Below are 143109 nucleotides of genomic sequence, written 5' to 3' on the forward strand. Positions count from 1 at the left end.
GTGGTCGTCCAGTACGACAGCGCCACTCAGTCTCGGTGGTCGTCCAGTACGACAGCGCCACTCAGTCTCGGTGGTCGTCCAGTACGACAGCGCCACTCAGTCTCGGTGGACGTCCAGTACGACAGCGCCACTCAGTCTCGGTGGTCGTCCAGTACGACAGCGCCACTCAGTCTCGGTGGACGTCCAGTACGACAGCGGCACTCGGTGGTCGTCCAGTACGACAGCACCACTCGGTGGTCGTCCAGTACGACAGCGCCACTCAGTCTCGGTGGTCGTCCAGTACGACAGCACCACTCAGTCTCGGTGAACGTCCAGTACGACAGCGCCACTCAGTCTCGGTGGTCGTCCAGTACGACAGCGCCACTCAGTCTCGGTGGTCGTCCAGTACGACAGCGCCACTCAGTCTCGGTGGACGTCCAGTACGACAGCGGCACTCGGTGGTCGTCCAGTACGACAGCACCACTCGGTGGTCGTCCAGTACGACAGCGCCACTCAGTCTCGGTGGTCGTCCAGTACGACAGCACCACTCAGTCTCGGTGAACGTCCAGTACGACAGCGACACTCGGTGGTCGTCCAGTACGACAGCGGCACTCAGTCTCGGTGGTCGTCCAGTACGACAGCGCCGCTCAGTCTCGGTGGTCGTCCAGTACGACAGAGCCGCTCAGTCTCGGTGGTCGTCCAGTACGACAGCGGCACTCAGTCTCGGTGGACGTCCAGTACGACAGCGGCACTCGGTGGTCGTCCAGTACGACAGCGGCACTCAGTCTCGGTGGTCGTCCAGTACGACAGCGCCACTCAGTCTCGGTGGACGTCCAGTACGACAGCGGCACTCGGTGGTCGTCCAGTACGACAGCACCACTCGGTGGTCGTCCAGTACGACAGCGCCACTCAGTCTCGGTGGTCGTCCAGTACGACAGCACCACTCAGTCTCGGTGAACGTCCAGTACGACAGCGGCACTCGGTGGTCGTCCAGTACGACAGCGGCACTCAGTCTCGGTGGTCGTCCAGTACGACAGCGCCACTCAGTCTCGGTGGTCGTCCAGTACGACAGCGGCACTCGGTGGTCGTCCAGTACGACAGCACCACTCGGTGGTCGTCCAGTACGACAGCGCCACTCAGTCTCGGTGGTCGTCCAGTGCGACAGCGCCACTCAGTCTCGGTGGTCGTCCAGTACGACAGCACCACTCAGTCTCGGTGAACGTCCAGTACGACAGCGGCACTCGGTGGTCGTCCAGTACGACAGCGGCACTCAGTCTCGGTGGTCGTCCAGTACGACAGCGCCACTCAGTCTCGGTGGTCGTCCAGTACGACAGCGGCACTCGGTGGTCGTCCAGTACGACAGCACCACTCGGTGGTCGTCCAGTACGACAGCGCCACTCAGTCTCGGTGGTCGTCCAGTACGACAGCGCCACTCAGTCTCGGTGGTCGTCCAGTACGACAGCGGCACTCAGTCTCGGTGGTCGTCCAGTACGACAGCGCCACTCAGTCTCGGTGGACGTCCAGTACGACAGCGGCACTCGGTGGTCGTCCAGTACGACAGCACCACTCGGTGGTCGTCCAGTACGACAGCGGCACTCAGTCTCGGTGGTCGTCCAGTACGACAGCGCCACTCAGTCTCGGTGGTCGTCCAGTACGTATGTTTGTGAATACCCTGGCCTGTCCCTTGGGACGGCTCAATGTCGGCGGCCTGTCCCTCAGTGTCGGCGGCCTGTCCCTCAGTCTCGGTGGTCTGTCCCTCAGTCTCGGCGGTCTGTCCCTCGAGACAGCGCAGTCTCGGCGGGACTGTCCCTCGGGACGGCGCAGTCTCGGCGGTCCGTCCCTCGGGACAGCTCAGTCTCGGCGATCTGTCCCTCGGGACGGCGGTCTGTCCCTCAGTGTCGGCGGTCAGTCTCCCCCCCCCCCTCAGTGTCGGTGGTCTGTCCCTCAGTGTCGGCGGTCTGTCCCTCGGGACGGCGCAGTCTCGGCGGCGTACCAGGCTGGCCACAGCAGCCCACTGTATCACCCCTCGTATGGTGCAATGGTTGGTGGTCGTTCACCGGCCTTGGACTCAGGAGACAATAAAGAGCCTAACCGGAGAAGTGCACTAAAGTTTATTTGAATGTTTATTTTAAGCCTATAGTGGGATACGAAAGCCGCCGTATCACGTGCAGTAGCTATATAGGTATGGTATTGGTGCACGATATTCTAAAAATCCGCTCACCAATTCATTAGCATGACAACGGAGTGCAATTGGTAATACAACTAACTAACAAACTAAATTTGACATTGATTTTGAGCTTTTTTCATGTAGTTACTACTACCAGTTACATGGTTTTCGTGCGCAAGAGAATGTTGAACCGGCAATTCATGAATACGTGTTCAGTAGTAATAAAGACGACTTTTTGTCATTCGAAAAACAAACATAACAATAAAGGAGTGATTTTCGCAATCGCTCTAATCTCCTGAGCTGAGGCAATGGGTACCTAGTTTGCCTTGAGCTGAGATTGAATGTAAAATGTAGTTTGATGGCGTGACCCACCCACGGAACGGGATCCGCCATCGAGGACAAGGGCCCTGCAGCAATGACTGTTTTACGGTGAAGTCTATAGTAGCGTATATTGCTCGATGCTCTTGTATTCACGCAGTATTGCAGCCTGGTAATTTTTATCTATGCATATATTTAAGGCTGCCTGTCAGCCACAGACGGTTGTTATCACACAACACGTGGTGTTTATGTGGCCGTGATGGCGACGTCCCGTCCGTACACCAAGCACGCCTGCAGCGGACGTGCCCCTGACACGCCACCGACTCAGCTGTGTGCCGCGGCCGCCCTCAGCGGTATGGCGCCGGTGTGACGCCCCGAACAAACCGTGACCGATATAGTTCCGACACACACCCTCCGCGCCCGCATAGTCTGACTGTAATTACCTCCACTTCAGGGCAGCATCCACCGCGCACTCGGGCCAGCTGGGCGACTCTGCCCGGCTGATTACCGGGTGGTCGGTTTTTTTTCGTACGCGCCGCATTTCATTCTCCCGAAATAGCCACTCAATCTCTCTACCGCGATCGGAAAAAGGTCAGCGAAAGTCGGCGCTATAGGTATTCTGGAAACAGGAGAAACTGAGCTAAACACCCAACAGCTCTGTTAACTGGGTGCCGGTGTCAGCTAGACCACTCGGCGACTCCATGCGCGGCTCGCGATCAGCGGACGCGCGCTGTCATTTTGACTGCGCCGTGTGGGTGCTGTTCCGATTCAGTTGGCGGTGGCCGCGCGGGGGTGGGGCTGCGGACCGCCGACCGGGCTACTCACCGCGGAGCCCGCGGTCCCGTGCGGCTCACCAGATCGGCAGCTCACGGCCGGCCTGGTTAGCCATGCAAATCCGCACATCTGCCGCCTCTATCAGCCGTGGGCAGATCGAAACGGGACGACGGGGAGTGGTGCTGAGACACGGGATCGCTTCGGCACCCTTGGCCGAGCCTGGGACAATGGACACTGGACAGTGGACGGCCCCCGAGCGAGCTGAGCCTTTGGCAACCTCCGCTCGAGTCTTTCCCCCACCCTTTACCGAAAGGTCCACCAGCCTCGGCCCGGAGTGACGCCGCACCCGACTCCGATAAAAACATATCACCGAAAATGATGGCATCCACACTTCGCAGCATATTTCACATGTTTTGCGGGTATGTACTTTCAGGCGTAGAACGCGATGATGACATTCATTATAACATCTAGACGGCTGTCCACTGGCGTGTCCAGAAAAGTGGCTTGGGATGCAGCGGGGCATAGTCTCCAAAACGTTTCCTCATTTTCCAAAATCCCATCGGATTTTTATCCCCGTGACTTACTATGCAGTTAAAAACAACAATTAAGAAAATCGTTAAGGTTCTCCCTAGTTATGAAAACAAGTGTCGTCACCTTCGGGCGCTGAAGGGGAGGGGTTCAACTGACCCCCTCCCTAGCCCCTTGGATCCCACAGTGCGGCTAACAGAGATATTATTTTCGTTCCGTGCCATTGGGATGTGAGAGGCATTTTTAGCATCGTCTATCATGAAACAAAGCATAAATCATAATCAGCAGGCTGAGTGTCGTACCTCTCCTCTGGAGAGGTGCTCGGAGAGTAGGTGCATTCTCTGCTCTCTGCTCACCTGCTCTCTCTGCTCTGTGCATTCTCTGCTCACCGTGCCTGCAGCTCGATCCGAGCGACGCCGTCTCGCTGGCCAATTTTCGTCCGCTGCCCTCGCCGGAAGGTACCGGTGTGGGTAGGCCTCCATATTCCATGTCCTCGGCTGGACCATTCAGCTATGCATAGCCGCCATTGGAAAGCTATTGGAAAGCCGTATATCTCGCATCCCATCAAAGACATGTCGACATTTCACAATGAGGCCGTCCAGCCAGCAAACAAGGTATAGTAGCATTGGCTGACCCTGCCATCGGAGGCCCAGGCTGTGTTTTGTCAGGTAGCACACGCTGGAGTTATTCAGTCACAACACGGAAAAAAATCAGCACTAATGAGGGATTCGTTATTTTTGTGTTAGCGTGAGCACACATCAGGACTTCGCCCAGTTACCGGTGCATGTGTTATACATACATACCTATATGGTATACGAGCTCGTATGCAGTAGGTACGGGGACGACAATATAAACCACACAAATATGCAGTTAACAAATCGCTTTCATGAAACACAGTCAGTACATCGACATTGCATAAACGACCCTAGCACTTAGCAGAATGGCTGATAACTTTCTCGCAGTCATTTTAAAACTGAAGTGGGATAAGGCGAAGAAGTCAACTGATGGACATCTTGCCCTCGACAATGAGTTACCACACAACTGTGGGATGCGCCGGAACAGGCCAAGGGACAACAGCTTCAGCTCTGGCGAATATAGGATCTCAGAGGTGTCCTGCGGTCGAGCGCACTTCAATTCATTGTGGTAATCTCCACTGTCGCAGTAATCTCCATCGTATCTGTAAACGCTCCGGTTTACTACCGCCTGTCAGCGACTTTCCCTCCGTGTTACAGGGCGGCCCGCGCGCCCCGACTGTCCGGCAGAGAGCACGCCCGGCCCGGCCGGTCTCGCGCCGTCTCCGTAACACCATGGCTGAGGGCGCTCGCAGCAGGCGCTCGGCACCGCGCGCCACAGCGCTCGTTCTGCTCGGGCTGGTCTGTGGCGCCGCCGCCGCCACCGAGCCCTGGTGGCGGCAGTACGAACCAGAGGTTGGTGGCGGCGCCACCGTCGCCCGGGGCCGCTCGGCCGGCGGCGGGCCGCGGTCGGCTCGGAACCAGGCCGTGGCCCAGGGGCTGGTGCACGCCATCCGGAACAGCCCCTACACCATCGACGTCAACGCCGACAACTATTGGTCCGGCAGGTGAGCGGCGAGACACAACAGCACCGCGACCGTGCCAGCATTACATGAACATAACGTCCTCCGTAAAATCAGATCGCGCCTGTCCGCTCATAATACGAACATAGCCAAATATTAATTGATGCAGCAGTCCGTCGTTCACTCAATATACCCTGGTCCGTCGTACCTCGTACGGTGTACTGTGTGCGTTGCAGTTGTGATCGCTCCGTCTGTCATCTGTGTAGATAGGTCCGTGGCCGGTACAGTGGAAACACACCCGTGCGATCAGCTTTTCGGTCGCTGGAGTCGGGGTTTGCCCTGCCCGTCTGCTCCGGTGATGGTCACAGCCGTGTTCCTCCCACAGCGAGTACCTGGCGGCGGTACCGGACCGCAGCGCTCCCCACGGCGGCTGCTCGTGCAGAGCGTACGGCGGCCAGACCAGCTCCAGGGTAGGTACCGGCGCCGCCGGCCGCCGGCCCAGCTCTATACGCACGCTCAGCGAGGCACAAACACCGGCCGCCGGCCCAGCTCTATGTATACGCACGGTCAGCGAGGCACAAATACCGGCCGCCGGCCCAGCTCTATACGCACGCTCAGCGAGGCTGAGGCACAAACACCGGCCGCCGGCCCAGCTCTATACGCACGCTCAGCGAGGCACAAATAGGGGAAAGTGGGGTAAGACGGGCACCTTAACTTTGGAGCCATTTTTCGGCCGGTTAGAAACATCATAGAAACGGGAAACTGGGTGAAAACCTTTTTCAGACATTTTACTTTCATTTGCCAGAAGATGAGACTTAGACCTGATTCAACAAATAAACTGCAGCTATTTTTGCAAAACCTTGCAAAAACCCGTCTTACCCCACCCCATGGGGTAAGACGGTCACATGGGTAGGGCAAGACGGCCAGCTTCTTTCACCGATCAGCGCAGCTCGCAACAAATGCCCGAGATTAGCCGCATTTATACAGTCGCTCGTTGGTCTCAAGTGCTTCGGAAATGGCAGTATACGAGATTCGTGCAGAAGGCGTATGCTCCTATATAGGCCCTAGTTCAGAAGCCATGTAGAACCGTTTTTCACATTCATTATTCGAGAATAAACTGTGCCGAAGGAATATTGCTAACATGTCTGTGAGTATCGGAATCGAACATATTCTTATTAGAAATGCTTCTTTTTTCCTACAGCAACAAAAATATTTTCACCATTACAGACCCATTGGGTTCATAGTTGCCCGTCTTACCCCAAACTCAATGTCAGAAGTTCAGCACGATTTTTCGCTGTGGACAATTTGATGCAGACAAAGCAAATCCGCCGTAAATGAACACTGTTGGCATATGAGTGTACCACAAGTGATTGCGAGTTTTTAACTCTATAGTGCTGTACACAAAAGCTTGCACAATACATTATGGATGTTTTCAATGAAATGAGTGTTTTAAAGAAATCAAAATAAAAGATTATCGACTGAACACAAATTCACCAGACTTGAATGGTGGTGTGTAGTGGGAAAGGCAATTCTGGTCCTAACTTTTCTTGCTCGTAGCGCTATTGGTTTGGTCTGCAGAAGGGGTGCCCGTCTTACCTACCCTGACCGTCTTACCCCACTTTCCCCTACCGGCCGCCGGCCCAGCTCTATACGTACGCTCAGCGAGGCACAAACACCGGCCGCCGGCCCAGCTCTATACGCACGCTCAGAGAGGCACAAACACCGGCCGCCGGCCCAGCTCTATACGTACGCTCAGCGAGGCACAAACACCGGCCGCCGGCCCAGCTCTATACGCACGCTCAGCGAGGCACAAACACCGGCCGCCGACCCAGCTCTATACGCACGCTCAGCGAGGCACAAACACCGGCCGCCGGCCCAGCTCTATACGTACGCTCAGCGAGGCACAAACACCGGCCGGGATCAGATCAGACTCAGAGGCCAGTTTTACCAACAGAAAAACAGCCGCCGGCGGGAATTTTTTGCCTAAAGGCCATTTCACATACGGAGCGTAAACGGTAAAGCCCCATCTGCTTACGTCCCCATCGCGTTTACTCTCCGTATGTGAAACGGTCTTAAGGCAAAAAATTCGGGCAGGCGGCTATTTTTCTATTTTTCTATTTTTTCTGACTCAGCGGGGCGCGCAGCCACCGTCCGCGGGCCCGCTGCTGGCTGTTCAGTTCGGCTGAACTGCCCGCGCAGACACCGTCCGCGGGCCCGCTGCTGGCTGTTCAGTTCGGTTGAACTGCCCGCGCAGCCACCGCCCGCGGGCCCGCTGCTGGCTGTGAACGGCCAGTTCAGCCGTACCCAATCTAGCCACTGGGCTCCTGCCACAGAAGTGATAACTCCCGAGTCCAACTGACGGCCCCCGACTGCTCTATACTGACAGACGACCTCCCGGCTGCCCCGTATTGACTGTGACGGCCCTCCAGACTGTTCTATCCCGACCCCCCCCCCCCTCCCCGACTGTCCGGTACCGACGGCCCTCCTGACTGCCCTACACTGACCGAAGGCCCTCCCGACTGTCCCGTACTGACGGTCCTCCCGACTGTCCCACACTGACGGCCCTCGGGACTGTCTCACACCGACGGCCCTCGGGACTGCCCTACACTGACTGCCGGCCCTCCCGACTGCCCTACACTGACTGACGGCCCTCGGGACTGCCCTACACTGACTGACGGCCCTCGGGACTGCCCTACACTGACTGACGGCCCTCCCGACTGTCCCGTACTGACGGCCCTCCCGACTGTCCTACACTGACTGACGGCCCTCCCGACTGTCCCACACCGACCCCACACCGACGGCCCTCGGGACTGCCCTACACTGACTGACGGCCCTCCCGACTGTCCCACACCGACCCCACACCGACGGCCCTCGGGACTGCCCTACACTGACTGACGGCCCTCGGGACTGCCCTACACTGACTGACGGCCCTCCCGACTGCCCTACACTGACTGACGGCCCTCCCGACTGCCCTACACTGACTGACGGCCCTCCCGACTGCCCTACACTGACTGACGGCCCTCCCGACTGCCCTACACTGACTGACGGCCCTCGGGACTGCCCTACACTGACCGAAGGCCCTCCCGACTGCCCTACACTGACTGACGGCCCTCCCGACTGCCCTACACTGACTGACGGCCCTCCCGACTGCCCTACACTGACTGACGGCCCTCCCGACTGCCCTACACTGACTGACGGCCCTCCCGACTGCCCTACACTGACTGACGGCCCTCCCGACTGCCCTACACTGACTGACGGCCCTCGGGACTGCCCTACACTGACTGACGGCCCTCCCGACTGTCCTACACTGACTGACGGCCCTCCGGACTGCCCCCAGACGACGCTGACGATCGTGCTGTGGGCGCTGCTGGCGATCGTAGCCTGGTACACCCCGGTCACGTACCCGTACACACTGGCCAGGTCGGCCGGCCTGCCCGACTGGTCGGCAGCCTACCAGAACCTGATTCAAGGTACGGACCCGCCGGTACCCCGCCGCCTGCACGGACCAGCGATAGCGAGCAGTGACAGGTCCAGGGTAGGCACACAGAGCGACGTGTACCGGCGACAATACAGGGGAAGCAAGCAGGGCACAATGACAGACAGCCGTGTTGACAGCACCGACTGAGATAAACTGCCGCCATGCCGATTGAAACGATACCGAATGTGAATCAGCGAATCAGTGAATCCGAATGTGAAATGCTCCGGTGGCACTGCCTCTCTCTCTCTCACTCCCTTTATCTGTGTGTTCGCCAGGCATCCGGCGCTGGTCTCCGGGCCTGTCTGAGCTGGCCGCTCTGGAGTTGGTGGGCTCGCCGGCGGCCGGCAGGGCGTGGCGCCGGCGGCGCGCGGCGCTCACCGCCGCCGACAGCCCGCTGGCCGCGCTCGGCCGCTGGGTGACGGCCGCCGTGAGGCCCTCGTCCGGTGAGGGCTCCGGCGGCCAGCGGTTCCAGCAGCGCGCCGGTCCGTACTACTCCGGCGGGTACGAGCCGCACGGGTGCCACTGCGCCACCGATCGCCGCGGGCGGCTGCCCCGGCTGGCGGAGCGGTTCCTCTACAACAGCTACTGGATTCCGCTCATCGGACTGTGCCTGCTGATCGCCGAGGAGAGCTTCTGGTGAGCCTGGAGCGGGGCGGGCGCCGGGCGAGGGTCAGGGGTGGGGCCGAGGAGAGCTTCTGGTGAGCCGGGAGCGGGGCGGGGCCGGGCGAGGGTCAGGGGCGGGGCCGGATCGGGCCGGGCGCGGGTCGGGCAGGGAGTCAGTTGGTCGCTGGTTTACTTAGATTGGCATGCAATTAGCCAGCCTGACACCCGTTCGAACAGTCTGCCAGTGTGTCACCACCGTCAGTCGTGTACTCACTCACTGATTTATTCGTCAGTTTAGCTATGGCAGTCGGTCAGCCTGTGTCACTGTGGTATCCTCTCATCCAGGCCACTGCCTCGCGTCGCGGCGTCTGGTACCGAAGTGTGACGGCGCGGCGCCCCGTTTCAGGCGGATAACCGGCGCCATTCAGACGGACCGCGTCACCGTCAACGGCCTGGTGTCGCGCACCGGCGGCCTGGTGGACTACGTGCAGTCGCTCCTCGGCAGGACGGAGGAGGCCGCGCTGCGCCGGTGAGCCGCCGACGCCGCCGAGTGGTTGTCAGAGGGTGCCAAATGGACAGTCCGGAGCACGGACAGGGACCGCGCGGCGGCGCACGCGGCGGATGCGTCGCCGCCGCGACAGGGCGCGTGTTGAAACGCTCGCTTTTCGCCTTTGGCTGTGTGACGGCAGCTATGCCACCGTAAGGAATAAGGAAGGACTGGAGAGTGTCAAACCGCCGCGCTCCGTGACGGCGCCGGCTAGGGCAGTGAGACCCCTCCCCTCCCGGTCAGGGCAGTGAGACCCCTCCCCGGCCAGGGCAGTGAGACCCCTCCCCTCCCGGTCAGGGCAGTGAGACCCCTCCCCTCCCCGGTCAGGGCAGTGAGACCGCCCCCGGTCAGGGCAGTGAGACCGCCCCCGGTCAGAGCAGTGAGACCCTTCCCCGGCCAGGGCAGTGAGACCGCCCCCCGGTCAGGGCAGTGAGACCCCTCCCCCCCGGTCAGGGCAGTGAGACTCCTCCCCGGTCAGGGCAGTGAGACCCCTCCCCCCCGGTCAGGGCAGTGAGACTCCTCCCCGGTCAGGGCAGTGAGACCCCTCCCCTCCCTGGTCAGGGCAGTGAGACCCCTCCCCTCCCCGGTCAGGGCAGTGAGACCCCTCCCCTCCCCGGTCAGGACAGTGAGACCCCCCCCCCCGGTCACGGCAGTGAGACCGCCCCCCGGCCAGAGCAGTGAGACCCTTCCCCGGCCAGGGCAGTGAGACCGCCCCCCGGTCAGGGCAGTGAGACCCCTCCCCTCCCCGGTCAGGGCAGTGAGACCCCTCCCCTCCCCGGTCAGGGCAGTGAGACCCTTCCCCGGCTAGGGCAGTGAGACCCCTCCCCCCGGTCAGTGCAGTGAGACCCCTCGCCTCCCCCGGTCAGGGCAGTGAGAGCGCCCCCGGTCAGGGCAGTGAGACCCCTCCCCTCCCCCGGCCAGGGCAGTGAGACCGCCCCCCGGCCAGAGCAGTGAGACCCTTCCCCGGCCAGGGCAGTGAGACCGCCCCCCGGTCAGGGCAGTGAGACCCCTCCCCTCCCCGGTCAGGGCAGTGAGACCCCTCCCCTCCCCGGTCAGGGCAGTGAGACCCTTCCCCGGCTAGGGCAGTGAGACCCCTCCCCCCGGTCAGTGCAGTGAGACCCCTCGCCTCCCCCGGTCAGGGCAGTGAGAGCGCCCCCGGTCAGGGCAGTGAGACCCCTCCCCTCCCCCGGCCAGGGCAGTGAGACCGCCCCCGGCCAGGGCAGTGAGACCCTTCCCCGGCTAGGGCAGTGAGACCCCTCCCCTCCCGGTCAGGGCAGTGAGACCCCTCCCCTCCCCCGGTCAGGGCAGTGAGACCCCTCCCCTCCCCCGGCTAGGGCAGTGAGACCCCTCCCCTCCCGGTCAGGGCAGTGAGACCCCTCCCCTCCCGGTCAGGGCAGTGAGACCCCTCCCCGGCCAGGGCAGTGAGGCCCCTCCCCTCCCGGTCAGGGCAGTGAGACCCCTCCCCTCCCCGGTCAGGGCAGTGAGACCGCCCCCGGTCAGGGCAGTGAGACCGCCCCCGGTCAGAGCAGTGAGACCCTTCCCCGGCCAGGGCAGTGAGACCGCCCCCCGGTCAGGGCAGTGAGACCCCTCCCCCCCGGTCAGGGCAGTGAGACTCCTCCCCGGTCAGGGCAGTGAGACCCCTCCCCCCCGGTCAGGGCAGTGAGACTCCTCCCCGGTCAGGGCAGTGAGACCCCTCCCCTCCCTGGTCAGGGCAGTGAGACCCCTCCCCTCCCCGGTCAGGGCAGTGAGACCCCTCCCCTCCCCGGTCAGGACAGTGAGACCCCCCCCGGTCACGGCAGTGAGACCGCCCCCCGGCCAGAGCAGTGAGACCCTTCCCCGGCCAGGGCAGTGAGACCGCCCCCCGGTCAGGGCAGTGAGACCCCTCCCCTCCCCGGTCAGGGCAGTGAGACCCTTCCCCGGCTAGGGCAGTGAGACCCCTCCCCCCGGTCAGTGCAGTGAGACCCCTCGCCTCCCCCGGTCAGGGCAGTGAGAGCGCCCCCGGTCAGGGCAGTGAGACCCCTCCCCTCCCCCGGCCAGGGCAGTGAGACCGCCCCCCGGCCAGAGCAGTGAGACCCTTCCCCGGCCAGGGCAGTGAGACCGCCCCCCGGTCAGGGCAGTGAGACCCCTCCCCTCCCCGGTCAGGGCAGTGAGACCCCTCCCCTCCCCGGTCAGGGCAGTGAGACCCTTCCCCGGCTAGGGCAGTGAGACCCCTCCCCCCGGTCAGTGCAGTGAGACCCCTCGCCTCCCCCGGTCAGGGCAGTGAGAGCGCCCCCGGTCAGGGCAGTGAGACCCCTCCCCTCCCCCGGCCAGGGCAGTGAGACCGCCCCCGGCCAGGGCAGTGAGACCCTTCCCCGGCTAGGGCAGTGAGACCCCTCCCCTCCCGGTCAGGGCAGTGAGACCCCTCCCCTCCCCCGGTCAGGGCAGTGAGACCCCTCCCCTCCCCCGGCTAGGGCAGTGAGACCCCTCCCCTCCCGGTCAGGGCAGTGAGACCCTCCCCTCCCCCGGTCAGGGCAGTGAGACCCCTCCCCTCCCCCGGCCAAGGCAGTGAGACCGCCCCCGGTCAGGGCAGTGAGACCCCTCCCCTACCCGGTCAGGGCAGTGAGACCCCTCCCCTCCCGGTCAGGGCAGTGAGACCCCTCCCCTCCCCCGGTCAGGGCAGTGAGACCCCTCCCCTCCCGGTCAGGGCAGTGAGACCCTCCCCTCCCCCGGTCAGGGCAGTGAGACCGCCCCCCGGTCAGGGCAGTGAGAGCGCCCCCGGTCAGGGCAGTGAGACCCCTCCCCTCCCCCGGTCAGGGCAGTGAGACCCCCCTCCCCGGTCAGGGCAGTGAGACTCCTCCCCTCCCCGGTCAGGGCAGTGAGACCCCTCCCCTCCCCGGTCAGGGCAGTGAGACCCCTCCCCTCCCCGGTCAGGGCAGTGAGACCCCTCCCCTCCCCGGTCGGGGCAGTGAGACCCCTCCCCTCCCCGGTCAGGGCAGTGAGACTCCTCCCCTCCCCGGTCAGGGCAGTGAGACCCCTCCCCTCCCCGGTCAGGGCAGTGAGACCCCTCCCCGGTCAGGGCAGAGTCCGCTCCTTGTCAGGTCATTGAGTCCCCTCTCTGGTCAGGGCAGCGTTCGTCGTTGTCGTCACCTAGCCTTGCTTGCTTTGCGCGTGTGTTAGGCGGTGTTCGAACAGAGGAGAGTACCTACATAGAGGCGGCTGTGCCGGTGTGCTCACACCGCCGGACTGAAGGGGCGCGGAAGTGGTGATACTGCGCCGTCTATGGAGATGTGCCGCGCGGGCGTGTGTTTATGTGAAGAGTGTGAGCTGAGCGGTACCTTATATTTATTATAATTAGTGAGCCATCTTCATTGTCCAGATGTTGTTCGTTAATATGGAAAATGACTTCTGGACTGCTAGTTATTGATAGTTTTCATTCTTCAATCTTCTCTCCTTTGTATGAAAAGATAACTAAAAAATAAAGACTATCAATGTAAAGCAAGGCATTTACTACCTATAATTATAATGCAGGCATTTTGCAAATACATCTGTTTATCAGCCTATGACGCCGGCTTATCCTCACGGGAAGGAGCATCCGATGATCGTTTTAGCTGGCCGGCTTAGGACTGCCGACAACCTTACTCCGCAACAACCGACAAAAAGCAGGTTTCAATTAGCGAAGTTCACGGCTCCGAATGCAGGAGTGTTCATCCATTCGGGGGCTCCGCCACCAGAGGTTCGCGGGGTCCGTATTCACCATGCCTTCACTTCCGTAATGCAGCCTATCATGTAAAAAGATGTGCATTTTTAAATCCTCTGAGACCGTTGCGGAAACCCTGCACCCCATAGATATTGGTGAGGGATGGCGACTCACCAGACGGGGGCGGCGTCCCACCGGACTGTTGAACAGGGCTACAGTCCCACCGGCAGGGGGAGCGGCGTCCAACCCTTTCACCGAACAGGACTACAGTCCCACCAGACAGGAGCGGCGCCCCATCGGACTGTAAAAAAAGGACTACAGTCCCACCGGACGGGAGCGGCGCCCCACCAGACTGTGGAAGAGGGCTACAGTCCCACCAGACAGGAGCGGCGCCCCACCGTTTAACCGAACAGAGCTACAGTTCCACCAGATAAGGATGGTGTCCTGCAGTCTTATGATGGGGATTGTTAGATTTTGGGGCGCCCGGACTGCAGACCATCGCCGAACATAACAATCTACGATATCAGATTGGATTTCACAAAACAAGTCAATCGCGGTCCCACCCAAGAACTGCATGATGTACCGAAGTTTAGCCAGCTGTGATGTATCACGGCCCCACCACACAGCTCTGTGATGTCGGCCCACTGTTTCACGAGACAGCTGTGATGTGGCGCTGTGAGGCAACAGATATCACCAGACGGATTTGACATGGTCCATGCGCCCGCGATGATCGAGATTCAAGCCAGAGGAGGGAAAATGGATCACCGAGCCCAGCAGGGCCTGAAGAACGCTCAACAGTTGATGAGCCGGGCTGCGCTGGTTGTCGGCTTTCGTAAAACAGAGTGAAGTTTAAGACAAAAAGTATGATAAAAATTGAGCATTTAGCTGCACTGTTAGGTTGATATTAAGAGATCACACGTCAGGTCAATTGTGCAACAAAGCCACGTAAATAGGAGCATATCAAAGTCGAGTTGTTATCTAGCAAATAGAGCCTGTATTTCACAGTCGCACGCCGTTTCCATTCATCCTCTTCCGTAAGACCCCAGCGTTAAGGTAAATAGCACCGGCGCGGAGCCGTCCAGTACAGCGAGCCCAGGGAGCGCGCGCACACCCCACGAGCCCGGTGGCGCCCCGCGATACAGCGCCGGTGGCGCCCCGCGATACAGCGCCGGCGGCGCCCCGCGATACAGCGCCGGCCGGCGCGCTCCCCAGCCCCTGCCAGCAGATGTGTCGAGCGCCGGTCCGGCCTCAGGTACTTCTATCACAGTGCGCGCTGGCAGCCCCCTCCCTGCACCCACCCACACCCACACATACACACCGGGCGGCCTGCCCCCCCCCCCCCCCCCGCCACCGGTGGGCGGCGCGCCCCTCCCGGTGGGTGCCTTAACCGAGGGCCATCGCCAGGCAGCGCGCGCGCACACACACACAGGCGCGTACACTAACAAACGGACCGGCAGCGCCACTCGGCCCTCCTAACAGAGCGCAGCACATCCGTACACGGCAGATCTAGCAGAGCCAGCGGCCAGAGGGCAGCCGGCAGCGCCTCTCCTCACAGTCCAATGTATCACTGAGCTACACCGGCCGGAATACAGACCCGGCCCGAGCGTGTAAAAACCACCCACAGCTGACCAGCGCATAAACAGACCACGCACTGGCGCCGGTGGACACACACGACCGGCCTCCAAAACAAAAACTCTCGCGGAACGGCAGCAGTTACACACAGTCACAACTGTTAAGGCTGCAACACAGCTTTCAAGCGTGCGACTCGCGTCTCAGCGCCTCCCCTCAGAATGCATGGCATATTTTCTGCTCTCACGCAGCTAAATGCGCTGCGTTTTGGAACCTTAATATATGCCATGTATTCTAATGGGAGGCGCTGAGACGCGATTTGTAGGCTTGGAAGCTGTGTTCCAGGTTTAAAACCCTATTCCTGGCGGGGGGGGGCCTCAGGAGCCCCCCCTCCCCCTGAGGTTTTTTGGTTATTTCTCCCAAACGCGTTGAGCTAGGAAGCTCAAATTTTCTGACTTTTCCTAAAAGGCTTCTACGCAACATGTCTGAAAATTTTGAGTTGATCTGACCTCAGGTCAGGTCACCAGAGGCGGTTTGGTGACCCTACCTCACAAAAGTTTGCAATCACGCCAGAGCTAGAGTTTTTGACCGATCAATTTCTTCTCATCAGGCTTTAGTTAGGGTACCAGTATGTGCAATTTGTATATCTCGGAATTTTGATATCGGTGACCTAAGGTCAGGTCAGTTTCGCGACCTCCCCATTATAAGTCAATGGGGGAAAAATCAACTCCCTGTTTTTACCACTAAAACGGGTCGGAATGGCCCCATATACCATACATGACTTCATATACGATCAACCTTCACTACCTTGAGGTCTGTTTTGCTGTTGGGCAGCTGTGAGGTCATGTGACGTCATCAAAGGTCACCAAAGGTTTTTGGCCAATAACTCCGTACAGGAACAAGATACAGACGCGTGGATGGTCTCATTGTGTTCAGCTCGTCAAGACGCATCGAATGATATACATGATGACCTCGAGGTCACGTGACCTGAGGTCAACCTTTGACCTTGACCTTGCGAGGTCAACATATATATCATTCGATGCGGATTGACGAGAGGATCACGATGATGCCCTTAATTTGTTCCTATCTTGACTAATTCGAAAGTTATTCGAGAAAAACTCTCCATATCTAGCGCCGCCATTTTGACTTTTTCGACCCCTGTGACGTCATCTTTGAACTGACCTGAAAATGACCTTAGTAAAAATTGTAGATCTTGACCGTGCGTATCCGATGCCGTTTACCGTTTGTCGCTATCTTGCTTCGTTCTCGAGATCTCAGGGGGGGGGCCGAATCGCCCCCCCCCCGCCAGTTTCTTGTCCCGGCGGAGCCCGCCAGGAATAGGGTTAACGCCCAACACGAACAATGACTCACAGAGTGCGATAGTAAACCTGGCTTCAATAGTCGAGATATAATTACAGAAACTCGGTAAAGTCCACATTCCATAGAAAAAAGACAAGCAAAATGGCATTGTCTCAATCACGTCTGGACATAATTAATAAGATTTCCCTCAGACTCAATACTCAGCTGACACGGGACATGGATGATATAACACTGGATTGGTGTCTCGTGGAAATTAACATTGGGATCCGCGACATTGGGATCAGGCCTGCCATCTAGCGAGAGAATTATCGTAAGTTAGGAGCAAGCCGAGTGAACGCCATCTCTCAGCATTATGACACACGTGGGTGTGGTGTGTTAGTTGGCTTGAAGTGCATATTCCCACGAGTTGGAGGTAATCTTACTGGAACTGAGACTACAAAAAATGTCTTAAATGCTAGAAAGCCAAAAACGTCAAGCAGCCTTTAGGTAATCACGATAATAAAATGCGTAAGACGGTGTGTATTGAAACGCCCAGTCCCATCGGCTTGTACCACCTTTTATATGGTCATTTTGATTTGCACACGATGGTACAGCAGTTTGACAATATGTCATACATATTTGGTAGGCTTATTCCTTCTTCTCCGAATTTCGCCCAATTTTCTTCATCTTAGTGCTACGGCACGTGCCACGTGCCAACTTAGGGGTGTCGAAATTGTTCCACATAAAGTAACTAAATAAAGTAACGCAATGGCTGGGCCCTTTACAGTATAACTTCGTCAATAGTCACCCATGACCCAGTGGCCAATGCATTTCCATGTGTCACTATGTGGGTGCCCCTGCACGTGCGCACGTGCGGGGTGCCGCTTCCATATCTCAAGAACGGCTGGGCGGATAGCACTCAAACTTGGTACACAAATGTCACATCGTTGCTCGCACTGCATTGGTCAGTGCTTACATTGGCGCAGAGTCGTTAGGAAAACGATGAAATGAGATGCGTGGTGTTTATGCCTTTCTGTTCCAGCAGCTGATTGATCCTCAACATGAGATCCTTGTTTGTGAAGGCTTCGTCTCCCTTTTCCACTCCTTGTTTTAAATAACATTAACAATGTACGAAGAAGATCACACACCAAAGTTGTTTTAGGCGGCTATCTTGGGCCAGGGCTGCGGTGTTGTAGTCAGAGCCAGCGGTTCTGTTCCGACTCGGAGGCGGTTGATTTTTAAAAGCTGTAATCGGCGTATGAGTCGAACGTCACCGAAAAGTCATCGACTCCACAGACTTGCCAGGGCTGCAGAGTCGGAGTCAGAGTCGGAGTCTGTGTGAATCGACAGTTCTGCCCGGAGGAGTTGGAGTCGATATTTGGATACCGGAACCGGAGTTGGAGCCAAAGTCACTGAAATTTCATCGACTACGCAGCACTGGTTGGGTCCTTTTCATAGAGCGTCTTGAATGGCATATTGAGCGGCAATGACGTGAGCAATTCCGTTTAACTTTTTCATTAGACTTATAGATAGTACTTACTTTCGTTTTGTTCTTTGATCGGACAATTTGTTTGATTTAGGCCAAGTTACGACTCATGTAAAAAAAATAGCGAAAACGACACGTGCTGGCGAAGTCTCCAATAACTCCCTGTTTCACGATTTAATGAAGAAATAACATGGAACAGCTTATCTTATTACTGACCCTGCACATAAATCTATTAATTTCTTCGCTTTTACTGATATATAAAGACATAACCTTTTGAAAAATTGCCCAACAAGCCTGCTACTACACCACACTCCCGTGTGTCACAATGCTAATCAGCGGCGTTTACTCGGCTTGCTCCTAACTTACAATAATTCTCCCGCTAGATGGCAGGCCTGAGCTCAATGTCGCCAAAAACTGCGAAGACACCAATCCATTATTATCTCATCCATGCACGGGATCACTGCTCGCCATGCCCGTCGTTGGTACAGCTGGCCCGGCCCGCCGCCGACAGGGCAGTGTGTGCAGCGGCGGGGGCTGCGGACGGCCGGTCAGCCGGTCCGGCACCACCGGTCAGCCGGTCCGGGACGGGACGGGACGGGTCCACACCACGACGGCACCGCTCAGCTCGCGCCGCAGTCCCTCCGGTCCCCACTGCCCACCCTGTCCCTTCTCCGGCCCATGAGGTGCCGCTGCCGCCGGCCACCAGCCGGCCGGCCGTCCACAGTCAGAGTCAGGGCTGCGGAGTCGGAGTCGGAGTCGGAGCCGGAGTCGGTCGGAGTCGACAGTTGTGACCGGAGTCGGAGTCGGAGTCGGAGTCGATTTTAGAAACCCGAGCCCGAGTCGGAGTCGGAGTCATCGAAAATCTGTCGACTCCGCAGCCCTGCTAGGTCAGCGGAGTCGGAGTCGGGAGTTGGAGTCGGTCGGAGTCGACAATTCTGCCCGGAGTTGGAGTCGGAGTCGGAGCTGGTTTTTGAAAGCCGGAGTCGGAGTCGGAGTCGGAGTCGCCGAAAATCCATCGACTCCGCAGCCCTGGTTAGAGTCCACCCCGCCGGCCGGCCGTCCACAGTCAGAGTCCACCCCGCCGGCCGGCCGTCCACAGCACGGGTCCACCCCGCCGGCCGGCCGTCCACAGAACGGGTCCACCCCGCCGTCCGTCCGTCCACAGTCCGAGTCCAGTCTCCGTCAGCCAGCCGCCCAGCACGCCAGTCCTTGACAAAGGCCCAGCGGCCGCGGCCGGCGGTTCGTGTCGACGGCCGGCGCGGCTACCGCGGCTCAACTGAGCGAGCCCGGCGGGGGCAGACCCTCCCGGAGCGGACCCGGCGGCAGACCCTCCCGGAGCGGACCCGGCGGCACTGGCAGACCCTCCCGGGGCGGACCCGGCACTGACAGACCCCCCCCCCCCCCCCCGCGCCGCCACTCAGCTCTTGAAGGCGAGGAAGTTCTTCAGCGCCGGGGGCAGGGGCAGCTGGGAGACGCGGCTGCCGACCAAATGCTGCAGGATCACCTCACGGCACGAACTCATCAGCGACTGAACTGCGGGCAGAGACCGGGGACGGTCAGTAGGACACCGGGGCCGGTCAGTTGGGACAGAGACCGGAGCCGGTCAGACGGGACAGAGACAGGGGCGGTCAATAGGGTCAGAGACAGGGGCGGTCAGTTGGGACACAGACCGGGGCCGGTCAGACGGGACAGAGACTGGGGGCGGGTCAGTTGGGACAGAGACCGGGCCGGACAATAGGACAGAGACCAGAGCCGGTCAGACGGGACAGAGACCGGAGCCGGTCAATAGGACAGAGACCGGGACAGTCAGACGGGACAGCGGCCGGGGCCGGTCAGGATTCCGGGGCCGGTCAGTAGGACTGAGGACACCGGGGCCGGTCACTCCCGAGCCGAGGCCGGACATAGCAGCTGCGGCTGGCTCAGACGGAACAGTGAGGGGCGCCGGTGGGAAGGCGCGCGTCCCAGCTGTGAGGGGCAGCGGCCGGAGCGGGGTCGGACGTCTGACTGCGGGACAGCGACGGGGGGGGGGGGGAGGGGGACGGAGCCGCAGTGCAGCCAACGACACCGAGCAGCGCAGCAGTGAACGTACATTCATCTCCACCCCCCCCCCCCCCCCCTGACTGACTTCAACGCACCACCCTTCAAACGATCTTTCTAGCTGCACCCGGACCCACCCCGTACAGCGGCCTGTACCACCCGGACCCACCCCGTACAGCGGCCTGTACCACCCGGACCCACCCCGTACAGCGGCCTGTACCACCCGGACCCATCCCGTACAGCGACCTGTACAACCCGGACCCATCCCGTACAGCGACCTGTACAACCCGGACCCATCCCGTACAGCGACCTGTACAACCCGGACCCATCCCGTACAGCGACCTGTACAACCCGGACCCATCCCGTACAGCGACCTGTACAACCCGGACCCACCCCGTACAGCGGCCTGTACCACCCGGATCCACCCACCTCCGTACAGCTGCACGATCCGGATCAGTTTGGTGGATCCGTAGACGTCGACCACGGCGTGAAGCGGCGCGCCGCGCAGTGGGATCTCCTTCTCGACGGCGCCCTGGTCGTCGCCGTTGACGATCAGGTGCATGTCTGCCACCTCGCCGCCGGCTCGCGGCACGTACATGACGCCCAGCCGCGAGCCGACGTCGGTGGGCAGCACGCCGCTGCCGGCCGGCGCGCGCAGCGCCGCACGCGGCACCGTCTTAAACGCGGTGCGCAGGTAGGCCGGGTGGCCGGCCGGTGCGGGCGGCCGGCCGGTGCGCGGTGCGCCTACCGCGGCGGCCGGCGCCGGCACGTCGGGCGGCTTGTTGACGGCCACCAGCCAGGAGCCGCGCAGGCTGACCAGGTCGGGCAGGCCGTAGGAGGGCAGCGGGAAGCCGGTGTCGGGGTTCAGCTGGGTCAGGCCCAGCCGCAGGTGCCCGCTCCAGCCGGGCTCCGTCTGTCGGCACACACACACACACCGCCGACACTGAACTCAGTCCCAGCAGACTGTCTCCAGGTAAAAATAAAACAGCTATTGGCGTAGTTCAGAGCAGAGAGCCTTCAAATACGCCAAACGCGTCACCTGCTTTGTGGTGGAGGGTAATGAAGAAGGTCAAAGGGACATTGTTAACGAGACATTTGAATTGTAGGAAACAGAACATCGAACAGCATTCATATGTACAATAAATGATGGGACGCTAACGACTTCATTTAAGCTTTTGACCATTTGGATTCGGCAAGCCTGTAAATGACTTACAAATGATCTGTCTCTGCGCTGCGGGTGCGGAGCTGACCACCACTTTGTCGGCTATTGGTCTACCTTTTCGATTTCGATGCAGAAGATCTCGCCGGGCACGAGGGCGCGCTGGCTGAAAGTGATGGCGTTGGCGAAGCTGGCCTTGCGGTAGGCGGCCGTATTGTCGTCGCAGAGTATGATGTTGGAGCCGTGGTGTCGGTGGAAGTGGTGTGTGCGCGGCAGCAGCGGCGCGCCGTGCCGGCCGGCCAGCGCCGCCAGCGCGTCCGGCCCGGCCGGCAGCCCTGCGGCACGCGCGACATCAGCAACCACACACTGAGCACTGCGACACGACACATCAACAACCACACGCTCAGCACGCGGCACGACACATCAGCAACCACACGCTGTGAGGGGGGGGGGGGGGGCAAAAAATATCAAAACTCCAAAAATTCAAATCAATTTTTGCTGCTGCAAAGGGGTATTTGGGTCATTTGCCCAAGTTTCCTCTCCCTCAGATGCACCAGTGTAGGAAACTATTGAACATCCAAATAAAGGCACTCCATATTCATACAGTCTATACTTTTGTTATACTTTCTATACTTTACTACTTTTCATTATACTTTTAGATACTTTCGTTTGAATAAATTGCAAATATTTGGCAACTGAAGTGTTAAAGGGACTATCCCACCTTCTAAAATGTTGTTAAAACCAGTTAAATTGTGTCCGACTTTATAGATTGGATGACCAGGAACACGGTGCTGGCATTTATTTTTCATTAAACATCTTAGGCTTCCCATATTCCAAACAGAAACTTTCAAATATGTGACGTCACAGCCCAAAATTACCTCCTTTCCCAGGCCACATTACTGTCATAAAGCTGATTCTTTTTACTCTGTAGGCACCACAACAAAGTTCAGACCAAGTTTTAAGCGATTTTTCAACGAACAAACCCATTTAAATCAGAATAACTAAACAAGGTGACGTCACACTAACGGTCGCTCCATGTTGAAGATAGGGCCTTGTACAAGGCCCATTTTCAAATGAAGGGAACAAATTTCTTCAACACCAAGAGGCCGCGGGGGTTGCAACCTAGATAGATAGTGGTTTCTGAACCTCGCCGCAAACTTGGCTATCTCAACTCAAACCCCATGTTAAAGGTGGGATAGTCCCTTTAAGCAAGCCTAAATGATTGGTATAAAGGTAAGAGACACCCTGCCTTTGTTAAACAATGGTAGAAACATAACTTCCCCTAGATCCTCACCATTGGATCCTTCCTGAGTCAAGGGAAGCTCCTGTGATGAAGCTCCAGCCTCTCCCAGCATTGTTAGGCTCTCAGTCTCAGTCCAAATCCAAACTTGCACTCATCAGACAAAAATCAGCTTGAGCTGAAAGAGAAATACTGTGTCATGAGCAATGGGCCCATGGCCAATGTCACTACATTACACTCCATTCTCCATTCCTTTTCCATTTACAAGGCTGGTTTGTGAATGACATATTTGCCCAGATCAACTACTTTATTTAGATAACTGTTGCTGGTGCCCTCCACAAGTCACAACCAAGGCTTACCATTTAGGTTATCATCTGCTCTGAATTTGGCATTTTTCCATAAATAGCAACTTAATTAGGACCTCTTATTGGTAAACTGAGGTTGACAGTGGTAACTATACAGGTAGCCTAAGTGGCAGATTATGGGTGATGTCAGCTTCACCATTACAAGCTAGACAAGCCAAAACAATATAGGCAATAATAAGATAAGGTTGAGGTATAAAGACAATGCACCACAGGACCAGGACTGTGCTTCACTGCCTAATCACTGATGCTACAACATGCTACAGATATCACAGTATTGGGTTTCTATGGGAGCACCAACAAACTTGGACACTCAACATTATAGTGTCTGAGTTTGCTGATGCTTCTATGACATGATGAAAACCCAACGCAGCGATATGTGCAGCACACTGCAATAGATGTAGCATTATGCTATGAAACAGGGCCCTGGAGAATGGATAATATACCAAAATAGAGTGAAAATTGGGGCCTTTCCAGTTTCCCTCAGGCCTCAAGAAAAATTGTTGGATGTTTGAGCCTCGCAGCTACGCGCCCTAACCCAACAACAACTCAAGAAAAATACGGCCTTGAGAAAAATTAATTGGTCAGTCTCCATTTCTCCATGCCAAAACAAATGAAAATCAGCAAAAAAAAAAACAGGAGAATCCTGCCACACAACTGTGGCAATCAAGGCCTATGGCAATGGAGTATAACTTTCAATAAATGACAAATTATACCACATATGCTATTCTCTCAGTGCCATACACGAGCAAAACCAAAGCAAAACATTGACAGTTGACATTGACATACACAGACAATCCGATACAGATAAAGACGGTTTTTATATAGCCTTGTTGTTGTTATAGACCGATCCACCGTTCCAATGCGACCGATACAGGTTGAGGTATTCCGTATTTTTTTAATTTTATCGCCTCTTGCGCAAACACAATACATCAAATGCGCCGGGTATGTGACAAATGCGGCAGGATTACAACAACAAAAACGCAGCACCGCATAAGCAAAGGACAACACTACTCTGCCGCCACCCTTGCAACCATTCCGTAACTCAGGAACTGCCGGGTTGATCGGGACGAACTAAGCACCATTCGAATCAGGGGATACAATTTTACCCTACGTTTTGAATATGGTGACCTCAAGTGACCTCCGTTTCTTCGTAAGGTCAACTTGACGTTTTCGCCTGTTGCAGCCCTTCCACAACACGGGAACTGCCTAGGCTGATGGATACGAAAACACCACCAGTCGATTTGTCGTATGCAATTTCATGAGCCGTTTTGAATATGGTGACCTCATGTGACCTTGGTGACCTCAATGGTCAACTTGACGTTTTCACCTATTGCAATGATTCTTTTACTCAGGAGCTGCTGGGCCGATCGGGACGAAAACACCACCAGTCGATCCCCCTTATGCGATTCACCAGCCATTACGGATATGGTGACCTCAGGTGACCTCGGTGACTTGCCCAGTACCTACTTGCCGAGTTATGTTGCAGAATGGCTGCAATAGGCGAAATCAGTCAAGTTGACCCTTCGATGGACCGAGTGAGGACCGCGAGGTTACCTTATTCGAAACGGGTTGAGGTAGGTAAATCGCACACATCAAAGCGACTGCTCACTATGTATTGGCGGTTCCTGAGAAGGCCCGCGTTTTTATGTACTTTTCCGGCTGCACGGCTCCTTTTAACACCCGCCCGTATTCACTGGCGGATCCAGGGGGGGGGGCATTAGGGGCATATGCCCCCCCCCCCCCGACAGGAGCCTGGGGAGGGCATTCAGTACAAGTATGCCCCCCCCCCCCGTTCAGACTTACACTTCTTACGCCTATAACGAGGAACTAAATAAAAATGGATTAGAAATCCTTCCTAGTAACTACTTTTGTGATCAGAGTCGTTTTAGTAGCCTCAATTTAGTTGTCATTGCTTTATTTTGTAAGTATGTTGCTTCTTAGTTCTTACCACAGGGGAGTCATGCCGCTTCAACACTTTTGACCGTATTGTCTAACGATGGCACTCATATTGCGCAAACCAGGAATCGGCCGCCGCCTATGCTTGAGAATAGGGACGGTTAGAATATGATTTACCTTTATCAGTATGGCCGCAGCCAGTGCAGCGTAACCGGGGGGGGGGGGGGCACAAGGGGCGCGTGCCGCCTCATTAGATGCATGGTGCCCTATGGGCCCGAGAGGCCCTCCAGTGCCAATTGGCCGCTCAGGGTCCAAGCGTGCCTTACTTCGACTGAGATAAGACCCGCAGGACTCGTGAGAGCACCTCACGGAGTCACGGGCTCCTGAGTCGCCACACATCACACATCTCCATAAGGGCCCCACTCCGACTTCTGAGGGCCCTGTGCTGGCCTCTGAGTGCCCTTGCTGACCTATTAAGCGTCAGCTCTAATTAGGGTCGCTGGCCCATACCCGCATGGAACGGCTCCACACCAGTGCCTCTGAGGGCCCATAACGGCGCCTGTGAGGGTCTCACACTGGCGCCTTTGAGGGCCCAACACCGCCAATCTGAGGGACTAATACCAATATTTCTTAAGGCCCTACATCGGCGGCCGCTCTGAGGGCCCCACACTGGCGCCTCTGAAGGTCTTACACAGGTGCATCTGACGGCTACCTACCTGCAACTGTAGCACGCTACATCTTGAACATCTAACGTAGTATCTTTTCGGCACGGCCGGCCCGGTGACGCGCAGCTGAGCAGAGCGCTGCCGCACGCTTCCCTCCCTTGTCATTATTCCCTCCCTCCTCCCACCCGTCCCCAGGTCCACCCTCCCCAATCATTTCTCACTGTACACACAGAATGGGCCGCCATTAAACTCCAATTAAGACAAGCACCTCTGAAGACAGTCACATCAGGATGAGTCATTGGTAGTCATTACAAAGCAGCTGAAGCTACAAGCAAACGTCGGCACACTGTGAGACCACGCGCAGGCTTAAGGCACGTAGCACATTGGGTCTCACGTAGCCATGGTAGCACAACAGTGCGTCTCACTGCAACGGAATCTGCTAAACTTAGCAAAAAGCCTCCGAAACAGACGTAGTTCAGGACGTCTCCACTGCGGACAGAAAGCGCTGTTGTCCGAAACAAACGTAGTTCAGGACATCCCCACCGCGGACAGAAGGCGCTGTTCTACAGACCCTCCAAACCAAGATGACGTCAGTGGGCGGAGCAAGAGTGACGTCACAAGGGGCGTTGCCGGCAGACGAAACGGAAGGAAACAAAAGTTTGAATAAAATGAAACTGAAGAATCAAAATTAAAACTCGAAAAGCACCAACCTTTCGGGGATTGGTTTATGCCAGCAACTACTAAGATGATAAAGCACTCAACACGAAGACGATTCGACGGCCAAAAATTGCAGGCACAGAGGAGCAAGGTGACTAAACAGGACAGAGGGCGCCATCTTACGGCCCCACCCACCAGAAGAAGGCAGAGGAAGATGACGTCGCAAGGGCGTGGCAGTCACCCCTCCCCCCCCCCCCCAACTATAAAAGGGTGCGCCACCCAACCAGAGGGGGAATCAGAGTCGAGCAGCCGAGAGTCACAGTCCACAGCTGGAGCCGGAGACGCCATCTGGGAGCCACCGTCAGTCCGGGGTCACCCGCGAGAAGCCTCTTCAGTTCGAGTGATCAGAGCCGGAGGACAACCGCCGACGCTTGTGACCACACTGAGAAACTCCAGAATGTGAGTGTTGTTGAAAAGTCTGCTCAATCCCAATCCTTGACCCCCCCCTCTGCCCAGCCTGCCGTGCCGTGACGACTGCCAAACATTTTCGGTTGCCATAAAATGCACTCTCAATTGGAATTGGAAAACTTAAATTACTTTGAACTTATTGGTCCAGACACCCTAGTAGCATATTATAGGATCTGAATTGTGAGGTCATGTCAGAGCCGCCAGTAAATACGTTATTGTCAGTTGGAGTTCACGATTAGGCCGGGAGCGAGATGCTAAAATTTGAATAAGCAGCTCATTGTCACGAACGTTGAGATTGATGACATGATGCATGTCAGCATTGAATAATGAATATGTCTTTGTGTTTGGCCAAGCTGGTTCCTTGATTTATTATCGGGGTAGTCAGGTGCGATTAAGATTTGAGGTTGGGAAGTTTGTGAAATTAAGGGTGTAGATTCATGCTGTACTCACTAAAAGTTGCATTGCGAAATCATTGGTAATATTGCTATAGGAATTAATTGCGAAGTCGAAATCAATTATTCAACAGGTAAATACGGCTGAAAGGGAATGTAATGTTTAAGGTGGCGACTGATTCATGCAATCGATCTATGAATATGGCTATGAGTTATGATTTTCGACAGATACGAATGCTTGAGCTTACGGCGGAATTTCTTCTGTTACTTAGGTGCAGAGTTGTGAGCAGTGGTTTGAGGTTGACGGTTTGACACTTTGCGACTTTAGATGGTCACTTTGCGTCATTGAAATTGCGAAATGTCGAGTAACAGGTAGATGTAGAATTGTTTGTGGTTAGAACTAATATGCGACTAATATAGGTACCGATCGTTGTGCTTTTGTAGAATAAATACTAGAAAGGACCATCTTTGTTGGGGAACGATTAAATGTGACAAGGAGTTAAAAAAAAAACTTACGTAGAACGGAGCTGATGAGATGTCGAACAGGGAGATATTGTAGCGATATTTTACCAGATTCACACTCACTGACACACCCGGTGAATCTACCCAGCGAAGAGACAACACGCACGAGCACTACACCGCGAGTGATGACGCGCCCATCGGGGCGTGGCCTTGACTGACTGTCGACGCGACGCCAGCCGGCGCGGCGGCCAGTATCGTCGTCCCCGACGCGGGCGTTGAGCCGCCAGAGGGCGCGAGGAGCAGCCACAACAGGGGCAGTGGGTTAGCCGTAATTGGGGGCGCGTGCGGTAGGTGAAGGTCATCGTATAGAAACATGGTTAGTTGTGGAAGTTGCAACGGGATAAGAACGTAAACAGTTAATGCATAATTTTAAATATGACATGCTATATGATATCTAGGACTGCAGTTCGTTTGATGTGCATTGGTTACCGCTAATAGGATGATTTAAATTATATTTTCTATGAAAGGCTAGGGATCCCTATGACAATATTCTGGCACTCTACAAAGATAATTTGTATAGGTAACTAGTAGCCCATCAGAAGCTATCGAACGAGTTTCAAGGAGTCATATCCGTTTGAGCATTCAGTAATTTACTATGATACGGTGGATCACAACCAGACGACAGACCGGTGCGTTTTATTTGGTTCCAGATCTTCTGATCAAATCAAGAGCGATTCAAGGTCTGCTAGGATTGTATACGAGAACTGATGATTAGGTTCACGCGTGCAGCAGCAATTAGGACTTGAGATTACGATTAGCTTTGGATCAATAATGCGTTTCTGTTATTCGCGTTCTTGCGAGTTAGCGCCAATAATTACTCCACCAATATTGGCACAGGGCATTGTGAGGCACAGACGGCTTGTTTGCCCGTCTCCTATGGCGTAACGTTTACCAGCATGACCGTATGAGACACAGATGCACTTCTCATAAACACACGTCCAGACCGGAATAATAAGAGGGACACACCGTCACGTACGCAGGGCATATGCACGTTTTCCGCCAGTGGTTCCGGCTACTGTTAGATTTCCCGCTTAGGTAATACTGGGTAACGAGGCAGTGAGAGGTTTCTATGGCAGAGGGAAGGAGTAGACTGGTACAGTGCAGTCGGAGAGTAAGTTGGAGATATGCCAAAGGTAAGAAGCCGAAGGTCAGGGGTGAGTCACCCAAAGGGCGGATAAGGCAAGCTGTAGTGTCCCGAATAAGTCCTCATACTTATTTTGTAAGGGTACCTTAATCGGTACTGGACAGCCTCAGGGGAGGTAACGATGTACTCCAGGACACGTAAGGCCTTGAAAGTAAATCCCAGGGTTTAAGGATAGTTCCTGAGGAGAGTTCCAGGATATGAACGGTGGTCCCTGGGTCGTGAACGGAGGTGTTACACGCGGACCGGAAGAGGGCATAGGTAATCTCTCCCGGATAGAGAGATAAGTCGGATATAAATCGTGTATGTGTGTACCATAAGTCTATCGGACGTGTAGTGAATCCCATAAATTAGTAGGGTGGATATTTGTGTAATTATTCTGGACGGCCCTGCGATAAGTATCTTTGTCGCCGGTTAGCGGAGCATGCATATGGATTTCGTAAAGAGACATTTATCTCGCCGGGGAAATCGCTATTAGTCCGGCACCTAACACCATCGGAGGGAATTTGAGAGGCGCTAAATAAATTTGGGTGAATATATGACGAACGAATGTAGAGAGAGGATGAGTGTGAGAATGGTAAAGGATGAATCTTAGGATAAGGCCGATGGGAGTTTAGCGAAGCTCAGTTAGGACAGTCAAACTAATGACCCTCGAGGGCAACTAAACTATAGCAACGCTAATACGAACTAAGTGGGCAATTTTCGTTGGGGAGGCCAGTGATATAGGAATGGGTGACTGGACGAATGATCACATTCAATTAATCAACGTAATTACCACCCATAAGTTTGGCAGTGGTCATCGGGACTTCGAATGCCCTGTCCTTCACCTGCCCAACTGTGCCGCAAACCCAGCTGATCGGATCCCTCTATCCCTAATCCGAGCAGTGAAGAAGCATCTCGTGCATCATGGTCTATACAATGAACAGAATCATCAAGCCTCTAAATTAAAAAGCATCTTCCATCAGATGTATTTGTACGCAAGGTGGATCTGGATACCTACATCTCTATCAGGTGGATCCCATCTATCTCAGGATGTCATCTCTCCCAGGTGGACGTCATCTCAAGATCTCTATCTGGAGGCCCACATCTCTATCAGGAGGATCTCTAGATCACTATCTGGATCTCTCTCTGAAGATCCCTCGCGGGATCTCTTCAACGACTCTCAAGCTTCCCTGTATCACAAGCTCTACTATCGAGTTCATTACAGCAGCAAATTGTTCTCTCTTCGGCTACAACAGCCAAATGACAGTGGACCGCGGTGATTGATGAACCTCAAGATGCAGTTCTCTCTCTCTTTTCTTCATTCCCTTGCTACAAATGGCGCCCAACGTGGGGCTTTGATAATTCTCAAATTGTGAAGCTGGTAGACTGGCACAAGCCGCCGAACCCGAAGTTGATGAATTGAAAGTCAACCGTATGGAGAAGAGGAAGAAGTTGAAGAATAGAGCAGGTGTTCGAAATACTGGCAGCAGTGGAAATGAGCGTGCTGCAGGGGTCGACGTGAAGAAAGAGGATGAGCTAAAGAAAGCTGTGTGAAGATGATGAAGCTTAGGATGGTGGCTGATGACAGGGAAATTGAAGAATTGAGCAGGTGTTCGAAATACTGGCAGCAGTGGAAATGAGCGTGCTGCAGGGGTCGACGTGAAGGAAGAGGATGAGCTAAAGAAAGCTGTGTGAAGATGATGAAACTTATGATAATGACTGATGAGAGGAAGCGGTCTTACGAATACTGAAAAGGACATAGAAGAAGTTGTTGAAGATAAGATAAGGAAATGAAGCTGTCTCATGACACAAAGGATCAGACTAGAAGTCAGGCCGAAAATGAAACTTGAAAATTGTTTGCATCAGGATATCAATTCTTCTACGTTCTGCTGTACAACAAGTACAAGTCAAGGTCAGCTGCTGTATTGCAAAGGAGAGCTCGAACTTTCTAGAGTATTGATGGTAAGAGGACAGCAATATCAAAAGCAGAAGAGGAAGAAGAACGGGCGGAATGCTCGTGTTGTACTGAATCAAAATCAAACACGGTCGTCTTCACAACACAGCCAAGGCGATGATCAAGTTGGTGAACGAGGAGAGGGCGCCAGGATGCTGCAAGACCAACTGCCAAACGATCCATTCAGATGGGCTGCTGCAGAGATCACCCACCTGGGCTGCTGCAAAGGCTGTCACCTGGTCCGCCGAAAGGTCGCTACCTGTGCTGCCGCGGAAGTCGCCTACCTGAGCTACCACGGAGGCTGTTAACGGGTCCGTCACGAGGGTCACCTACCTGGGCTGCCATGGAGGTCGCCCACCTGAACTGCCACGGAGGTCACCTGTGCTGCCACGGAAGTCGCCTACCTGAGCTACCACGGAGGCTGTCACGGGTCTCCCGCGATGATCACCCAACCGGGCTGCCATGGAAGACACATTGCCCTCGCGTGCTGCCTCGGAGGTCATTCACCTGAGCTGCCGCGGAAGTCGCCTACCTGAGCTACCACGGAGGCTGTTAACGGGTCCGTCACGAGGGTCACCTACCTGGGCTGCCATGGAGGTCGCCCACCTGAACTGCCACGGAGGTCACCTGTGCTGCCGCGGAAGTCGCCTACCTGAGCTACCACGGAGGCTGTTAACGGGTCCGTCACGAGGGTCACCTACCTGGGCTGCCATGGAGGTCGCCCACCTGAACTGCCACGGAGGTCACCTGTGCTGCCACGGAAGTCGCCTACCTGAGCTACCACGGAGGCTGTCACGGGTCTCCCGCGATGATCACCCAACCGGGCTGCCATGGAAGACACATTGCCCTCGCGTGCTGCCTCGGAGGTCATTCACCTGAGCTGCCGCGGAAGTCGCCTACCTGAGCTACCACGGAGGCTGTTAACGGGTCCGTCACGAGGGTCACCTACCTGGGCTGCCATGGAGGTCGCCCACCTGAACTGCCACGGAGGTCACCTGTGCTGCCACGGAAGTCGCCTACCTGAGCTACCACGGAGGCTGTCACGGGTCTCCCGCGATGATCACCCAACCGGGCTGCCATGGAAGACACATTGCCCTCGCGTGCTGCCTCGGAGGTCATTCACCTGAGCTGCCGCGGAAGTCGCCTACCTGAGCTACCACGGAGGCTGTTAACGGGTCCGTCACGAGGGTCACCTACCTGGGCTGCCATGGAGGTCGCCCACCTGAACTGCCACGGAGGTCACCTGTGCTGCCACGGAAGTCGCCTACCTGAGCTACCACGGAGGCTGTCACGGGTCTCCCGCGATGATCACCCAACCGGGCTGCCATGGAAGACACATTGCCCTCGCGTGCTGCATCGGGGGTCATTCACCTGAGCTGCCGCGGAAGTCACCTACATGAGCTGCCACGGGAAATGCATTGCCATCGCGTGCTGCCTCGGGGGTCACTCACCTGAGCTGCAGCTGCCACGGAGCCTGCCACCCGGGCGGCCACGGAGGTCGCCTACCCGGACGGCCACGGAGGTCATCCACCTGGGCTGCCACGTAGGCTGCCCACACGGGCCGTCGTGCAAGCTGTCCACCCGGGCTGCCATGGAGGCCGCCAACCGAACTGCTATGGAGGCCGCCCACCTGGGCTGCCATAGAGGCCTTCACCCTCCTGAGAAGCCGCTTACCGGACGGCCATTGACGACATCGGGCTAACCAAAGTGGTTAGTGCACGTGACCCGGATCTGGTGAACGACAAACTACGGTGCGGACGAGGAAGAACAGGTGCGTGTGTGTACTGTACTAGGTACCTATACGATGTCATTTTGTAGGCGTTGCGGAACTTAACATGATTGTGTAGATTTAGATAAGTAAGGGATGTGACTTTTTTGTAGGAGTTGCGAGGACGCAACTAGGGTTGTTTGGACTGAAGATGTAGCACGCTACATCTTGAACATCTAACGTAGTATCTTTTCGGCACGGCCGGCCCGGTGACGCGCAGCTGAGCAGAGCGCTGCCGCACGCTTCCCTCCCTTGTCATTATTCCCTCCCTCCTCCCACCCGTCCCCAGGTCCACCCTCCCCAATCATTTCTCACTGTACACACAGAATGGGCCGCCATTAAACTCCAATTAAGACAAGCACCTCTGAAGACAGTCACATCAGGATGAGTCATTGGTAGTCATTACAAAGCAGCTGAAGCTACAAGCAAACGTCGGCACACTGTGAGACCACGCGCAGGCTTAAGGCACGTAGCACATTGGGTCTCACGTAGCCATGGTAGCACAACAGTGCGTCTCACTGCAACGGAATCTGCTAAACTTAGCAAAAAGCCTCCGAAACAGACGTAGTTCAGGACGTCTCCACTGCGGACAGAAAGCGCTGTTGTCCGAAACAAACGTAGTTCAGGACATCCCCACCGCGGACAGAAGGCGCTGTTCTACAGACCCTCCAAACCAAGATGACGTCAGTGGGCGGAGCAAGAGTGACGTCACAAGGGGCGTTGCCGGCAGACGAAACGGAAGGAAACAAAAGTTTGAATAAAATGAAACTGAAGAATCAAAATTAAAACTCGAAAAGCACCAACCTTTCGGGGATTGGTTTATGCCAGCAACTACTAAGATGATAAAGCACTCAACACGAAGACGATTCGACGGCCAAAAATTGCAGGCACAGAGGAGCAAGGTGACTAAACAGGACAGAGGGCGCCATCTTACGGCCCCACCCACCAGAAGAAGGCAGAGGAAGATGACGTCGCAAGGGCGTGGCAGTCACCCCTCCCCCCCCCAACTATAAAAGGGTGCGCCACCCAACCAGAGGGGGAATCAGAGTCGAGCAGCCGAGAGTCACAGTCCACAGCTGGAGCCGGAGACGCCATCTGGGAGCCACCGTCAGTCCGGGGTCACCCGCGAGAAGCCTCTTCAGTTCGAGTGATCAGAGCCGGAGGACAACCGCCGACGCTTGTGACCACACTGAGAAACTCCAGAATGTGAGTGTTGTTGAAAAGTCTGCTCAATCCCAATCCTTGACCCCCCCCCCCCTCTGCCCAGCCTGCCGTGCCGTGACGACTGCCAAACATTTTCGGTTGCCATAAAATGCACTCTCAATTGGAATTGGAAAACTTAAATTACTTTGAACTTATTGGTCCAGACACCCTAGTAGCATATTATAGGATCTGAATTGTGAGGTCATGTCAGAGCCGCCAGTAAATACGTTATTGTCAGTTGGAGTTCACGATTAGGCCGGGAGCGAGATGCTAAAATTTGAATAAGCAGCTCATTGTCACGAACGTTGAGATTGATGACATGATGCATGTCAGCATTGAATAATGAATATGTCTTTGTGTTTGGCCAAGCTGGTTCCTTGATTTATTATCGGGGTAGTCAGGTGCGATTAAGATTTGAGGTTGGGAAGTTTGTGAAATTAAGGGTGTAGATTCATGCTGTACTCACTAAAAGTTGCATTGCGAAATCATTGGTAATATTGCTATAGGAATTAATTGCGAAGTCGAAATCAATTATTCAACAGGTAAATACGGCTGAAAGGGAATGTAATGTTTAAGGTGGCGACTGATTCATGCAATCGATCTATGAATATGGCTATGAGTTATGATTTTCGACAGATACGAATGCTTGAGCTTACGGCGGAATTTCTTCTGTTACTTAGGTGCAGAGTTGTGAGCAGTGGTTTGAGGTTGACGGTTTGACACTTTGCGACTTTAGATGGTCACTTTGCGTCATTGAAATTGCGAAATGTCGAGTAACAGGTAGATGTAGAATTGTTTGTGGTTAGAACTAATATGCGACTAATATAGGTACCGATCGTTGTGCTTTTGTAGAATAAATACTAGAAAGGACCATCTTTGTTGGGGAACGATTAAATGTGACAAGGAGTTAAAAAAAAAACTTACGTAGAACGGAGCTGATGAGATGTCGAACAGGGAGATATTGTAGCGATATTTTACCAGATTCACACTCACTGACACACCCGGTGAATCTACCCAGCGAAGAGACAACACGCACGAGCACTACACCGCGAGTGATGACGCGCCCATCGGGGCGTGGCCTTGACTGACTGTCGACGCGACGCCAGCCGGCGCGGCGGCCAGTATCGTCGTCCCCGACGCGGGCGTTGAGCCGCCAGAGGGCGCGAGGAGCAGCCACAACAGGGGCAGTGGGTTAGCCGTAATTGGGGGCGCGTGCGGTAGGTGAAGGTCATCGTATAGAAACATGGTTAGTTGTGGAAGTTGCAACGGGATAAGAACGTAAACAGTTAATGCATAATTTTAAATATGACATGCTATATGATATCTAGGACTGCAGTTCGTTTGATGTGCATTGGTTACCGCTAATAGGATGATTTAAATTATATTTTCTATGAAAGGCTAGGGATCCCTATGACAATATTCTGGCACTCTACAAAGATAATTTGTATAGGTAACTAGTAGCCCATCAGAAGCTATCGAACGAGTTTCAAGGAGTCATATCCGTTTGAGCATTCAGTAATTTACTATGATACGGTGGATCACAACCAGACGACAGACCGGTGCGTTTTATTTGGTTCCAGATCTTCTGATCAAATCAAGAGCGATTCAAGGTCTGCTAGGATTGTATACGAGAACTGATGATTAGGTTCACGCGTGCAGCAGCAATTAGGACTTGAGATTACGATTAGCTTTGGATCAATAATGCGTTTCTGTTATTCGCGTTCTTGCGAGTTAGCGCCAATAATTACTCCACCAATATTGGCACAGGGCATTGTGAGGCACAGACGGCTTGTTTGCCCGTCTCCTATGGCGTAACGTTTACCAGCATGACCGTATGAGACACAGATGCACTTCTCATAAACACACGTCCAGACCGGAATAATAAGAGGGACACACCGTCACGTACGCAGGGCATATGCACGTTTTCCGCCAGTGGTTCCGGCTACTGTTAGATTTCCCGCTTAGGTAATACTGGGTAACGAGGCAGTGAGAGGTTTCTATGGCAGAGGGAAGGAGTAGACTGGTACAGTGCAGTCGGAGAGTAAGTTGGAGATATGCCAAAGGTAAGAAGCCGAAGGTCAGGGGTGAGTCACCCAAAGGGCGGATAAGGCAAGCTGTAGTGTCCCGAATAAGTCCTCATACTTATTTTGTAAGGGTACCTTAATCGGTACTGGACAGCCTCAGGGGAGGTAACGATGTACTCCAGGACACGTAAGGCCTTGAAAGTAAATCCCAGGGTTTAAGGATAGTTCCTGAGGAGAGTTCCAGGATATGAACGGTGGTCCCTGGGTCGTGAACGGAGGTGTTACACGCGGACCGGAAGAGGGCATAGGTAATCTCTCCCGGATAGAGAGATAAGTCGGATATAAATCGTGTATGTGTGTACCATAAGTCTATCGGACGTGTAGTGAATCCCATAAATTAGTAGGGTGGATATTTGTGTAATTATTCTGGACGGCCCTGCGATAAGTATCTTTGTCGCCGGTTAGCGGAGCATGCATATGGATTTCGTAAAGAGACATTTATCTCGCCGGGGAAATCGCTATTAGTCCGGCACCTAACACCATCGGAGGGAATTTGAGGGGCGCTAAATAAATTTGGGTGAATATATGACGAACGAATGTAGAGAGAGGATGAGTGTGAGAATGGTAAAGGATGAATCTTAGGATAAGGCCGATGGGAGTTTAGCGAAGCTCAGTTAGGACAGTCAAACTAATGACCCTCGAGGGCAACTAAACTATAGCAACGCTAATACGAACTAAGTGGGCAATTTTCGTTGGGGAGGCCAGTGATATAGGAATGGGTGACTGGACGAATGATCACATTCAATTAATCAACGTAATTACCACCCATAAGTTTGGCAGTGGTCATCGGGACTTCGAATGCCCTGTCCTTCACCTGCCCAACTGTGCCGCAAACCCAGCTGATCGGATCCCTCTATCCCTAATCCGAGCAGTGAAGAAGCATCTCGTGCATCATGGTCTATACAATGAACAGAATCATCAAGCCTCTAAATTAAAAAGCATCTTCCATCAGATGTATTTGTACGCAAGGTGGATCTGGATACCTACATCTCTATCAGGTGGATCCCATCTATCTCAGGATGTCATCTCTCCCAGGTGGACGTCATCTCAAGATCTCTATCTGGAGGCCCACATCTCTATCAGGAGGATCTCTAGATCACTATCTGGATCTCTCTCTGAAGATCCCTCGCGGGATCTCTTCAACGACTCTCAAGCTTCCCTGTATCACAAGCTCTACTATCGAGTTCATTACAGCAGCAAATTGTTCTCTCTTCGGCTACAACAGCCAAATGACAGTGGACCGCGGTGATTGATGAACCTCAAGATGCAGTTCTCTCTCTCTTTTCTTCATTCCCTTGCTACACAACTCTGTGGGCCCCACACTGGTGACTCTGAGGGCTCCCAGTGACGCCTGAGAGTACCACGCCGGTCTCCTGGATCCCACAGGGCTCCTGAAGGCCTCTGCTGGCCCTTGCTGGTCTCTTGAAGACCCCTTGCCCCCATGCATGTGTCTCTGAGGAGTGAGGACTCCCACAACGATGCCTTTGAAAGTCTTCACCGGCGACTGAGAGGGCACCACACAGACATGTCTGAGGGCAGGGACGTAGCCAAGGGGGGGGGGGGCGGAGGGGGCGCCCGCCCCTCCCTTGGGGTTTTCAGGAGGCCCCCCGAAAGGATTCAGGCCAACGTGGGCCGAAGGCCCACGTTGGCCTGAATCCTTTCGGCCTGAATCCAACGTGGGCCGAAGGCCCACGTTGGCCAAAATCACGTCGGAGGCGAACGAAATTCACGCGGGAATCTAAAAAATGACGTCAGAACAATCAGGGCCCTCTGACCAGCCTGACAAGTGACAGCTAGGGTCCTTCTCATCTCCTGTGAATAACCACTAGTGTCTGTGTCTGACCGCTAGGGCCCCTCTGACTCCTCAGTAGAGGAGGCCCTCTGTGGATAGGAGGCCCTCTGTTGAGAGGAGGCCCCCTTAGAGAGGAGACCCCCCCTGTAGAGAGGAGGCCCTCTGCAAAAAGGAGGCCCTCTGCAAAAAGGAGGCCCTCTGTAAAAAAGAGGTCCTCTGTAAAAAGGAGGCCCTCTGTAGAGAGCAGGCCCTCTGTAAAGAGGAAACCGTCTGAAATCAGAGGGCCCTTTGAAGAGAGAAGGCCCTCTGTAGAGAGGAAATCGTCTGAAGAGAGGGGACCCTCTGTAGAGGAGGACTCCCTCAGTAGAAAGGAGGTCCTCTGTAGGTAGGAGGCCCTCTGTAGAGTGAAGGCCCTCTAAAGAGAGGAGGCCCTTTGCAGAGATGAGGTCCTCTGTATAGAGGAGGTCCTGTGTAGAGACGAGACTCTTTGAAGAGAGGAGGCCCTATATAGATAGGAAGCCCTCTGAAGAGAGGAGGTCCCTGTAGAGACTAGAGAGGAGGCCCTCTGTAAAGGAGGCCCTCTGGAGAGAAAGACACCCTCAGCAGAGAGGAGGCCCTCTGTAGATAAGAGGCAATCTGTAGAGAGGAAGCCCTCTGTAGATAAGAGGCCCTCTTGGGCAGGAGGCCCCCGGTAGTCAAAGACAGCGTCGTATATTAAGTACATAGAGTGGAGGCCCACTGTAAGCAAATTACCTTCTGGCTTCTGGTCCCTGCTACTCTCTGTAGAGAGTTCTCAGTGTTCACTATAGTGAGAACTGAGAACTCAGGAAACTGTACAGAATAGACTCCCAACCGCGTCGCCGCCCACTGTAGGAAGGGACAGGGGCTCTGTAAGGAGGAGGTCCTCTGTAAACAGAAGGCCCTATCCTATGTAGACAAATTAGTTGTATAAATGCGCTCAGACAAATCATGCCGGGTGCCGTCAACGGTTTTGCCGTCAACGGTTTTACCTGGTGTTTTAGAGCGATGAAAACACAACTAAGGTGTTTTTATCGCTCTAGCATGCCTCTATCAAAAGTTATTCGCGAAAAACAGTCAGATACCATTGGTGACCTGAGATGACCTCAGGGTTATAAAAAGGGGTCACGGGTGCCATTTTCATGTTCAGTGTGTCAAAGATACTAGTAATTCAGTGTTTTAGTGTTTATAAATTATAATGACCTCCGTCTAAAAGAGTTCCGTCTCTCTCCCCGGCGATTTTCAATTTTAGGTCGCAAAATTGACCTGACCTTATGTCATCGATATCAAAATTCTAAGACATACATTTTGTGCATTTTGTCGCTCTTGTGCATTTGCATCTCTGAAAGTTCCAAAGCGTTTGGTCACTCCGTGTAGCTTTGGCAGACATTGAAACTTTTTATGTAGTGAGGTCATTTGACCTGACCTGGTGACCTGGCCTTAAGTGACCAGGGTCTGAAATTTTCACAACACATGTACAAATGATGTAGGATAAAGTGTGCCGCGCCGCCGTTTTTGAGATATTCACGGAAAACTGCAGGGGGTGTTTAAACACCCCCGGCAGGGCGCGGGTTAAAGGGACCCTCCCACCTTCAAAAAAGTTAATGAATTGGCATGAAAGTGATGTCGCTCGGTTCAGAAAGAGCAAAAACGAATATCTACCAAATTTCATCGAAAAATATTCACCGGTTTTCAAGATATTAGACTTTTACTTTTGTTTACTTTTTGGGATCTCCGCTGTTCCTAGCGACTTTATTTGAAAGTGCGGCATTTGTTGCGCGCAAAGCAGCGTATACCACCGCGTGCTACAAAACGTTTTAGTCAAACATTTAAAAATCGTTAGATATCTGCGATGACGTCACACATTCAGAGGGGTATTCCTATGCATTAGCCCCTCTGAATCAAAATGCTGCAATTTTGAAATTCAATATTTCCGATTTAAGGCATTTCTCGGTGTTGTGAGTGCCGAAACCGGTAATTGTGAGCCAGGGACCCCATTTTGGCTATCTCAACTCAAATCTAATGTTAAGGTGGGAGGGTCCCTTTAATCCATGAACATAGCTCAGCCCACTTCTGTAATATATGCCTGTGGCTGTGTTGGTATTTTTACGATGGATGCAATAACCCAAACCATTTATCAGATCGTGGTGATATTTCCATAGCCATGCTTCGCACAACTCATAATAATTTATTTGACCGGGACATTAATATATAGGTATCCATCGATTGTTTGTTTCATCTACGGCGTAAATGAAGCAAACCACCTGGACCTAGGAAAATTTACTAACGAAACCATGTTTTACCTACAGCAAGTAAACGTGACATGCATCATTCACACAGAAAGAATTGATAACCGTATAGTTTCAATCTTGCAGACGTCAGTCAGGTCAGAATCGTGACAAGCCTATTGGAAAATATAATGAACTGTGTCCTGCTTCGAGAAAACGAGTCAAAACCACCCAATTCTTTCTGAATTACGTCAGATTATCTGATCTGTAAGCACCCAGGTAGCATTTACTGACAGGGGCACCGGGAAGGATCATCTGAGGTGAGGTGAGGTCATCAACAGTTTTTAGCCGATAAATCACGTCATGATGGGGCTAAATAGTTGTTAGTGTACCAAACTGTTCGCCTGGTCATGAGCATGACGCGTTGATTGGTACCCAGCGTGACCTTCCTAGGTCAGATTTTGAAGTTGACCTATCTATGTATAGGTCATTATAAACCATGTTATTTGTTATGACCTCTGGCGACCTCAATATTGACCTGACCCAAAAAAGTTGTTTACAAAAGTTGTAAGTCGTTCAACGAACTATCAAACGCCGTTGCCGTTTGTCGCTACGATTCGTGCTTTTCGAGTTCTGACGGGGGGCAAAAAGGCCCCCGCCTGATTCAGAGTCTTTCAGAGCCCGCCCGGAATACGGTTAAGCGCCATGATAATACACCAAGTGTTACTCTGACCGTCATCCAGTATCCACCCATTCCTCGCAGATCCTCCCCCTCTTGCTGCGGTCCGGCCGCCACCGCCGCCGCCGCCGGCGCCCGAGATTTTTTTTTTTGCCAGTTACCATGCCACTCGGTGACTTGTGATATGCGTATGTTTCTTACCGCTGCAGCGGTAAGAAACATACCAGTGCGCTGGCCATATGAAAGCTGAACGAAAGTGAATGCATTATGTTGTATGTAATTATGTAGGCATGAGACCCTCTGTAGAAAGGAGGCCCCTTTAGGGAGGAGGCCCTTTGTAGAAAGGAGGCCCCCCGGGATTCCTCCGCCCCTCCCTTGGCCAAATCCTAGCTACGTGCCTGTCTGAGGGCCCTACACCGCCACCTCTGACACACCAGTGTCTCCTGAGGTCCCACATCGGCGACTCTGAGGGTCCCACACCGGCGCCCCTGGGGCCCCACACCAGTGTCTCTGGCAGTCAGCCACCGGTAACTCTGTATGTTCTACACCGGTGACTCTGAGGGCCCCACCGGCGTCTGAGAGTACCATGCCAATCTCTAAGGACTCCACAGGGCTCCTGAAGATACTGCCGGCCCTCACTTGCCGGCCTGTGAAGGCCCATTGTTGGCATCATACGGCCCGTTACCGGCCTCTGAGGGCCCTTTGTCGGTCTCTGAGAGGTCCTACTGGGTTATTAAGCATTCGCATTTCGCACCAACCACTCCAAGGGGCCAAGGGCCCCACACACAGCCATCTGTGAATGGTGTGGGCTTAGCGCCACACCAGTGTCTGAGGCACCACAACGGCGTCCATGTGAGGGCCTCACACCAGCACCTTAGAAGGCCCACACCGGCTCCTTTGTGGTTCCTGCACCAGTGCCTCTGAGGGCCCCACACCACTGCCTCTGGGGAACCCACACCGATACCTTTGATGGTCCCACGCCAGTACCTCTTAAGGTTCCACACCGGCGGCCCTGGGTCGGCTCTATACACCAGTCATTCTGAGGGCCCCACCGGCCCCACCAAATTTCGTCGATTTCTGGCGCTGCCCGGGTGTTTGTCCCAAAAGCCTCCTCCTCCTGGATCTGCCAATGGGGGTCAGGTGTCCTACCATTTCTGTTTTTTTTTTTAAGAAAAAACAGAAATGGTAGGACACCTGACCCCCATTTTTTTTTAAGAAAAAAAAACTCGTGTCAGGGCTATGACGAAAAATAAGTGGCCTAGATCCAATGAGAAAACAGGATTTGGGGGTACCCTAGGTTTGGCTCCGTGACCTGGTGTGCCCCCCCGCGCTGACACCCTGGATCCGCCAGTGAACTAAACAAACCAGCAAACGGTGTTCACCAACTGTTCATCAACAAATGTGCAAACACCAAACCATGCTTTTTTAGATGCGTGTGCAAGAGAAAGGAGCAATCGTTGAGCATAACCATTGTTATAAAAAGCACCAGCTTTCAGTCTTCAGTATTGTTCGCCATAACCAAGAGGAGTGATAAGCGAGTTGTGACCATGTATTGGTAGACACACACTGCGAGTATCGTGTGATAATTGAATCAATGGGTGATACACACGCCTGATTCGAAAACGCGCGCGTCTTCTCCATGGCGGAGCCCGGACAATGCCGATGTACGTGACGCACAACAACCAGGCCGTCGGCAGGGGCGCGACCCCAGCACACCAATGACAAGCGATATCACAATGTTCATCACTGCACGCCTCTGCACACGTCCCCCTGGCACACAGTGCATGGTTATTGACTGCACCACTGACGCAACACGGCAACAATCGCTCAGCCCATGCCCAGCGATGCCTTTAGGCACTCGAACAGTGCTCTCATCGCGCTCGAGCCGTGTTCTCATCGCGTCCCAGTCACCTTGGCCACTGTCGCCGTGCCCACTATGAGCCTCCAGCAGCGGCCGGCAGCAGCCGCCCTCTCCGAGTGTTCAGCGCCTCGAGACGACTGACTGAGCCGCCGTCTGCGGCTGCGCTCCGGAGGCACCACTCCGGGCGGCGGGCACCGACACACACACCGTCCGGCCGCCTCTGGGCCGCCGCGCACCGGCCGCTAGCTGTCCGAGTCCACCCGGGCCACCTTGTACGAGGGCACGTCGTCATCGTCCTCTAGCATTTCGCGCATCCGTCGCTTGTAGGCCTGCCGATTAAAGCACACATCACCGTTATTCTGAGCCGGGGCCGTCACTCAGTAACCTTTTTTTTGGGGGGGGGGGGGTGCCGATTGGATGAAACCAGCAGGAAGTAGTCTGGGGGACGGACGGTGTTGCGGACAATTATACAATCTACTGACAGCATACAAGATGACACGGTTGCAGTTCGCGGGTTACAGATGAGGTGTGACAGCCAGACTGGTGTTTGATTCGCCCGTGATTGAATCAATTGGATTGAATCAAACAAAATTTGTTGAATCAAAATGATTTGATTCACCGTCAGGATTGTTCGATTCACAAGCTATGATTGAATTAAACGAGTTAGGAATCAGGGTTGATTGAATCAAACGAATTACCGATTCATGAACTTCAAAAAATGAAGTGTACATAGTTAATTATCAACAAATGTTAACACTACCATCATGTGATGATAATTACATGACAACAATAAGAACACAATTACAATAATATCCCTGATATTGATTGACATTTTTTTTAAATCGAATCGAAAAAAAGAATCGATCAATAACTTTTTGGCTAAATCAAACGTGAATCATTCCTTTTTTTTGTTTTTATTCTCTGATTCAAAAGGAAACGATTCATCAATTTTTTTGAATGAATCGAACGGTGATTGAATCAGAAAAAAATCCAATGAATCAATGATTGAATCGATCCAAAAAAGGTGAATCAATAACCAGTCTGGTGACAGCGACATAATTGAAAGCAGAATAAATGGATTGCTTGGCTATGTAAACACAAAACCGTCCGCGTTGCTTAGCTTTGAAAGCTTTGACTGACCAGACATGTGCATGGATCCGAGAAAATGGATCTGGGATCTGATCCCACGGATCCTGATCTCGGATCCATCAGGATCATAGATCCAGCTCTAATTTTTTTTTCTCGAGAAATCCGTAAGGATCATAGATCCGAGTCTAAAATTTTGGTTTGAGATCCAATGAGATCATAGATCCTCATTTATTTTTTGTCAACACAGAAATCCCAAAAATCACTTTGCAGCTCACAAATGTTCTTATTTGTGATTGCATCTGATAGCACGTCATAACTCATAGTTTTATGGCACTTATTGACATAGAAACACTTGGATTCCTGGTTTCAAATGTTGCGCATGGTGGGATCCACTCAGATCATAGATCCATGTTCTTGGTTCATCGTCAGGTCCTGTGAGATCATAGATCCAGGATAAATTTTTCACGCCGGATCCGGTGGGATCATAGATCCAAACCTGCAGTTTGCTTCGAGATCCACTAAGATCATAGATCCATCACTCGGATCCATGCTCATGGCTTTGACCCGCGCACCGACGGGGGGGGGGTCGGTTATCCACCCACTGAGGTTTTTCGTGAATAGCGGGAAAACCGCGGCGCGTAGCGCCGCGAAATTTGGTATGACTATAACCTCATCAATTTTACACATGGTGTGCAAGTTTGAACCTCCTACCTTTCAAGGTCAGGTCACCAGGTCACTTTGAATGACCCAACCTCAAGTCACTTTTTTGCAACTTTGTCACCGTACCAGAGCTACAGTAGATGTCGGAGACCTTTGAAAGTCGCAGGATGTTATTAGGTCATTAGTAGCTACAATTTGTATATCTCGGAATTTTGATATCGGTGACCTAAGGTCAGGTCAATTTCGCAACCTCCCCATTATAAGTCAATGGGGGAAAAGTCAACTCCCTGTTTTTCTACTAAAACGCGTCGGAATGGCCCCATATACCATACATGACTTCATATACGATCAACCTTCACTACCTTGAGGCCTGTTTTGCTGTTGGGCAGCTATAGGTCATGTGACGTCATCAAAGGTCACCAACGGGTTTTTACCAATAACTCTTTACAGGAACGATATAAAGACACGCGGACGGTCTCACTGTGTTCAGCTCGTCAAGGCGCATCGAATGATAAAAATGATGACCTCGAGGTCACGTGACCTGAGGTCAACCTTTGACCTTGACCTTTCGAGGTCAATAAATATATATTCGATGCGGATTGACGACAGGATCACGATGATGCCCTTCGTTTGTTCCTAGCTTGACTAATTCGAAAGTTATTCGAGAAAAAACTCCATATCTAGCGCCACCATTTTGACTTTTTGACCCCTGTTACATCATCTTTGACCTGACCTGAAAATGACCTTAGTAAAAATTGTAGACCTTGTCCGTGCGTGTCCCATGCCGTTTACTGCTTGTCATATTCTTGCTTCGTTCTCGAGATCTCAGGGGGGGGGGCGGTCATCCGCCCCCCCCGTCGGTTGTAACAGTTGGCGCAGACCCCCGTCGGTGCGCGGGTTATGTTTCCCTGTGTTATATAATAAAATAAATAAGTGCCTTTCGACACATAGTGCGAGCAAGCAAAAGCGAGTTTCATTTTTTTTTTTTGCGGACACAAGCCGCAGCGGCCAGCCACACGGCGGACGGGCGCGGCTCGAAAGTTACCGACCCCTGTTCCAACCGATAAAACAATTATCCACTGGCAGAGCGAAGAGGCATGGGAATGGGTTATTGATCATCTCGCAGGGACTGAAATTCACCGATGTCTGGTTTCTCCTAGCGTAAGAAGACAACGGAACTGATTTTTTTTTTCTGTGAGAAGTCTGCTTTAAAATGCCACATGGAAAGCTCAATTTAAGTTTTTATTATTCAAGTTCTTTTTTTTTTCTTCTGCAGAGTAAGCCCCCCAGGGTCAATCAGCACCTTTGAATATCGACGATCCTAGTATGCAATTTAATCGTGCAAATTGTTAATGATGTAAACAATAAAGCCGGTCTCGTAGTTCAGTAGGTAGAGCGGTGGAATCCGCGTGGTGAGAGCACGCGTCCCGGTTACAACAGTCCGGGTTTCGTGGCGCGACGGGCGCTCGATATTTATGAGCCTCGACAGGTAGGTATGGTTGCGGTTGGTGGCTGGCCGTAGCCAGTCCAAGTTAGTGAGGCCGTGCGCTGCTTTGTGCGTGTGTTAAACTTCAGGCTCTAAATTCTTCCATACTGGGGTGGAATAAGTTTTGTCCTCTCAAAAGATGTGCTCCCTAGTCTCTAGGTTGCCATACAAGAGGCAGCAGTTCCTTTTATCGTCCAGCATATTCCCCACGAACAGGGAGTTATGCACGACCACAATTGAGACCATGTTTGGCCGGAATCGCGATTCGACGTACAGGGTGTCCCATAAGTTCCTTCTCACCTATTTTTTTAGAGGCTCTCTTATTTAAAGCCACGCTTAATTTATTTTGTAACTGAGCTTTTGGAGTTGCCATGGCAACTGTGAATATGCTCCACGGTAACTAATCCGTCTAGACAAAATATTTTTTGCTAGAGAGTTCACTTCATGTGGAGACGGCTTACGCCGCAACAATCAACATAGAGGTCTCCGATACGGGTACGTCTCGGTATTTAGTCCGCACGTGGGCCATTTGCGACGGTTGAGGGTGATTGAGGCCATCCAGTCTGTAGCCAATGTCTGTCGCTAACTGGACGCACAGTCAGCAAGTTGACGCCGATGATTTGTCGGGAGTCAATCGCTGCAAGTTTATGCTCTTTTTTTGTCAGCTCTCAGGAGTGAGCCATGCGGCCAAAACTGTGTGGCGCCAAAGTGGCCGTCAAAAAGGTCTTAGCGCTAGAAAGCTGGCAAGCAGGCTTTTCAGGATGGATTACCAGCTGTCTAAGAGTATTATTTCGGGGTACATGACTCACGGTCACTTGGGCTTAAACTTAACGGAGGACGCAAAACAGTCGAAAATGTCTTAAAATGGCCAAACATTAGTTTCGTTATGCCTGAGGCTAGAAAAAAAACTGGAGGGCCGATGACATCAATGTGGTCATCTGGACTACCTAGCCCGTGTTCGAGATAAAATACCCGTCCAAACCCCAAAACGGTCCCATATGGGTGACGGACAAGGCCTTCGTGTCATCCCACTTTATTCCTAAGCAAAAGGCCATGGTCACGGTAATGTGGGGTAATATGCGTCCAGACGCTGAGCAGGTTGCAATTGATACTCCAGAAACAGTGTTGGGACGCAGAATGCTTCTCCAAGAAGATTTAGGAGTTTCAGCCTTCTAGCTTAACTCGAACTGCAAGTATGAACACAGTTTTTTAGGAGAAAATGGCATCCGGGAGGTCGTGGGCCCATCTTCAAGCCAGACAGTGCATCAGTGCAGAGGTCAAGCAAAGCTTAAAAGCAGTGCCAGGAGACTGTGATAAGCTTCTGTGGCAAGATCACATCCCAGGCAACTCATCAGATCCAAATTTCATAAAAATGTGTTAGAAATATTGAAATCGAGGTTCATCGAAGCGAAGCGCTGTTCCAGCCTCGAGGAGCTAGCCTAGGAGGAGCTCACGGCGCATGTCAAGTCAGTCTGGGCTTACTTCAAGCCTGCTATGCTGCCAAACATGCCGGTTGGCATGCCGCAGCATGCATTAATGTGTTTGCCTATGAAATGGGGAGCACATTGAGGGGTCATAAACATATCAAAAAGCAATGTACTCTGTTTTACATGCAAATATAAGGTGAGATGAGAACGAACTTATGGGGGACACCCTGTATGTCGGCTCGCATTAGCCGCGCGTTTTGCAATCTTTTCGTGGTTTCAAGCGTTCAAACATGTGATTTGATGTTGCTCCCATGCATTAGGGTGGATGTCAGGGTCACCTGAAGGTCAGGTCAGGTCACTGACCTCTGATGGCCTCGGTCCATTTTTTCGAGTTACTCATGTTTCTAGGCTAGTTTTTGGAGCTGAATTCGAATCTATCAACCATTGAACATTCGAATCTATCAACCATTGAACATTTACGAAGAAGTTTTGGTGCCTTCGTAATATGTTACGAAGCGGTGCCTTCGTAATATGTTACGAAGCTGTCAGAGGCGGTTGGCACCTACTACAAATACCCGGCAGGACCCCTACTAGTTGACCTGACCTGACCTGACCCGAACTGGCCTAAGTACAAAAAGACATCATCTGTGCTCAAAACAAAACTAACATGATATTCGTGATCCCCGAAAAACCCCATAGCAGCCACGCTTTACGACGTTCTAACAGGTCCCGATTTTCCCGACTTTTGGGTCATTGACCTGACCTGGAAGGTCAACCGATGACCTAATACTTTAACCCTCCATCGTATAGGGGGGAGGCCAGGGGTCGAACGGACCCCAGATATCTTGGAATTTAGATATCGGTGACCTAAGGTCAGGTGAGCGCCGATGACTACTGTAGTCCGGGCGCCCAAAAACCCCAATTCATCGACCTAGGGTCAGGTCAATTTTTCGCACTCTCCATTGCAAGTCAATGGGAGAAAATTGAAAGGCGCCTCTTTTGGACGAACATCAATCTGAACACTTTCAAACACGGAATGAGAAGTAAATATGACACACTGAACCAGAAAATGGCACCCGTTACCCCGTTATGTTCCTGAAGTCATCTCAGTTCACCAATGGTATCCAACAGTTTTTTTTGCAAATAACTTCTAATAGATGCATGCCAGAGCGATGGAAACGTCTTAGATGTGTTCGGCTTGACGATAGGGATAGACTAATATGCAATATGACCTTTCCGACTCATGGCTTTGGCCTGGGGTCAAATTTTTAAGTTGATCTTTCAAGATCAAACTACAGTTCATTCGATGCGTTTTGACGAGAGGAGCACGACGCTTGCAAAATAACTGTCGTGCCTTCCTTGAGTAAAAAATATCATTGAAAAACATCTTTGGTAAAAACGGCTATTTCTGTTTTTTTTTTGTCATCTAGCGGCTAAACCGTAAGTCCTAGGCCAAATCTGAGGACGAGGACACAATCCGGAAAGAGGGTTGAAAGGGCTATCGAATGCGCTTCTCCGCCGCGCTGTAGCTCCATCGGTTCCCGAGTTATGTGCCGCTGTTTCGAAAGACGGAATAGGCAACATTTTACCTTTGGTGACCTCTAGTAACCTGACCTTTGACCTGACCTAAAAATGAGTGGGTGTCTTCGACCTTATTTTGGAGTTCTTTTGAATGGCGCTTACCGCGCGTCGCTACGTGGCCCAGGCGCCGAGGTAGAAGGGGGTGTTCAAACACCCCCTTCTTCAGCAGGGGGTGGAAACCCAGGACCTCCAGCGGGGCACGGGTTAAAGATCCAGAAATGTGCCCAGCTCCGCGGTGATGACGTCAGTTATTAAATAACAGTGCAGTGAATGTCGACGGCGGACGTACCTGGCTCTCGGGGTTGTTCTCCTGATTGCGGCACTTGTCCAGTTTCCGCTCGAGCTGTTTGACGACGTCTCGCTGCGGCTGCTCGACCGTCTTGACCAGCAGGCGGATCTTTCGGACGGCCTCGACCAGCGCCTGCAGCTGCGGCCGCGCCGCCGACGCCAACAGCTCCGACGTCACGTACGCGTCCAGGTTCTCCTGCACGCGACTGACCGCGTACAGAATCGCCGCCAGCGCGACCTGCGACGGCGCAAACAGCAGCACCGCGTCCGTGAAGAAGACGGCCTCGAGAAACTCGTCGATGATGGGTCTCAGTCGGTCGGGGTTCTGCAGGCTGGGACAGCGCGTCTTGATGTCGATGAGCAGGCCCTCCACCGGCCGGAAGGGAGTGTGCACGGTCAGGTGGTAGTGCACGCCGTGCATCACCGTCAGCTCGTTGTTGAGGATGATGTCTGTCGCCTTCTCCTTGTCACCCTTAACATTGGCAACAAACTGACCGATGGACACGTTAAACTCTTCAACCTTGCACGAAAGGTAAACACAGGTTACCAATATACCCTTTGGGTGAAAGTCCATCACAGAGTTGTGCATGTAGAAACGCTTGAAGTAGTGGCTTGCTGTACCAGAGACTGCTTTCGGCATAGGAGGCTGAAAGGCCTTGCAAAAGTCGCGCAAATGACACTCATAATACTGTGCGACTATTTTCTCTTCAGAGGGTGTGAGAAAAAACTCTGCACGTTTTTCCTCAGACATTTCGGCGCCGTGCTTATCAATGAAGCGCCGGTTGGTTTCTCTGCGTCGATTGGCAATATCTTCTTCATCCTTAAACATCCAGTGTTTTTTCTGTGTGCTTGTCGGAAACATTTTTCTTTTGCTGAAAGCAGAACACATTTAAATAAACTGAAGTTTGAACAATGACCACACTTTGTAGTTTGCTTCTTTGTACCTACTTCACACAGGGGTGTCGTTTTCCGAAAATGATTGGTAGTGCCCAAAGGCGGCGGCTGGCCATATATGACGGGGCTTACAAGGTAGGGTACCCCCAAATCTGCCTTTCTCATCGGATTTCGGCCACTTATTTTTCGCCCTGGTCATTGACAAGACTAACCGAAATCTAAAAAAACACAAAAAAAAAACTTTGGAAATCTGGGTCCACACCGGACGCCATGCACAAAACGTGCAGTTATATAGGCAATAGTGTCGGAGGAATGCACGCCATTCTGAAAGAGGCCCACATCGACTTAAAAGGACGGCTGTGCTGAAAGGGGACAGGAACAGCTTTGAGGGCCCAAGCCGACTAAAAAAGACGGCTGCGGGGCCAGGAACGGTTTTGAAGACCCACGCCAATTGAAGGGTTCGACAACTAACGAGGACTGGAAACACAACGATAGTTAGAAAGACCTGCTTGCCAAAATAAAAGGATGACAGTACGAGGGGCGTTCAGAAAGCTACGGGCCCGACCATGAAGGAGCAGAGAGATACAGCATCGACTCATTAGACCAAAAAGTTCATTTATTCAAATAAACACCGTTAAGACAAACACATTTCGCGCAGCGCTTCGCGAGAGCCCTCAAAAAGCCTCCATAACCAAGTGGGTTTTGGACCCATCCTGCACGTCCAAGACGGCTGATTTCGTCTCCCTGCTGTTAGCGAGGTTGCCGCTGCTAATTTTCTTATGTTGGGGAAGAGGTGGCAACCACTAACCAGAGTGTGCAAGGTTCGGAGAGAAAAAAGTGGATGCGACAACAACTCGAAGCTCATCGCTTCACTGTTCGTCATCCCGCCCATGTACGCAGGTGCGTGGTCGCGGATCAGGTGCACACTTTACGTCAGCTTCCCTATAGCCTCCCCTCGATGTTTATCGAATGGACGCACATCATCAATTGTGTGCCCCTGTTTTGGAAAGTTGACGAGCGGAGGGGGGTCGCATCGACCCCTCCCCCTGCCAGGCCGTGTTATGAAAAATGCCCAGGGCGAGGGTTAACGCTTGGTGCCTTTTCTGCACTAACTACTATGAAACGAATCACTGCTCTCTTCTGGGCGTCGCCCATCCTATCCGAAATGGCGAACTATGCTACGAATAGAAGCCCGAATCAATCACAGAAGAGACTTAATTAATGGCCACTTACTTAATTTGCGTAAGTGGACATCCCAATAACACATCATTTAACACACCGCCTTGCAGGCCAAAATTCCAACTCCTTCATTGTTCGGCCCGAAACTTTTTGAACGCCCCTCGTAGTTACGAGCTTCAGTTTTCGGGGTCTGATGCGGTAATGACCTGGCGTTGAACCCTGGGGAATCAGGCTGCATCACCCACTCAAATCAATATACCTATGGCCTATTCTGGAGCACCGCGGCACCTTCCGAAGTCGGTGTAGGGCCTCCAGCGGCTGGTGTGGAGACGGATCGGGGTCTATTAGGGGCGGTCGCGTGGTATGCGGGACTCAGAGGCAGTTATGGACCTCTATAACCAATTGCGTTTTCGAGCCTCTTAACCCTCGCCGGACCTATTGGTTTTCTACATACGCGCCGGCCGAGGGGGGGGGGGGGCGGGTACGACCCCCCCCCCTCGCCGTTTCGCCCCTGGTGGAGCTAGCGCGTCGCGGAAAAAACGAGCGTATGCGCCGTTACGAGACGCAGAGATTGGTACCCGATTTTAAGGTCCTAGGTCAACCGGTGACCTCTGAGGTCAGGTCAAGTGCCCCAGGGTACGGTTCAGTTTTTGGTGAATAACTTCGCAAAAAACGGCCGCAGAGCCGCGATTTTGGCAGCATCGTGTTCGCCTTGATCAGGCGCGTCGAATGATATACTTTTTGTCCGGGTCAGGTCAACTTGGGGTGTTGACCTCAGGTCAAGGTCAGGTCAGCACCCCCAGGTCACGAAGTTGGTCGAAAAAGGTCATGTCGCATATCATTCGATTCGGCAGGTCTTCCTGAGTCCATTGGTGGCTTTCCCGACTCGCTAGCTCAATTTGATCGGGAGTTATTGACGAAAAACTAATATGACCTTGATGACGTCATAAATGACGTCACGGAAGGTCAACATTGCAAAAGTGACGCATCTAACCTTGCAAGGAGTGCATCAAATCACGATTCTGTGTGCTTCAGATAGTTGGAGATCGTTCCCGGCGCCAGAATAGCAGTTTGAATTTTTCCCCATTGACTTATAATGGTGAGGTCACGAAAATGACCTGACCTCATATGACCTTTAGGAAAAATCCGAGATATACAAGTTGTGAGACTCATAATGGATACTAGATCCTGCAAGTTTCATTTCCCTGTGACATCTCCTCTGGCAGTGAGGGCGTTGCGAAGTTGCGACATCTGAAGACCGTGCAGAGGTTCACTTATGACGTCATAGGTCAGTGACCTGACCTGACCCAAAAATGCGGTTGGTGTCAAAAGATGCGGCTTGGATCAAAGGTCAGGTATGCCAAGTTTCAGCTCTCTATCGCCAGCGTGTTCGGAGCTATCGCGAAAAAACCCTATGGGGGGGGGGGGGCGGCACCCGCCCCCCCCCCTCGGCCGGCGAGGGTTAAAATCCATTAAGGACCGGAGTCCTAGACACGTGAAACCTCATTGTCAGCTACATGCACCTACTGTGGCTAGAACCTTATTTATGTACTTGCATATGTGCTTATTTAATATTTGCTTATCTGTTTATTTTGATTTTTTATCAACTGATAAGTGACAAAAGATTGGTAGGGCTCAGCGAACATTGGTAGGGCCCAAATAAACATTGGTAAGGCTCGGGCCCTACCAGGCCTATACAAAACGACGCCCCTGACTATTGTGAAACTTGGTAGGTAGGTAGGTAGGTAGGTACCACATAACTTGAAATTACTTGACGTAATGACATGATGTGGAAAGTGAAAATGATACCTAGGTATTGATGGAAATTTATGGACTTAGTACGCTACAAGAAGATTGAATTGGTCAACCAATTCAAATTCAATCTACTTGTGGAGTAAGTCTATAGATTTTCATCAATAGTTACCACTTACCATTGAAGTTACTTGCTATCATGTTGATTTTATACATAAGAACCTCGTTCATTTTATTTGTATGACATGTTTGAATGCAATTTTCTCAATAAGTGAAGAAAAATGTTGGTAGTGCTCAACAACACATTGGTAGTGCTCAGCTGAACATTGGTAGTGCTCGGGCACTCCCAGGCCTATACAAAACGACGCCCCTGACTTCACATCACAGTGATACACAGGTGGTTTAAACAAGGTGGTGCAAAGTAGGTTAACTCTTTTCATAAATGGTTATGACAAAACATTGTTTTTACCTGTGCCCCACTAGAACTGGGATTTCCACATCTTGCTATGGGTTTGAGTGAGAGACGTGTTTTAAGACCACCAATCTTACTCAGCTCCTTTGAAACCTTTTAAATAAAATAACCTTGCAGTCAGTGGCGTATCTAGGATTTCTCCCAGGGGGGGGGGGGGGGGAGTCCGCAGTCAAAAGGGCCCTTGACTGACTGGGTTGAAAGGGCCCTTGAAGCCTGAGTTGAAAGGGCGTTAACCCGCGCAGGGGGGAGGGGGGTCGATTATATCGCTTTTAAAACTTTCAGCAATCGATGAGGACAACAGTAACTCTGTTAAAATGCATACCTCGGAATTTTGATAGTGTTGAGCTAAGGTCAGGCCAGTTTTGAGAAATCTCCAATGGGAGAAAATTGAAAGGCGCCTCTCTTGCATGAACGTTGTTCTTAATACTCTTAAACACCCAGTTACATGAGCAACCATGTCACGATGAAGCAGAATATGGCACCTGTGATCTCCGTTTATGTCCCTGAGGTCATTTCAGGTCACAAAAGATCTGACGGTGTTTCGCTAATAACTTTTGATCAAGGCACGCTAGAGCGATGAAAACACCTTAGATGTGTTCAGTTCGACGATACAGATCGACTGATACCTATATAGCACGACCTTTTCCGGTCAGGTTATGACCTTCGTCAGAGGTTAAATTTTCAAGTTGACCTTTCTTGGTCAACTTACTGCTCATTTGACGGGACACGACAAGAGGAGCACGATGCCGGTAAAAGTTTGGCCGTGCAAGTTCTGAATCACACGTTATTGCAGCAAAAACTTTCCGCAAAAACAACGTCTTTTGGCAGTTCTTGCCTTCTTGCCTCCTGCAGGCTGAAGCGTTGACCCTGAGCACAGCTTACAGAAAGAGTGTCAAAAGAGCTGTTTGTTTTGTTGGGCTATGCCCTTTCGGTCTGACGAGACCATTTCAGGGCCGGAAAGGATGATAGTAATTGAGGGGAGACATGGGTCTGGGCGGACACCTTGGTGATTCACCGGGGCTGAGCCCGTCCAACAGGACAGGCCGACCAGCCCCCAAAGTCCCAATGCACCCAGCTACGGGTGTGCTCCCTTAGGAGCTGCGGTGCGGTCCAATGGGAGCCGCCCGCTTGGAATAAAGTTACCCGTCCAGCCCGGAACAGGGGTTGTGGCGTGGGGAGAAGCAGGAGGATTTGAATGACGTGAAGATGTGAACGACGAAACGTGTGTTAACCCGGCACCGCCTGGGCTATTTCCGTACCCACGACAGCCGGGGGGGGGGGGGGTCGGATCCGACCCCCCCCCCCCTGTTACCTCCAGAACCAATGGTCGTATCGAGCCCCGCGAGGCGGCGTTCGAAAGGTCTCTACGAGACCTTCCCAAAGCACTCTTAATGTTTTAAGATTGAGGTCAACTTTCGGGTCAAGATCAGGTCAAAGGTCAATTTCTGGGGTTTTGCATGATTAGGCTTACGGACAGCGGAATCGATAGCTGCTGCTCGAAACTCACCAAAAATGACCTCAAAGACCTAGTGAAGGTACAATGTGCGTATAGGGGTCATACTAAGCACGGGTCAAGGTCAGGTCAGGTCACGAAAGGTCACGGTTTTCACTTTCTGCTACATGGGCGTGCGACACATGTTTTATGGCTTATTTTTCACACCAAATCCGATGGTAATGGTTATATGTGACCCCAAGTCACTGTGCTGGTGATAAGTGTGCATTGAAAGCATACAAATAGTTTATACCATACATAACTAAACGAGGGCTAAGAAAAAATCAATTTTTCAACTTTTTATTTTTGACATAAAAAATGCACTTTTCTAGACGAGCTTTGTCCCAGGAATCTCCCAGGAGAATCCCAGGAGAATATCCCAAGTGGTGCCATTTGTTTTCACATGCGATGTTCAGAAGTGCCTCTAATTCACGAAAATGCCTATCACGACACCATGCCCTATATGCATGTTGGAACTATTTTTACAATTTGGGGAAATCAAGATAGAAAGTTGAAATTTGGGACATCTACTGTTCTAAAAGAGCTCTATAACAAATATTCCGGTTTTTGGAAATTCTCAAAATTTTGGATTTCATTTGCTGTTTTCCAAAACATATAGGGGAAGCCGGGGAAGCCCGGCATAGTAATCTTTCATTTTTATCACACACCATACGTGCTGTATAAAATGTTGATATCCTGTTAGCTAGATAAGTTAATTGGCCGTGTTTTCCCAAAAATTCGGTATCGTGGAAATAGTATAAGGTTGAGAAAATCGAGTATTAAAAGTGTTGATTTTTCTGGGGTAAGCCCGGCATAGGGGTAACGCCGGCCACTTCCCCAGCCCTTTACAACGTGTTGAAACCATTACCTATGTGTCTTCCAAATATTGACGGAAGGTGAAATATTAAGGTACTGATTAGCTCTGGACATCTTAGAGTTTATGTCACTACTGGTATTTTAGCTAACGTCTACCACATATACAGTACAGGTCGATGAAAATCGTGATGCAAAATTGACAAAAAATGTGTATTTAAAAATTCCTTAATTTTTTTTATTTATCTAAATGCATCATATTGCATATCATTAGACTCGGCTGATGAAGAAGAACACAACGACACCATTTTTGAAGCTCTAGCTTCATTGTCTGTCGCGTTATCTCCAAAAACGTAGTTTGACCCTAGTTGACCTCAAGTGACATGACTGTCCCTGTAGCATACAAACACAAACTTAGTCACTTATCGATATTAACTGATGGTGGGTAACTAAAAACTGTTAAAATGGAGCGGATATCCCATATTTTACATTAAAAACCAGGCAAGCAATCGCCCTTCATCCATACCTGATATTTATAAGCACTGGAATAGAGCGACAGGCCGAAGAGGCTTTGTCAATAAAAACATGTTTATTTTCGAAATTTATCTTTGATCTAGGTGTAAACCAAACATACTCAGTACTTATTATCTCACGGAAAACAGTGGTTTAGTGGCATTGCTCTCGGTTGGGGGTAAGCTTGGCCACTCGCCCGGGGTTACTCCAATGTGCTAATCCAGAATTGGAGGATCAAAAGCATGCGATAGCATGTTTTTGCATCCGGAAATTCCCATTGGTGGGTCGCTGAAAAAAAGTTCGGCTGAACATGTTTGTCAGTGAGTGAGTATGTGAGTTTGTCCAAGCTTTTTTGGACCTGGAGTCAAAATGGGTGGACCGATCGGGACGAAAGTGGGACCGTTTGATTCGTCTCCGGCGAGGTAAACTTTTGGTGCTGGCCTCGATTCGCTCGGTGCTTCGTGGCACATGCTATTCGGCTTCAAAGTTTCGGTGACACGAAATTTTTTGTCAAGGCTACAGGTCAACCCGAGGTCACGGGCAAAGCCATACTGGCGGGACACATCGGTAACACCTTGAACCAGTTTCCAGGGGGGTCACCGTCTGCGAGGGGTGCAGGCTGCACGTGCTGGGGTCGGAAAACCGTTTTGACGTGAGGTCCTCTGGCTCAAAAAAAATTCAAGCTATCAACCTCAAAATCGGTTCAATGGTAGTCCCAGGCAAGGCCTCCAAAATAATGCACATTTGGTTGAGCTAAACTCTGTGGTGCATGAGCTATGCACGTGCAAGCCGATTGCACCCCTTCGTACGTTGCCACGCCTGCAGGGTAGACATTGCAATCCCGGAACGTTTTGCCAATCCCGGGATCCCGAAAGTTTTTATTTCGGGATCCCGGGATCCCGGGATCCCGGCATTGTCACTAAATATCGTAAGAGTGATTTCCTACTGACATATTTTGCGTCTTTAAGCTTACCACAAACAAAGAAGCAACCAAAAGCCATCCTTAGACCATGTCATTTGCATTAAAAACGATTGAATTTGCGAATAAAACGTTTCGATTTGATTAGCATTAGCATTTATTCCCAATTGGCCTTCATAAAACTGTGCGTCGACCAGATCGTTTACTAGACAGGTTCCAGCACATCCACGCCTCACTCACTCTTCGTCTACGCTACTCGTAGTTACCGCGACAGTTTTAAGCCATTGCCATGTTGGTCTACTTAAAAACTCGCAACCAGTGTACGCCAACTTTGGCAGCTTACTATTTCACAGTGTTTTCAAAACGTCGCTTGGTCACTTTACCTCCTTCCGGTTCCGCTTTCATCATTAATGTCTCTCAGAATTTGCTCGAAAGTCGATTTGAGAGCAGAATCACTGACTGGGAGAGCTCCACTCTACCGTATTCAACGTCTGAATCAGTGAGCTCTGCCGTCACTTGCGTGACATCTGTGACATCTTTCTGCGACACGAGCTCAAAGACTGTCTTGATGACCTCCTTTGTTCCGGCCACGGACGGGCAAGTCAGAATCGCTGAACGATCTGTGATCCTGATAAAGATGTTGCAGCGCTGATGCTGCATTTTTTTTTTTTTTGGCTTTCGGGACCTTTTTTCGTACGTATTTAAGCGGCTTAACCGCTGTGGGTGATACCCGAGAGCTACAAACGGGGTCGATTGTGGACGGCCAATACGGGGTGCCAGCTAAATAGTTTATCTGCTTTATGTCACGCAGCACATTAAACAGTGTAAACAAGACTCGTGCAGCGGCTGCATTCTTTTTAAGGTCAAAACTGATTCTTTTCGGGATCCCGGGATTGGCGGAATTTCGGGATCGGGATCGGGATTAAAATCCCGCCGGGATCCCGGGATCCCGATCCCGGGATTGCAATCTCTACTGCAGGGTAAACGGCAGCTCTAACTGGTTCAAAACTTGCAGGTCATAAGAAGAATACATTTGATTACGACATTCCGGCGAGATAATATGCGAGGGGTGAAAGCTGCGCGTGCGGGGGGCGGATAACGGTTTTGACGATGGATCCTCTGATCCCGGAAAACGTCGAGCTAGCGACACAAAAGTCGGTACACTGATAGAACTAGACACACGCTACAGGATGTTATGAAAATGCCTGCACTGTGGTGCCTGGGACATGAACTATGCACGTGCAGTTAATTCATATCTTACTGTAGGTAGATCTCCACACGAATCTCACGTGCTTTCAAGCATTTCATGGATGTTTCAGTTGGTTTTGCAGTCCATACTCAGTTCCATTTTGGTTCCATTCCTCCAATTCTGACCCAACGCAACGCACGAGCGCTGCCGGCATCTAGTTTTAGAACAGCAATGTTAGAAAAAATGTCATACTTAACCCGCGCCCCGTTGGGCTCTGCCGAGCAACGCGCCCGGTTGGGGGGGGGCCATTTTGGCCCCCCCTAAGATCTCGAGAACCACGCAACATAGCGACAAGCGGCAAACGGCGTTGGATAGCCCCAACGGGGAACTACCTTGTGACCCAATTTTATTGACCTAGGTCAAACCGATGACGTCACAGGTCAGGTCAAAGGTCCAATTTTCACCGTTTACAGGCACTTCAAGAAATGCGTTGTAAAATCGAGTAAAATGCATTTCATTGAAAATCATCGATGGGGAAATGTTCTTCAAACACATATTTTGCTATTTGAGGTCACTGATACCAGGTCAGGTCACAGAGGTCAGGTCACGGGGGGGTCACAATATGAAAGTGTCGTGTGATACATGTTTTATGGTCCATTTTACATGACAAATGCGATTATATGGGTCAGGCAGCCTTTGGGGCCAGCTTAGATCACGTTTTGGTCAAGGTCAGGTCAAGGTCAGGTCAAATTAGGTCAAATTTCAAAGTTAATATTTTTGCATAAAATGGGTATTGAATCGATGCAGCTCGTCACGGGGAGTTCAATGGTGGTCTTTGTTTTGCCGTACGTGGTCTAGAATTGCTAAAAATTGAGTTCAAAAATTTGACGTCATCATTTTTGAACAGTTTTTTCGCTAAAACTTGGCCAAAAAACGAGATATCGATCTGCAATTTGGTATGTATATAGAAGAGCGCTGGGACTATCACATATATTCCGGTTTTTTCGAAATTCGGAAAAATTTTGGATTTTTTCAAAGTTTTTCTAAAAAAATCAATTTTTTGAATTTTTTTTGGTCAAAAACCAAAAATTTTGAAAATCCGAGATAGCAGTTTTGTAGCGCCGCTTTTTGTCTACGAAACCATATAAAGAACTTTGAAATTGCTTGATAACTGTAGATTTGGTGAGCGTTTCAAGATTGCATGTTTTTTGCTCATTTTTGCTCGAACATGACCTCAGTTTGACCTCAATAACTCCTGACCTGAGGTGACCTAAGACTTGAAATTTGGTGTGAAGGTGTCAAATTGATGCCCGGGAAGGTACTGAAAATTTGGCGGCGCTGCGCGCCGCCGTTTTCTTGCTATTCAGGAAAAACCACAAGGGGGGGCCAAAATGGCCCCCCCCAACGGGGCGAGGGTTAAGCCAGCCTGCCTCGTCACCCCTCACTACAAACACTTAATCGGTCCTTACATAACATTCGTATAAATATTAGGACTGTATGGTATAACATTAACAGTGCAACACATCTCACTTAGTTAAAAACCCTTAAAATATCATTTTTGCTCTTTAACTTAAACAATATACAATTTTTGTTATCCTTAACTTTTTTGCTGGCGTTACCTTAGCTGCCACGCTGAAAGAACAAACAGTTGACCCCTGGCCTCTATTTGCCTCACAGGGCCCTCTGTTTGCCTAAAAGGACCCTATATTCGTCTGAAGGGGCCCTCCGATGACCTCCAAGGACCCTCTTTGATCTCATGGGCCCCAATATATCATATGGCTCATGGTGGCCTGACATAGCCCTCGCCCCTCATGTCACCTCAGAGGGCCCTCCAGTGGCCTCAGAAGGGAACTTTGTGGCCTTTGAAGGCCCTCTATTCGCCTTAGAGGACCCTCTTTGATCTCAAAGGGCCCTCTCCGAGGTGGCCGAGAGAGCCCTTTGTTCACCTCAGAGGGCCCTCTGGTGACCTCCAGAGACCACCTTTGATCTTGATCCAAGAGGACTGTCTGTTGGCCTCATAGGACACCTTGTGGCCTGAAAATGACCCGCATACCTCATGGGGCCTTAATAACATGGTACCTCTCATGGTAACTCCAACTAACTTGTGCACTGCACCCTACTAGCCGGTCCCTAGCGATGTTAGCGATGCTAGTGCTAGCCGGTCCCTAGCGATGTTAGCGATGCTAGTGCCTTCAATGATCCCCAAATATCAGGTATCAGGTATCAGATATGTGCCAAATTTGAGCGCAACCGGCCAAGCCATTCTCGAGGTCTGGAAGCAGCACCCTGCACATGCAAAATGAGTCCCAACTGACCTTTGCACTGCACCCTACTAACCGGTTCCTGACCATGTACTACATTTCAGCACAATCACTTCAGCCGTTCCCGAGATCTGGAATCGACCCCTGCAAGTGCGCACGTGCAGCAGCACCCCAACTGTGACACATGAATATGCATTGCCTAGTGGGTGCCACCTACATTCCAAGTTTCAGCACAATCGGCCCAGTAGTTACCAAGATATTGCAATTATTACAATAGGGACAACTCTTCCCAGTAGTTACAACTCTTCCCATGACACTTTTCTTTTGTGACACACAGACGTACAGACCGACAACTTCTCTTTTATAATATAAACATATGCTTGAGTTTTGCAAAGATCACACTCTGAACATTTCAAGCTTTACCATGCTGCCACCAGATAGCTTTTCTTTTGTAAGTGATAGCTGGGGTTCAAAATCCTGGTTGGATCATGCAGTCTCAAGTGTGGACCTGCATAGAGTAATAACAGAGATGCATATAGATTATGGCATATCCCAAGATGACCACATGCCTTTGTGCCTCACTCTTTCAGTGGATCAGCTCCCGGAGGTCACTGATGATGAACATTTTCATGCAGTTGTCAATTGGGACAACTTCAGCACCAGTGTCGTGTGATCGTGGTTGTTTCTGTGTTTGTGTTGGCCGTTACTTACCTGCTGTTTGCTTTGTGTTGCAGAGCATGATCTCTTGAGCATGACTACTACGCTGCTCTCGCTTGCTACTTTGCTAGTGCCTTTATGTTGAATAAAGCCTGGTTTGGAAAGGCCTTGCTACCAGCTGCATGTTTGATTGACTGGGATACTCAAGAAACGAGACACGTTACAATTTATTCAACATAAGGTAAACTCAGAGGCTGAACTGTAAGCATGGACAAATACTTGAAGCCAGAACGCCTGGATGCTGATCCTAACTGCAATTCTGCTGCACAACAGTGGCGTCACTGGCACAGGACCTTCACTAGCTTCGTGGAGCAGCTGACAGTACCTGAGAGCAACAAACTTGATGTGCTTATAAACTATGTGTCCCCCAAGGTGTATGACTACATTGCTGACTGTGCATCGTATGAGAGTGCTATCAGTGTCTTAGAGTCTCTGTTTGTGAAACCAAAGAATGATGTGTTCGCTCGTCATGTCCTTGCTACTCGTAAGCAGGAGGCAGGAGAGTCTCTTGACCAGTACTTGTTGCACCTCCAGCAACTGGGCAGGGACTGTACATTCAAAGCCCTCACAGCTGAACAGGCTAGAGACGAGCTGATTCGTGATGCTTTCATCAATGGTCTGATTTCGAGTCATATCAGACAGCGCTTGTTAGAGAACAAAACACTTGACTTGAGAACTGCTGTAGAGCAGGCTCGCGCACTTGAGGCAGCTCAAAGGCATTCTGATTCTTACCTTCAGCCCAACTACTCAGTCACTGCTTCATCCTCAGCTCCAGCGTCTGCTGCTCATCCGGTCCCGCTCCTGTCCGAGCAGCCCACGGCTGCAGCCGCGGGTCGGGGGGTCAGTCAGAGCTGCTTCTTCTGTGGACTGGCCAGACACCCCCGGCACAAGTGCCCCGCAAGAAATGCTGAGTGCAACACTTGTGGGAAGCTCGGCCATTTCTCAAAGGTGTGCCGCTCTGGCAGCATGACTACGACCGCTGCTGTGGCTACTGATGACAACACAACCCAAGCACCGACTCTCGCAGCATCGTCGATAACATCTGCCTCTCCTGGTGGGTTGGCGAAGGCCACCCTGAAAGGGAGGGTCAATGGCAAGTATGTTGATGTGCTGATCGACACTGGCAGTTCGCAAAGCTTCTTGAGCCTCCAAGTCGCCCAACGGCACAAGTGGGAGGTGCTCCAAGCTTCTGGAGGTAAGCCACTGGAAGTGCTCATGGCATCCACAGCTCACTCAGCGAAAGCTCTTGGACACTGTGTGGTTACGGTAGAGCTCTCAGACCACACCTACTCTAACGTCAAACTGACAGTCCTTCCAGATCTCTGTGCAGATGTCATCTTGGGTCATGACGTCCTGAACCAACATGCCTCTGTAGAGATCCCGTTCGGAGGCCATAGACCATCCCTGGTCTGCGGTCTGGCCACCATGGCAGTTCCGCTGCCAACGCTGTTCGGCAACCTGACCTCTGACTGCCGACCAGTGGCCGTAAAGTCAAGAAGGTACACGACACCAGACGCCAAGTTCATCGAGCTGGAAGTTCGGAGGATGCAAGAACAGGGGATCATCGAGCCAAGTCGGTCTCCATGGAGAGCTCAAGTCCTTGTTACTGCGAACGAGAACCACAAGAAACGCCTCGTCATCGATTATTCGCAAACCATCAACAGGTTCACCCAACTGGATGCCTATCCACTTCCTAACATCGAGAGGATGGTTGAGGAAGTAGCTCGCTACAAGGTCTTCAGCACACTGGACCTGAAAAGCGCATATCATCAAATCCCAATCCGGGAGGAAGAAAAGGAGTACACCGCGTTCGAAGCAGACGGAAAACTCTACCAGTTCACCAGGATCCCGTTCGGTGTGACAAACGGTGTGGCAGCGTTCCAGCGGGTGATGGACTGCATCGTGTCACAAGAAGGGCTCCGGGACACATTCGTGTACCTCGACAACATCACCGTGTGCGGGCGAGACCAAGCAGAGCACGACGAGAACCTGCGGAAGCTGTTGAAGGCAGCCAAGAAGTGCAATCTGACGTTCAACGAAGACAAGTGTGCCTACTCTGTCACATCTGTGGAGCTCCTCGGCTACGTCATCGGACATGGGACACTTCGCCCAGATCCCGAGCGTCTGAGACCCCTACAGGAGCTGCCGCCGCCTCATGACGCGGCATCTCTGCAACGGGTGCTGGGCATGTTCGCCCATTACTCTCACTGGATTCATGGATTCTCTGAGAAAATCCGCCCTCTGGTCCAGACTGACAGGTTTCCCCTTCAGAAAGGTGCACTAGACGCCTTCAGTCACCTGAAGCAGAGCATAGCTGACGCCACTATGTCAGCTATCAGTGACGACATACCTTTTGTCGTTGAGACCGATGCTTCGGACCACGCCATCGCTGCTACGCTGTCTCAAGATGGACGACCCGTAGCCTTCTTCTCTCGCACACTATCGAGCAGCGAGCGCAATCACTCAGCAGTTGAAAAAGAAGCATACGCCATCGTTGAAGCACTCCGAAAGTGGAAGCACTTCCTTCTGGGTCGACAATTCAAGCTTGTCACGGACCAGAGATCAGTTGCCTTCATGTTCGATGGGAGACAAGCTGGGAAGGTGAAAAACGAAAAGATCATGAGGTGGAGACTGGAGCTGTCCAGCTACTCATATGACATCGTCTACAGACCGGGGACAGAAAACGCGTCGGCGGATGCACTGTCTCGTTCGCCGATGGTATGCTCCGCCTCAGACAGTACAAAGCTCCTGGTGGAGCTGCACAGTGCGTTGTGCCACCCAGGTGTCACCAGGATGACTCACTTCGTGCGCACAAGAAACTTGCCATTCTCGGTGGAAGATGTCAAACAGGTGACGTCATCCTGTCCCGTTTGCGCAGAATGCAAGCCACAGTATGGGAAGCCTCCTCAGTCTCATCTGATCAAGGCTACGCAGCCTTTTGAACGTCTGAACGTCGACTTCAAAGGGCCGCTGCCGAGTGCCAGCCGCAACCGCTACATGCTGACCATAGTCGACGAATACTCCAGGTTCCCCTTTGTGTTCCCCTGCGCTGACGTCACATCTGCTGCCGTTATCAGCTGTTTGTGTCAACTCTTCGCCATCTTTGGTATGCCAGCGTACATCCATTCCGACCGTGGATCCTCCTTTATGTCCTCTGAGCTCAAATCCTTCCTCGCGAGCAAGGGGATAGCCAGCAGCAGGTCGACCGCGTACAATCCAAGAGGAAACGGGCAAGTGGAACGCTACAACGGCATCGTGTGGAAGGCGGTGACGTTGGCCCTCCGATCGAGAGATCTGCCGCTGGAGAACTGGGAAGTGGTCCTGCCAGACGCTCTTCATTCAGTGAGGTCGCTACTTTCAACGGCAACCAACGAGACTCCTCATGAGCGCCTGTTTCGGTACCAGAGGCGCTCGACGACTGGCAACTCTGTGCCGACGTGGCTATCCAAGTCGGGCGAAATCGTCTTGATGAAAAGACATGTACGACAGAAGTATGACCCACTGGTCGACGAAGTGGAGCTTCTTGAAGCCAACCCGCAGTACGCTCACGTCCGGCTGCCGGACGGGAGGGAAACGACTGTCAACATCAGACATCTCGCCCCACGAGGAACCATTGGTTTGTCTGACTCCAGCGATGTCTCGGATCCGCGCGATGGACTGGACCGCGATCCCCTTCCAGTGCGGGTGGCCGAGCAGCGCGAGGAGCCGGCGGTCGGTGACGGCAATCGGAACACGTCGATCCAGATGCCGGAACCAGCTCCCGAGCCTTGTCCACCTATGGCTCAGACTGAGACTTCCAGGTACCATTCTCATCCCCATTCCGAATCACAGCCTGTGCCTCAACCTGCCTCTGAGTCTGCGCCGTTGCGTCGATCCACCCGAGCTTCGCGTAGGCCGGCTCATCTGGAACGGGACTATGTTTTGTAAATGTGCGATCTTACGCTCGAGCTGTCTTTGAGCATGCACTATCGCATTGCTTGCGGTCTCGATGTTCTCGGTGAGGCTGCGTTCCGAAACGGACCCGGGGAGAATGTCGTGTGATCGTGGTTGTTTCTGTGTTTGTGTTGGCCGTTACTTACCTGCTGTTTGCTTTGTGTTGCAGAGCATGATCTCTTGAGCATGACTACTACGCTGCTCTCGCTTGCTACTTTGCTAGTGCCTTTATGTTGAATAAAGCCTGGTTTGGAAAGGCCTTGCTACCAGCTGCATGTTTGATTGACTGGGATACTCAAGAAACGAGACACGTTACAACCAGTGCCTTGCTAAAGTTCAATGAATTAACAGATGAGTACTTAAAAGATGTACCGATGCTTCCAGGTTTGACATGTGCTGAAGGGAATTGCAAGTTAAAGGTGCACATGAATGATATAAATGAAACATATGAGCAAATAATTGATTGCCTGCGAATAGCTAGCCATGAGATGATGCAGAGAGACAGGAAACATTCACACCCTCAAGGTAAGCCTGGTTGGAATAGATTTGTAAAAGACAAGTATGATCATTCTAGGGAAACATTTCTGCTATGGAAAGCATCTGGAATGCCTCGGGATGGTCCCATCTATCAGGCACACATTCAAGCTAAGCTTGAATGTAAAAGAGCGATACGCTTCATCAAAAGGTATGAAAACGAATTACGACAAGAGTCTTTGGCTTCAAAATTTGTTGATAAGGATGTTAAGAGTTTTTGGAAGGAAGTAAGCAATGTCAAAGGAGCAAAGATTCCGAGACCAAATACAATTAATGACGTATCTGGTGAAGCTAACATTGCTTCTTTATGGCAAACACATTTTAAGGATCTGCTTAACTCCGTGCCAGATAGCATGACAGACAAAGATAACGTATGGAATACAGAAGAGGATAATGAAATAGTACCTGTTACTGTTGAGGAGGTCAGGCATGCTTTGTTCGAGCTGAAAAAGGGTAAGGCAGGTGGTCCCGATCAAATATCTCCTGAGCATCTCCTACATGCTTCACATAGGCTTGTGACATTACTATGCTTGTGTTTCAATGCTTTCCTTCTTCATGGTTTCCTCCCAAGGTCTTTGATGACGGTGAGCATTGTTCCAATAGTAAAGAACAAAGCTGCTTCAATCACGGAAATGAATAATTATAGACCTGTGGCAACCCCTAATATGGTGAGTAAGCTTTTCGAGGTAGTACTGCAAAAACGACTTGAGAATTATTTGTTGACACAGGACAACCAGTTTGGCTTTAAAAAGAACCTTGGTACAGACCAATGCATTTACACTTTGAAAGAGATAGTTGAAAAGTATAAGTCAATGAATAGCATTGTCCATCTGTGTTTTCTTGATGCAAGCAAGGCGTTTGACCGTGTTAATCATAAAATTCTCTTTCAGAGGCTTTCAGAGAGAGGTGTTCCTTATGTGTACCTAAGATTGCTTGCGTTCTGGTACCAAGAGCAGGAAATGGTCATTAAATGGGGATCCACTTTTTCAGAAAAGTTTAAAGTGTCCAATGGTGTCCGGCAGGGAGGTATCTTGTCACCTCCCCTTTTCAACGTGTTTATAGATGAGTTGTCTAGCAGATTAAATGAAATGGGCATAGGTTGTCTTATAGGTCGGAAATTGGTCAATCACCTGATGTATGCTGATGATGTGGTGCTTATCTCTCCATCAAGTGCAGGGATGCAAAAACTGTTGAATGTGTGCCATGAATTTGGTATGGCAAATGATGTTGTGTATAATAGTTCAAAAAGTGTTGCAATGTCATGTAGATCAAAGGGGATGAGGAATGTCAAAATACCTGATTTTATGTTAGGACCCATGCCGCTAGTATGTGTTGATAAAGTTAAATATCTTGGGCATATCATAGAGGAAGACATGACTGATGATCTAGATATTGCCAATCAGAACAAAGGTTTATTTGTCAGAGGGAATATGATCATAAGGATGTTTCACATGTGTACTGTAGATGTCAAACTGAAACTATTTGAGACTTACTGTTCATCGATGTACTGTGCACACCTGTGGTGGAACTATAGGAAGGCAACTATGAATCGACTCATTGTGAGCTATCACAACCTTCTTAAACGACTTATCGGGTTATCGAAATTTGAGAGTACGAGTATGACATGTGCATATTTTAGAGTGCTGAATTGTGAAAGCGTGTTCAGGAAACTTATTTATAAGTTTCTGAGAAGACTTGAACAAAGCCCCAATAGCATCATTGAAGCAATCAATTCAGGGGATCTCCGTTTCAGATCAAAACTGAGACGCTTTTGGCTCAGTAAGCTCTATTGTCATGCTGTGCTACATTGAATGTGCATCGACTGGGAGTGTGCCTTAATCGATGTTTGTTGCTCATCCATCATCCATCTGGTACATCCATCATCAACTCATAGCAATGGACTGTTAGTCTGAAATACAAATCTATCTATCTATCTATCTATCTTCATTTTGCACATGGCATGTGCATAAGGGCCAAGGGGTCACCCACATGCATGAGGAATAGGGCAATACTTGGTAGAAGGAATGAAGCTGCCCTATAAAATTGCCCCATGTAAATCTGTCAAGTGGTTGATGAGATATAAGCCTCGCAAAAGTGTCTGGAAGACCGGTCATACTCAGAAATTTCCGTTCATCTATGAAAGACTCCGCTCGCTACACTCGCTCCGTAATGACTAAAAAACAGACAAAAGTTTGACGATACACTGACACTGGCGGATCCAGACAGGCAGTCCTGGACACTGCCGTGGGCATACCCCTAAAAAGGATTCTCAAAAAACCCATCAGATTTTGATTCATTACCCACTGCTCGCTGCTGTGCAGTTTAAACAAAATTTTCTCTGAAAGTTGTTAAGAATCTACTTTATTGTAAAGAAACTGCAAATTTTTGTCAATTTTGAGCACTGCAGGGGGGGGGGGGGTACTCAATGGCAGGATTGGGATCCGCCAGGGTTAACACTGACACCAAAATCCGAGAATTACCAATAAAATGATTGTGCCCAAGGAATATTGGGCCACCCTCTACTTGTCAAAAAGCACAACGCTCAGCAACCTATGCTCATGAGACCAACTGCGTGGATTCGCTCACAGTGTATACATATAAATATAAATCAAAATATGGTTTCGCCATGGATGACAATATCCATGGTTCCATTGTTCTGTGCATGTTCTGTCAATCGCTGTTCAGTATTTTCCCCAATTTTCATGCTACTAGAATGCTGCAGGTCTGTCATTTGTGGACTGCACATTTGACATAAATTTCACCAATGACAAGCCGAAGAATACCACAATTACCCAACTAGCTTCCAGAAAATTAATACCAAGGCCATCCATAGATTAATACCTACCTATTTATTATTTATATACACTTGATATACACTGTGTAGTGTACCTACCTACAACCAAGGCCATATCCTACAACAGGCCTGGCTAACCCCGCGTTCGATGTCTCTCAGACGACGAAGATTCTATGTCGTCTGGCCAATCACGTTCCAGTACCGTAGCCGAGCCCCCGCTGACCTCGAACGGGATTGGCCAAATGGCGTAGAATCTTCGTCATCTGAGAGATATCGAACGCGGGGTAAACTTGAGCGCCTTTAATGTCACAGCCACGCCATGGTTTCGTTTGTTTACTTTTTGCTGTTATTAGTGGGTTAATTTTTGATTTTGACGGATTTTGATGGTTGAGTTCAAGGCCGGGGTTTAGTTCGATTTGATAATTGATATGTTTTTTGTGTTTGAGGTTAAGGGAATTTTCACCAATAATTTTGCAATGCCCAATCATTTTATTTTATGAAATATGCGACGCAGTGCAATTGCAGTTAGCGCTACCGAGTTTGAGATGAGAGGTGAATCCTCGAATCACATATCTGCGCGCTTCTCTTGGTGCCTTGCTTCCGGTTCATTCCTTCCTTCCGAATCCGGTGGATTCCCGGGCGGCGGGAGACGGGCGTTGGTGTCTGTAATTATACCGTGGGTGTATAGGGCTTTGGCGGGAGAGGTGGTTGGTGATTGGGATTATCTGTCCTTGTATACCTATACCTGGTGAATCTAACGGTTGAATTGCGTTACTTGTCTCATTCCGTCTGTAATTCAATAAATTTGCGTTCGAATTGTTAAGTTGATGTGTAATTTATTTGTTCTACCTAAGAAGACGCGGCAAGTGCAATAAAAGTCAGTGATGTCAACTTGAGTGGCTCCAGGACGAGACACTGACCCACCGCTCATGGTACCTACCGTTTTTTATTCAGAAGCATTGTTAAGACTTAACTGTATCATTGTAGGTGGTAATTCAAAGTTTGCTGCATTTGCTTTCTGCATACTTGCATGTTAATGACACGTACGTGGGTATTCTCTAAGCAGATGTCGACCAAGCTGCCATATCTAGTTCGGTTAGTTTCAAGTTTGTTGACTTCCAATAGCAACATATGTACTAGACAACATGCGCTCTGATTCCTTGAATTGGAGAAATTCATTTGTATATGATGGATTAAAACGCCGAAACCCCCCAATGTTTCGTCTTATTCACTTTTTCAAGGGTGATGTACCTATCACCTTGAAAAGTGATATAAAATAGTATAGAAGTGTATAAATTGATATAACTTATAAGGGTATATACCTAAGGGTATAAAGTGATATATAAGGGCTATAAGGGTGATATATCAAGGGTGAAATATCACCCTTGAAAAAGTGGGAATTCTTATAGCAGGCGTCTCATATGCTGCCACTGGTTTGGGAAAAGTCGCTAGATTCGTCAGGTCTAGAGATATTTCTACAATTCGCTACATAGGGTAATTACATAGCGGTTATTTCAAAAACAGAGTCAGTTTTTTCTGGGGGGGGGGGCAAGGGGGGTACAAGTTACAACAGATAACTTGTTTCCCGAATCCCGGGAACGCCCGATCGCAATCAGGCTTGCAAGGGCGCGTTGGGAAGCGTTCGAGTAGACAAGCCCAATGGCTAATTAGTAGGTAATGCGAATTATCATCGGATACTGGGGGAAGGTGCGTGGGGGGATTGCCTCTTGACTGATAGCTCGGGAACGGCTGATCGAATTCGAAGCCAGGCTTACAAGACGACGTTGGAAAGCGGTGGGGAAGGTGCGTGGGGGGATTGCCTCTTGACTGATAGCTCGGGAACGGCTGATCGAAGCCAGGCTTACAAGACGACGTTGGAAAGCGGTCGAATAGACAAGCCTAATTAGTAATGCAAATTATCATCGGGATACGGGGGGGGGGGTGCGTGGGGGATTGCTCCCCTGACCGATAGCTCAGGAACGGCTGATCGGAGCCAGGCTTGCAATGCGGCGTTGGAAAGCGTTCGAGTAGACAATCCTAACTAGTACCACCCCCCCCCCACACACACACCCCTCCCCCTAGTATCCCGATGATAGTTTGCATTGCTAATCAGGCTTGTCTACTCGAACGCTTTCCAACGCCGCCTTGCATGCCTGGCTCCGATCAGCCGTTCCCGAGCTATCGGTCAAGGGGCAATCCTCCCCCCCCCCCCCAGCATCCCGATGATAAATTGCATTACTAATTAGGATTGTCTACTCGAACGGTTTCCAACGCCGCATTGCAAGCCTGGCTCCGATCAGCCGTTCCCGAGCTATCGGTCAGGGGGCAACCCCCCACGCACCTCCCCCCAGTATCCCGATGATAGTCTGCATTACTAAATTAAGGCTTGTCTACTCGACCGCTTTCCCGCTTCGCCTTGCAAGCTTTGCTCCGATCAGCCGTTCCCGAGCTATCGGTCAAGGGACAATCCCCCACGCACCCCCCATCTCCCAAGTATCCGATGATAATTCGCATTACCTACTAATTATAATTAGTAATGCGAATATCAGCCATTAGGCTTGTCTACTCGAACGCTTTCCAACGCGGCCTTGCAAGCCTGACTCCGATCAGGCGTTCCCGGGAAACAAGTTATCTGTTGTACCCCCCCCCCTAAAAAAAAAACTTACTCCGTTTTTTGAGATCACCGCTATGCAATTACCCTATATAGCGAATTGGTAGAAATATCTCTAGACTTGACGAATCTAGCGACTTTTCCCGAACCGGTGGCTTAACTACAGATTGCAATTGAGCAGAAAAATATTGTTTGTCTTAGCGCCCAAGCGGCCTCCATGAAGTAAGCTGTTGGTCGCTTATGTGGTACCTGGGCTCTAAGAGAGCTCAAGGTAGATCCCAGCTACGAGTATTGTTCTCAATGTCGAGAAAAGAATATGAAACATGACACCGGCCCATACCTCCCGGGCCATGGCCCATACCTCCCGGTGTATTTCGATGAATCGAAAAAGCGCATGATTTGTTAAAAGTTATCTCGAGACAAAATGTTTGATCCGAGATGCCTAATATCAGGCACACTATACAGGCGAAAGGCGATATCATGTACACAGAGTGAACAACCAGGTCTAGCCACTGCCCACTGGAAGAAAATTGCAATTTCACAAAACCGGCCCATACCTCCCGGGTCTCCCCTAAGTGAAAAATCCACCTCTTTCACTGTCTCGGCAACTCATTTGGCAGATTAAAACCTTTATTCCAGGTTGCCAAAACGGTAGTTTCTTCACTGAGCTGAGACTGAATACCTTATTTTTTTGCAAATATTTTCGTTTTGTTTTTCGTTGAAAAGGCCAAGGTCTGAAAAATAAGTGGCCTAAAACCGGTGAGAAAACTAGATTTAGGGGTACCCTAGGTTGATCTCTATTATGGTTCAGCCCCCCCCCCCCAGTCTGGAAGAAGTTCCCGGGCCACTGTCAACGGGGCGCGGGTTAACGCTCTTTCGAATGCCGCTTACCGCGTGTCGCTTCGTGGCCCAGGAGCCGAGTTAGACGGGGGGGGGGGGTGACCCCCCAGGGGTCAGCACGACACGGAAAACTCAGACCACCAGCACGGCGCGGGCTAACCACGCTGGTCGCTGCTATAGCTTTATTAAGGTCGTTTGCTTATCATCTTCGGTCATTGGCTGAGAGCAGCGGTTTTTGTTTTCGATTCCGATAAATGCAAAAGCTGCTAAAAGCTATCAAAGGTCGTTTTATGTTCCGAGAGAAAGGTTTATCCCGCAACCGCCCCGGGGGGGGGGGGGGGGGGTTGGATCCGACCCCCCTCCGTTTTTCTCGAATAACTCATGAACCGCTTACGCTATCAACTTGAAACTGGGCATACCTTCTCCCCCATCAATTTGACGTCTCCTGTATGATTTTTAAGAAAAATTTTCTTAAATTTTTTGAGATATATCGATTTTAGTGATGTAACTACATGGCGTTTTCAGTCAAAAAGTGGTAAATGCTGAACAAATCGCCAAAAATCAAGGTTTTAAGCAAATTGCAAATTAAATACATGAATCGACGCAGCTCAACGAGCTCTTTAAAATCGCTATCTCGGATTTTCCATAAAATACGTTTTTCACCCCAAAGAATTCAAAAAACGATATTTTTTTAAACAGCTTATAAAATCCAAAATTTTGAGATTTTCCGAAAAACCGGGATACATGTTATAGAGCTCTATTAGAAGATTAGATGTCCCAAATTTAAACTTTCTATCTTGATTTTGACCCCCAAATTGTAAAAAATAGCTCCAACATGCATAGGGCATGGTGACGTCATAAGCGTCATAAGCATTTTCGTGAATTAGAGGCACTTCTGAACATCGCATGTAAAAACAAATGACACCACTAGATTCCTGGGACAAAACTCGTTTAGAAAAGTGCATTTTTATGTCAAATAAAAGTACTCGGCTATTCCGGACAGTTTCGTCTATACAGTTTCGTCTATACAGTTTCGTTTAGTGATTACCGCTGACGAAGTGACAATAATACAGTCACGAAACTGTCCGGAATAGCCGAGTACTTTTATCTTATTTCTATATACTTGCTGAGAACTTTTATGTCAAAAATAAAAAAGTTGAAAAATTTACTTTTTTCTTAGCCCTCGTTTAGTTATGTATGGTATATACGATTTTTTATGCTTTCAATGCACACTTTTCACCAGCACAGTGGCTTGGGGTCACATATAATATAACCATTACCATCGGATTCGGCGTGAAAAATAAGCCATAAAACATGTGTCGCACGCCCATGTAGCAGAAAGTGAACACCGTGACCTTTCGTGACCTGACCTGACCTTGACCCGTACTTAGTATGACCCCTATACGCACATGGTACCTCAGGGCCTATTTTAAGACAATTAGACTGGGGTGGCCAGGCAGTGGTGGCGCCCCTGTCTCTTGTGTGGGCGCCCCCCCCCAAACTTTCAACTTTGCTTCCAACCAACTTCACCCCATTGTTCCTTGTAAATAAATATAAATGTCTCGCCACGCCACTGCCCCGAGACGCTCTCCAGATTTTGAATCGCTTATAGCTCTGTACCTAATGCCAAGAAAGATGCATCGGTAACCAGTGTTGTAGCTAATTTATAGGCGGCGGAACGGGGGAGGGCACCTGGGCACCGTTCCCCCTTTGATTTTGGCATTTAACCGCGCCGGGCCGTTGCTCCGCCACTTCCGCGCCGGGCAGAGGGGGTGTCTGAACACACACCCCCTTCTAACTCGGCTCTTGGGCCATTTAGCGACACGCAGTAAGCGGCATTCGAAAGAACGTCAAAAAAGGACGAAAGCACTTCGGTCATGTTTTGGGTCAGGTCAAAGGTCAGGTCACCAGAGGTCATCAATATTACTGAGAACCTCATCGCTTTTAAGAAAGCGCGGGCTTTTGCCCGTCGCGTTTTAAAAGAGGCAAAGGCTGTTTCATGGCGCACGTACGTGAGTTGCTTAAACCGTTTTACTCCTACGACCCAGATATGGGCACGCATGAAGTGCATTGAAGGCCGGTTCAGCTCTGTTCCGCTTCCGGTTTTAAGAGTGAACAACACGGACATATCCCACCCTTTAGACGTCGCAGAGACGATAGGCCGTGCACTCTATCAGCGCTGCCGAGGAGAGCCGTCCTCACGACCTGCACCAGCCGCCGTGGACTTCAGCACAGCTGAAAATTTGATGTACAATGAGCCTTTCTCCATGGCTGAGCTCACGTCTGCCATCAGCTCGTTGCGCAGCGTCTCAGAAGGTCCGGATGCTGTCCACAACGACATGCTCCGTCATCTCCCCGCAGTTGCCCTCGAGGCGCTGCTAGCAACCTTCAATTCGCTTGGGAGACTGGCACTTTCCCTGAGACCTGGCGGGAAGCCACTATCATTCCTATCTTGAAGGCTGGCAAGTCGGGACATGACCCTCTCCACTATCGGCCCATCTCTCTCACATCATCGCTTTCAAAGCTGATGGAGAAGATGGTCAATGTGCGTCTTAGCTGGTTTTTGGAACATCACGGTGTTTTTACAAACGCCCAGTGCGATTTTAGAAAGCATCGCAGCCCTGTTGACCACATTTTAGCCCTCGACACCGAGATACGCACCTGTTTTACTGAAAAGAAGCACCTTGGAGCACTGTTCTTTGATATTGAGGCGGCCTATGATACAGTGTTACGACACAGAATACTTTCCAAAGTACACAAGTACGGCATACGCGGCCGGATGGGCCTCTTTATTAAAGGGACCCTCCCACCTTAACATTAGATTTGAGTTGAGATAGCCAAAATGGGGTCCCTGGCTCACAATTACCGGTTTCGGCACTCACAACATCGAGAAATGCCTTAAATCGGAAATATTGAATTTCGAAATTGCAGCATTTTGATTCAGAGGGGCTAATGCTTAGGAATACCCCTCTGAATGTGTGACGTCAGCGCAAATATCTAACGATTTTTAAATGTTTGACTAAAACGTTTTGTAGCACGCGGTGGTATATGCTATTTGCGCGCAACATCTGCCGCAAACGCCGCACCTCTAAAATAAAGTCGCTAGAAACAGCGGAGATCCCAAAAAAGTAAACAAAAGTAAAAGTCTAAAATCTTGAAAACCGTTGAATATTTTTCGATGAAATTTGGTAGATATTCGTTTTCGCTCTTTCTGAACCGAGCGACATCACTTTCATGCCAATTCATAAACTTTTTTGAAGGTGGGAGGGTCCCTTTAAGAACTTTTTATCGGGTCGTCGGTTCAAAGTCCGAGTTGGCAGTAGTCTTTCGAGCAGTTTTACTCAAGAGAACGGAGTTCCCCAGGGCGGGGTGCTTAGTGTGGCTCTCTTTGCAGTGGCGATTAATGACATCGCTGATGATCTGCCGGTCTCGATCGGTAGATCGCTCTTCGTGGATGATTTTGCCATTTGGTTTGCCGCTTCAAGCGCTCGGCATATGGCCAGACAGCTGCAGCTTGCAGTGACGCGGTTGGAGAGATGGAGTCGTGACAACGGTCTTCGTTTTTCAACAACGAAGACCGTCGCTATGCACTTTTGCCGCCGCCGCTGCGGCGACCTTCCCTTGGGAATCCAGCTCTATGGACAGGTGATTCCTACTCGTCCGGTGGCGAAGTTTCTTGGGATCTTTTTTGACAGTCGTTTAACGTATAAAGAACATTTTAGAACGCTTCGGGAACGATGTTTTAAATCCCTGAACGTTTTAACCCTAGAACGCCTAGGGGGGGGGGGGGTTGTATCAACCCCCCCCCTGAGGTTTTTTCGAAGTGCACGCTAAACGGTTTGTCGTAGCGGGCTGAAATTTTCAATACCCTCTGGGGCAACCTTTGCGCATCTTTTGCCGAAAAAAATTGATCGGGTCATGTCAGGTCACGGAGTTATGACGTCATAAGAGGTACAGCCTCCGGCCGACAGTTACCAAACGTGTGCGCCGAATCCCTAGGTTTTCTGCCGGTGATACCCACATTGTTTGATGGATCATGATGAAACTTCCCATGCATGTTGGGGCAAGCATTGGCTATCGTGTGGTGCAAGAAAATTGACCGGGTCAGGTCAGGTCACGGAGTTATGACGTCATAAGAGGAACAGCGTCCGGTACTATTTTTGAAAAGCGCCCGAACCACTATTTTGCTAATTCTTGTCACCTCAATGGGAATATGCAGCAATATTAGCTTCTATAAGGAGCAAATGGACCTTCCAAATCCAAAAATACAATCAGATTTCAAAAATTTAAATTTTGATTTTTCGAATTTCTGCCGCCGACTGTGACCTTGCCGACTTCCGGCGCTCCCAACGCGCCATTTTTAGAGCTAGGGAAACGAAATACATACCAAACGATAGAGAATTGATCAAGGAACACGATAGTGAAGGTTTCAAGTCGATATCTCCCACCGTTTTGCCGCAATCGCCGCGGAAAGTTGAAAAAAGTCTATTTTTCCGAAAATTTGACCTTTGACCGGTCAAAAGTAGGTCAAATGTTGACCTAGGACCAAAAAATATACCACCAATCGCGAGATCTCGTTGAGAGCAATCCGTTGGTTTTTTTCCGCTAAGCTCTACGACCTTCCGTTTCGAAACGCCAGGGGGGGGGGTGGTAACAACCCCCCCCCCCCCTGGTCGTTCGTGTTATGAGAAATGGCCTGGTCGTGCGAGGGTTAAAATGTGTCGCCCGCACATCTTATGGTGCGGACCGCAGGACCCTTCTTCTATATCGATCTATTGTACGATCGAAGCTAGATTACGCTTCTTTTGTCTACGATTCAGCGAGTGAATCTAGCAAGAGGGTCCTGGATACAGTCCATCATGCAGCACTCCGAGTAGCCACCGGAGCATTCCGCACCTCGCCCAGGAGCAGCATTCTTGCTGAGGCGCATGAACCGCCACTTTCACTCCGCCGTCAGATGTTGGGTATGCGGTACGCGCTGAAACTGCGCCAATTTCCTATGCACCCGACGTACCCATACGTTTTTTCACGGCATGCCACCCGATGTAACGGAAGGTTACGACCCTCGTTCGGAGTGCGCATGAAAGAACTGTTTTCAATAGCTGACATAGCATTGCGTAACGTTCGTCGTACCTGGGCTGCGCCCCCTCCACCGTGGAAAAGTGTCAGTCCACAGGTGGATCTTTCGCTTTCTGCAGTTCCAAAGGGCAAGTTGCTGCCTGCAGAGGCACGAGTCCGAGCCTTGGAACACCTTGCCTCTTACGATGGTTTTATTCCTGTATTCACAGACGGCTCTAAAACACCTGAGGGAGCGGGCTGTCTTTCGTCGCTGGCGACGATACTCGTTCATTTTCGTTGCCATCTTTCGCCTCGGTGTTTTCATCGGAACTTGTTGCCATCGAGAAGGCTTTGTGTTTTATTGAGGTATCGGACGGACCTTTTTACTTGATTTTTATCGGACTCCCTAAGCAGCCTGTTGGCCCTACGGAGTTTTAATCCAGCCGACCCGATCGTTCAAAATCAAGACATTTTAGCTCGGCTTCAGTCAGTAGAACAATCGGGTAAATCTGTTCAGTTCTGCTGGATTCCCAGTCACGTTGGCGTTCATGGCAATGAGCTGGCAGACGCGGCTGCAAGGCGTGCTGCTGCAGCACCCTGCACTCGTCGGTTGCCATTGCCGGCGCGTGATTTTTACCCTGCTGTACGATCTTTTACTCTAACGGAGTGGCAGGCAGAGTGGCGCCTGCGTGGAGGCAGGAAGCTCCGAGAGGTGAAGCCGACTCTGGAGCATTGGAGGTCTTGCTCGCAAGACAACAGGTCAAACGAAGTGATTTTATGCAGGCTCCGCATCGGTCATACGTATGCGACGCATGGCCACCTTCTCCGCGGAGTTGAGCAGCCCGTTTGCGGCGGGTGCGCCGTGCCTCTCACCGTCGCCCACGTGCTTTTATCTTGTCGACGCTTGGAACCGGACCGGACTCGCTACCTGGGCCGCATCGCTCCGGATATCACCGTCCGCCACTTGCTGGGTGACGAGTCACCCTGGGTTTTATCTGGCAACATCTTTTCCTTTATCCGTTCAATCAAATTCCAAGTAATCTACTCGATCTGATACCAAACCAACTAGTCCATACGTCTATTCTAATCTAGTCCTTACGCCTAGTCAGCTGTCTTTTACGATACGCTTGGAGTATTTTACCCTTCTTTGCTCTTTTTAACCAGCTTTTAGGCTTTTTTAAGCCTTTTATTACGTCGGTTTTCTTGTGACACACTTGCTTTACTTGTATATAGTTATGGGCGCAAAATGACCTTGTAGTCGGCGCGCCCTTAAGCCCCAATAAACAAACAAACAAAAGATAAAATATTGGCTATTTCAACATTTTGGAAACTGCCAACGGGAACCGTTGGCAGTTGGCACTCGGGAAGCGTAAGAGCTAAAGCGCCGCGAAAAAACTCAATCGATAGCTATTTTACAGGCCTTTCTGTAAAATGTTTTCAGATTCGACCTCAGGTCAACGGTTTAGCCTCTAGAGGGCAAAGACTCCAAAAATAACCGCGTTAATTAAGTGTTTTTCTTCGGCAATTAATTTTGACTCAAAAGAGCTACGACATTACTTTTCCCAGCATCGTGTTCATCTCGTCGAGACGCGTCGAATGAACAATAATTTGACTTTGAAAGGTCACATGAAAATTTGACCTCAGGTCAAGGTCATGACCTGACCGGAAAAAGTCATGTTACATATCAGTCGATCCACATCGTTGAGCCGAACACATCTAAGGCGTTTTCATCGCTCTAGCATGCCTCTATCAGAAGTTATTAGCAAAACAATGTTAGATACTATTCGTGATCTGAGATGACCTCGGGGACATGACGAGGGATCACAGGTGCCATTTTCCATTTCAGTGTGTCAAGTTTGCCTGCACCCCGATGTTTGAGTGTCTAGAATGGCGTTCGTGCAAAACAGACGCCTTTCAATTTTCTCCCATTGACTTGTAACCCGCGCCCCGTTGGGCTCTGCCGAGCAACGCGCCCCGTTGGGGGGGGGGGGGCATTTTGCCCCCCCCCCTAAGATCTCGAGAACCACGCAACGTAGCGACAAGCGGCAAACGGTGTTGGATAGCCCTATCAGGGAACTACCTTGTGACCCAATTTTATTGACCTAGGTCAAACCGATGACGTCACAGGTCAGGTCAAAGGTCCAATTTTCACCGTTTACAGGCATTTCAAGAAATACGTTGTAAAATCGAGTAAAATGCATTTCATTGAAAATCATCGATGGGGAAATGTTCTTCAAACACATATTTTGCTAGTTGAGGTCACTGATACCAGGTCAGGTCACTGAGGTCAGGTCACTGGGGGGTCACAATATGAAAGTGTCGTGTGATACATGTTTTATGGTCCATTTTACATGACAAATGCGATTATGTGGGTCAGGCAGCCTTTGGGGCCAGCTTAGGTCACGTTTTGGTCAAGGTCAGGTCAAGGTCAGGTCAAGGGCAGGTCAAATAAGGTCAAATTTCAAAGTTGATATTTTGCATAAAATGGGTATCGAATCGACGCAGCTCGTCACGGGGAGTTCAATGGTGGTCTTTGTTTTGCCGTACGAGGTCTAGAATCGCTAAAAATTGAGTTCAAAAATTTGACGTCATCATTTTTGAACAGTTTTTTCGTTATAACTTGGCCAAAAAACGAGATATCGATCTGAAATTTGGTATGTATATAGAAGAGCGCAGGGACTATCACATATATTCCGGTTTTTCGAAATTCGGAAAAATTTTGGATTTTATTTTAGTTTTTCTTAAAAAAAAAAATTCTAAAATTTTTTTGAAATTTTTTGGGTCAAAAACCCAAAATTTTGAAAATCCGAGATAGCAGTTTTGTAGCGCCGCTTTTTGTCTATTAGACCATATAAAGAACTTTGAAATTGCTTGATAACTGTAGATTTGGTGAGCGTTTCAAGATTGCATGTTTTTTGCTCGTTTTTGCTCGAACATGACCTCAGTTTGACCTCAATAACTCCTGACCTAAGGTGACCTAAGACTTGAAATTTGGTGTGAAGGTGTCAAATTGATGCCCTGAAAGGTACTGAAAATTTGGCGGCGCTGTGCGCCGCCGTTTTCTTGCTATTCAGGAAAAACCACAGGGGGGGGCAAAATGGCCCCCCCCAACGGGGCGAGGGATAATTGAGAGGTCACAAATTTACCTGACCTTAGGTCACCGATATCAAAATTATGAGATATATGTTTTATAGATATTGCTACTATTATCAACCGCTGAAAGTTTCAAGGCAATTGTTCAGTCGGTGTAGCTATGACGAGCATTCTATTTTTGTTTTCTGAGGTGAGGTCACTTGGCGTGACGTGACCTAACCTTGAGCGACCTGGGGCTGAAATTTTCACATGTACGGAAAAGATGCACAAATAGGTGTGCCAAAAACGGCGGAGTGGTTGGCGTCCCAATCGTGTCTGGGCGCCCCAATGTTGATAGAGCTCTTCAGTCGTGGTAGGGTGCCCTATTACCGGTAATGTGTCCCAATCAAAGTAAGGCGCCACAGTTGCGGCAGGGCGCCCCCAGTAGTGAGAGGGCGCCCCATTGGTGGTGGTGGCGCCTCAGTGAGCCCTTTTCCCCCTGTCAAGCTGAGTTACGCCTCAAGAATGTGTCGCCTCCGTGATTGTCGGCAGCTAGTATCTGGGCAATTCCACGACAAATCACCTAATTTTTTTTTCCAATTGTTTACCATGACCTCTCCGATTTTGCTCAAATTTGGCATGTAAGTAACCTATGGGCACTACTTCGTCCCAGTAAATTTTTAGTCTCTAGGTCGCAGGGATCATGAGATATGGGTCATGCAAATTTTTAGGTTTTCCGGAACATTGAAATATAAAGTATTTTTTATCTCTGCAACGGTTCACCGGATCAAAAAAAGTTATATATGAAATAAGAAGCGCAAAGGCTGGTGCGTCTAGCAAAAATGTGAACGAAACCCCAGGGTCATTTTTTGACCCTTTGACCTCGTGACCTTTTCTTGATCCCGTGACCTTTCAAATTTGTCCTATTTTAAAAATTCTGATTTTTTCTATCAGAGATGTCTTATCCATGCTCTTAATAGTGGTATGTGATTTGGTTGGTATATCGGACCCGTTGACCTCAAACTGAGGTCAACAATGTGGTCATGACCTGACATGAAAATGACATCTGCCGAGAACGTCGAGAATCATAGGCAATATGGGTGTCATATGAAAGCTTACTTCACGGAGAATACATTGGCGGTGCTTTTGAGTAGGTATGGGCCCCGGGTCAAGGTCACATTAGGTCAGTGACCTAACACAGCATTGTGTTCTTTGAGTTTGAAGGTGGCGTATTTTATTTGTTTGGTAAGCCCAGTGATCAGCACACAATAAAAAGGAAACAAAATGTTATAAAACACCGTCTGTCTTTATTCAAAAAGCACAGATAAAATGCATTCACCCATATACACACACTCGCACAAACACACACACATACATACACCTTGTTCGAGGAAGATATTTCAAACAAACCTCAGTAACACACGCGGTGTGAAGAACGAGTCTCAGAAGACTAGGAGAGCTTGAAGGCTGCTATGGTGTGGGAGTCGAGCGGTACAAAGCGGTGAAACGTCCTGGTACCTTCTACCTACCCTTCACCGTGCGGGCACTTATGAACCGTTCTCTTTCATTTTCGTCTTCGTTCCTGCTATTTGCGTTGCCGAAACGAAGAAGAAATGCATTTTATCGGTAAGGTGGTCCTCACAGTATTACCAATACCATCGCATACGCTTTTGCCATGCGAGGTGGCAAAAAATCCACTCACATTGAACACCGAAATCCTCGGCATGATGACATATATTTGCAAAATTGTATTTGTTCTTGTACTGGGACGCTGCTCCGTCAGAGAAGTATTGTATTTTTTAGTCTTGGGCATTCATTTGAAATGTGGGGAATAACCACTGCCTGAAATGCCGCTTCAGCTCCCGCGTCAGCTCCCGCAACGCAAATAGCAGAAACGAAGACAAAAATGAAAGAACGCTTCACAAGTGCCCGCATGGTGAAGGGTACCAGGACGTTTCACCGCTTTGTACTGCTCGACTCCAATACCATAGCAGCCTTCAAGCTGTCCGAGTCTTCTGAGACTCGTTCTTCACAGCGCGTGTGTCACTGGGCTTTGTTTGAAAGAACTTCCTCGAACAAGGTGTATGAATGTGTGTGTTTTTGCAAGTGTGTTTATATGGGTATATGTGCATTTTATCTCTGCTTTTTGAATAAAAAAGACGTTTTATGACGTTTTGTTTCCTTTTTATTGTATGCTGATCACTGGACTTACCAACAAATAAAATACGCCACCTTCAAAGAACACAATGCTGTGTTAGGTCACTGACCTAATGTGACCTTGACCCGGCCCATACCTACTCAAAAACACCACCAATGTGTTCTCCGTGAAGTTAGCTTTCATATGACACCCATATCGCCTATGATTCATGACGTTCTCGGCAGATGTCATTTTCATGTCAGGTCATGACCACATTGTTGACCTCAGTTTGAGGTCAACAGGTCCGATATACCAACCAAATCACATACCACTATTAAGAGCATGGATAAGACATCTCTGATAGAAAAAATCAGAATTTTTAAAATAGGACAAATTTGAAAGGTCACGGGGTCAAGAAAAGGTCACAAGGTCAAAAAATGACCCTGAGGTTTCGTTCACATTTTTGCTAGACGCACCAGCCTGTGCGCTTATTATTTCATATATAACTTTTTTTGATCCGGTGAACCGTTGCAGAGATAGAAAATACTTTATGTTTCAATATTCCGGGAAACCTTAAAATTTGCATGATCCATATCTCATGACCCCTGTGACCTAGAGACTAAAAATTCACTGGGACGAAGTAGTGCCCATAGGTCAACTTGCATGTCAAATCAGTGTCCTAGGATTGGAAAATTTGGGTGCAAAGCAGCACCCAAGTCACCATGAATTTTCCACTCTTTTTTAGCTTATTTGAGGATAATTTTCCACTCCCTAAAAAACTTTTGTCAATACATCAGCACTTAAAAAAAGAAAAAAACATGTGTAAATATAGACAAAAGTGCACCCCATGTTGACATGTCTCTTGAAACCTTGATCCTCAGGGCAATCCTTACCTACTGCACTCCATCCCAGCCAAAGGCCATCCTTCAAGTCCAAGATCGTCATCATGTCAACTATGAATGGAGGGAAAACTACTGATGGAAGCTGTGCCAAAATCACTGTTCCTGTGATGTGTGTTGTAGAGAACAAATTTTTATATAACCATAAATTTGTGCTTGCTTATTTTTTGGCTATGACAGCCTATTGATATAAGGCTGTCAGAAATAGCCTGTACCTGTTGACAGACATTTAACCTGTAAGTGTATTTGGAGCTAAATAAATCCATGTTAGGGTGAGAAAATGAGGCAATATTGTCATTGTAATGATATAGGTATATGAGCCGTGGAATGCGATTGCACTCAGTTGCACTCACCTGCCTTTCTACTGAACAGATAAAAAAGAACTAGAATGACATGTTCCTCAATCCTCAGCAACCTACACCAATAGAAAACACATTATCTAGCATTCACATACATAAAAGCAATCAAAACTATTAAACATTCATCAGATCAGCAACTTTGGATCGCATACACTGACACTGCTCAACAACCAAACGCTGCATATTTTACAGTCACAAGGGATTGTTTACATGCATTTGCCAGCTGTTGTTTGAGTGTCAAAGATTTTGATTGCCATATGAAGTTTTCCCTTACATATGGGTCATTCAACGAAGGTTACCTCTACTATTTAAAAAAGAATCACAGAAGAGAAGCTGCTGCTAAATTCTATAGTTCCGAGTGGTTTATTCACAAAAACAACAATATCTCTTGAATTTCACCAGAAATCCAAAAGTTTGACTTATTCGCTCATGCAGATTACTATCTTCTATATCCCTGTCAAGCTTGAAAAGAATCTATTGTGTAGTTTGCATTTGCGGAAGGGAAGTGTGGTAATTGCTGTTAACACATGCAGCAAAATTGCAGGCACTTGGCGTGTTTGTGATGAATTCAAATAGACATTGATGACCATCATCAGAAACGGCAAACCGTTTTTTATTATTTTGAGGGTTAATACTTCGAAATATTGTTGATATATACAAGAAATACGCCCGGATACCAAACACCGCAAAAAGACACCCAGGAGTGGAAAATCCACCAGCTTCAAACAACAAATTTTTTCGTAAGAAGATCACTTGAATGTGAGAGAACGCATTTTTTTTCTATCTGTTAGAGTGATTTGGTTGCCTTCCGTGACTTATTTTTTGCGAAAAACACAAGAACACTGGCGGATCCAGGCTTGCGTTTTGGGGGGGGCCAACTCATGCAGGAGCCAAACCTAGGGTACCCCCAAATCCTGTTTTCTCATCGGATTTAGGCCACTTATTTTTCGTCACAGCCCTGACACTATGAATATTTTTTTTTTACTAAAAATAAAAATATATAAATGGTAGCCCACCCGACCCATGCCTTTATATTACTTTGCAAACACTTACCATTGCTTTTGTCGACCAGTTAACCCGCTTCGAGTCAGTGCTTGGGTCCCTTTGCGGGCCGGGAGGTGGTAAAACACCCCCTGTCTAACTCGGCTCCTGGGCCACGCACTGATTGAACTATGTTTCATTATCGTTTGGGGGAGGGGGCAAACGGGCCACTTTAGGCCTCTGGGAAGGGGGCATGACCCTCAATGCCCCCTCCCTGGATCCGCCAGTGTAAGAGACCATTGGAGCTGCAGTTGGGTACCTCAGACGTCAGGGTACGCCCTCAGATGTATAGGACTCGAGTGGAGACCTCTTATGCTATAGTGGACTGAAAGGACCCAAAGGAGCCCGTCTAGGGCTCCCGGAGATAGACGTGGGCCCTCAGGAGCCCGCCAGAGCCCCCAATAAGGGATAAGTGAGGGATACCAAGTGCCTGCAATTGCATATTGCATAAGCCATAACGTATCAGTGGCAGATCCAAGGGGGGCCACATGAGTCATGACCCCCTTGGTGCCCGGGGGCACCACAGGCCTGTCAGGGGCACCACCGACCTAGCAGGGGCACCGGGCACCACCAGCCCGCCAGGGGCACCACAGGCCTAGCAAGGGCACCACGGGCCTGTGAGGGGCCCCGCAGGCTTGTCAGGGGCACCCCAGGTCTGTCAGGGACACCAGAGACCTGCCAGGGGCACCACCGGCCTCGCAGGGGCACCATGGGTCTGTCAGGGGCACCAGAGGCCTAGCAGGGGTACCATAGGCCTTACAGGGGCACCACCGGCCTTGCAGGGGCACCTTGGGCCTGTCAGGGGCACCATAGTCCTGTCAGGGCCCAGGGGCACCAGCGGCCTAGCAGGGGTATCACAGGCCTGCCAGGGGCACCACCGGTCTAGCAGGGACACCACCGGCCTCGCAGGGGCACCATGGGCCTGTCAGAGGCCCCACCGGCCTCGCAGGGGCACCACCGGCCTCGCAGGCATCACGGCATCACGCAGGGGCACCTTGGGCCTGTCGGGGGCATCACGGGTCTGTTGGGGGCACTTTAGGCTTGTCAGGGGCATCACAGTCCTGTCAGGTCCCAGGGGCATCAGCAGCCTAGCAGGGGCACCCTAGGCCCGCCAGAGGCACCACAGGCCTGCCAGCAGTAATCGCCACGCACTTTCAGAATGTGGATCGCTCATGATTGTTCAATACAATACAATACAATACAGGGTCCAGGGGCACCACGGGCCTGCTGTCAGGGGCACCTCAGGCTCCCGTGCCCCCCCCCCCCTGGATCCGCCAGTGATGCCACACCACGCGAAACACCGCCAACTACCAGCTGCCGCGCCATAAACACGTGCCAACCAGTCTTTTTTTGAAGGTGGCAACTCCGCTCGCGCAACTTTTGACTGACCCTCACTGCTACCATATTGCCTCCATATTATGCTGTGGAAAGCTTTTCTTCACCAAGTGGCTAAAAACCTCCATCAAGGTGTATTTTCTTAGCAATTTTTCTGACGTTTTGGGGGGGGCCAAACAGGCCACTTTAGGCCTTTGGGGGGGGCCATGGCCCTAAATGCCCCCCCCTGGATCCGCCAGTGCACAAGAACACGATCGCCACGGTCGGAGCGGCTTAGCGGAGAGCTTGACCGGAGAGGGAGGGAGGGAAGAATGACCTTGAGTAACGCAAACATACAATTCTTGCGCATTTGTGTCGATTGAAGTTGGTGTGAAATCAGCCAGCTTGTGTTATTTCATCTTTCAAAATTATTATCAGTCTTCGATAGTAGGGTCAGTTGTTCCGGCAATATGAGACAGAGGTATTTGATAGGCATTTCAATTTGATTGTCTTTGTACAATAGGTAGGTACCTACCAATTCCCACAGCTAGCAGCTACCTAATAGGAATTACCTTTTTTGTATTTAGTATGAATTTTATGTAGCCATTCAGCATTGGCACATCACTTGGAACTCTCTAGCCCCCTTTGCAGGGTAAATGCCCTTTGGCCTTGTGTAGATGAAAAACAAATTGCTGAGAAATGCAGGTTTTCATTTTTAATAGCATCGTCACCAATATTAGGTGCTATGCCATACTACTAAGTTAAACCTTACATTGTCCACTCCTCAAGGTTTTTAGTTTGTTACGAAGACCAAAGTTATTGGTGACAGCAATCATAGCTTCAGGCGTCAATTGTTGTCGGCTGTGCCCGTAGGTGGCAGTTATGAAGCTCTATGTTATGCCTAATTTTCCACTCATTTTGCTCGTTTTTGGTCTGATTTTTCCACTCGACACCCTAGCTCAAAACCAATTCTAGGACACTGTGTCAAATTTGAGCAAAATCGGAGAGGTCATGGTGAACATGCCTAGGTGATCTGTCATGGAATTGCCCATCTGTGGGCTGACTTTTCGGCTGTTTTTCACTGGGGTGGCAAAGTAAGACTACTGGGGTGGAAAATTGCACCACTGGGGTGGGTTTTGCCACCCCAGTTTACATGTTAAGATAGGCCCTGTGGTACCTTCACTAGGTCTATGAGGTCATTTTTGGTGAGTTTCGAGCAGCAGCTATCGATTCCGCTGTCCGTAAGCCTAATCATGCAAAACCCCAGAATTTGACCTTTGACCTGACCTTGACCCGAAAGTTGACCGCAATCTTAAAATCTTAAGAGTGCTTTCGAACGCCGCCTCGCGGTGCTCGATACGACTATTGGTTCTCGAGATGACGGGGGGGGGGGTCGGATCCGACCCCCCCCCCCCCAGGCTGTCTTGGGTACGGAAATAGCCCAGGCGGTGCCGGGTTAAAGTCCTGCGACCTCGTACTAATTCAGGCTCACTTTTTGCCATTTGCTTAATCGCTTGCTTTTGCCAGCCATGCCGACTATTCACAGACTTGTCAGTGGTTTATTGATCTGTTGTAAAACACTGTCCAGCACCGAGTTATTGCTTCTTTCTGTGTTTTATCCTCCAAATGTACTGCCAAGAGAATACCATAGGTAAACGGTTAATTACCTACACATCATCCTCAGAAAACCAAATAAATCTCCGTATTTTATGTTGTAACTATACGCCTGTAAGGCCATCCAATCGACCGGCGGGATAGATGGCTAGACGTAGCTTCATGACGCTGTTTTCATGCCTGACTGGCGGCGCCGATGCCACGAAACTTGAGCTTTCAGGTCAAATTACCGGCGGAGCGCCACGTGGGTGACGGGGTTGACGGGACGGGGTGGGGGGGGGGGGGTGGATACAGGACAGTCGAGCCGGACAGTGCGGTGCAGTGTGCTGCGCCGTGTAGTCGGGACGTCCGGAGCGGTGCCAAGGCTCGAGGACCTACAAACGTGCCTGCGACTGTCCTTGTTTCCTGGACGGTCACTGTAGGCTGTGGATTGGCTTCCTTATGCGCAACCTCCGCTTTATAATTGATTTTTGGGGCGTTAATGTACCGTGTTGCTTGCAGTTTGACTGCCCTTAAATGCCTGTTGATGTGAAAATGTTAAAAAGCAACAATGTAATGACATGCCAGTGCCACACGTGATTTGTGGTGAACTGCTCTAATTGATTATTTTCTTTTCAGCTCGATGGGTATTTCCTTTGAAAGAGTCGAGAGGTGCTGAGCAATGGGTTCAATTGAAGATAGCCAGCCACCATCATTTGAGGACCTGGGAATACCCATAGTTTCACATACTCGTGTTACTGCGTTGGGAAAGGTAAGGCGATACAACGTTCATTTTGGCATGTTTTTTGTGACGTAATGTGCAGTTTTTTGTAGCACAAAAATACCAAACTTAACTTCCAATAGAGCTACAGCGCCGCGGAAAAGCGCATTCCATAGCCCTTTTACAGACCTTTCTGAGTGCCTATTGCCTCAGATTTGAGCTCAGGTCAACGGCTTAGCCTTCAGAGTGCAAAATCTGTAGAAATAGCCATTTTCACAAAAAAATGTTTTGTGGCAATAACTTTTGATTCAAAAGAGCCACGACATTACTTTTGGCAGCATCGTGTTCCTCTCGTCGATACGCGTCGAATGAACTATTTGTTGACCTTTAAGGCCATTTTGAAAATTTGACTTCAGGTCAAGGTCATGACCCGACTGGAAAGGGTAATGTTGCATATCAGTTGATCCGTATCGCCGAGCTGAACATATCTGACGTGTTTTCACCGGTTTAGAGCGTCTCTATCAAAAGATATAGCAAAAAAAAACTGCTGGTGACCGTTCCGTTCATGACCTGAGAACACAACTGAGAACTCAGGGGTACACAGAGGGGTCACAGGTGCATTTTTCCGATTCAGTGTGTCATGTTTAGTTATGAACCGATGTTTGAGAGGGTCGTGGATGAAGTATTCCTGGATAGGACACTCCCTATTTCCCAACACTAGCGCCGGCGACCAAGCGGCCGCCCTGGTGGCGGAGCGCCGAAACATCGGCAGATAGTGCACTAGGGTAACCCGTTTTTCCAAAAATATTAAAAAGTTCATGTTTCCGCCCCTGAATCACGTTTCTGGCCGAGCCGAGCACAAAATACTGTTTTTTGTTTGTTTTAAATTCTAAATTTGAAAGCCCGTCCCAAACCAAAAAGGATGGGAAAATGGCTGATTTTCGCGAGTGTTGCACTTCTGGAGATATTATTCTAATGTTAGTGATTTGGGTGTGCACTAGTGAAGGCAGTAATGCCTAGTAGTAGTGTGTGACCCTTCTTCATGGCCCTCTGACCCTTGTTCCTACATCTTTGAGCAAATCTCTGACTGTTATTGTACAAGATTTGAGGAGGTCACTTCGGTATTGGTGCCCCCTTTCAAGAATCAAGGGGGGGGGCACGGTGACGGTGCCCCGGTACCCTCACGTTCCGCTGCCTATGTTTTGTAGCAAAATAGCCGAACATGACCGCGACATTTCCGGCCTATCATGTCCATGGCTGAGCTAGGGAATTTTCGACACAAATTGGAATTTGGACACAAAAGGTTAGTGCAGCAGAAGGGTTGTAAAGCTTCATGCCCCCAAGTCTAATGGTTATAGCATAAAAACGGGAGAGGGGACTCCCCCGTCACGCGCGGGTTGGACTATGGAGAGTAGCGCTGAGTGGTTTGACGGCGGCTGTGCCGCTGGCCGCCAGATCCGCTCGCTGGCCAGCCTGGACCGTCTGGAGTGGGCGTTCCTGGTGGGCTCGCTGCTGGCCACCCTGGCCACCGCCGGCCTGGGCACGGCCCGCCTGCTCAGCCTGCCGCCCCAGTCCGACGACCGCGTCTTCGTCTGGCTGCTGCTGCTCACGGCAGGTGGGTGGCGGCCGACACTGGTGCAGTGCTACTACTCACGAGTGTATGGTTAGTGGTTACGTCACTGGTGCAGTCCCAATTTGAATTGACCTTTTTGTGGTCATTGATTAATGTTGAGAAACCGTGAAGATGATTTAACGAACTATGCTGATGAACTGCTTATTACATATTTTATTACACAGTGTGGCTAAATTCATTTTACGTTAGGGGGAGGATGTAGAAAAAAGGCCGAAAAAGATGTCGTTATTTTCATAAAACTTGACTTCGACCCTTTTTAAGCACTGTTTTTATTTATGTCACGAGAAAATGATGTAGAAACATTAAATACTGATAAAATGTTGAAGACATTCTGATATTCGGGATGTCAAATGAGGTTTTTAAGTCGGGTCACATATTTGAACATTTTGGTTATTCGAATGATTGTCTTAGTGTGTTGTGAGAGTTTGCGAGGTTTGTGTTGCCCTTGCTCCTAGACGTTTGGGTTCGAGGTTGTTATTATAAGTCGTGACTGCCGTGTGGATGTTTTTATATACATTTTTAGGATGTCATTATGCTTTTCACTATGGGTGAATTTCCCCGCAACATTACAATTCTGGACACACTGTTATTACATTTCTGTCAGATTGTTACTTGTGTATTGACGTTTGTATCAGCCCTTACCTCCTGTTAACGTCTCGAGGTGAAGCCCCGTTGGGTCGCCGCTGTTATTGAGGTGTGACGCCGGGCGCGTGCTCCGCCAGGGTTCGCGCTGGTCTACTCTGTGAACGGCGTGCTGCGCGAACAGGTCTACGAGCTGCTGGTGTACGCGCTGACGGCGGCCGTGCTCGCCGTCTACGTGCTGCTCAACTACCTCGACCCGGACACGCCCCGCGGAGCCATCAAACTGGTGAGCGTGGCGACCAGGTCACGGCGCGAGCGGCGACCAGGTCACGGCGCGAGCGGCGACCAGGTCACAGGCGCCCGGCCACAGCGCGTGCGGCCGTGCGGCGGTGTCTTAGAAAGACCATATTGTCTCTGTTGCGACATACGAACCTATATATCGAAGATGCCCTTGAACCTACCCGAAACCTCGTCCGATATGATTTGTTTTCATTACGAACGAAATGTATCCCATTCCCGAAATGTATTACCGTTACGAAATGTATCCCATAGAAACATTACACGATTCGCACATTTGCCTACGAACTCTTGCCTGTGCAAAGTTAGTGTTTGCGAACTTTTGCCCTGGTCCCGCTCTGTGTGACGGTGTTCCTCTGTGTGTAACTGTGTGCTCCTCTGTGGGACAGTGTTCCTCTGTGCTCCCCAGGCCGGGCTGGTGGTGGCCGTGCTGTGCTCTGTGTGACGGTGTTCCTCTGTGTGTTCCAGGCCCGTCTGGTGGTGGCCGGGCTGTGCTCTGTGTGACGGTGTTCCTCTGTGTGTTCCAGGCCCGTCTGGTGGTGGCCGGGCTGTGCTCTGTGTGACGGTGTTCCTCTGTGCTCCCCAGGCCCGTCTGGTGGTGGCCGGGCTGTGCTCTGTGTGACGGTGTTCCTCTGTGCTCCCCAGGCCCGTCTGGTGGTGGCCGGGCTGTGCTCTGTGTGACGGTGTTCCTCTGTGCTCCCCAGGCCCGTCTGGTGGTGGCCGGGCTGTGCTCTGTGTGACGGTGTTCCTCTGTGTGTTCCAGGCCCGTCTGGTGGTGGTCGGGCTGTGCTCTGTGTGACGGTGTTCCTCTGTGTGTTCCAGGCCCGTCTGGTGGTGGCCGGGCTGTGCTCTGTGTGACGGTGTTCCTCTGTGTGTTCCAGGCCCGTCTGGTGGTGGCCGGGCTGTGCTCTGTGTGACGGTGTTCCTCTGTGTGTTCCAGGCCCGTCTGGTGGTGGTCGGGCTGTGCTCTGTGTGACGGTGTTCCTCTGTGTGTTCCAGGCCCGTCTGGTGGTGGCCGGGCTGTGCTCTCCGCCGCTGGTGGTTCTCGCCGTCACCCTGGCCGGCCGCTACTGGCAGTGCGGCGAGCTCGTGTTCCGCACGGTGGGCGCCAACCCGGCGCTGCAGCGGGCCTGCCGGCGAGTGCTCACTGCCCAGAGTCTGCTGAAGCTGGACGCGCAGCTGGCGCTGAGCACGGCGCTGCTGGTGGTGCGCGCCGGCGGCCCGCTCTCGCCGGCCGAGACGGCCGTGCTGGCGGCCGGCGCGCCGCTCAGCCTGCTCTGGTGGGCGGCCGGGTACGCGGCGCTGCGCTGGGAGTCGGCGCGCGCCGTCCGCTGGCTGTTGGCGCCCACCGGCCTGCTGGAGCCGGCCTACATCGTCTGGCGGCTGGCCACCGAGCGGCGGCCCGACGGCGTGCTGCTGCAGTGCGAGCGGGCCGCCGGCGCGCTGGCGCTGCTCGTCCGACTCCTGCTCGTCATATGTCTGCTCTCCTGCGCCAACAAGTTCGGACTGGGCGTCAGCGAGCACAGTGAGTGGGGAGGGCTGGGAGCTCGGCACAGCGAGTGTGTGCTCTGTGTGTGTGTGGGGGGGGGGGACCGGAGGGCCCAGGGTGGTGAGTGGGGGAGGGGACGTCAGCTCAGCGCACTGAGCCCGAGACCAATCACAGTTTGTGGGGCTGTCGAACGATTAGAGTTCCTGGATTCCTTAGGTGATCTGACTCTGTCCCTGTCTGTCTCTGGCCCCGTCTGTCTCAGTCCCTGTCTGTTTCCGCCCCCGTCTGCTTCCGTCCCTGTCTGAGACTGGCGTCTGCCTGTCGGCAGTGTACCCGGCGCGGCGGCCGGGCGGCGGCGACCGGCCGCCGCGGTACGGCTCGTTCGGCAGCAGCGGACAGGCCACTCCGCGCCGGCCAGCCGGCTCCCAGTGACGGCCGGCGGCGCGCCCTCCTTCCCCGCAGCGTTCAGGTACTGTCCGCCGCGTCCCCGTCAGCGGCTCCGCGGCCCACACTGCAGCCCGCCACCGCCGGGCGGCCCACACTGCAGCCCGCCACCGCCCGGCGGCCCACACCGCAGTCAGCCACCGCCCGGCGGTACTCACCACACTGCAGCCCGTCACCGCCCGGCGGCTCCGGGGTGTCCACGCTCTCCGCTCGACTTCCGACCTACCCGAGCTGAGTGCCCGGCTAATCGCCGTCGCGTCGGCCGTCTCCCCGATCGCTCCTGTCGCTGGTAGAAGTTCTGGGAAGTTGTAGTGCTTCTGAAAACCCACAACAGTCGGCTCCAACACACCCATCCAGTCGCTCCAGAGATACAAGTGGGCGACAGCCGGTTTGAACATTCAGCAGGGACACCTCATCACAAGGGCATGTCTTATTCAGTGTGATACGGTATTGAGTACTTTCAGCATTCTTCTATATTGTCAGACTTTGCAGAGGAGGCGCGACAAACATGTGGGCGGGCGTGTCTTTCTGCCTTGTGTCGCCCGAGAGGATATCCGTGCCATTTTTGCTGTGGTTTATAGTTGGTGTCATGCTTGAATTGCTGCAGATTCGTCGCTAGTGATACATAGCCTATACACCATCTATTATTATAACTATAGGTACAATCATCAGTGTTATGCTTTGAGATTACTCATTAAGATACATATTCATATAACCATGTCTGGTATTGGCCAGTTTGTTATTTTTAACCCTTAGGTACCTACTTTTACGTATGTGTGTTAACTTTAAGGCGTTATTAATTGGTAAATAAACATTGTTTACTTACCATCATTACACATTATTCACTACTTACATTCATAAGTTATTACACATTTCTACTGAATTACTTTGCCCATCCAATTCTTTTGTGCTGTGATGGCCAGCAACGTATTTCTGAGCAAAGAAATGTACCCTCGTTTTTGCCACTTTGTTCATGTTATGGAATACTGCTTATTGTTCAAATACCTGGTTCATATTATGTTACTAGTCTAAGTTGCCTGTGCTGTTTGAAGGTCGGCGCGCCCGTTGTGCGGCGGCCGGCGATGTGCGGACGGGGCCCGGTGTCTCTCCCTGCCCGGGTGGTCGCTAACAGAGGGTCTGTGGCGGCGCCCAGGCCGCTCCCTGCTCCGCCGTGAGCGGCAGTGGCTCCTCGGGTCTGTGACGCAGCCGTCGGGCGCTGGGATGGTTCCGTGCCGGGACCGGTGTGTTCGTGTCGGGCCCCGGGAGAGTTGCCGTGTCTTTCCCTCCCTGGACTGATCTTCGGCTGTTTGCTCCTCAATTGCTTTTCGTACGTTTGCATGTTTTTTTTTCAATATGGCGACACTTACTAAACGTTTGCTTCTTCGGCTCCGAAGCAAGTCCAGCAGGGTACCGAAACACGCGCCGCTGAAGGCCGTTTTCGTTTCGGGCTGCCGATCACACTCTGTTATCATTAGCACTGCTGTCTGCCGTGGCCAGTGGCTGCTCGGGATTTTCGTGTGTTGTATTCGATTCACACAATCGCTTTACCTTCATCATACAATTGGAAATTCGTGTTTGGGGACAGTGTCCGTAGAGTGAGGTAGCGCCTTCATCCGCTGACCAATGTGGAGGAGTCGCTATTCATTATCCTGACCAGACTTAGCCATGGGTTTGCCTTCATTGCATTACATCACATTGCATCACGACTTGCCTCCCCCGTGTCCTGCTCGGGAGTCGTGCTCGGGTGCATTGGCGGGGCGCGCGGTGATCGTTTGGGTCACCCAAGGCTGTGTGCGCGTCCTCTATACACCCTCCCGAGACTCGGGGCTTTCGGCCGTCCACAGCCAAATCAATGTCCACTGGCAAATTGGACAGTCGACGGCTGACTTGGGACGGAATCGCCGCCACTGCTTTCACTTTTAATAAGGACGAGTGTATTTTGTACTATCTAACTTGCCTTACATGTGTATTTTGCAGTGTTCTTGCTCTCAGATGCATACACGCTTTGCTTATGAGATTACGATGCTCATGTTTTCCAATGTATACCTGTCAATACATATTCTCACTATGATGTGCTTGATCCGGGTGTAGTTGTTCCTGGACGACAATAGCTGGTATGAGATCGACTTTTGAGAGTCTGGGATATTGCTGAATTTTACGTATGATGATTGTTGTCCTTTTTTTTAGTTCCGCTTCAGTTTGTTTCTGCTTCAGGCAGACGTCTGTGCTGCGATTGCTTCGAATCTGGACTTCCCAGCTGAAGTGATGCTTACTTGCTTGTGACCGCCTCATTTTATTCTTGACATTTTCGAAGCAACCCATGCTAAGGCTACGAGAGTCTGTATTCCTCCAATAAACAATCGATGCCTTTGAGTGTGTTGATGACGATTTTTCAACTTCAGTTCTTCATGGCGGTACGTTGATACCACCTCCAATGCTATGCGTCGCTGCTTGATTTAATCCAGGTGATTTTCTTTGGGCTTGAAATGGGACTTGGCGGCATCATCATAGTCTCTTTTCTCGTTTGATTTTCAAATTAATGGAAGCGCATATCTAATACCAACGGTCCCATCTGCGGCGAGGAGGCGGACCGGCCGGCCCACATCCTCCTCCGCTGCCCCGCTCTGATGAGGACCCGCCTACAACTCACCGGCAGTATCCATCCGGACTTGGAGGAGGTCCGGGAGACCAGAGTGGTGGCGGCCCTGGCGGCCGCCGCCCGCCGTCCGCCACTTCCAGAGCCGCCTGGCTACGCCCCGATGAGGGGCGGAGGGAGTCACATTACATCACATCACATCACATCACATCACATCACGAAAGGTGCTAACCGGGGGGAGGGAAAAACCAGCAGTGGAAAAGGTGTTGACCGGGGGGGGGGGGGGGGCGTGGACCGTGGTGGTGAAAAGCGGGTCTATGACTTGAGTGATATGACTTAGTCTTTCCCCCTGGATCCAAGTTCAGGCTTATAAATTAAGGCGTAGGTATTTATATTCCGGCTCAACGTTTTGCAACCACATTAATGCAGTGTATGTTCCCGCTTTTTTCAAAGGTTCCCGCTCTTTTCGAATGCAAAGTGATGCCATTAAAACGGTATATGTATGCTCTTCTTGTACTTCAGGCTGATGAGAGATTCAATTTCTTGATTGATTCAGTATTTAGATTCCTATCCCCTAGTTTGGCAAACTGTTTTAGGGGCTCCTTAGAGGAACCCTCGCTTTCCTAAAATCTGGGTACCTACTCATTTTTCACCAATCATCCACTTCATTTCGGAAGGGTCAAGTTTTTGTGTAAAGATTGTAGACTGTTTAATGGCTCCCTTTTGGCTATTTCAGGGACCACCTCGACTACTTCTAGGGCCACGATAGCGGTATCGACAAAGTAGGCGATCGTGATCGGTAAAGCAGGACCGTCACAGAACAATTTCTGTTGTAGTATTTCGCAAAACCCCCGCATTCTGCATACCATTGGAAGCATAATTTTATTTTTAAAGTTGTAGGTCGTGTAGCCAAACGAATGGCGGCGGCCCGCCAGTCAAATCGCCAGTCAAAAGCGCCAGTCAAAAGTCAATGGAGGCCTGGAAACGTTTCTTGCGCCTGGAAAACTCCAAGTTTGTTGACCTGTTCGTGGGCCAGCTCAAGGCTACCCTGAGGTGCACGGTATGTGGCCACGGATCGGTTACCTTCGACCCGTTCTGGGATCTGAGTCTGCCAATACCGTCACGAAGTGGCCAGGTGCGCCTACAGGCCTGTTTTGACCTGTTCACCAAAGAGGAGGTGCTCGTTGGCGACGAAAAACCGACCTCAAAGTGCCAGAAGCGCCAAAAAGGAGCCTCTCGATCCAGAAGTTCCCGCGCATCCTGGTGGTGCACCTGAAGCGGTTCTCGCCTCAGGAGAGGTTCGGCGGAAAGCTGAACACCACTGTCGTCTTTTCGATAAACGGTCTGGACCTGTCGCCCTACTCGGCCGGACAGACGCCCTGCCGGTACAGCCTATACGGCGTGGCGAACCACTCTGGCACGCTGCTCTCAGGACATTACACCGCTTACTGCCGACACCCGTACACGGCAGAGTGGTACGAGTACAACGACTCGCGGGTCCACGTGATGGATCAGGGAAACGTCTACAGCGGAAAGGCATACGTGCTGTTCTTTGAGCTGGCCGGCTCGAAACACCGCTCCGGCTCGACCCACGTCTAGTCATCCAGTCACGGGAGAGGAGCCTGCGATCGTCACCCGCTCGGGCCCTGTGTAGTCACACCGGCCGGCGCACATTCTGCTCGGACAACTCTAGCCAGCGGCCTATCGTGATTTGTGATATTGGGTGTAAGGTGTTGTTAAAAACCAGAACGGTCTATTTTATCGTGAACTGTAAACTGTCTCGCATAGCAATATATCCATGAGATGCTGCCAAAAACGAATCTTCCAAAATGCACGAAACAATTGCACAGGCACGTACCTAGGATTTGGCCAAGGTGGGAGGGGGGGGGGGGCGGAGGATCCCGGGGGGCCTCCTCTCCACAGAGGGCAAGGGAGGATCTAGGCGAGCGTTTTGTGTGTGTGTGTGTGTGTGGGGGGGGGGGGGGGTTACAGGTCGGCCGACATGCCGGGTCTGATGGATGAATTCTGACGACCGGGGGAACTACATCTCTTTTACACCCAGACACGTTAGAGTAAATATTCCGCTTTGAAGATACGAGATTTGGAGCAAGGACACAGCTTTGTAGCTCGTGGATATAACTTAATTAATTAAGTTAAAAAACAATCACGCTGAAACATTTACGAATATGGGTGTCGCACGCCAACAATTAGCTTTTGACCGCCGCGCCAGTCGGATCGCCTTCCTGACATTCATACGCTGTCTCAGCAGCACCAGAACCACTGGAACATGTATTTACACATGCGAGTACCATCTGACAACCACTGCTCGCATTCCGCCAGACCGTTATCATCGACGCGTTTAACCCGCGCACCGACGGGGGGGGCGGATATCCGCCCCCCCCCCTGAGGTTTTTCGCGGATAGCGGGAAAACCGCGGCGCGTAGCGCCGCGAAATTTGGTATGACTATTCTCTCATCAATTTTACACATGGTGTGCAAGTTTGAACCTCCTAACTTTTAAGGTCAGGTCACCAGGTCACTTTGAATGACCCAACCTCAAGTCACTTTTTTGCAACTTTGTCACCGTGCCAGAGCTACAGTAGATGTCGGAGGCCTTTGAAAGTCGCAGGATGTTATTAGGTCATTAGTAGCTACAATTTGTATATCTCGGAATTTTGATGTCGGTGACCTAAGGTCAGGTCAATTTCGCGACCTCCCCATTATAAGTCAATGGGGGAAAAATCAACTCCCTGTTTTTACCACTAAAACGGGTCGGAATGGCCCCATATACCATACATGACCTCACATACGATCAACCTTCACTACCTTGAGGTCTGTTTTGCTGTTGGGCAGCGGTAAGGTCATGTGACGTCATCAAAGGTCACCAAAGGTTTTTTGCCAATAACTCCTTACAGGAACAAGATACAGCCGCGCGGATGGTCTCATTGTGTTCAGCTCGTCAAGACGCATCGAATGATATACATGATGACCTCGAGGTCACGTGACCTGAGGTCAACCTTTGACCTTGACCTTTCGAGGTCAACATATATATCATTCGATGCGGATTGACGAGAGGATCACGATGATGCCCTTAGTTTGTTCCTATCTTGACTACTTCGAAAGTTATTCGAGAAAAACCCTCTCCATATCTAGCGCCGCCATTTTGACTTTCGACCCCTGTGACGTCATCTTTGACCTGACCTGAAAATGACCTTAGTAAACATTGTAGACCTTGTCCGTGCGTATCCGATGCCGTTTACCGCTTGTCGCTATCTTGCTTCGTTCTCGAGATCTCAGGGGGGGGGGGCGGTCATCCGCCCCCCCCCCCGTCGGTACTAAGTTGGCGCAGACCCCCGTCGGTGCGCGGGTTAAAGCTTTCACGGTCGACCCGCATTGAGGATTACATCCCAAACTGCCATCCTGAACACATTAGGCACGGTGGGTTCGACCCACAGACACGTTTTGAGCCACACACTCCGCCAAGTTGTGTGGGGCTCTCGCTGGGGGCACCACCTGAGAACAGAGTGGCTGCTTCGCGACCTTTGTTGGCACGGCGTAGGCACCGTGGTCGCCAGCGGCGGCGTCTTTTTTTGGGTCTCCCGGTGGAAGCACGCCGCTTGCCACCAAGTGGGACCTTCCTCAGCGAGCCACTGCTGTCGGCTGGACGCCTATCATCACGGAGCTTTTAAAGGAGCTTGCAGGGACAGCGCGGCAACCAGTGCCAAACTGGTGCAAGCGAATTGTCTGTTTTCATGCACTCGTAGCGGCTAATGAACGTGCTCAGTGCGGTGCCGTACAGCTCTGGTGCAAGCATCAGGTCAGCTTGCCATGACTCACGCAGAACCTGGCACCGAGCGATCAGGTCAGCTGTCTCGTCGCCCAGGTTGGCGCCCGCCTTCTCCTCGCTCGCCCGGTCAGGCTGCTGATCATCAGATGCGTCACTTCGGCTCGTGCTTGGCTGGCTCGTGCGGCTCGGTTCCCGCAGATCCTGCCTCATTGAGGCCAAAAACCCGCCGGTTGCTGTAAGACCTGTCTACAGGAGAACAATGACTATGAAAACACACGGGGCGTTCCATGACAAATCGACAAGTGCCCTGCACCCTCATGTTTTATTTTTTGCTTAAAATTGGTCTAATGGGTTGTGATGGGCGGGGAAGCCAGCTGTGGCAAGGATTTTTTTCTTCGAACAACGGTTTCCGAGATATAGCCTCGGGCAATTCCTGGATGTGGCGCTGCAGCCCTATGTTTGGCGGCCTATAACTAAAAAACTATTGGTTTTCTACGATAAAAACTTTATATGGTTCAACTCAAAATCAACCAACAAACATTTTGGCTATCTCGGATTTTCAATTTTTGAAAATTTTGATCGCGTGACCTTTTGACCTATTTTTCGAAGAGTGACCTTGATATTTTCCCCACTGAAAGTTGCAACTTTGTCTGATGACGAATAAAGCCTTATCAATTGTCATTTATATGAGAAAATAAAAAAAGTGGATATCGCCCTGCGTTGACCTCAGGTCAGGTCATTTTTATGACCTGTCCGTTATTACGAGCGGGAGCGACAGCGAGATCTCGAGAATAAAGCAAGATAGCGACAAGCGGTAAACGGTGCAGGGTACAAATGGATAAGGTCTATAATTTTTACTCAGGTCATTTTCAGGTCAGGTCAAAGATGACGTCACAGGAGCAAAAAGGAAGTCAAAATTGCGGCACCACATATATATGAAGTTTTTCTCGAATAACTTTCAAGGTATTCCAGCTAGGAACAAACTAATAGCACCATCGTGATCCTCTCGTCGATCCGCATCGAAACATATGTATGTTGACCTCGAAAGGTCGAAAGGTCAAAAGTTGACCTAAGGTCACGTGACCTAAGGTCAACTTTTGACCTTTCGACCTTTCGAGGTCAACATACATATGTTTCGATGCGGATCGACGAGAGGATCACGATGGTGCTATTAGTTTGTTCCTAGCTGGGATACCTTGAAAGTTTTTCGAGAAAAACTTCATATATGTAGTGCCGCAATTTTGACTTCCTTTTTGCTCCTGTGACGTCATCTTTGACCTGACCTGAAAATGACCTGAATAAAAATTATAGACCTTATCCGTGTGTACCCTGCACCGTTTACCGCTTGTCGCTATCTTGCTTTATTCTCGAGATCTCGCTGTCGCTCCCGCTCGTCACGTGACCTAAGGTCAACTTTTGACCTTTCGACCTTCCGAGGTCAACATACATATATTTCGATGCGGATCGACGAGAGGATCACGATGGTGCTATTAGTTTGTTCCTAGATGGGATACCTTGAAAGTTATTCTAGAAAAACTTCATATATATGTAGTGCCGCAATTTTGGCTTCCTTTTTGCTCCTGTGACGTCATCTTTGACCTGACCTGAAAATGACCTTCGTAAAAATTATAGACCTTATCCATTTGTACCCTGCACCGTTTACCGCTTGTAGCTATCTTGCTTTATTCTCGAGATCTCGCTGTCGCTCCCGCTCGTAATAATGGACAGGTCATAAAAATGACCTGACCTGAGGTCAACGTAGGGCGATATCCACTTTTTTTATTTTCGCATATGAATGACAATTGATAAGGCTTTAATCGTCATCAGACAAAATTGCAACTTTCAGTGGGGAAAATATCAAGGTCACTCTTCGAAAAATAGGTCAAAAGGTCACGTGATCAAAATTTTCAAAAATTGAAAATCCGAGATAGCCAAAATGTTTGTTGGCTGATTGTGAGTCGAACCATATAAAGTTTTTATCGTAGAAAACCAAGAGTTTCTGAGTTATAGGCCGCCAAACATAGGGCTGCAACGCGACCTCCAGGAATTGCCCGAGGCTATATCTCGGAAACCGTTGTGCGAAGAAAAAAATCCTTGCCACAGCTGGCTTCCCCGCCCATCACAACCCCTTACACCAGTTTTCAACGAAAAATAAAATATGAGGGTGCAAATTTAATTTTTTATTTGTCGATTTGTCGTGGAACGCCCCACACCACACGAGCGGTTCAAACACCACCGCCGCGAAAGATAGTACAAATAAATCACTTGGGCCAGGACATGGCCTCGAGAACGAGGTTATATTTCGATAACCAAAGGTCACAGGTATCTCCAAGTATTCAGTGTACCTCAACCCGCGTCTCGCTGGGGGGGGGGGGGGGAGGGGCAGAATCTGTCTTCCTCACGGATTTTCGCGATAACTCCAAAACCGCTGCAGATATCGCCACAACATTTGGGTTACATTGTTCTACGTTAATTTGACATCGACTGGGCAAACTTTATCGAAATCCCATTGAAAACCTTTGAGACAATAGCGTTTGTTGTGACTTCACCAGAAACCCTGTTTGGGCAAGATTGTCTAAATGTTTGGAATTTGACCAAAATTATGTTCGAAGCAAAATGTCCAAAAAGCCAGCAAGTATGTAAAATGGCAAGCGCTATAAAATGTCTGTCTGGGGTCTTCAACGTTCTGTTTTTTTCCCTAGAATTTTAGTATAAGATTTTTTAAGCCGAGACAATTTTTTCTAATTTTCATAAAAAGGAATACATGTTATGAAGACCAGGTATGAAAAATAGTAGGTACGTGCACAAAAATAAGCTGTTACCAGGTATGTACCAGGTTTGAATATTCTGATGCGCTAAAGGCTGACCTCTGGGTTTTTGATAACAGGGATGATGATCCTGCGTGTTGATTGTCATCTCTGCTACGTTTGTTGTCGTTAGTTCAGCATCCTTTTGTACAAAGACGTCCAAGTTCTTTTTTCAGTAGTTCAATGATAGCTTCACGCTGTTCGGAAGGAACATGATCCAGATTGAACGTTGAAATGATATCCATTTCGTCCCTCTCCGTCTCCGATAGTTCAGCATCTACAGTTTTTGGCTTTAATTCATCCTTGTTGACCATGACCGCTGTTCCCAAAACCTGTCTTTTCTTGAAATGTACATGTCTACCCGTTTCGTTTGCAATCACCCATGGAATGTGCTTGTTCTTTGATATTTTGACCAGAGCATTCGGCAACAAAACGCCTGGTTCGTTCTCGAAACAAGGTGATGATGGCAGCTGTGGAGACTACACAATTTTCATCTGAATGTTTCTTTTTAGCGATGGAACATTTCACTTGCAAGTTGCACCCCTGAACGTGGGAAGACTTCTACGTCCTCCGCTAGTCTCACGAGATTGACTTCCTTTTTGTTTTGAGGCGTTTTTCGCTGCAACGGAAACACAGAACCTCCTATCACAAGTATTTGTGATTCAAAGTCGATGATTGTTTTTCTCATGTTCAAGAAATCGACACCCAGAATCATGTCGTTTTGGAAATCTTAAACAACTAAAAACTCACGGTACATTCTGACCTTGCCTAAAGTGATACGAATTTGCACTGCTTCTGAAATATCTAAGGTATGGCCGGTAGCTGATCGCAGGGAAATGTTGGGCGACTTTGAGCATGGCTTCACTAATTTAGGGTCACATACATAGTTCAAGGAATTCTTTGCTACCTGTAGCACCTGTATGTGCTTCACCTGTTCCTCTAGGTGGACAGGGTGAGGTCTTTCTAGCTTTCCGGCTGCTGCTGTTGTTGCTGATGTGTATTCTCCCAGTCTGCCCTACGTTTGCGACACGCTCGCTGGACGTTTCCAGCGACCAGCTATGCCTAGAAGCCTATGGGCCTGTTGATTTTCGTCCACCGATACTTCGTCGGGAAGGTCGGTTGTTAGAGGGACCACGGTTGCCTTGACCTTGGCTTTTTGAAAGCTGGAAGCGGGGTTGTCCGCTGTGATACTGCTGTGGCATCTGGGGATGCACCTGGAAACTCTGACCTGGAAACTGAGGCTGTTGCTGTGGGACCGGTGACTGGTTCTGGGCGACTAGAACCTGACAAATATTGTTTACGAGTTTTGGCCACCTGGTTGAGTTGTTGCTGAATGTGGTCATCCTTTGCTTTTTCTTTCACCAGAGCGTCGCAGTCCATTGGTTCGGAGGCCGGAGTGTTGTCCTTGAACAGCGAAATGTGCTCTTTTACATGTTACTTTTGCTGAGCATGTTTGTAGGCCTCTGCCAGAGTGCTAGGCATTTTCCTGGCGACATTTTCTTGCAGTCGGCGGTCGCGCAGTCCATTTATGAAGGCGTTGGTAAGGGTCTCGGTTACCTCTTTCTCGTCTATGCGGTTAGCATAGGCCTGTTTTCCTAACGTTCTGATCCTCTCAGCAAAGTCAGCGACAGATTCGTTTGATTGTCGCAGGGCCGTCATAATCTTTTGTTTTGATCTTATGACCGGGTTGAGGTGTAAATACCTGCCTAGCATGACCTCACGGAGCTGGGGCCAGGTGGTAATATGTGAGCTGTTTTTCATGCAAAAGTCGAGTGCCATACCTTTCAGGGTCCGTGAGGCGACTAGGAGTGTTTGGGCGTCGGCATGGTCCAAGCGGGCACAAACATAGTCCATCATCTGTAACCACTTGGTAAGGGCATTGGAGCTCGATCCGTCGAACGTTTTCTTTAAATCTATCATTTGTGCTATCTTTTGTCCCTTTTCCAAATCACGTCCTGATCTCGCAATTTCTGCTAGAACATTAGAGTCCATGTTGATGACACTTTCCAATTGAATTTGACTAGAAAGATCTGATCGAATGCTTGACAATGGGGCTTTTAGGGTTTCTGGTGTGAGGTACTCGCTTGTCCTCTGCTGACGCAGCGAAGTCCTCCTAACCAGTCGCCCTCCTCCAGCTGGTCGGATATCGGCTGCGGCAGTGCGAGAGGCAGCAGCCCTGCCGCCGAGATGATCTGTTGGCGGACCGATAGGCCGGCCCGCTGACGCCAGTGTTGTAGGTCACGCGCTCGGCACCTCTTGAGCCTGTTGTGGCGCTGGTGTCGTTGTCGTTACACGCGCTCGGCACCTCTTGAGCCTCTTGTGGCGCTGTGAACTCCTTCTCACCAGTCGTCCTCCTCCGGCTGGTCGGGCGTCGGCGGTGGCAGGACGAGTGGTGGTGGCTGGATGCGTAGCCGGTTCCAGGGTGTCCCGGCAGTTGGCTGGGCCGGCCGGCGGTGTGGCTGGACTATGGCGACCGGTATTTCAGTTGGCTGGGTGCTGGTGGTCGCGTCAGAGACTTTCGGAGCTGTCGCTCTTGACTGGACTTGCGTCGTCTCGTCGGTTCCATGATTTGGCTGGTCTGGGGTCGCAGTTTTTGAGTTAGGACGGCTGACCTTCGACTGCGCTCGTTTTAGGACAATATGTCGGCACTCCTGGATAATGATCTGTTGGCAGATGGGTCTTGAGGCCGTATAGACAGATGGTGTGCAGCACCTAGCCAAACAGTACCTGCAGAAGCAGCGGTGGAAGCCGGGCGTGTAGGTGGTGACCAGGTCGCAGCCGCGGCTGTGGCAGGTGCCGCAGTGCTGGCGCCGATATTGGTCAGGCTGGTAGTGGCACTCACAGTTGCTGGTGGCGCACTCCAGACGTCGAGTTATGTAGTCCCTGTGGTAGGAGTACACCCGGTTTCTGGCGGTCTCTATAGGCTCTAGCTGGTGGAGAGCTGGGATGAGAGCGTCCCAACAAGCGCACTGACCGTTTGGGTTGGCGAGTTCCTGGTTATAGTGGGCCCGAAGCTCGGTCGTTGCTTTGGTTCTTGGGGCTGGTGCGGCAGAATGGGTATGATGATGCTGAGTCTTGGGCTCCGAGGCAGCAAGGACATCTGATGATGGTCCTTATCCGTCCTTATCCGGGTCACGGCACCAATGTGACAACGCCGTTTGATTGTGGTTGTCGTTCGTCGGTTCTCGGACTTCTTCCCCCGCTCCTCCCCTCAGACGCAGAGTGTCGCTGAGAAGAGGTGCGCGCGCTCCAGAGCCCAGAGGTGAACTGCCCGCGGTCCAACACTACAAGTGTATTGTATATCTCCAGCCAAGAGGCCACCCATTTCTAGTTTGAACCAGTATGGAGCAGCCCCCGCTCAGTGATATGCACAGTCAGTTCTTTTCCGTCGTGCGTGTCATCTGAGTGGGCGGTGGGCACCGCTTCTTTTGATTAATTTGAAGCGGCGGCGCCCGGCGCTGGTGACGCATGCCGATGGTCTGGATAGTGTTTGCACTGTCACACTGCGCGGCCGAGCGCCGCTCAACACTGCAAAAGCTTAGCTACGGTCCCGGTCAGGTCGGGTCACGTCGGAGGAGCAGATAGGCGTACAGGTGTGATAAAATAAAAATTTAAAACCCCAGCCATTGCGGTCTAGAAGATATCAGGGCTGAGGCGGCCCATAAGTCAAGCTCAACGTGACGCGCACTGGCGCGGCGTCCGGCAGCACACTTCACCTTTAAGTTTCAACCCCAGCAAACGCAAACGGTCGGCCTCGGCACATCTCAGCCGCTGCGCACCGGCGCCACACTTTGATCACGTCTTAAGGCTCATGGTAGTTCTAGTTGGGTACCAGTTAACCTGCCGGCCGCTGCCCAACCCCCCCCCCCCCCCCTCACCAGCGGCTGGTGGGTTATCATGCCATTCATTTGCACTCCGCCTTCACAGCCATGAGGGCCTCGAACACCCAGGGCTGAAGCGGCTGCGCGAGGGAGTAAAAAAGCGCCCCGCCACGCTAAAAAGCCTCTCAGACGCTTGAGGCGCTTAAGGCGGGGATCGCGAGGTAGTGTGTCGCGCAGTGGCGGAGGAGGGGCTTTGTCGCCTGCCTCGTCCAGTAGGCCAGCGCCCGGCCGGCTACCGCCCGGTCCTCCCGCGGCTCCCGCATATACGCGGCCATTTCGGCCACCAGCCGCTGCCGCAGGGTCAGGCCGATGACGGTCGGAGGATCGTTGGCGGCGTCATCTAGTAGGTCGAAGAACCTGAAAAGAGACCACACATGAGACAAACATACTATTGTTAATTGTTATTAACCTCCCATCGCCAATAAGGTTAAAATAGCTCCATTCAGAGGAAAGCCGATGGTACTCTACGAGCGTGCAATACCAGACGACCTGGAGAGGGTCTCATAATTAAGCGCCCTGGGGGGGGGGAGGGGACCCACTTTACCCCTGCTATCTCAGCTTCTGGAAATGCTATAAACATTAAACACCAATCGGGGGGGGGGGGGGTAGGCGAGCATGTGAGCTCTAAGGGGCGCAAATCGCATGAACGTTTAGTCAATATTTCAAGGTGAAATTACGTCATAATAACAAAACTTTGGCTCTGCTACGAAAAAACATGCGAGGCTTTACTTTCACAATCAGGGGGGGGAGGGGTCAGAATCTGCTACCCTCCAGTGGGCGTGTTAATCTTCAATTCACTGCAGCCGCCAGGTGCAAACGAATAACATGGCTACCTTATCACTGGTGACTGGTGAGGTGGTGACTGGTGACATTGATGACAGACGACAGTGACACAGTGTCACATAACATACCGGCGTTTGGCAGGGGGCGGCTGCACCTGCTCGTCACTGGCTGACCGAGCTGCAGCCGGGGACACGTCCGTGCAGCTGGCGCCCGAGGGCCCAGGGACACCGCTCGTAGGCGCCAGCAGGGCCACTTCTGGGCTCCCTGCCCCTGCTCGGAGTCGGTTGGTGGTGGGCGCAGCGCTGCAGGAAGTGAAGTAGCTCCTCCTCGACCTCTGCCTGGATCTGAAAAAAAAATGAAATAAATATGGATGTGATAAAGATAAGCATGCATAAATACACAGGCAGAGCATATTAACAGCAAAGAGCAGAACGATGTCCCGATAGGCCGATACGTAATCGGTGATGAACTAGTCAAAACTTAACCCGCGCGGGGCTGGGGGGGGGGTAAATTTTACCCCCCCTCGCGAATTTTTGCGATATCTCAAAAACGGCGGCGCGCAGCGCCGCCAAACTTTCAGTACCTTTTCTTACATCAATTTGGCACGTTCCCTGAAAATTTGAGCGAAAATCCGTCGGAAAATTTTTGAGAAATTGACGTTTTAGTGACGTCATGTTCGCCATTTTCGCCTCAAAAACGGCAAAAGTTCAAACGCCGCTAACATCTTCATTTTTAAAGGAATCAAGACGTAACAAAAAAGGTTATACGTAATTTTACTTTGTCTATCAAATGGCTATCTCGGTTTTTTGAAAATTTTGGATTTTTGCCTAAATTTTTTCAAAAAACTGATTTTTTTGGGAAAATCATTATAAAATCCAAAATTTTGAGTCTATCGAAAAAAACCGGAATATATGTCAGAGAAGTGGTCTATGTGCACCTACATACCAAATTTTAGAAGAATCGGTTCAAAAATGTGGGAGTTATTCAAAATTTTATGACGTCACGACACACAAATTTTTTGAAAAATGACTTTTTTGGAAGTTCTAGACCTCGTACGGAAACAAAAATAGCACCATTCGATTCGCCGTGAAAAACTGCATCAGATAGACACCTTTTTAGGCCTTAACAACCAACTTCAAAATTTGACCTCACTTGACCTGACCTTGACCTGACCTCGACCTGAAATTCATCCAGAGGTGGTCCATATCACTTATTGAGTGTGCCTATTGAATTCTATGAGTAAAATGACCCATAAAACATGTGTCGCACATGCCCTTTTCTATATTTTGTTTTTTGGTGACCTGACCTGACCTGACCTGACCTTGACCTTGACCTCTGAATGATATTGTATGCAACGAATATTGTCTTGGTAGCCTAAGAACACGTTTTGGGCGATCAGTCTCAGTCCATGACTCCATTCTTCGGCAACTACGGTGCATGGCCGATACTGTAGAAACTTGTAACTTGTACCCTTGACCTGACCTTGACCTTGACCTCAAACTTTAAATTAAGTACATGTTTTTAGTAGTTCGTGATGAGAGCTTTCGATTGGCGTTTGAATTTTCCAAATCGGACCATTAGTTCGGGAGATAACAGGGGGGGTAAAATTTACCCCCCCCCCCCAGCCCCGCGCGTTCGGCTGGAGACCCCAGCCCCGCGCGGGTTAATACGCAATAGTGAATTAATAACCGAGACGACTGACCTGAGCGCGCTCAGGCGCAGAGCGCGCCAAAACTCCCAGCTTCCAGCGAGGGTCCAGGAAGGCGGCGGCCTTGAACGTCGACCCATAGTGGGTGAACCTGGCATTGATGGCGTTGAGGAGCGCCCCCGCCACCAGGGTGAGCTGTCCGGGGCGCTGTTCGGTCGCAGTTTCTTATCAGCAGGCTGCGAGTATGCTGCTGCTCTTGGCTCTTCATTGGTCGAATTCACGTGGTCTATTTATTCGACCAATGAGAGGTCAAGAAACGCCAGCAATAGCTTCCGTATATGGGAAAACTGACAGCATGTTGATAAAAAACGGCGACCGAACAGAGCTCAGGTATCCTCGATGAGCGCCCCAAGCACACTTGAGCCCGTCGGCTCCTTCTTCCCCTGGAGGGCATCGGTGGCCGCAGCCAGAGGTACCAAGACCTGCGAAAAGCACATTTCTTCACAATATCTTATCATTGAAAGCAAATAACTCGCAAAACATTTGACAGCAGAATACTGTTGAATGCAATTATGGCGCGCGAATGACAAAACATGACGCTATGAATGACAAACAAAAATCAGCTGCTGTCGGGTCTCCGGAAACTAGGTAAGCAAGTTTCCGGATCGCGAGGTTCCAAGCCTGGACGTTCTAGAACCAGGCGTTGGGCTCAACTTTCAGGCCTTGTTGGGCATTCGTTACATGCAAACTGAAGCACACACAGTGATCACTGAGCACCTTCAAAACAGCAACAACTGGCAACATAACCTACCTGAGCTCGTACCGGGGTCCATGGACTGCGGGCAGCGGCTCGCTGTCTCATCTGCAGCTGCTGTCCCAACAGCGTGGGACGCGCCGCCGCCGCCGTCGTCTCGGGGGAATCCTGAAAACAGTGGCGGTGGTCAGGAAAATGTTGGTTTTCATCTGGTAGATGCACACTGGAACACAAAGGATGATCACTAACTACTAAGTACACCACTCAAGCTGCAGCAACTGGCAACATAACCTACCTGAGCTCATGCCGAGGCTCACGAACTGCGGGCAGCGGCTCGCTGTCTCATCTGTAGCAGCTGTCTCAGCATGTGCAGCGTCGCTGTCACATTCTAGGAAATCTGAAAGTTATGATGGCGGTAAACGGGCAGGTTTGAGACAACAGTGGGTTTGTAAATCTAGCTTGACAGGGAAGTATATACCGTATACTTAATACCGTGATGTTGTACGCAGTACCTACTCAAACACTATGCAGTACCTGGTAGCTTTGAATTATCGCTGTGTATTTAGAAGAAAATGTCCGAGGGAAATATTTGGATTGGCAAAATCAATTCTCGAAAGTCGAAGAAGTTAAATTAAGTAGTTTTTTTCGGACTTTCGGAAGTGAACTGACACATCCAAACTTACCGATGTCCCAACAATGTTCAGTGTCCAGATAGGTATTTCTGGAAATCTGAAGTAAAAAGGAAAAAAAGAAGTTAAAATGCGGAACACATATTTTCAAAGCAATTAAGACGGTGGATGCGATAATGGTAGCGATCAGCGAGCATCAAACTACTTGATCAGTCGCATAAGTCGTGCTTCCACAGATAATGGATACATAGCCTAAACTCGTCAACCTACCTGAGGCGTCATGGCCCTCAAGCTAGTTGAAAGACCAACCCGCTCGGACAACGAAAAGTAACGGAGGAACGGAGGAACGAAGGAACCGGCTTAACTGTAACGGAGGAACGAGCAACCAATGTAACGAAGTTACTTGGTCCGTTACCCTTTTTAAAATGCAAAGAGTCCGTTCTTCCGTTCCTAAAAATTGTAACGGCGTTCCGGAACGGAGGAATGGATCGTGCCCACCTATGTTCTTAAGGCTACCAAAAATATAACCTCTTTAAGAAGTTACCACCATCAACAATAAGGCACCTACCAAAACCACTGATGAAATCTTCATTTACGCTAGCAGAGACCACGGACTCTTCTCGTTCGATACTTCTTCCGATTTCTGGCGACGCTTGTTTACATAGATCTTGATGGTCGGGAACACAGAGATTTGCTCAGAATCGCGCTATATTTGACGGAGCTTCAGGCGATACCGACACGCACACGATAACAATTGAACGGAACGGTCTCACAGTCAGCTGACTAAACATTCATCTGACGAAGCCGGGATCGTGGCTACTAAATAATAAAGGGCACTTCTGCGCATGAAATTATATACGATATAGCAGTGCTGCACCATACACCTCCCCCCGAGTCGATATCACCGGTACACCTCCCCCCAGTCGATCACACATACTGGTAGGAGCGCCGAGTGGGGTCGACGACTAGCTTCTTCGGAGGCCGTGTCTGACGGGTGCTGCGGCGGGGGACATCAGGCGGGGTGTCTGCGAAGCGGACTTGCTTCTTCGGTGGAGCTGCTACTGCTGAGGACGCTGCTCTCGTAGTAGTGAGATGTCTCGGCCGCGGCTGTAACTGCGTTGACCACGCCGGTAGGCTGACACCGCTTGGAGGCGATCGCCGGTGAGTGCTGAGGCGTTGGCGTATGCGTTTTCACGCGCACGGCAGATGTCTACCGTCTTCTGCAGCGTGAGGTTTGTTTCCGACAGCAGGGTTTGGACGGCAGCTTCGTCACACAGCCCAGTGATGAGGCGATCACGGAGTCGGTCTTCGGTGCAGTGTTTGCAAAAGTCGCAGAACTCCGATATCTCCTTCGACGCGATGAGGTAGTCGTCAAACGGTTCGTCGGTTGCTTGGTTGCGACGGTAGAAGTCGCGCCTGTCCAGGATGACGTTGCGTTGACTCCGCAGGTGTTTTTCCATGGCTGAGATGGTTTCATCCAGGTCGGAAGTATCCGTGACGTCGCTGAGGCCGAACTTGATGATTCGGTACCATTCGTCGTCGACGATGGTGTACAGAGACGCGCGCTGTTCCTTTTGTGACAGCTTGTCTACTCCGGTCAGCATGTTGTAGCCGTTGAGTCGTTCCTTCCAGGTCGAAAACTCCCTGAGGCTGGCGCCGCCAGATAGACGCGGCGCTGGCGTAGCTGAGGCCGGAAGTTTCGGGCGATTTGCTGAGGTTTCATCACGGCGATTGTTCGTAGAAACTGCAGTAGAGGTAGCTGCAGCCTGTGTTTCAACGATTGCCGCTAGACGTTCTTCTCGCTGGTTAGCAGTCTCCGCTTGTTGGCGAATCAGCTCCGTCAGACTGACAAGTGCAGCTGTGAAGTCTTCCATAGTCGTGGCGATCAAAACGTTCAGCGGCCGGCGGGGCTCTAACCCGCGTCACTCCTCGCGGCCGGCGCACAGGCCGGGCGCCTTTGACCGCTGGGCCACGGACACCTGAGTGCAGGCCGGCACCAGGTGCGAGTGATTCCGCGCCCAGTAGTGTCACTGGCCGCCGCTAGGTGGCTAGGTCGACTGTCATCTACCGCCGAGCCGCGTGGCCGCGCTGGGGCAAGGACAGATCATCCACGTTAATCACACAATTATGAACCAATGTCAGCGAAATTCAGCACGAGTAATGAACACCGACCGACCGCGCCATGTTTAGATCTTGATGGTCGGGAACACAGAGATTTGCTCAGAATCGCGCTATATTTGACGGAGCTTCAGGCGATACCGACACGCACACGATAACAACCAGGCCCATGTCGTCCCCTATCTCCGCGTGTGTCCACTAACACGAATGACGTCACGCATGTGGGCGGAGCTATGGGCGGAGCCTAACGCACGCGGCAGTCCAAGCCGCCATATTTGAATTTATATTTTAATAGAATCTTGCCGATATTTTGGGTAAAGTCAATTTATATGGATAGCTTGGTGACAGTTTAGCTATACGAATAATAATTTATTATGGATGTGCGTATATTCAGCTTGGAATTGCAATTAAAGTTCCGCACCGCATAGATTCCAACTCGGGACCTTTGGAATACTGCGCGGGCACGCTAACCACTACACTACCGCGACCGCGCGGCGGCCGGCGGCAGGGAGGCTGCGGAGACATGGGGGACATTTTACGCTTTTGTGAAAAAAAGCAAAAGATTTAGCGAAAAACACGTAATAGATAACTTGCAGAAAATTGTCTGCCTCTTTTCAGATAAGATACTTAGGTTTTGATATATCTTGTGCAGACTTCATTCTACAGTGCTTCGAAAATCGCTCATTTACATGGGGATTGAACGGGGCTTCGAGACTTGACTCCAAATGACGTCACCAGCTGACGTCACGAAAAGGTAGAATCGCCGGACGACCCTACCTGGTATATAGGGCCTTGATAACAACTGAACGGAGCATATTTACGTCTGGACAACGAGTTGCGGGGAAAAGTGCTGATTTTGTTGCAGTTTTAGGAGCCGGTGATTAGGCTGGATTTTTGGGTTACTTTTTTGTTCCGATTCATGTATTTCATAGTCTTTGGCTTTTGAATATTTTAGTTCTTTTAGATAAATTTTACTCGCCTTACAACTTTTGTAAAAACGTTTCATTTTTTATAAGCCGACGTTCAGAGTCCTAAAAATACATCAGCACTACAATCATTGTAAACAAACAAATGGAGAGCACCACTTGGCTCCGTTCCAAGGCCATTTTTTTAGTTTATCTGGTGGTTTTCTTACTCTTGTACGTCGTTTTGTTGGATGTTTTGAATCCCTTAAGATTGACTTATATCATATTTAAGAAGCATGTTGACTGAAAACAATCTGAAGTATCCAGGAGGCTGACAGAGGTCCTGACTCCTGAGCAATATCAATATCAAGTCACAGATTAACATGTTAATCTGTGATCAAGTTGAACAAGTTATGAAATTTTGGTTGATAAACGCAAGTTGATCGGGCTTATATATCAGCAAGAAAAAATAAAATTAAAAGAGCTTATTGGCCAAAAACAAGCTATAATATTGCAGACCTTGGGGCAATTACTGATGAGCACGCTGAGCAGGATCATGCCAGAAAATGTTGACTGATGAGCGCATATTGATGTATTGGTATGAATATTGAATAATAACTTACAACAGCAAGATAAATTAGTGCCAACTATCAAGTTAAAAATCTAGAATGAATTGACTTGGGCAGTTTTACTACGCTTAGATGCTATGCAGATTGTAATGTGCATCAGGTAGTCAATGTCTGGCAAATGAAACATGCGATCATTCCATTGCTACTGGAGGAGAAAGCTTTGATCACTAAATCCACTTTATGTTGATTTTGATGTTAAAGGTAGTGTGCCAGCTTTCCTGGACCGTATGGAGTTAATGGCCCAGATAAGGAGAACCGGATTTTTAGAACTTATCCATACCTTCAAAACTCATGGAAACGTCTTAAATTCTTCAAATTTTAAGTACCCCAGTGCGAAATTCGCCCCGACGGGTTGTCGGTCGTACCCCAACCACATTTCACACCACTATGAACAATAAATGCACACACTGAAATCGCTATTACCGATATGCTCATCCAATCAAGTTTCGATAAACCCGTTCATCATCATCTCCTGCGGTTTCGAACACGCCTGTTAGGTGGTGCGGTAGACCGCGCCCAAAGCCAGGGCCCCGGTAACGTGAGGTAGCCGAGTCGGGGCAGCGTGCGCTGACCCAAGCCGGGGCCGCGCGTCCTCCCGGTGTCATGTGATAGCCCGGGGCTACCCGCGGGAATGCGGTAGACCGCGCCCAAAGCTGCGGCCCCGGCTTGGGTCAGCGCACGCTGCCCCGACTCGGCTACCTCACGTTACCGGGGCCCTGGCTTTGGGCGCGGCTTCTGCTCATACTTTGTGGTGCGGTGGTGGTGCGTCGGGCCGCGCGCTCTGACTTCGGCCAAGAAAAATGCGTCAGCTGATCATTGTCATTTCTGCCACTTGCATGTGGTGAAATGGGGTCATAACTTAAGAGACGGCTTTTTCATATCAATTATTTTACATAAAATCATATTTCAAACCATAAATAATGTTCGACAGCCAAATAAAAGAAACAATACCAATACAGGCTTACCGTTTAAGGCTCGACATTGTGTTGTCTACGATTAGACAGCTGATAACTCATTCCCGTACGTCGTAACTCTATAATGACCTTTGCTTATTGTCACATGTGCGCCGCATTCGCGATTGTTGCCGACGCCTGTTTGCAGGTGAGCCCACTACAGTTGTTATACATATCGAAAAACCGATAAACTTTTAGGCGAAAAGGCACTATTCCAGGCCCATTTTTGATTTTTTTTTGCGATATTAGGTAAAAACAGAAGCTTCTTATCCTAGGAAAATAAAATGGGAAATCTTTCAAAGGTGGCACACTACCTTTAATCATCACTGTATTTCTTGAAAAAAGGATTGTAGTAAAATTGTCAGTGTGACAATCCATGCAACAATGTGATCATATAATGTGTTCATAGTCATTCGTGATAGTGATTATTGGTCCAATATACAATGGCAAAGCTCTCAGTCTCAGTGTTTCTTCCTGTAGATGGGCAGCAGTGACTCAGAGCTTAGAAGTATTAGTTTTCTTCACAGGGCTGGGATATAAAAAGTACTTAGGGTAATATTCCACGGTCCACCAAGGAACTCTACTTTGACATGGTATGAGATGTAGGCACAAGTAGGTAGGTGCTTAGTAGGGTGTGTCGTCAATCCAAAAATGATCTGCCGTTAGAATTATTTGGTGCCCTGATATGTTGCTAAATCATCTAGGACGATAATTCCCCTCAAAACTCCGTACTTGATGGCCTCTTCTGAAAAGTTTGTGTCTCCGTTCAGTCTCATTTGTATTAGTGGCGCCATCTGCAGAACAACATACGGCATATTGCGGAACTACTCCTTCTCATAAGTGGCGCTAGGTGGCGCTGAGTGCAAAACCTGTCCGACCGCTCCACGAACGCCGTTTTATGTCGTTTACTTGCCATTTCCGTGCTTATCAATATAATACTAATTAAATAGAACGATAGCAAACATCATGAGAGCCTGGCTCATCTGAATGCAGTACATGGTATCTCACAATGCCACGTATATCGATAGCTAACAAATGAAGCAACATTCACTACACTTCGAATCATCAATGCGAGATACGAGACAGGACCGAACTTTTTTTTCGTGAAAATCCTCGTATTAATCAACCACATGTAACATAAAATACATCAATCACTGCACCCGACGCAAACCGAAAGCCGAAACCATACACCAGACACCCACGTATGGGGTCTCATTCACGACATAATTCACGTATGAAGAAAACATCCTTTTACAGAATCGCAAAAACACGAAAATCTTCCGAGCATTCACGTAACGGTATGGCACTGCACTCTTAAAACCGGCCGAGCGGGGCGGGCGGGGGGGGGGGGGGTGGGGCGGCGGCAGCAGCGACAACCACATCACAGCGAGCGGCAGGGGCAGGCCCCGGCGGGTCGCAGCGGGCCAAGGCAGCGGCGACGGCAACTTCGAAGACACGGCGACAGGACCGAACTGGCAGTCACACGAACGGGTGACAGTGATCACTGAGCAGTTCAGCATATCTGGAAGTCTTTCTTCGAAGCGAAGACCGGATGGCAGCGGCGGTGCTTCAGGCGTGCAGTGATGTAGCCGTGACGCGCCTCTTCCCCACGCACCGCCAGGCACGCTTCGGTTACGGTCCGAACTGCCCGCTCCACCGCCTGCGTGTGGACCGGGTAGTTCGGCAGCTGCAGCGGAGAGTGCTCGATGGCTTGCAGCTGCTCGTCTGTGAGGTGGCGCAGCAGCGGCGGCTGCGTCACACTCTCCGGCGGGCTCCAGCTGATCACCTCTGTGTAAGCGGAGGCGCTGAAGTTCAGCTCCGGCAGCCGGAATGGCCGAACGTCCTCCGTCTCGCGCTGTCTGGCTGCCTGTATGTGGCGCACGGCCTCCTGTCGGACGCCAGCGTCACCGTCAGCCACCATCGCGAGCAGCACCTGCTCAGGATGCGCCCAGTACCCGTTGCGCTGCAGGACGGGTCGCACCACCTCCTGGATCATCTCCGGCAGCTCTCGGAGAAGCTCCACAGAACGGTGGAAGTTCTTTGCACCGTCTGTGCAGTCGGGGTGTCGCCTGATGCAGAACCACACCGGCACGTAGTGAGTCACCAGAAACTGCACGAGGAGCCGCAGGCTGTCAGACGGTGACTCTGTGCTCACGTACAGGCGCAGCACCCGCGCGCCGAGTGTCAGCCATCTGAAACGGACGCCACAATTTTGATCAGAAGAAAATTCAAGCACGCACACAAATCACAAACCAACGATAAAGTGCCGTACAAACACGGCTAAAATAAACCGTTTTCTGCACTGAACAGCGAACATTCGTTAGCTATAGGTAGAGGCGCTACTCCACTCGTATCACATGTGTTCTGTTGCAGTAACACAGTTTTATCAAAACTTAGGTAATTAATTTGATAATGGTATAGTCATTACTTATGTCTGTAAGACAAGTGAATGAAAGTTGACAACTTTCATGTTTCCAATGGTAACATAAACATGTATTTTGAAACCTGTATTGTTTTAGAGTAACAAAGAACACAAGCGAGGTTTCGATCTAAGTTATTAGGTAATAGGTATCTACTTTGAATGAAACGAACTAATAACTGATTATTATAATATTTGCATGCATAACTTATTCATTAAACAATATTCAAACTTGATAATGACGTAAGTTAAATGCTCGTTTGTCATTCTTTGCATGCTTCTGAAATAAACAATACCTGCATATGATTGTACGTGCGATCAATTGTTAATCTATTTTACTTGCGTAACTATGCATGTGTCACGAAATAACGGACATGCCTCATATTGCGCCCCGAGTACTGACCTGGCGTGGTTGAGTGGCCCGATCCTCTGTCGCGCCACGGAGTCCGACATGTCGCCAGTCTGCACCGCCAGAGCCAGTCGGTACAGCAGCTGCTGGTCGTGACTGAGGGTGGCGACCAGCTCGGCTGTCATCTCCGGCACGTGTCCGGGCACGGGCTGGAACGGCGCCACCTCCCTCCTCCACACGTCCTCGGCGCAGCTGGTGCCGATGGCGCCGTTGAAGGTTCGAGGTCCGCTGGTAGTGCCGTCCAGCGTCTTGAATACGTGCCGCAGGTTCAATTCATTGCCGTGCAGCATGCACACAAACCAGTGCACGGGCTTATTTGTCGCCAGCTCGAAAAGTCGGCACACACCACCGCTGGTCCCGATATTCACCGCCGTACCATCGCATCCCAGTGCTTTCACATGTTCACCGAACGCCACAGCGATGGTGTAGAGCTCGTTCACCATGTGAATGGCGCTCCCAGACTGAGGGGTGAAGTGTGTCAGGTACAGATTCCCCGGCTCAGACAGGACGACGACATGTTCTTGTATGTCTGTCGCCGCCGAACAGTCGGTACATGTTTTGTCCTTGCGCCCGTCAAAGTACAAGCTCTCTACTCCTCCGGACACAGCTGCGTCGATGTTTTGTCGGGCCGATTCATTCCTCATCATGTTTCTCGCGCGCCATATTTTCTTGGCGTCGACGACGTTCGACATGTCGTTTTCATTGATGCGCCCGATATCGACTTGAAACGCGTTTATGATAGCAGCAGCGGCCCGGTTAGAAACGCCGTACCGGTCCGCTGCGAGCGCCGTCTCCCTCAGATCATCTGCGTTCTTGGCACTCGGAAGTGCAGTCGGAGCTGTAAACTCTTCGTCATCCGCAGACGAGTCGCTGCCGGCGTCGCCGCCGCCGCTGTCACTGCTGTCAGTGTCGCCGAGGCGGAGCTGCTCGGCGGGCACAGCGCCGACGGTGCTGCCACTGCCAACGCCGCTCGGCCCAGGAGAAGGCTCCGTAGCGCCACCATGCTGCTGGTTGCGGTGTCGCGATAACTGACGCTGCAGACGCGCCTGCCTCGCCTCACTCGTGGCCCGATCGTATGATCCCAGCGTCAGTCGGCGCTTGTGTCGCTGGTCCTTGAGGAATGGCCACTCCTCACTTGGAACTTTTGCATCTCGCGGACAGCAGCACGCCGCACGGGAGGCACATTTGCACATGGCGATGTCGAATAGCTTCAAGAAGTGGCTATTGTCAGCGTCCGCCCTTTGAGATTTTTTCGTCCTGTTCGCGTTTTTATATGCAGCATACTCCTTTCGCACGAGCTCTTTGACATATTTAATTCCATGGACAGGGATGCCCTCTTGCGACCACATTTCACTGACACTAACAGCGACATGATTGAAAACTGAAGGAGCTGGCGTTTTCCGGGTGGTCGAGAACCCGTTGCTGTCTTGATCGAGAAATTTTACATAGTTAATCACATCACCCTTTGTCGGCAGCACGGTTGTAGGCAATGGACCTGCCTTACCCAGGATGAAATGATGCGTAGTAGCACGTGTTTTAGGCATCAGTTCAATCGACTTTGCTATCATTAGATACCCACCCCAGTAAGCCCTATCTCCCCACCACCGTCCGTCTCGGTATGAATTTGACCCGATGCAGAATTGTTTTGATTCAAAGCAGAATAGCATAAATCAATAACAAAAAAAAATATATATATCAGCCGGTATCCTCGGGTTCCAAAACGTAATAAATCGTACATGTATATGACAACACATTCAGCATATTTCCATAGTTAGTTAATTTTGCAGATTTGAATATTACAGAATGAAAATAACATTGCTTGCAATAAAAAAACTGATCATAACAAAAACGACGCTCAAATGCCCTTGATATTGCATGCCGACAATCGAAGACTTCGAAACGATCAGTGGCGCCACCTTTAGTTTCGTAGCCATATCTTTAGTTCTTAAGTCGTCCGTGTGTTGTATCACAGATGGCGCTGGGGCATCTGACATCGGTGCAAACTTTCCTCCAGAGGCCAACATCTGCGCAGTTTTGAAACAAATGTTAGTGAAAAATTGTTTTGTGATGAATCAGCGCAACAAATTCCGGACACGGCATTAAGATCAGCGAAAATCACCCCCTCCACGACACACCCTAGTGCTTAGTTCCTATAGTCAGTAGTTGTGTATGTTTAGTCAGGTTAGCTTAGATTAGATTGTTAGTTTTTTAATTTGCCAAGTGTCCATAAAAATTGGACCTGAGCAATGAGCATACCTGACTAACCTGACAGCTGACCTAACCTCAATCATCACACACATTTGCAGCCTTCCCAAGACCTGCATAGCAGTAGCACCCAGTTATAGGTAGGTACTCACCCTAACTCAATCTTACCTGCTAACCTTCAACTTGCCCAAAGTTAGCTCACATTGCCAAGCTGCATCCAGGGAAACAGTCAACTGAGGAACTGGCTCATTGGGTGGCTGGTGTGAGTCTGTGCATTTAAAGTGTTTCTTCTCTGAAGCTGCTCTGCACTGCTGTAGGTATGTCATGTTAGATGCTCAGAAAATGTGGGAAATGATTACTAAGCTACTTTAGTGCTTTGTTAATGCTCGAGACATGAACAAGTACAGATCCTGCAGGGTACAGCTATGAGTTAAGTGCTAGGTGAGTATTTTATGTGAATGTGCTGTTCCCTGTTTGACCATAGTAAGTATACAAACAAGCACAGGGTCACAGTTATATTCAATCTCCACATATACATACAACAAAAACGGCCATATAGCCTAACTCGGAACACACCACAGATAACTTAAGCCTTTGCACTTTTGCAGGCACAAAAATGTTTGATTAACAGGAAAGGTATACAATATATCCTCTGTCCTTGGGGGATCTTGCTGCCAAGTTGAGGTACGATGACTGAACTTCAGAATTGATCAACCTTTTCTTAGCCACTACTTATATACGAGAAAGACCAAATGCTTGTTTGTTTTGATTTACAGGACATGTATACAATATATCCTCTGTCCTTGGGGGATCCGATGATTGAACTTCAGGATTGATCAACCTTTCTTGGCCACTGCTTATATCACCAAATCAAAATGCTTGTTAGTAAACTGCGTTGAAAATTTAATGATCCACCTTCAATTCTGACATGAAGGAACAAATGAAATAGTTCCTTTTGGAATACACGAAGCAAAATATTTCATAAATTTTAGTGGATGGACAAGAGCAATTAGCATGGCTTCCCCTCAAGTTAACTTCTAGCACTGATGAATTACACTGACGCTTATTCGCTTCATATTTTGTAACAAACGCGCTAAAACTGCAATATAACAGCACTATATGCTTCTTGACAAAATGCAATAGTAGTAAAAATTTAGCCCTGATGGCATTCATTCTTAGTGAAAACGTAATTACAAAATATTTTGTAGTAACAATTAAATTCCGGCCGAAAACAGTGCACGGTTAAAAAAGAATCATTTGTATGACGGTCCATTCTTGCGGTCCTGAAATCGCCACTATTTCCGGCCTCTCCAACGCAACTCGTTGTCCAGACGTAAATATGCCTGAACGGAACGGTCTCACAGTCAGCTGACTAAACATTCATCTGACGAAGCCGGGATCGTGGCTACTAAATAATAAAGGGCACTTCTGCGCATGAAATTATATACGATATAGCAGTGCTGCACCATACAGCGAAAGTGGTCAGGAAAATGTTGGTTTTCATCTGGTAGATGCACACTGGAACACAAAGGATGACCACTAAGTACACCACTCAAGCTGCAACAACTCAAGCTCACAGATGATTTAATCACATGCAGTAACAAGTACCACACAATCACCTTGGTCTATGTACAGGGTGGCGCACGTTAAACCCCCGATTTGAAACTTTATTAACTTACATCATAGTTAGCTAAATTGAATATTTTCACACAATGTAGATATACGTTTGAGATTATATTCTTCAAACTTTTAGACAAATCCATTCACGTTCAGCTCAGCTGTATGTACACTTCGACGTGACCCCTATCGTTTTTCATCACTTTCTCGAGGCGCTCGCGGTACGCCAGCGCTGCTTTCTAGCGCATCTCGACGGTGATCTCTGCGAAGGTGGCTCTGAGCCGACTGTGTAACTCCGGAATGTTCGCCGACCGCGTTACGTATACCTACGACTTTACAAACCCCAACTTGAAAAATTCACACGGGGTGAGGCTGGGCTTCGCCCAAACTGCCCTGGCCACCGCGCTAGGCCGATCTCACCCCGCGTGTGAATTTTTGTGGCAACCTGTAACCTGTATTGTGGCAACCTGTACTTCGTACTCTGTGTGCTTGAACATGAAACACTTTGAAACATGTAACGCACGCGCCACGCAGGCCACGCAGTATACACTCTTCGTGTGTGGGTCTGTGCTGGATCTGAGCTGCCGACATGACAAGGGTGGCGTACCGCGACTGCCAGTACTCTCGCACGCGCATCTTGCACTCTACTCAGCCAGGGAGCACACTATCTTCTGCGATGCTTAATTAGTGAAATGTTTATGTTTAGGGCCTCCATGTAGAGCACCTCGAAGAGGTACTTGCATGACCCACGGAACGGAAAATAAAACACGGCATGAGCTGCAAGGATTGTGGCAACTTCACCGACATTCGACTTTGGCAGCTCGAAGTTGCCCAGTGCTCCCTGAACGTTAAGGCTGGACGACTGGACACTCACGGAGCTCTGCTCGTTCTTCAGATCTCCCAGCGTCGGCCCGCGCCCGTAGGCGAGTAGCGCCACCAGTTCGTCACCTGTGAGGAGGGAAATAAAGTAACTAGCAGTGATACTAGCAGTGACACTTAAATAAGACTTATTTCTTAACAGTCACGGGGAGGCGCCCCCATGCCCTTAAGGCGCCCCTGACAGCGTTGCCCCCCCCCCCAACGAAAACCAAAAAGCTACGCCCCTGGCTGCCAAACGTTCTAGTAAAAGATTTAAAAATCGTTGGATCTCCGCTGACGTCACAAATTCTAAGGGGGCATTCCAGTGCATTAGCCCCTTAGAATCCGAAAACTGCAAGTTTGAAATTCCATATCTCCGAATTAAAGCATTTTTCGATGTTGTGAGTGCCCAAACCGGTATTTGCAGGCCATGGCCACCAATTTGGCTATCTCAACTCAAAACTAATGTCAAGGTGGGATGGCCACTTTAAAGTGACCATCCCACCTTAACATTAGTTCACTTTAGATATTCGTTTTCGAATATCTAGAATATTTAGATGTTCGTTTTTGAAATTTGGTAGATATTCGTTTTCGCTGTTTCTGAACCGAGCGACATCACTCTCATGCCCATTCATTAACTTTTTGAAGGTGGGAGGGTCCCTTTAACGTGCATATCACGGCCAGGCTAGGCTCGTCCGCCATCACTCTGGTGAGCTACCTGCTAGTGCTCATGGGATAGGCGGCCGTGTCTCCTGGCCACCTGCTGCGCTCAGCGCTCGACCCCGGCGGTTTGCTGGTGAAACCGCAGCACCTCCTGTGACACCGGGCAGCCATCGCCACTGGACATTATGTATTGCTGTAGGTACATATGATAGAAATGCTCTCTTCTCCGTAGCAAAACTCACGTTCAGCACCGAGTGTGCTAGAACTTAACTAACCAGCAGGGCGACATCATCATCGGCACTTACGAGCTTGACGTCGCCCGGCCCGACCACCACAGACCCATGTGAGATGCTTGGCAGGCCAGCTGCGGTGGCGTCTTGGCTCTGGAATACCGCTTCGTAACTGGTACCCTGTACTTATCTTTTTAGATGGAGTTATTGCGAATCGGGCAAACTAAGAGGAAAACCTGCTTCATAAAATGCAAAGAAACAAATAAATAATGTGAAGAATCAAGACGCTCACGTCTGTCGCTACCCTAATGTTGGGAGACGAGATCAAGGGGTAACGCCCTTCCCCCAGCGTAGGTAATGCTCACTTGCTTTACGAGAAAGTTACCTTATGGTTACATTCTTGCACATTTAAAACTTGCCGTCTGAATATGCCGTCTCTGTCCCAATGACCTCCCTTGCGTACTTCTTCACGGTGTCGGTGACTCGTCATGACGTACTCCTTCACGTCTTGCGTGCCCATGATCAGGCCCAAGTCGGTCTATACCTGAAAAATATAAATTAATAGAAAACCACTGCAATCCGCATACATGAACAATAATAAATGCAGGCTATAACTAAAAAATTTCAAAGATAATTATGTTATACATTTAGCGCGTAACTTACTTTGAAATAATATTTGTCTTCGGGTAGCGTAAATATCAATAGGAACAGTTAACCCTCGGTGACTCTCATCGACCCTCGACTCTCGAACGCCACCCCAAGTAAACAGACTGAGTACCGTTGCAGCACATTTATTCGAAATGACAACGAGAACCATAACGGCCAACGTAGATGGAACACCGCGCCGTCACCCCATCCCCCATCCAGGCCCCCCCCCCCCATCCAGCCCCCCCCCCATCCAGGCCCACAACACTCATACCCACTAGGCGTAATTGTGTGGACATGGGAGTTTTGCGGTACATCATGGACACGAACAAACGCCACTACCACCACGACTGCAACTGAGATAGAGATGTGACATTCCGCACCAATATACACCGAGTGCCCGCGCTTGGCATGGTATTAAAATAATAAGCGCATCGCCAGGGGATTAAGAGACAGCTTTGCGTAATTACATGGACCAGAGGTCAGAATTTTTTGACATAACATGGACAAGTGGGCGGGGCCAAACAATGTCCACGCATGTACGTGAAACGGCCACTTATACCCATCAGACGTAATTGTGTGGACATTGGAGTTTCGACAACAGGTGACAGAGATACGACGTTACGCGCTGGTTGATTGATTTATATGCATCCAGTGGCGGATCCAGGCGGTAGGGGGGGGGGCATGGGGGCCATGGCCCCTCTATGGGCCTCTCGGGGGCACCATCACAGAGTTTTTTTTTTTCAGTCCATCACGGAGGTCACCGACGGGAGCTTCAACCCAGAAACCTCCTAAGGGGGCACCATCCAGAAGGTGCCCTGTCAGGGGCACCACAGGCTTGTCAGGGGCACCATCGGCCTAGCAAAAGCACCACAGGTCTGCAAGGGCCACCACAGACCTGCCAGGGGCACCAGAGGTCTGGCAGAGGCACCACCGGCCTCGCAGGGGCACCTTGGGCCTGTCAGGGGCACCACGGGCCTGTGGGGGCACTTCAGGCTTGTTAGGGGCACCACAGTCCTGTCAGGGCCCAGGGGCAGCAGCGGCCTAGCAGGGGCACCACAGGCCCGCCAGGGGCACTACAGGCCTGTCAGGCGCATCAAAGACCTAGCAGGGGCACCACAGGCCTGCCAGGGGCACCACTGGCCTTACAGGGGCACCTTGGGCCCGTCAGGGGCACCACAGGCCTGCCAGGGGCACCACAGACCTGTCAGAGGCACCACTGGCCTCGCAGGGGCAACTTGGGCCCGTCAGGGGCACCACGTGCCTGTCGGGGACACTTCAGGCTTGTCGGTGGCACCACAGTCCTGTCAGGGCCCAGGGACACCGGCGGCCTAGCAGGGGTACCACAGGCCTGCCAGGGGCACTACCAGCCTAGAATTGGCACCACCAGCCTCGCAGGGGCACCATGGGCCTGTCGTTTGCACTTCAGGCTTGTCAGGGGCACCACAGTCCTTCCAGAGGCACCACAAACCTGTCAGGGGCACCTGCGGCCTAGCAGGGGCACCACAGGCCCGACAGGGGCAACATACAAAAAGAAAAGAAAATAGGGCACCATCAAAATGAAGTGGCCGAAATCCGTTGACTTTTTAATTTCGGGTATAGGTACGCAGGGGAACCACTTCGGATTCATGCCCCCCCCCTTGGAGTTTTCCTGGATCCGCCACTGTATGATTCACTGTTCCACGAGGAACAATCTGAACTTGAAAAATCGTCGCCTTAGAGTGCACCGATTTTTCAACCTGAGGGCCCAACCTGTGGGTTGGGCAGCGGACATGTCATGTCAGATCAGATCACGAAAGGTCACCTTACGGTAGTCGGCACGCGACACATGACTTATTAGAGGTTATTTTTCACGCCGGATCCGATGGTCATTGTTATATCACTCCCGAACTCACTAGTCAGATGTCCAAACTTACGATAATACCTATGACGTTATTATACAATGTACATTCTAAAACTACTCCACCAGTTGGGGGTAAACTAAAACCGTTATGGAATGTTAAAACTTGGTACACCCGAAATAATTATTCCCGGTATTTTGAAAGTTTTGATGGTATGGCTAAGTCAAAAGTCATTTTTTAGTTAAAGAGCGAACAAATGTGTCCGGCCGCGGCCGGCCGTGTGTGGACTGTGAAGTAGGTATGCGATCAGGCTGGAGGATACGGCAGGATTTGGCGTCGGCCTCGGCACGTTGATCAGATAGACGCAGGCTGAGCGGAACTTCGCTTACAGGACGTCCTGCACCGACGGTGCAGCTGAGACGGCGGCTGAGCCAGACATGGGAGTTACAGAGGAGCCGTGACGCCGCCGGTCCGGTCACAGGCGCTCGAGATGAGCAGCTCCGCCGCCGAGGGCCGGCCGGGCCATGCACATTGCAAATACCTAGACTGGATACTGTCGAACTGCCGCCGGTCGAACTCACAACTGTCTGTGCCGGGTGTGCATAAAGCTGGTGCTTGCAGGTCTGGCAGGTTAATGAAAGAAACGTTTTTAACCTGAACGTGTGCTAGTTTGTGGTTAAATGGCGATTTTTTCTTTGGGAATGGCAGCATGACCTGGCCTGTGTTGCGTCCTCCCGCGCCCCTGTGAGACGCTGTGTGGAACCTTGCCCGCGTCTTTTATGGGCTTGGCGCCGAGTTGTGGGTGTCCGGTCGCGGCCGCGAAGTCGGTTGAAACCGGGACACAATACAGGCTGAATCAGTTCGCGGCCTATGACATCTTTCCCGGCACGACCATCGCTGCAGCTGCCGTCTTGTCTGCCGCCACACACCACGGCAACGGACGTATAAGTCGGCGCCGACGGCCGCCAGCCGGCCGACGCGACGGCGTGATAGAGACACACGTTGCTTTTCTCATGACACATCTCAAATGTTGTGATGCATGAATGAGGAAGAGTTTCGTCTTGCGTTTTGTTACTTTGTAACATGAAAATACAAAAATAAAACGAGCAGCTCAATACACCGTTATATCTAACGCTCGTCGTGCTTTACCGGCGTGTGCTACCGAAATGATTAATCCCACTAACGGTAAAATTTATTTGTCGTGCCGATATTCGTCGTTAAGCTTCATGCACCTGGCGAGGGAAGACGTACGTGTGAGTGTGTGTGCGTGTGTTAAGGGGGATGGCGTTAAGAAAACTAATCGACTGTAAGACGCCGCTACGGCACACCAATAACCTGCACTTTCGGTCCATCAGATAGAAAATTAGATAACAAACGCTTTATTCATCCGCACAAAAGGCGGAATCCGGGTCGCGGAATCCCGCTGGGACTCCGCGACCCGGAATCCCGCAGAGAGTCTGGCAACCGCGTAGCCGGATGGGAGCTGACGTCGACCACCTCCGCTGGGAGTCTGGCAACCGCGTAGCCGGATGGGAGCTGACGTCGACCACCTCCGCTGGGAGTCTGGCAACCGCGTAGCCGGATGGGAGCTGACGTCGACCACCTCCGCTGGGAGTCTGGCAACCGCGTAGCCGGATGGGAGCTGACGTGTACCCCCTCAGTCGAGGTACTGGATCAGATCTGAAACGAAATGACTTTGTCAAAATAACATCAATTAGCACGCGTAGTGGAAGGGTTCCGAGAACTAAGCATGGTGAAAGTCTCCTATTTGTGTAACTAGGTCAACAAACAGGAGGGGTGGTCGATATCCGCCTCCCTCCCCTTCCACTGCACGTGTTAATCAATCGGTTTCATGGGAATGGACTGGTGAGCGTTTATCTTCGCCAGTGCGGCATGAATTGGCCATGTCTCCGCGTGTGTGTGTGGGGGGGGGAGGGGGTGATACCTATTAGCCCACTGCAAACAGAGCTACAGGAAAGAGGAAAAATAATCGCATTCTTCACAGCACATATACCTACCCAAGAAACATCGAAGGCCAAATACAAAATCTAAGGCGAACACATATCAGCGGTATGAAATTTCCTCTGCAAAGTTCAAGAAGCTCAATATTTCGCATTACAGTCAATCGAAAGAAATACTTCGAAGGAATAAGAACTTCAGTGCAACACAAGCAACACCAAGAGCAACACCAACACCAACACAAGCATCATTTTGTATGCCTGACTTTTACTTACTCTATTGCAATTTCAATACATTGTTTCAATATAGAAAACCGATATGGTTTTCTATATTGAAAAGAGTTAAGCATTGATTGCTGCGAAAGAGAGAGACAGATAGGGAGAGAAACAAAAAGAGAGAGGGGGAGAGGTAGGGAGAAAGGGGGAGAGAGAGAGAGAGAGAGAGAGAGAGAGAGAGAGAGAGAGAGAGAGAGAGAGAGAGAGAGAGAGAGAGAGAGAGAGAGAGCGCATTTACCGCTAACGTCGATCTCCTCCAGTCTTGTTAGCGTACCGGTGGACCGCTCCCTGCTCAGATGCCAACAGAAGCTGGCTGACCTTGTGATGATGCCCCAGACGGCGGCTCCCACGCGGGGTCCGAGTCCGAGACCGCGTCAGGCAGCTGAGGCGGACGGAAAGCCCGCCCTGTCCGCGTGCGCCTGGGGAAAAATAGAGTTTTACAAGCATGTATGCAGAAACAGGTAGTTCACGGAGTTTGGGAAGGGCTGGTGAGCTCATTTCATACATGCTACAGATAGAGTATAAAGCAGATTGGATGCCACCAGTGCGAGGTTGTCAAACTTACACTGTCTCAGTGACGTCTCCTTGTGATGATGCCCCAGACGGCGGCTCCCACGCGGGGTCCGAGTCCGAGACCGCGTCAGGCAGCTGAGGCGGACGGAAAGCCCGCCCTGTCCGCGTGCGCCTGGGGAAAAATAGAGTTTTACAAGCATGTACGCAGAAACAGGTAGTTCACGGAGTTTAGGAAGGGCTGGTGAGCTCATTTCATACATGCTACAGATAGAGTATAAAGCAGATTGGATGCCACCAGTGCGAGGTTATCAAACTTACACTGTCTCAGTGACGTCTCCTTGTGATGATGCCCCAGACGGCGGCTCCCACGCGGGGTCCGAGTCCGAGACCGCGTCAGGCAGCTGAGGCGGACGGAAAGCCCGCCCTGTCCGCGTGCGCCTGGGGAAAAATAGAGTTTTACAAGCATGTACGCAGAAACAGTTCACGGAGTTTGGGAAGGGCTGGTGAGCTCATTTCATACATGCTACAGATAGAGTATAAAGCAGATTGGATGCCACCAGTGCGAGGTTATCAAACTTACACTGTCTCGGTGACGTCTCCTTGTGATGATGCCCCAGACGGCGGCTCCCACGCGGGGTCCGAGTCCGAGACCGCGTCAGGCAGCTGAGGCGGACGGAAAGCCCGCCCTGTCCGCGTGCGCCTGGGGAAAAATCGAGTTTTACAAGCATGTACGCAGAAACAGGTAGTTCACGGAGTTTAGGAAGGGCTGGTGAGCTCATTTCATACATGCTACAGATAAAGTATAAAGCAGATTGGATGCCACCAGTGCGAGGTTGTCAAACTTACACTGTCTCGGTGACGTCTCCTTGTGATGATGCCCCAGACGGCGGCTCCCACGCGGGGTCCGAGTCCGAGTCCGAGTCAGTCAGGTGGGGCGGTGTTCGGAAAACCGGTCCTGTCCGCGCGAGCCTGGGAAAAAATATTTTTTTTTTTTGCAAACATGTACAGTTACACAGAAACATGTAGTTAACGGGGTTTGGGAAGGACTGGTGAGCTCATTTCATACATGCTATAGATAGAGTATAAAGCAAATTGGATGCCACCAGTGCGAGGCTGTCAAACTTACACTGTCTCGGTGACGTCTCCTTGTGATGCCCCAGACGGCGGCACCCACGTCCGCGCGCGCCTGAAAAAAAAATGTTTTTTTTTTTGCAAGCACGTACAGTTACACAGAAACACGTAGTTAACGGGGTTTGGGAAGGACTGGTGAGCTCATTTCATACATGCTACAGATAGAGTATAAAGCAAATTGGATGCCACCAGTGCGAGGTTGTCAAACTTACACTGTCTCAGTGACGTCTCCTTGTGATGCCCCAGACGGCGGCTCCCACTCGGGGTCCGAGTCCGAGTCAGTCAGCTGAGGAGAAGGTGTCCGGACGGCCGGCTCTGTCGTGCGCCTGGACAAACTAATTGTTCTAGAACAAGCACGCACACATGAGCGTCATTCGCGGGGTTCGGGGAGGGCTGGTGAGCTCATTTCATACATGACAGTATATTTCAGATACATGCATCTGAGATGGCGATGTACCACCGCGTATGTAGTTAGCGCTGCGCACTTGTCGCTGGTCGGCCCGAGGCAATAGCCGACACGCTCAGTCAGACGGCGAGACAGGGAGACGCTCATGATAAGCGCCACGCCTCTGAACTTGTTCGCTAACGCATCTGAAGGGAAGCGGGCCGACGCAGGCTGTGCTACGGGGCTCTTGAAGCTTACAACCAGCTCCCATTTATCAAACGAGATGTGCATCTAAAACACCAACTGAAGCAGCGTATTTTTCAACTATCAGCGTCTAAAACATCGTCATATGCATACCTACGTGTAGCTACATGGGTCGACCATTACTATCCCTGTTTTTTAACTTTTGAGTTACTGACGTGTGACTGAATATGCAGATCTTTCGCCAAATAAATCTGAAACTGAATCCAAGGGGCGCGTTTATACGCATCATAAAGAGCAAGATATAAGAAGCCTGAGAACCTATTCGCACATCGCCAGGGATACAGACGTGCGCCCAGTCATTGCCGGATTTCGCGTGACTACTTCTCTTTTTGCAATCATGATAGCGTGTTGTTTTTATGTTCATTTCGCTTTCTTAGCACGGAGTGCCGCGACTAGTTGTTTAATAATATCTGGACTTTTAACGTAAGGTTTTTTTTGCGTCGCTTGCACTGCGGAGGGGGCACTCCTGGTCCTCTGTTCATGGATTCGGACTATTTGGAATAATACAAAAAAAAAAATATATCGGCCTCCAGCTCTGCTTCTCCTCAAATTCTCCATGTCTAGAACAAAATGACCTTGAATGACCTCTCGTGACCTTAACATTGACCCCAACAAAAATTTAGCATGATAGCTTTCATGGGCTTTGTCGCTTCTCACTGCGTTGAGGATTTTTTATTAGATCTTAGGGGGCGGATATTCAGCTTCCAGTATGATCTAAGACGATACCAATCGACTGATATGGCGTTCGTCCAAAAGAGGCGCATGTTAATTTTTCCGATAGTGAAGAGGTCGCAATATTGACCTGACTCCGATATCGAAATTGTGAGATATACATTTTATACATATTGTTACTCTCATCAATCGCTGAAAGTTTCAGGGCGATCGTTCAGTCAGTCTGTAGCTATGACGAGCATTCTAACTTTGGCTGAGGTGATATCACTTGACAAGACCTGGTGACCTGACCTTGAGGACCTGGGTCTGAAATTTTCACATGTGCGGAAAACATGCATGAACAAGTGGGCATAAACAGTTTTGAGATATCAGCGAAAAACCGCAAGGGAAGGAGGCAGGGTGTCCAAACACCTTTCGGCCCGGCGCGGGTTAAACTAGGGACCGCACATTTGCCGCTCAGCCACCGCCTAAGGAGCACTTACCTCGTATTTGAATCCTCCCGGCTTATGGGGAGGACCTTGGCCGCTGCAGGCTCTGTGAAAAATAAAGAATCATTCAGACCGACCAGTCAACGAGCTCAGCATAAACATACCGATGACGATGATGATATTGTGAGAAAGAGGGCGCGGCAGCTACGAGGCTATATCGCTGAACGTACTGACACAATTGTATTACATGAATAGCTCCAGACCATGATTATCGGCAACGTTTTGTAAAATTATACGTTCATTATTCAGGTGATAAATACCTGCCCCTGTGTACTAATCACAATGTCGCCACTAAAGCATATTGTAACATACGTACTGGGTCTTGTTGAGCTCGACGACCGCTGCCGGTGGGCGCCCAGGGGCGGAGTGCGCACCTCTGCAAAAGTAGTCCAGATGTCAGTTTTACCAACATAAAATAGCTGGCTGCCGGTATTTTTTTCTAGAAGCCTCCCTAAGTTCAACAGCTCATCATGAGAAAAAAAGACCGCTGATGTGAAAACGCATAATTTATAAATTAGGCTGGCTGATATTAATATTTACATCAGTGGACTTTTTCGCCTGAATGGCAAAATTCGGGAACGACTTAAGGTAAAAAAAAAACGGCAGCAGGCGAGTCCATCTCTCACTTTATTGAGGCAGAAGTCAGGCCTTGAGAGTACACAAAAGCCAGAGGTTAATTTTGCAAGGAACTCTGCTTACGCCTTGGCAGTTGACATGCTAGCGTGATTCAATTACTGCTCTTTTTTTCAATCGCATCGCCGTTCTGTCGCGTGTTGTTTGATATCCTCGTCATAACCGAAAAAAATCAGCGTTACTTCCAGTCATAGTCACACCCATTCCTATGGCGGACCACGTGGATAATAATCTACGAGTCTAATAAAAAGGCTATGGCAAAAAATAATGATGAACCTATATATTTGCATACGTATCCAGCCTTGCTTCATTGTCTAGAAAATACTATACCTTGATCCATGTTGCGCCCTGGCGGTGGAGCCCAAAATCCAGCAGCTGTAGGAGAAAAAAAAAACGCCAAGTTAAAAAACAATCACATAAAGACTAGGTAGTGGATATCAACGTCGCGGTTAGTGAGCGCACGCACGCACACCGGTACCTAAATACACACGCGCATACATACCTCTACTACTAACATTTAGAAAAAAACACATATGTACAAGTTAAATCTAAATACGCGGAAATGAGATAGAAGAAACTTGGATTACATTGCAAATGCAAAGTGCCACTTTGTTCATTACAACAAGCATATGCATATCGATCTGCCCTTCTGGAAATTGATAAGCAAACGAAATACCTAAGCCGAGCTTTTATAAATACACCAGAACAGCGGAAGTTTTAGAGTTACGACGATGTGGGGAGGTTTCACACTTGAAAAAGCAACATAAAAACCTAGCCACTCACCTTCGTGGAAGGCCTCAATAAGGATGGGGTTTATATGGGATCTAGGCTCCCAAGTGACTTCGCTGAAAAGGAACACAAGGAACATAGTGATTAGGGAGAGATATACAAATAACAAGGAATACCGTCACGGACGATCCGCAAGAAGGGGTACAGCTTTTGGGTGGTTGTAGTAACTGGCCCAGGAAGAGTGCATTTTAATGACCTATGCCATCTGTCATGTCTTCGCCAGTTATGTCAAACATTATTTCTGCATATCGAGTAGGTCACTTATAAGGCCGGAACCATTGATCTATAATAAGTATAGGTCTTATACTTATTATAGGTCAATGGCCGGAACACTGCTCTTAAGCGTGCAAAACGCATCTCCTCACTTCCCATTGGAATACATGGCTTATGTATTTTCTGCTTGCAACACGCAGCGCATTAAGCCGCGTGTTGGGAGCAGAAAATATGCCATGTATTCCAATGGGAGGTGCAGAGACGCGTTTTGCACGCTTAAAAGCAGTGTTTCCAGTCACTTGGTGCTAGTTGCGTGGCTTGGTCCAATTGGTTTGATTTGAAAGGCTAGGTTCAGTGGGGTGACAAAAAAGTCGACACAACAGACAGGCTCTGTGGAAGAGATTGCGGACCCCTCCCCCCCCCCTAAACAAACGCAGATAGACGGTGACACAAGTGCCAAGTATCATCCCTTTATTTTAATATTGGGCGCATGCATGACGGTGAATCGATGAAAAAAAGAGAAATCTAACAAATCATTACGCATGCTTGCGCAGCATTACACAATGTGACACTGAAAACACAAAATTCATGTCATACTCACTTAAAACCTTGCCACTTCACTTCGTACATCTGGCAGCTTGAGTCACATGCGATGATGAACTCAATGAAAAAACGCTCCTGCAAAGAACAGATTAGGCAAAGTTAATGAATTGCGAAACTAACATACTTGTTTAGTCAGCCCACTATCATCTCTGTGGGCTGATTTCTACAGTCAGTCCAAAACACTGCGGAATGGATTTCAGTGTTCGAAACTGAACAAAAACCCAAAAATTCTTGCAATGAACGACCGAATTAGAAAATTTGTTGATCACATCAGATGGGGTCTACGACAGTCCAGTGAGGCAGTGAATGGTCACATGTTGCATATCTGTGTAACATACGCGTACAACACAAGGAAAAATAAAAAGACGCACATTACTGGGATATTCCTAGAATCGCTGTGAAGACTCGTATAGGGCGTGGCAGAGCATACTGACAAGAAAACCAGCAGAGAAGTGATGTGCATCACCCAGAAAGTTGAAAAGGATAAATATGTTGGCAGATTTCCAACAGATGCCAGGTGAATGCAACAAATTGCTTTAGTGAAAAGGGCAAAGCAAAGGTCAGTCAAGCTATTGACACAGCATACTTTGCCAAGAGCCTGACAAATTCGATCAAAAGGAATTAAACTGTTCTTGAAGGGCCATTATTGGAAGACAGCACTAAAGTAGCATCACTAGACAGGTCTAGGGTATCACCTGACATAGGGGAGATTTGCGGGAGAGCTGCGGGAGCTCGAAGCTCCCTAGAACAGCCTGTGCCAGGGTCGTAGCCTTACCATTACGATAAGTCGAGGGGTGGGCATTCTTACGTCCCCTCTGACGCGGCTACTGAGCTACGCAGCGAGTAGAAATAGTGACAAATAGTTATGGGGAAAAATCAGTTGTCTTACCTCCACATGCCTCCTTTTTTTTCGAGGCATACCAACTGCCGTTTTCTGCAACACAAGAGAAGCATTATCTGGCGTGTGCCTACAAATAGCTTCAATGGGAGCAATCATTATGTCTTTATTGCTTCCATTTTCGTGCCAGAGAAGATACATATGTCGTAGGCATTGTCTGAAATCCGGCTACAACCTAACAACCTAAAACCTACAAACCTACAACCTAAAACCTACAACCTAACCTAAACTGAAACCTAAAATTTTTGCTGTTACACATTTGTTTCAACAGCGTCACAGCGTCGTAGTTATGACCTTATCTTGACAAATACCGGCAGGGAGTAGGTGAAGTAGGCATGGGCCCTGTTCGGTCGCTGCTGCCAAAACAGCTTCTCTAACAGCCCACTAGGTGGCTACTGTGTTGAAGGAATATGGCTGAGAAAGGACTGTGCTCATGCTGTTGACCAATGAGAGGTGAGAAACGCACGCAGGTTTGCTGACGTACGTTGACGTTGCTGCTGACGTCTGCTTAGGCCAAACTACGGGCAACCACATGTGCTGGTGTATTGTCTCAATCATAAAGAACGCAACTAACAGTGATGACGTCATGTAGGTAACCGTGACGTAAATCGACGCGCTAGCGCTTAAGTCTGCTGATAAAAAACAGCGACCAAACAGAGCCCAGGTTAGGTCAGGTTTGCTTATTTTGTTTTACAAGCAACTATTTGATGAGATTATTTGATGCCTACAAAAAATTGGTAAAAATATCTCAAGAACTGGCAAATCTAGTGACTTTGCAAGGCGCGTTTCCTTTTCCCAACCAAAGGAAGGCGAAGAAGGCGTAGATGTAAAGGAATATACCCGAAGATGCTTCTTTGTAACCAAACCAAACAAAAACTAACATAACCTAACCTAAACTGATCTAATCTACAAACCTATAAACCTAAAACCTAACCTACAACCTACAAAACTGCAACGCGTTGAAAATTTTGGCTGGCGGCGGGATTCAAATCCCCAGTTTTTCAAACACAAGGCGAGTGCACTACCAGCCAGCTGGCCAGACGCAGGTATAAGTCACTTTTGTATGACACAATGGGATATTTTCGGTATTAGCGCCTTCCTTTGGTTGGAAAAAAGAACTGCGCCTGCACAAGGGGGGCAGCACTTGTGACATCTGTTGTAACAGTACCATGAATTTTGACTGGTGACCCTAGAACTGGCCAAGTGAGACCAAATGCTAAGAAAACATTAATGTTGGTAATATTTTTAGTCCCTTAATTATGCAATAGCTGACTGAATGTCACATAGAAGCATAAACAATGCAATATGTGTGGTTTGTCATCAGTGCGGATTCTTACCTCGTACACAAGGCGAGGTTGTGATTTAGTGGGGAAAAATATAGCACACTAGAATCAATTTATTGATGCCTCCAATTTTCTATTTCAAAAGCCTAGTTTGCAAATATGATATGCGATGCAGAAAGCATGTGGAAAAACATACCAGGGCTCCAGAAAGTACACAAGAGCTGATACATTCCAGACATTCACTCAATATCCGAGAAATTCCAAAGAAGTTAGCACTGACGCAAATCATGCTACATGCTGAACAACCAGGTGAGATAATAACATGCAGCATGATTTGTCTTCATGCTAACTTTTATGGAATTTCTCTGACATCAAGTGAATGTCAAAAAGTATTGACTCTTAAGTGAACATGTCAATGTGAAAATGCCCATGGAAACAAATAGCCATAAAATGTGTTGTTCAAGAAGTTTTAACACCATCCCAATTATCAATAGCCGACCATTTTCACCTCATCAAATAGTCTAAGAAAAATGTGTGAATCGAAATCATAGACTGTACTTAAGAAATGCTAGATGTGTAGGTACCAATAACAAACAATATCTGGTATTACCTCGGGTAATATAAGTAGGCAGCAATAACAGACAGTAATAATAGCAAAAGTTACAAGTTAATGAGGACTGGGCTCCACAGGAAATCGTTTGGGTCGTTTATGAATGATTCCAATTTAAATTTGAATTGTGCAGTCAGTCCTGATTGCCTCGTCTTCTTATGCAAGCTCGTCATCAATTACCTAGGAGAATAGTGTGGCTGCAATATTACTTTAAGCAGAAATAAAATATTCCTTATTATTTGGCTTACCTTCCTCTTCCCTCCCATGGCTTCCACTGGCTTCCTTCTCAGTTCTCACCGCTCCAACTCCTTGTCCAACTCAAACTCCACCAACCCCACCGCTCAAACAAAGCACAGACCCAAGAAGACAAAGACGCTGACGCGGGAAACGCGCGCGGCATTTTACTACTGACGCGCTCGTCAGCTGATTAAAGGGATGCTGACCGATATCCGTGGACAAAACTAACAGGATTTCTTTGTTTTCATGGACATTAGCAGATCAGCCAATCAGAAGCGCTGTCACATCTTTCATCACCAATAGCAAGCTGGGTTACAACCAAAGGGAAGCACACAAACCTGGTGGCAGATTTCAGTACTATTTCATACGGTAGCTCCCGGGAGCGTTGAAACGTGGACATTCAGGACGAGTCCACGAAATTACGTTTGGTGTTGTGCGAATTGCTTGTCCAAGATATGATGCCTCAAACATGAAATAAAAACATGGACACAAAATGTCCATGATATCGAAAATGTCCATGTATTTCCCAAAAATCTGTTAATTTGTCCATGAATATACGGTTAAAGAGAGCTTCCCAGCAGAGAATCAGGCCACAACGCTCACTGCGCGCGGGTCCCGCGCTGGAACTATGATGCTGAGGGCTGGGAATCCTGCGCCCCATGTACTGACGACTGACGGCAGGAAGCTAAGGAGTGCCAAAGCTTTGGCACTGTGTTTGGGCCCCCATCCAGGCCCAGCGCCTCCCAGTAGACCATCACGCACGCCGCGCGCAGGTCCCGCGCCGGGAGCTTGATGTTGAGGGCCGGGAATGCTACGCCCCAGGTACAGACGGCCTTTTCAATGTCATCTCCCAGGTCTGCGATGATGGTGCCTCCCATTTTCAGGGTGAACATGTCCTGGTCCTTCTCCAGAATGAGAGAGCCTGTCTTTGGGCTTTCTGAAGACGTCACCACCTTCTCAATTGAACACCCGATGTTCTGCACCAGTTCACGGAAGCATACGTCCGCTGAAAGTAATGAAAAATGTTAACAACCCGCACCCGTGCTGGTGGCCTGAGTTTTCCATGTCGTGCTGGGGGGGGGGGGGCGTTTTCATGCATCTCCCGTCTAACTCGGCTCTTGGGCCACTTGGAGATACGCGGTAAGCGGCATTCGAAAGAGTGTCAAAAATAATGACGGAAATCTTTTAGGTCAGGTCACTAGAGGTCATCAAAGGTCAAATTTTGTTCATTACAACAATGTTCGAAACACCCGACGTATAACTCGGGAACCAATAGAGATATAGCGCCGCTGGAAAAAACATTTGATAGCTCTTTTACAGGCCGTTTTGATTATTGCTCTCAGATCTGACCTCATGTCAACGGTTTAACCACTAGACAGAAAAACTAAAAAACAGCCGTCTTTACGAAAAATGATTTTCGAAAATAACATTTGACTCAAAAGAGACACGACATTAATTTTACCAGCATCGTGTTCCTCTCGTCGAGACGCGTCCAATGAACTATAAGTTGACATTGAAAGGTCATGTTGAAAATCTGACCTCAGGTTAAGGTCATGACCTGACCGAAAAAGGGTCTTGCTGCATATCAGTCGACCCGTATCGTCGAACTGAACACAGCTGACGCATTTTCACCGCTCTAGCCCGTCTCTACCAAAAGTTATTTGCGAAAACTGTTACATACCTTCGTGACCTGAGATGACCTCGGGGACATAAACAGGGGTCACTGACACCATTGTCATGTTCAGTGTGTCTAAGTTACTTGTAATTCAGTGTTTGGGAGTGTTTATAATGGCTTTCGTCCAAAAGCGGCGCATTTCAGTTTTCTTCCATTGACATAATGGAGAGGTCGCAAAATCGACCTGACCTTAGTTCATCGATATCAAAATTTTGAGATAAACATTTTGTACATGCTATTGCTCTTAGCAATCGCTGAAAGTTTCAAAGCGATCGGTCACTAGGTGTAGCTACAGTGAGCCTTTAAGCTTGTTCTGGGGTAAGGTCACTTGACGTGACCTGGTGACCTGACCTTGAAAGAACGGAGTCCGTAACTTTCACAAACATGTGCGAAAAAGATGCCTGGACAGGTGTACCGAAAACGGATTTGAGTTATTCGCGAAAAACCTGGGGGGAGGGGGCGTGAAAATCCCCCTTCCTGAGTTATTCGCGAAAAACCTGGGGGAGGGGGCGTGAAAACCCCCCTTCCCAGCACGGCGCAGGTTTACATACACTATTAGCATACTGTGTGGGCAAGCGGCATGACAGCTATGCCACAAGAACATATCTGGATAACACCATCATCCACAAACCGTCATGTATTTGAAAACGTGGGAGTTGGGACCTGCCTACTGCAAGCGTGAGGATAAATGTCTAATATAACGAAAACGTTTATCGCTAATTCTCCAAACGTCATCTGTTGCAATCAGCTCCAATGACATCATGTAAGTTTGAAATTGTTTAAAAGTGAGCCTGTGCATCCGATTTGCGATCAATGTGGCTACTATGAGCAGCATCTGGCTGCGGAGGGGTGCGGCCGCCTCCCAGTCGCAAGCGCTAACAGCCAGTATAGCCAGGCCCACACATTGGTCCCTGAGCGTGCACACTACTGCGAGGTGAGTAGTGCAACAATAGCCGCGTTTACATAGGGCTAGTTGCCAGATAGTGGAATTCCACTAACGAGACATTTATTCCACTAACGAGACATTTCAGGCACCTTCAGATAATTCTGACGACCTATCCGGCCAGAAGGACCAAACCGATTGACAAAAATAAATACATCGTGGCGGATGGACACTAAGGGGTACTTCAGGCCTAGACATAGTATAGATGTCGCAACTCGCGGCCTTCCCGGCAGTAAGGGCGAGGTATAGATGACGCTACTGCAGCAAGTCACTGGAACGTGCGAGTCGTGGAATGCCGGAACGGAAGATACGGAACGGGGGCTTCTTAACGGAAGCTTATTCGTTTTATTTTCATTTAAGAATTGATTTCGTGCGCTAGGGAAAGAACATTTTCTTCTTTTTTCATAGTCTGTCCCTTCCATCCTTTGGATCAGCCAGTGTGCAGCAAGAGGGTTCATCGGAGAAAAACAACAAAGAGCAATCCTCCCTGAGCCTGTCAGAAATAACCTGAGCATAGGCGGCGGAACGGGGAGGGAACCGGGGCACCGTGCCCCCCTTTGATTTTGGCATTTTAACATTAGCCCTATGGGCGCTGCATGAAAAGAATGGGACCAAAAGTCGGCGGTGCCCCCCCCCCTTAATTGAAGGTGCTCCGCGGCTACTGAACCTGAGGACCGTTCGTTATGCCCTACTGCCCACGCTTCTTAAAATTTCACTAGTAGTCAGTTATCGGGCCAATGTTTCCGTATAGGGGTTGTCAAACACAACTGAGCCTCGTGAGTGGGATGGGTACTGGACACAGAAGTGGACAATCTGTTGGCAAGAAGCCCGCAAGGATAATATCTCGAAACTCAGGACTACGTATACAAACACTTTACATGCATCTAAATCTATACTATAATCGAAAGCCGCATTGTTGTGAACTACCGGCACGTGCGTCCAATCACCATCAAGAACGGAAGTCCGACCTACAGCAAGCACGACAGTCCGATCATAGATGTATTGAAAAATAACTAGCAACTTTAAACATCGCCTTCCTCAGCCACGCTCTACACCGCATCACATAAGAAAACCCCCAATATCGATTACAAAACACACATAAAGGAATATAGATCAGAGGAATACTTCACCTCCTTTATCTGGCGCGTCAATAGGTATAAAGTAATCTTTGGCGTCTACGCACTAGCAACATCTATAATGCAAACAGCAGTTCAGAAACCATCCACTAAAATTGTAGCAAGGCAAGGGTTGGTCAAAATAATTATAGTCACCGTGATAGATAGCAAACGAAATACAGAACAAGCACAACAAAGCATTCCACACTCGTTTAGACTGTACAATATGCCTACATAAGATATTGCAGCAGTGTACTGTACAAGGAAAACATTCTTTAACACGCGCAGTGGAAGGGTTGCGAGTACAACGCCCAGTGGAAGGGGGGGGGCGGATGTCGCCCCCCCCCCTAAGATCTCAGCTCCCACTGGAGCTAGAAAGACGAAATTTGGTGGTTGGTGGAGGCCATGGGGAACTCTGTTGTGTGTGAATTTCATGACCTTAGGTCAATATCTTCAAGGTCAAATGAGGTCAAATATGGTCAAATCTGCCATATTTGCGACTTTTTTGCGTTTACACGCCGATAACTCGAAAAGTTACCGGCCGATTTTCTTTTTTCTTTCACTATACAAAAGACCAAACATTTGTGAGTATGTATAGTGAATTTCAAGTTAATCCAACAATGAATATGGCAGTTAGAAGCCTGCTAAGGGTAAGATGTCGCCGGCTGAAGCGGGATCGGCCGACGCGGGAAACGCGGCAATCACAATTTTGTGCTTACACACTCATAACTCAAGTTGTTACCGGCCGATTTTCAAAATTCTTTGACCATATGATTGCCTGTACATTTCACAGTCTTCTCACCAAATTCGACGCGAATCTAATGTAATCAGCGGTAAGGAGCGCGATGTAAAGACGGAACCGTTCCGCCCCGGCACAGTCTACAATTCAGGCGGCGCGTAACGGCTAGCGCCGGCCGCCGCGGCAGGATGTTTGACTTTACACCGCTATTACTAGAAAAGTTGTGAACCGATTTTCTTATTTCTTGCACGGGAAGATTCGCAATTCAATTCTGGACAGGTAGCCAAAATTTCACAATAATATTATCTTTGCGGCGCGAGTTATTGGCGAAAAACAGGAGGGGTGGGCGAAATCCGCCCCCCCCCCCTTCCACTGCGCGTGTTAAAGATGCTAACGTGGGGAGTTTTAAAGTTTGGTGAACACAGTTACGAGTCACTGCACAAGAAATGTCGCGGTCGCCAGCCGGCCCAGGCGAAAGAGTCGACGGAGACGGCGTCAAACAAACCCGAGAGAGGGTAGTTTCATCCGCATCAGCGGAGGCGCTCTCTCTACCAAGGTCGTCAGTTACCAGCCGCAGCACCCTGCTGGCGATTTCATAGCTGCTCTCATTCTCAGCTGGCTGAGCGCCATGTGCCGGGTCATCCGGCTCCATGATTTCCCCTTTCATTAGCAGCTGCTGTTGTAGTTATTGTTGTTGCGTTCCTTTCAGCCGCTGCCGCAGCATAGCCGTACGGTTCTGGATGGTTCTCACGGCGGCAGCCAGGGTCACCAAATCCGTCTCCCCGTAGCCACACCAGACTCGGGAAAATGTACCGAGATGTACCGAGCCAATGTTGCAGCACTCGCGGCATTCATCGGTAGGACTCCGCCCAACCCAATGTCGGCACTGCCAGGAGCCCGACCAGTGGTCCAAACGAAACTGATGAAAATCGACAGCTGATGAGCGGTCCTCCACTGACGCCGGACGGGTGGCGACGGCGCGGCCGGTCCTGGAGCTGGAACGGCAGAATGGACCGGCCGGGACATGCGGCTCATCAGTCCATTCGTCCTGCTACTCCCCGTAGACCCCAGCTCCTTCGCTGCAGGTTCTCGCGTCTGCCGACACGTCCCTCCACACCCACGCGGCTCGATAGGGGAGCGGAGGGCAGATATCGTTACGTCGCTTGAAGCAGTTCAGCTGCCGAGGCTATTTGTCGCAACGCCCCCAGCGCCGCGCATCGCAGCAGCACATACCGTGGAGTGCCAGCCTCTTCGCGGCAGACGCGGTATCGGGCAGCAGGGCACCCCACGTCGTTGCATTGTGGGCATCTGGCCTCGGGAGGCGGCCGATGCAGAGCAGGTACTGGCGGATGTCGATAACGACTGCACGGTCGGTGTTATAAACTTAAAAATCTCTTTTGAGGCCGATGCATTGTATTTAAAGGTATGTCCCGTCAAAATTAAAAACAACACACACAATGCCTACATTTTTAGATATCAACCCTTTTCTTTCATTTCGTCCTACATTTCGAAATAAAATAAAACACGTGCTGCACGAACTCGGTAGCCTAGGGAGCCACCACATCGACTATACCCTATTATCTATAATACATGTAAGCTTTGTTCGTAACAGTCGGCCTCCAGGACGGAGCCAGGACAGCGGTCGACCCATATCGACCGGTACCATCCGTCCGGCCAGCTCCGCTGCCAGGCGCGCGCAGCGTCGCGCGCGCGCCTGCCGTGGCGCGCCTGTCGCGCGCGAGCGCCTGCCTTGCAGATAGTGCCCACGTCTATCAAGTTCCAGAACATCACAGGCCGACGAAGGCCCGACAGACCTGTACATAGATCATTACAGGCCGACGAAGGCCGAAAGCTTCACACATAGCTTCCTGCTGGTGCCCGACATGGGCTCGTTTACCCCTAGGGCTTTCTCTTGTACGAACTGCAGCAGTGCGTCCAGACGCCGCTCAGTTTTCATTGCGAACACGGTGTGGGACACCGCCCACAGGAGTCCTTCCCGCTCGTCGGTATATCGACAAAGTACCAAGTCCTCAGATTGGATTGATCCTCCTCTCATTTGGACACGCCCCTCTGAGTGTCCAAATGACTCACGAAATCTTCAGGATGTCGGTTATCGCCCGCAACACCTCGCCCTCTGAAACATAAATCATGTTTTATAACATGTTAGCACGTATGGATTCTAACGGCTGGTTTGAGGGCTCCAGATGGTGGGAGGGGAGGGGAAGGAAGAGAGAACAGTGGAGAGTAGTGGAAGGCAGACGGTCGGGGAACATCGAAGATACCGATGTGTTTACACCTGCTATCATGGCGGCCGCTTGACCATCCCTGCCCATCTCTATATTCTTTCGACAACTTTGGCGCGTTTGATACTTTAGTATTGGCGCAAGTTTTGTTTACAATAAATAGGGGCCAGCTGCCAGACAACAGAAATGAGGTCAAATAAAGCTGGCACTAATATCGTTTTTCTGCGGGAATTACAAAATAAAACCCCATCACAACCAAGTCTGTGTTAAGAAATTTCACAATTTTTAATGTTTCAAATCAATTTTTCAGTACGAATTTGACATCGTACACCAATATAAATAACACCATCGTGTCCCTGAGCTCAAACTGCATCCGATAGACATCTTTTTTGTTGAAAAGATTCAACTTAAAAATTTGACCTTTTTTGACCTGAAAGTGCCCTGACCTCAGCTATATTCAGATGAAAATGTCCTCGAATGACACAGGCGACACCGAATTCGAAATCTATGGCCTAAATGGACCATAAAACATGTGTCACGTGACCGACTTATGATTTAAGATTTCCGTGACCTGTGATGACCTGACCCTGACCAGAAAATCAAAGTACAAGGTTGATACTCTCAGGGTATCTATAGCATCTGTTCACGACTTTGTAAACCAAAAATCAGCCTGATCTGACTTGTAAGACGGCAGCCAGAGCCCAAAATGTTAACAAGCCAAACATCGATAATGTTTACTTTGACCTGACCTGTGACGTCATCGGTGACCTCGAGTTCAGTGAAATTAGGTTTCGTTCGACAGTTTTTCCGGGGCTATCAGATGCAGTTTGAATTTTGATGATTGGCCCAGTAGTTTCGGAGTTAGGAGGGGGGGGGGGGCTATGAATAGCCCCCCCCCCCCCAGTAGGGCGCG

The 143109-nt window shown here is 50.2% G+C and overlaps 5 protein-coding genes across 20 annotated transcripts; 1 reads left to right on the top strand and 4 right to left on the bottom strand.

Moving 5' to 3' along the window:
- Nucleotides 1–18867: 18867 nt before the first annotated feature.
- LOC122373620 (neuralized-like protein 2) lies at nucleotides 18868–23636 on the bottom strand. 4 transcript variants are annotated; one of them, XM_043352070.1, is made up of 5 exons: nucleotides 23562–23636; nucleotides 22449–22572; nucleotides 21272–21489; nucleotides 20425–20908; nucleotides 18868–19491 (listed from the first exon to the last, which is right to left on the bottom strand). In XM_043352070.1, the coding sequence occupies exons 2-5, from the start codon at nucleotides 22507–22509 to the stop codon at nucleotides 19376–19378; spliced, it is 879 nt and encodes a 292-aa protein (XP_043208005.1). In that variant the 5' UTR covers nucleotides 22510–22572; nucleotides 23562–23636; the 3' UTR covers nucleotides 18868–19375. The 4 variants fall into 4 exon arrangements, with proteins under 4 accessions (XP_043208005.1, XP_043207924.1, XP_043207847.1 ...); XM_043351989.1 differs by having other exon boundaries at nucleotides 19364–19491; nucleotides 23546–23591; XM_043351912.1 differs by lacking the exon at nucleotides 23562–23636 and adding an exon at nucleotides 22754–22924 and having other exon boundaries at nucleotides 19364–19491.
- Nucleotides 23637–41736: 18100 nt separating this feature from the next.
- On the bottom strand, nucleotides 41737–83243 carry LOC122371589 (cyclin-H-like). 8 transcript variants are annotated; one of them, XM_043348315.1, is made up of 3 exons: nucleotides 83197–83243; nucleotides 48602–49472; nucleotides 41737–42398 (listed from the first exon to the last, which is right to left on the bottom strand). In XM_043348315.1, exons 2-3 carry the CDS (start codon nucleotides 49460–49462, stop codon nucleotides 42312–42314), a joined length of 948 nt encoding a protein of 315 aa, XP_043204250.1. In that variant the 5' UTR covers nucleotides 49463–49472; nucleotides 83197–83243; the 3' UTR covers nucleotides 41737–42311. The 8 variants fall into 8 exon arrangements, with proteins under 8 accessions (XP_043204250.1, XP_043204343.1, XP_043204154.1 ...); XM_043348408.1 differs by having other exon boundaries at nucleotides 83033–83229; XM_043348219.1 differs by lacking the exon at nucleotides 83197–83243 and adding an exon at nucleotides 68265–68286.
- On the top strand, nucleotides 68728–94525 carry LOC122371517. Its single transcript, XM_043347931.1, has 6 exons — nucleotides 68728–68994; nucleotides 87626–87758; nucleotides 89163–89322; nucleotides 90063–90208; nucleotides 91219–91744; nucleotides 92037–94525. The coding sequence occupies exons 2-6, from the start codon at nucleotides 87669–87671 to the stop codon at nucleotides 92138–92140; spliced, it is 1026 nt and encodes a 341-aa protein (XP_043203866.1). The 5' UTR covers nucleotides 68728–68994; nucleotides 87626–87668; the 3' UTR covers nucleotides 92141–94525.
- Nucleotides 94526–114267: 19742 nt separating this feature from the next.
- On the bottom strand, nucleotides 114268–118595 carry LOC122371446. Its single transcript, XM_043347822.1, has 2 exons — nucleotides 116464–118595; nucleotides 114268–115833 (listed from the first exon to the last, which is right to left on the bottom strand). The coding sequence occupies exons 1-2, from the start codon at nucleotides 118134–118136 to the stop codon at nucleotides 115155–115157; spliced, it is 2352 nt and encodes a 783-aa protein (XP_043203757.1). The 5' UTR covers nucleotides 118137–118595; the 3' UTR covers nucleotides 114268–115154.
- A 7296-nt stretch (nucleotides 118596–125891) lies between these two features.
- On the bottom strand, nucleotides 125892–136035 carry LOC122371938 (fibrous sheath CABYR-binding protein-like). Of its 6 annotated transcripts, XM_043348852.1 has the most exons (14): nucleotides 135493–136035; nucleotides 133343–133387; nucleotides 132452–132528; nucleotides 131179–131223; nucleotides 130532–130591; nucleotides 130210–130261; nucleotides 128619–128750; nucleotides 128402–128461; nucleotides 128122–128244; nucleotides 127856–127975; nucleotides 127594–127713; nucleotides 127328–127447; nucleotides 127001–127181; nucleotides 125892–126208 (listed from the first exon to the last, which is right to left on the bottom strand). In XM_043348852.1, exons 4-13 carry the CDS (start codon nucleotides 131186–131188, stop codon nucleotides 127055–127057), a joined length of 924 nt encoding a protein of 307 aa, XP_043204787.1. In that variant the 5' UTR covers nucleotides 131189–131223; nucleotides 132452–132528; nucleotides 133343–133387; nucleotides 135493–136035; the 3' UTR covers nucleotides 125892–126208; nucleotides 127001–127054. The 6 variants fall into 6 exon arrangements, with proteins under 6 accessions (XP_043204787.1, XP_043204860.1, XP_043204922.1 ...); XM_043348925.1 differs by lacking the exon at nucleotides 133343–133387; XM_043348987.1 differs by lacking the exon at nucleotides 135493–136035 and having other exon boundaries at nucleotides 127001–127080; nucleotides 127347–127447; nucleotides 133343–134799.
- Nucleotides 136036–143109: the final 7074 nt, after the last annotated feature.

Source organism: Amphibalanus amphitrite, unplaced genomic scaffold, assembly GCF_019059575.1.
Source record: "Amphibalanus amphitrite isolate SeventyFive unplaced genomic scaffold, NRLGWU_Aamphi_draft 000004F_arrow, whole genome shotgun sequence".
NCBI classification, from domain to species: Eukaryota; Metazoa; Arthropoda; class Thecostraca; order Balanomorpha; family Balanidae; genus Amphibalanus; species Amphibalanus amphitrite.

Coding starts and splice junctions, on each gene's coding strand:
- LOC122373620 (XM_043352070.1), bottom strand. CDS start 22,509: ATGCTGGGAGAGGCTGGAGCTTCATCACAGGAGCTTCCCTTGACTCAG. Junction 21,490..22,448: donor GACTCAGGAAGGATCCAATG/GTGAGGATCTAG, acceptor CGCGTGCCGCAG/GGCTGCCGGCCGGGCCGGAC. Junction 19,492..20,424: donor GATCGTGCAGCTGTACGGAG/GTGGGTGGATCC, acceptor CTCTGCCCGCAG/TTCAGTCGCTGATGAGTTCG.
- LOC122371446 (XM_043347822.1), bottom strand. CDS start 118,136: ATGCTATTCTGCTTTGAATCAAAACAATTCTGCATCGGGTCAAATTCA. Junction 115,834..116,463: donor GGGCCACTCAACCACGCCAG/GTCAGTACTCGG, acceptor CGTCCGTTTCAG/ATGGCTGACACTCGGCGCGC.
- LOC122371938 (XM_043348925.1), bottom strand. Junction 127,714..127,855: donor GGAGACGTCACCGAGACAGT/GTAAGTTTGATA, acceptor ATTTTTCCCCAG/GCGCACGCGGACAGGGCGGG. Junction 127,182..127,327: donor GGAGACGTCACTGAGACAGT/GTAAGTTTGACA, acceptor ATTTTTCCCCAG/GCGCACGCGGACAGGGCGGG.
- LOC122371517 (XM_043347931.1), top strand. CDS start 87,669: ATGGGTTCAATTGAAGATAGCCAGCCACCATCATTTGAGGACCTGGGA. Junction 89,323..90,062: donor GCTGCTGCTGCTCACGGCAG/GTGGGTGGCGGC, acceptor GTGCTCCGCCAG/GGTTCGCGCTGGTCTACTCT. Junction 90,209..91,218: donor CCCGCGGAGCCATCAAACTG/GTGAGCGTGGCG, acceptor TGTGTGTTCCAG/GCCCGTCTGGTGGTGGCCGG.
- LOC122371589 (XM_043348655.1), bottom strand. CDS start 68,177: ATGGCCTTGGTTGTAGGTAG. Junction 49,473..68,157: donor ATGGCCTTGGTTGTAGGTAG/GTACACTACACA, acceptor TTCTGCTTTCAG/CAAAAGAAAAATGTTTCCGA. Junction 42,399..48,601: donor AGAACAACCCCGAGAGCCAG/GTACGTCCGCCG, acceptor TTTAATCGGCAG/GCCTACAAGCGACGGATGCG.